At 36.6% G+C, this 144179-nt stretch overlaps 3 protein-coding genes across 4 annotated transcripts in view; 2 read left to right on the plus strand and 1 right to left on the minus strand.

Annotated features, from left to right (window-relative positions):
- Positions 1-7807: 7807 nt before the first annotated feature.
- LOC137387594 (chromodomain Y-like protein 2) lies at positions 7808-15700 on the plus strand. The gene is made up of 5 exons (XM_068074060.1): positions 7808-7835; positions 9055-9198; positions 11554-11772; positions 12149-12304; positions 14828-15700. The coding sequence occupies exons 1-5, from the start codon at positions 7815-7817 to the stop codon at positions 15122-15124; spliced, it is 837 nt and encodes a 278-aa protein (XP_067930161.1). The 5' UTR covers positions 7808-7814; the 3' UTR covers positions 15125-15700.
- A 3197-nt stretch (positions 15701-18897) lies between these two features.
- Positions 18898-114508, plus strand: LOC137388735 (zinc finger protein 271-like). Of its 2 annotated transcripts, XM_068075190.1 has the most exons (16): positions 18898-19003; positions 32639-32863; positions 41840-41956; positions 44147-44299; positions 46478-46646; positions 48771-48837; positions 56085-56247; positions 59756-59847; positions 68502-68708; positions 74598-74771; positions 75618-75738; positions 79062-79160; positions 93325-93457; positions 100314-100407; positions 110157-110336; positions 113000-114508. In XM_068075190.1, the coding sequence occupies exons 1-16, from the start codon at positions 18898-18900 to the stop codon at positions 113693-113695; spliced, it is 2796 nt and encodes a 931-aa protein (XP_067931291.1). In that variant the 3' UTR covers positions 113696-114508. The 2 variants fall into 2 exon arrangements, with proteins under 2 accessions (XP_067931291.1, XP_067931292.1); XM_068075191.1 differs by lacking the exon at positions 18898-19003 and having other exon boundaries at positions 32728-32863; positions 46514-46646.
- Positions 114509-132257: 17749 nt separating this feature from the next.
- The window catches only part of LOC137388489 (thyrotropin-releasing hormone receptor-like), an 18112-nt gene continuing 6190 nt past the window's right edge, over positions 132258-144179 (minus strand). Inside the window, exons 2-3 of the mRNA XM_068074974.1 lie at positions 138776-138948; positions 132258-132432 (exon numbers count right to left, since the gene is read on the minus strand). Coding sequence (XP_067931075.1) covers positions 132258-132432; positions 138776-138948 — 348 coding nt within the window. The remainder of the gene's footprint in view (positions 132433-138775; positions 138949-144179) is intronic.

Here is a 144179-nt window from a genome sequence, read left to right on the forward strand (position 1 = left end):
ACTGTGAGCAACGTTATGCTGCTAATGAGAAGGAAGCCCTTGCGGTGTGTTGGGCCATGAAAAAATTTTTCTAGTATGTGTTGGGCATGGAGTCGGTCACTGTGGAGACTGACCATAAGCCCGTGATCCCCTTGTTAGGAAGCATGTTTCTGGACAGGCTACCTCCAAGAATTCAAAGATTTAAACTGCGGTTGCAGAGATTTCAATAAAACATGAAGCATGTCCCAGGAAAAGGTAACATAGCTGCGGATGCCCTATCTTGTTACACGCGGGTAAAGAGGGATCCTTTGGGACAGGCAAGTGCTTCCGAAATCGATTTTTAGATTGAGATGTTTACTTTCCAGGGATTGGATGGGCGATTGGAGGCTATAAAACTAGAACAACAAAATGATGAAGTTTTGTTGAAGGTCATGAGTTTTGTCAGAGACGGGTAGCCCAGTTATCTATCCTCAAATTGTAGGATATTGTGTACATGTAGTTTTGGGTTTTTGTTTTTGTATGGGAGTTTATTCCCCTTTGCTTAAGGGAAGACAATCTGTTTTTTGTAGCGGCCATGTTTTGTTCGTAGCGGCCATGTTTTTTTTTGTTAGTTGCTCGTTGTTCCTCCATGAGACACGTTGTGTTATTATCATACTCAGAATATATTACTCTAAATAAACAAAGTTAACAGGTTATGGGCCCAGTGCTGCTGACATAAAGATGGGTGATAAGCTAGAGATTACCAAACTCACCAAAGACAACTATCCTACATGGAAATTTAAGGCTAAACACCTCTTAACTGCAAAAGGACTGTTTGGCTATGTAGATGGTTCTGAGACAGCACCTGGATCTAGTGCTTCAGCAGATGACAAGAAGCAGTATCAGAGTGGCAGAGCTAAAGCACACAGTCACATTGTGCTCTCTGTAAGTGATGAACTGTTATATCTCATAACAGAGTATGAGGATGCAAAAGACACATGGGAAAAGTTGCAATCGCACTTCGAAAGAGACAGTCTCGCAAATCGCTTGTTCCTTAAGAAGAAATATTTCAGGACAGTTATGAGTGAGAATGCGTCCATCGAGAGCCATTTAAAGGATATGAAGGAAATCACAAACAAATTAGCCGCGATAAAAGCACCAGTAAGTGAAGAGGACCAAGTTGTGACCTTATTAGGTAGCTTGCCATAGAGTTTTGACACATTAGTTACAGCGTTAGAGGCTCATGGTGATAGACTCACTCTCGAATTCGTATCGAACGCTCTTCTTAACGAGGAACAAAAGCGGTCGGAGGAACAAAGATTACCAGCAACTGCCGGCATCTCCAGCAGCACCAGTCATAATGTTAAATCTGATGCTGCTCTATCAGTTGAAGCCAAAACTGCCGATAGCTCACAAGTCAGGGGGTGCTATATCTGTAATAGCCCTAATCACTATATGAGGTTCTGTCCCCAGAACAAAAGTCGCGGCCGAGGTCGTGGTGGAAGGTACAGAGGACGTGGTGGCCACACACAACACCTAGCATCAACTGCCTCAGCAGATGATGAAATAGCCTTCTTGGTACCAGAAAGCAAATCTGCTGTCAATGATGATGCTGTACAACAGCCGTGGGTTATAGACAGTGGTGCTAGCAGTCATATGTGCCAGACTAAGGATGTATTCACAGAGTACACTACGCTCGATAATCCAGAGTATGTGACGGTCGCTGATGGTTCGAAAGTTCAGGGCATCGCCAGAGGTAGTGTAAGACTTTCTGTGCGGGTAAGTCAGACTAAGCAACGCACTGTAACTCTCAAGAATGTTTTACATGTACCTGCTCTTAATGGTAATTTACTCTCAGTCAAAGCAGCCACTCAGAATGACTATGTAGTGCAGTTTGGTCGTAATCGGTGTTGGGTCAAGAATCAGAGAAGCATGGTCATTGCTAAGGATACACTGGTAAACAAACTGTATTATCTTGATCTAGCTGATATCGATCACACTGCCAATGTAGCATCAGGTATAGATATCTGGCATAAACGGCTTGCTCATGCAGGTATCAGCACTCTAAAACGTGCTCACAACGAATCCCTCGTAGATGGCGCAGATTTATCTAGTGTAAGCTTCGATCTGTGTGGCTCATGTGTTAAGGGTAAAATAGCGAGATTGCCGTTTCAGTCTAGTGGTATCAAGTCAAAGCGAACATTAGAGTTAGTTCACACAGATGTATGCGGTGAAATGCAAACAAATTCTCTAGGTGGTAGAAAATATTTTGTCAGCTTTATTGATGATTTTTCTAGATATGCTCATGTTTACTTTCTATGTAACAAATCAGATGTGTTTAGTGCATTTCAGGATTATAAGGCTAAGGTAGAAACCCAGACCGGCAATAGGATAGCCACGTTACGTAGTGATCAAGGGGGTGAATACCTATCACACCAGTTTAGTGACTTTCTCAGAGTAAACGGTATTCAACACCAGCTGACAGCAAGATATACACCTCAGCAGAATGGGTGTGCCGAACGATATAATCGTACAGTGTGTGAGTCAGCCAGAGCAATGATTATAGAAGCTGATGTTCCTAAATCATTTTGGGCTGAAGCTATTGCTACCTCTGTATATGTGCGTAATCGTTTACCTACTGCTGCTATCCGAGATCATATCACTCCCTATGAGCGTTGGTATGGTAAGAAACCCAACATCAGTAACGCTCGTGTATTCGGTTCTCTAGCATATGCGCATATCCCCGACGAGCTGCGTCAGAAGTTAGATGTCAAAGCTGATGTTATGATGTTTGTTGGTTACAGTGAGCAGTCGAAAGCTTATAGACTGTATGATCCTGTGAGTAAGCAGGTTGTAGTACGACGTGATGTCATATGTGATGAAAGTAAGCTCGGTATCCCACAGGCCGGTAAGTCAGAACCCGATACGCTCATGTTAGACTTGTCCCCTCATGATGGAGTGAGCTTGCCTGGTGAGCTCCGACGCTCAAGTCGCGACACTAAGAGGCCAATACGGTTTGGTATCGATGAATTCTGTAATAATGCTGAGCATCATGCACCCACTGATAATGTTTTCAGTGAGCCTTCTAGTTTTGCTGATGCGATGTCATGTCCTGAGGCTAACCACTGGGTGCGGGCGGCCAACGAAGAATACAAGTCTCTCATTGATATGAATACCTGGGATCTCGTACCGTTACCACCAGGTAGACAGCCTGTTAGCTGTAAATGGGTATTCAAGCTGAAGAGTAACTCTGATGGCTCCGTAGATCGTTACAAAGCTAGGCTCGTAGCTCGTGGTTTCACACAGCAGCAGGGGGTTGATTTCGATGAGACATACGCTCCTGTTGTGCACCGAACGTCACTGCGTGCACTGCTCTCATATGGCTTCAGTCGAAACATGATAATTCACCAGATGGACGTCGTCACCGCATTTCTTAACGGTGAACTAGCAGAGCACATCTATATGACACAGCCCGAGGGTTTTGTCACTCCTGGATCTGAAAACTTGGTATGCAAGTTAAAGCGTTCTCTTTACGGATTGAAGCAATCCCCCCGCTGCTGGAATCTAGTGCTCGATCAATATCTCAAATCACTAGGGTTCTCTCAGTCGTCTGCTGATCAGTGTGTCTACATACGAAATGACGGTGGTCAACAAACATTGTTGGCTGTTTATGTAGATGACATTGTAATACTTAGTGATAGTGAAAAGTCTATGCATGACATCAAGTCATCGCTCAGTCAGAAATTCAAAATGAAAGACCTCGGTCCGATTCACTATGTATTAGGTATCAGTGTTGCAGTAAACGATGAGTCACTGAAGATGTACCAGCCTAACTACATCTATCAAACTTTGAGGAAGTACAAGATGTATGACTGCAACCCCGTACACACACCAATGACCATGGATGTGAAACTATGTACCGATGATGGCAGTCAGCCTGCGGACAAGTCTCTCTATCAGTCGCTCATTGGTAGTCTGCTCTATCTATCAACTGTCACTCGTCCTGATATCGCTTATGCAGTGAGTGTTCTCAGTAGATTTACAGTCGCGCCAACAGAAACCCACTTAACTGCCGCTAAAAGAGTGCTCCGGTACTTGAAGTTTACTCCAGAGCTCGGTATCAGCTACTCCAGGTCCGGTTCTAAACCAGTCGGCTATTCAGACTCAAGCTGGGCTGATGATGACACTCGTCATTCAACTTCAGGTGTTGTATTTATGTATGCAGGAGGACCAGTCCTATGGTTAAGTAAGCGACAAAGTGTTGTTGCTCTGTCGACCGCCGAGGCAGAGTATGTAGCAGCTTTTGACGCCACAAGAGAAGCTGCTTGGCTCCGACAACTATACTTGGATATAACAGGATGTGAGTGCACACCGCTTACGTTGTACATCGACAACACCTCTGCCATATGCATTGCAAATAACAGTGCGACTACGAAAAGAAGCAAACATATGGATGTCCGTTACCATTATGTGCGAGAAGAAGTCAACAGTCTGCATATAAAAACTGTACACTGTCCCACGGTAGAGATGATAGCGGACATACTCACCAAACCTGTCCCACGACCTCGATACGACGAACTCCGCTCGAAACTAGGTGTAGCATAGGTGCCGGTTTGGGAAATGCTAGATTAGGATTTAGTGTTTGTGTGTGATGTTTTTACACTTTTTGGTTTTTGGTTTGTCTATTTCTTTTATAAAGAAAAAAAAAACAAAGAACCCTGCAACTAAGGGGGTGTGTAGGATATTGTGTACATGTAGTTTTGGGTTTTTGTTTTTGTATGGGAGTTTATTCCCCTTTGCTTAAGGGAAGACAATCTGTTTTTTGTAGCGGCCATGTTTTGTTCGTAGCGGCCATGTTTTTTTTTGTTAGTTGCTCGTTGTTCCTCCATGAGACACGTTGTGTTATTATCATACTCAGAATATATTACTCTAAATAAACAAAGTTAACACAAATGACACGCTGATGAGGCCTTATTTTGAGGAGGGGTTTGCTTGCTGTGAATAAAGGCTTCCTGACCTTGGGGACGCGTTTAGTTACACCCTTTAGTCAAAGAGACCAGGTTCTTAGAGACATTTATAGCGGACACCTAGGCATCAATAAGTGTATTGCCAAGGCACAGAGATCTGTCTGGCGGGCATCTATGACTAAAGTTGTAGAGGATATGGTTCGTCCATGCAGAACCTGTAATGTGGAATTGCGGAAACCAGTCGAGCCGCTTAGGCCGACAGCGACACCCGAGAGACCATGGCAGATGTTAGGGTCAGACCTGTTTCATTTCAGAGGCCAGAGTTATTTACTAGTCATAGACTACTATTCACGTTACCCTGAGATAGCATTGCTTGGACAAGATTCTTCTTCTGCTAACGTTATCAACCACTTAAAGAGTATATTCTCACGACACGGAATCCCTGATTGTGTGATTTCCGACAATGGGCCGCAGCACGCGTGTGCACAATTTACAGAGTTTGCTCAGTCTTATTGATTCTCACATGTTACTAGCAGTCCCCGCTATCCGAGGGGTAATGGCGCTGCCAAGACAGCAGTACAGACTATTAAGAACTTGTTGAGGAAGGAATCGGATCCATATTTAGCATTGCTTGCCTATCATACCTCTCCCTTGGAAGGTGGCTATTCGCCAGCCCAATTGCTGATGGGCTGCAATTTGCGCTCACCTCTGCTGAGTCATCCTAATACTCTTGCTCCCTGCCTTCCTGATCATGAGACTTTTCGTCTGAGGAATGGTAACTACAAAGAGCGGATGAAGAGCAACCATGACAGTTCATATGCCAAGAATCTTCGTCCCTTACTGAAGGGGGAGCATGTTAGAATCAGAGACAGTGGAGATGAAGGGGTTGTAATAAATGGATCTGAGGACACAACGAGAACTTGCACTATAGCGAAAGAGGATAGCTGAGTAGTACGCCGCAACCGATCAGCAGTCATACCTATACCCAGTTACCAACCTTTGGTCTATGAAGACATCCCTAGCGAGGATAGGTTAGTGGGAATGACGCTGAGGAAAACCACAAAGAGCGGCCGAGAAATCCGACCCACAAAGAGATTTGATGACTTTGTTTGCTAGTCAGAGATAATCTCCTCATTGTATATAGATATATAATCAACCTTAGGACAATCATCACAGTACTCACCTTACAACTTACTCGAATCGAAATACTCGGGTATATTATCTCAATATATATTATACTCAGTTACAGGGTGCTGTTTTGGCTCAAGGGGAGATGTTGTATATACATGTATATATATATATATATATATATATATATATATATATATATATATATATATATATATATATATATATATATATATAAGTCACATATAAGTTATATATATATATATATATATATATATATATATAACTTATATGTGACGCTTGGCATATATATATATATATATATATATATATATATATATGCCAAGCGTCACATATAAGTTACTTAGCTACCATGTCCGTTTCCTGGGATTCTCGAGGGCTAGGAGAAATCGTAGGAGACTTCCGTTCCAAATGAAAGAATTGTTAAAACATGTAAATACAATAAGCTCGGCTATAATTGCTTTAATCGATCGTTGGGCTGGCCAGCCACGACAAGCCGTCTTAGTTAGGACGACATCACATCTTGAGCTTCACTATGATTTAATCCAGGTAAACAACTGAGTGTGCGTATACGATATTTACCTAAGAACATTTTTCTTATTAATTTCTCACATAACATTACAAGCACATTGCAATAACAGAGAGAATGCAGACAGACCAGTTACCATTATGTCAAATTAAAAAATATTTTTTCTAAAGCAAATATAACCACGGGCGGTTTCAACGTAATACATAAGACCACGCAACACAGACTCAGTCGAACATTTTTTTAGTTAGTTGAAATCTAGGTAGCTAGCAGGTTTTGCGCATTATCGCTTGCAGTCCAGAACTTCGTCAGTGGGCGGGACTATAATGACAAAACAAAGCGCCAGACCGTTTAGTTTCACAGAGTCCCGCAGACCAACAGAGGCGTATATGGGAGCTCGGTTCCAAACAAAAAGGCCACGCCTACTATTTTATGTACCAGTAAGTTATAATGGAGAGGCCGCAACATTAACCAGCAAAAACTACTACCATTGTCAGTCACTTCAAAATTGATTAGTGTATTATACACTGTTTGAAAGTAAACCAAATTCTCTACAAAAAGCTATTATGTAAAAACTTTTTTGTAAAAAACACAAGGTAAGTGCAAAAAGGAGAGGCCCGCGAGAGGTATTGAGAGCGAGGAATGACCATAGAGTTATCTTTCAATAAATATAATTCTATGGGTATGACTATTCCATTAGAGATCAGTATGTCGATAGGGTTTGTTTGAAAACATTCTTATTTGTTTCCGGTTTTGGTCGCGAGACTTGGTAGAGCTACACGACTCTGAAAGTACAGAGCTGTATAGCTTCAGAGTCCCGCGACTGTTAAAGGGAGCTTCCATCAATCGCAGATGACTGCAGAAACGTCCTTGTACATTTAATATGATGAAAAAATGCCTGGCTTTCATTGCAGAACATAAAACTATACTTTTATATCTATTTAGCCATAATATTCAACTGTAGCCCAATCAGGTCGAATTATCCGACATAATGACATAAATTTAAAAATTGGTAAATTTATGTTTCGAGCTTATTTTCAGTTATTTCTGAATAATAACCCCTGTAACAATATGTGTACATACTTAATAAAAGTCAATAGGGATCGAATTGATTTGTTGGGCGTACGCAACCAGGAAAAAGACTAAGGCTATTGCAGCGGTTTTTTATTTGCAACAGCGAGGGGGATTAGTTGCCTTTGAATATTCTTAAAAAAATGGCGGGCAAGCTTTATGAGGTTTGTTTGTGAATATTATTTATTGAGGTTTTCATGAGAAAATAGTGTTCTGTTGACCTCATAGTTAAAAATTAAAGCTAATATAATGTGGTATAATATGATAATTGAGAATAATGGCTACAATAATATGATTTCTATAAGATGGTAATAAGGTCGTTGATTGAGCTGAGTATATATATATATATATATATATATATATATATATATATATATATATATATATATATATATATATATATATATATATATATATATATATATATATATATATATGCAAGCTGAGCTGATTGAGTATTTAGATTCCAAGTTAGTAATTAGTATAGTAATTTTTTAAGTTTTTTATGTCAGTTATGGTTGTAAAGTGACAACCGATGGTTTTTAATAATTTTAATTCAATGTTGTTAGTATACCCGTGTTAGTAAATAGAATATAGAATGGTCAGTAGTCACAGTATGGCCAGTTAATCAGTATCAAATGACAGCTCATTCACAGGGTTTAATATCTCTTAGGTTGGTATATCATTTATTTTAAAACGTATTGTCTCCACTGTTCTTTCTTCACCCACAACATACGTAACATGTTTTTGAGGTTGGTTCAAAAGGGTAATCTGCAACAAGTTATTAGTGCATCAAAATTACGTTGTTTGTTATTACAATAGCTACAGTGTATTATTATATATCTATACAATTTAATGTTTTTTGCTGACGAATTTAAAATATTGTTTCGTTTAGCCCTTGACAAATGGATTTGTGAAGGTTTTGCTCGTTATTTGTTTTATTTGACTGTCAGAACTAATGCTACTTCAATTGCATACATGTATAATCATGTAAATACGATAATTGCCTAAAGATCCAGTCCTCTCAGTAGCCGCACTTCGATGGCTTTGTAATTCACTATTCAATAAACATAACAAATGAAATTTTACAAGCCTAAGTATGTTAATCAGCTTTTCTAGATAACGTAATGCCGAGCCATTAGTCGTATGACAAGGTGATCGACCCTCATGCGCTATATGTTCAACAAAGGAACGATTAACTTGTTTGGCATTCTCCCCATTACACTTGCTTAACATAGCCATATGATCAATTGATGCCGACCTCTGCTTCAATATATTCCTAGTTTATAGTATCTCAGAACGCTCTCCGGCACTTGATTGAGAGAAACAAACTACTGTAATCCTGCTAATCTGTCAGAAAGCTTTCTGATCTTTGGCTATTAGGTTGAAACCTTGTTGAAACAACGGAAAAAAGGCGGAAAAACAGAATATTTGGTCAAATGGAAAGGATATGGCGAAGAGGATCAATCTTGGGAACCAGAAGAGAACCTGGAAAATTGCCAGAGGGAAATAGATGTGTTCACAAAAGTATGTTTAGAAAATCCAACTTTTAGTTTTTCTCAGAGGTTGTTCTATTATGCAGAACTAATGCTCTATCTTTAGATCGAACTGAACAAAATTGTAATACGAGCAGTTTTTAGATGTATTAAAGGCCATTAGGCTATACATTTATTTGGCTTTTAGCGACTATTTAATTGCTGCAATTCAATCCTAAGTCTCGTCCTGCTGTTGCACTATTCATTATTCATACAGAGTTGGCCTTGTTTTATGGTGCATTGTTTTATTTTTTATTGTTTTATTACTTGGAATTTACTTTAGAATTACTTGAGCTATCTGTCAAACTTCAATTTAGCTGCATCCCCACACAGATAAAAATCTATCGAATCTTTTTTAATTTGAGTTCAGGTCATTTTTAGATTATGTTTCTGTTTTAAAATCAAGCGAAGATATTAACGTAAAAAGGGTGTTGTAGCCAACAAGATATGAACAGGAAATAGTAGGATGTGACCTTGTGTATTGACTAAATTACTGTTCAATGGTAATACATAGGCTTAGCTATGTTATTGAAAATCGTAGAACTTCCATTGATTTATGATGAATTTATGTAATATTATGCAGTGATCTTAATTATGTGTGATATATCTATGATAATAATATATATTTGATTACACAATGGTATTAATTATCAGTGATTTTTCACTTATCGTGGTTATCGGTGGCCGACGTCCTCCGCGATAATTGAAAATCTTTGAAATAGAAATAATTTAACTTTCTAAAGTATATGAGCCAGATTTTAAAGTATATACAGTGAAACTCGGATAACTCAAACTTCAAGGGACCGAGCAAAAGTGTTTGAATTATCAAAGCGCTCAAGTTATCAGAGCACTGTCACAAGTCCATGTATTTACTTATTTATCAGTAGATACATGTACATATACAATCTATAATATAAGTCAAAAGCACAAATGGCTTGTTTCAAATTAAATGCTAATGTAAAGTTTAAAACGTTTTTATCAAAAAGTATGAAGATTTTTCTATCACTTGAGATTGGTTCGTTGTTTGAGGTGATGTTATTGCCAGGACGTTTTTTAGATTGACATTGGCAAAACTTGATCGTTGTTAAAATGCTCAAAAGAAAAGACATCAGTACATATACAAACTATAATATAAAGCAAAAGCACAAATGGCTTGTTTCAAATTAAATGCTTCTAATGTAAAGTTTAAAATGTTTTTATCAAAAAGTATAGAGATTTTTCTATCACTTGAGATTGGTTCGTTGTTTGAGGTGATGTTATTGCCAGGACGTTTTTTAGATTGACATTGGCAAAACTTGATCGTTGTTGATATGCTCAAAAGAAAAGACATCTTTTTTCTTTTGAGCGTTTTACCCATGATCAATTTTGCCGATTTTTCTTGAAGTTTATGCAAAGATTACCTCACTTTACCTCGCTTCCGAAGGGCGATCACTACGTGGATGTTTGGTATAAATCAAATTTCACCAAACCTTTAGAAAAGTCGTTGACAAAAATATTTTGCCGATGGTGTTAATAACGACGCTTATGAATTACGAAAAGTTGAGGTTTACCTCTATGGCTTGGAATAAAGTGATTTTCTAAAGCGATAGCAACCGTTTCGGTAGCCGTTGGGCAGAAAACAGTTCGAATTAACAGTGTTGAGTTCGAGTTATATAGAGCCATTTATCATTGCGTGGGAACGGACCAAGCAAATCCATTCGAGTTAACCATGTGTTCGCTATATCCGAGGACGAGTTATCCATGTTTCACTGTATATGAGCCAACAATTTTAACGCCAGAACACTTTTTAAACTGCTCTGTAAATATATTGTATTTATTTCCTATGTTATAAGTTAGTAAATTGAAGTTATCTTGATTGACTTTTTATATTTCAACTTCAGTATTTTAAGCCAGAGAATGCACTTACGTAGCATTGGTGCTGTTCTGGCTCCATCTGGTCTGAATATTCGTGCTTGTGATTGTTTGGGTTCATCGGGAGAGAGAAGTCATATAGTTGTAATTTATGAGATTTTTGTTTGTGATACATGTGGGTATTAAATTCTTTTCATGTATTTTCAACTAATTTGTTTCAGATTTTTCAACTAACTTTTTAACCACAAAGTACTAAAACTGCAAAAGTAGGCAGGGGTTAGTGTACGTAGTAAAAGGTTTGACATGGAGGGCTCACACAGCTTTCAACTTCAAACAACAGTTTCTCTCAAGACTTGTGTCGTTGTTTGCTCTGCGTAACATGTAAACTAGCAGGCGTTGGTATAAACCTCCTTGTTCGTGTATTATATCTTAGTAGTAAGTTTTTTCTACTAAATGTCAAGAAGACTAGTAATGCTAGCTTATATTCCATTCCTAGAAACTCAAAGTCCTAAGAACTCCTCCAAGATCTCGATCGAGAACCCGAGCTGTGAGCAAGTCTCCGTCTCGCCAGCTAAAGGGGTCTCCTACAAGACCTACATCTCGTTCTAAATCTCCTGGCAGAAAGACAACATCTCCTAAAGCCTCGCCTCAGAAACGGTCGACGAGTCCTAGGAAAAGCAGGTCGAGATCACGAAGCCGAAGTACTGTTGTCACGGTAGTGTATGCTTTTAAAAAGCCTGTTCTTTAACAATTGTTAGAAGTTGTCTGTAAGATGTTTAAGAGAGAAGGCCGACTGCGTTTATAATTAGATACGCCGTAATCTGTTGTTTTTTTTTGTTAGTTTGTCATCAGGTCTCATTTGGTACTCTCATAATTGTTGATTTCGTGTCTACATGCATGTCCTAATTTTTAGCAGTTTTCAACTTGGTGAGTCCTAATCCCCATAGATGGAATATACTCACTCCCATTTACCGTTGATGATCCTGCATAGATTTTTTGACTTGGAAATATTTTTACCATTGTCATATTATCAGCTTGGTTGTATTGTAAAGTCAGCCATCGATTACGCATAGCCTGCCTATTCATGACAGATATCTAAAAGCAATGAGACGGTTGTTCCTTCCTTGCCAGACCTTCCTCCACCCAAATCAAAGACCACTAAAACTGTAAAACAAGCAAAGAGCTCCTTCGTGGCTACTCCTACGATCCCCAGTCGTGTCACCCCCTTGGATAGACCTAATTTGAGGGTAGGTGTTCATCTAGGTTGGAGTTATTCGCTTCCGTCTGTGTCCATGGTGTTATTTCCCCCTCGATTTTAAAATGTAATATATCTGTCAAATGGCTTGGAATATCATAGTCTGTTCATAAACATCATTTTCAAAGGATCTATATAAATTTGCAATGTTTTGAGTGATGGTTGTTTGTCAGCTCAATAGGTGCAGAAGTTGTCAAGCAAAATAATTTTGCATAAAAAACTCGTTCAGCTCAGATATTTTTTCCAGAAGTTGTCCTACTTTTTGTCACTAGCCTGCTTTCCAAAGACACTCTGACGAGGGCTGTCGATCGTGTGGTGCTTCTTTCCTTTTGGGAAGATCAATCACTGCCCTGTATTCAAGCAGCAAGTGTATCTTAGGCTAGGCTCTGAAGCAACAGTTCTAGCTGAAGCTTGCTCAGGGCTCATGGCCTTTGAAGGATTTTTGACAACTCTCTAGTTCTATGTTTTTCTACTTCTGTTTAACGCCGTCGCTACTAAATTAATTTATTTACTGGGATATAATTACATATTCGGTAAAACCTAATCTTTGACAAGGGTGCAAATAAATAATCATAAATTTTCAATTACACGGGCTGTAACAAATGACCAATTACACGGGCTGTAACAAATGACCAATTATACGGGCTGTAACAAATGTTTTGCTACCAAATTAATCAGCATAAAATTTTACATCGGCTAATGTCATAAATACCACTTTTTCGGCAGCGTTCGAAAATACTGTGAGAATGTCTGAGTCGAACGATTTATCAATATTATTACAACTTACGGCATTATATTTCTAATTATTTCTGATAGAAATAGAATAATTGCTCTTAGTAGCGCTATTGTTCAATAAAAATCACTCAAAATCAATAGCTCTAAAATTAGTGAAAATTTATAGCTGTATTGAGTCTGACATGACTGGTCTTTGCGAAGAAGAGATTGTTATAAAAAATAAAGCTTTTGCAAAGCAAAACTGCACTCAGGATGGGTTGTAAACATATTTTCTATTGGCTCAACGCATGCAAATAATTGTTTCTTTTTGTTTAACTACAGGTACGATAGGCTGATTAATCAACTACTCACTAATCAGAAACGATTTGTACGACGCCTGCTAAAGCCGCATCATGTGGCTCTTGGTCATGATACGCAAACGTTTTGACGAGCCGTATGGTGCGACTCGTGGTCATGAAAGAGTTGCAGTAAATAACAATATTTTAGTCAGGAGTAATTTACTCCTGGAATAATTTATCACCGTTAATTATGCGCGTAAGCAGAAGCGCAGGTTAATGAAAAATTAAAATTATTGTTGTTATAGGCTACAGATTTGACTACTTAACAAATGCTATGCTTTTCACCGTACATTATTACCATTTCACTTTCTTAAATCCTATGCTTATGTAGAATTTTCATGATGGTAGCCTGATACAGTGCACCCATGGGTTACGATGTCCCTGTTATAATATTTTTTTGTTTTACGATGTTTGTTCGTTCTAGCCATATGACTTTTTTCGCCATGCCATATCAACAAAGATTTCTCTCGAAGTTCAAATCTGGCAGTCGGTGAGCTAAATATGTCGGAATAATAATGATGCTGATATGCTATTCAACGTCCCACCCACAACGCCTGAAAGAAATGTTATGCGTGCTCTTTATCAGTTTAGCGTTATTCATTATAAGTTATAGCGAAATTGAAAACTGACAGGTTATAAAATTTTGGATGACAAAATTAAAGTTTAGTAAAATGTATAATAAAAGTTAGTTGCAAGTGTGTTTAGTTAGGTAAAGTTTAGTAAGCATATTCGCTTTACAACGCCACTATTGGAATGTATTTAAATCGTATGGCAGGAGTCCACTGTATTTAAATCGTATGGCAGGAGTCCACTGTATTTAAATCGTATGGCCGTAGTCCACCGTATTTAAATCGTATGGCGGTAGTCCACTGTATTTAACTCGTATGGCAGGAGTCCAATGTATTTAAATCGTATGGCAGGAGTCCACTGTATTTAACTTGTATGGCAGGAGTCCACTGTATTTAACTCGTATGGCAGGAGTCCACTGTATTTAACTCGGCATCAAAATTTACTAATAGTTTAATGCCTCAGAACATTCGTAACAAGTAATATTATACCATTATTACTACATTTCAAAGGTCAACTAATTGTACTACTATTAGATGTAAAACGTCTTTATTGAAGCTCTTTAAATCCACCAATAGCTGATGCAAGACACTCGACTTGAGGCAGTTATTGCTATATATTTGTCTAGTACTTCGTAGGCAACAGCAAAACTTTGTAATTGATAGTCCTTCAACATATTTTTGCATTACAATCAGATCAAAGGAGGTAAATCTATTTTGGGTTTAATGAAGATCCCATTATAAAATTTGTAATATTCTCCTGTACCCTTTAAGTGACTATTTTTGGCAAAAGTTTACATTTGTGATTGGCTTACCATGGTAGGTGTCCATCTATAAGAATCTAGTCCCTTGCCTGCATATTTAGTTTAATTGCAGGAAAGGAAGCCTGTACAGCCAATAGTTGTACCTCGTTCTCTTCAAACCTCCCCAGCTGCGCCTGCGAAGGGTTGCTTTGCAAAAATCAATTGGAAAGTTTGTCTCATCATCCTTCTTTTGCTGATGGGTGGGTTCGCTCTGGCTCAATACTACGAGTTGGTCGATTTTGGTAATACACTGGAGTTGATCAACTCATACATTTCTCAGCCAAAAGAGTCTGCCAAAGTTTCACCAACTGGGGCACCACCAGCCCCAAAACCCGCAATTAAACAGACGATAAAGCCCTCCGCTCCCTGACTTTACTACCCATAGTTGTTCTGTTTTAATGAACATGTTTATAAGTTTTGGCATTGAATCAAATTACATTGGCTTATACCAGGATTAGTTTAGGAATCCAACTTGCTTATCATTTGTGATTTTTTGTTGCATTCAAATTAAATTCAACTTGTTAGTCTACCTACCACATATTTAATTCATTTCACCTTAACTGAATCATATCTTGTAATTTAATTTGGTGTTATTTATTAGCATTTTGAAGATGAGTTATTTCCTTTTTGTTTTTACCATGATATAATTTTTGCGAGGCTTTCGCCTCGGAGCATACCAATGTTTTTGTTAACAATTATGTATAGCCCCTCTTTTGAGTTGGATATTGTATTGTACATAACTCACCGCACTTATTTTACCATTTTATCGCAGCTTTAGATAAATTTTTTTTTATCACTTGTGAAAATTTTAATCAGAACATTCGCATGAATATTGTATATGAATTGCTACTTTTGTAGTTCCTATTTTCTACGTTTGATTAATCTAAAGCGTAAATGCACTAACGTGTAGTCAATATGTCAATAAATAGTATAGGTAGCAGGTTTAGTTACTTGGGAGTTATTTTCTCGTGATTTCATTACGTTCGTGATTGGTAGCCTTTTCTGGTTGTAAACATTAGCGCGTGTGTCACCAGAGTCGCGCGTGTTCAGCAGGACATCTTTTCGGGGTTTGATCTTGTGTCTAGACTTTGCGGTCTGTTGGCCCGTTGCCCTATTATGCAAACGGCTAGCGCCATTCGTGTGAATAGGATGTGTAGTTGCTAGTAACCTATGCATCGACTAGGAGTGTGTAATCGTTACGTAATACTAATTACTGAGCCCAATCATCGCTACCGTTGAACTTCGACCTTGGACTAAAGAAATAATTTGGGGTAGCCATTTTCGACTTGCTCTGATTTAACGTTGGTGATGCGTGGATCCGCTGTTGTTATTGTTATGCAACATTATATAACGCTATGGATTATCTCGCCGGTGAGTCAATTAGTGTGTTTGTTGTACTTTTAAACTTGATGTCATCATTTACTGCACCCATTACCCAGCAAGTTGCAGAGATTGCAGTAACTTCACACAGATATTTGGCATTTCCTTTCATCAAAAAAAGTTTAACTGATATTGAAAGTTATTAGCTTTGATTGTTGACTACTGATGCGCTGATTCAGCAACTGTCACGAATAAGTTTAATTACTTTGCTCTCAGGTGAGCTTTAGACATGTTGGTGATATTGATGTCTCAAGCTTTATGACAAATTGTGAGCTATGTCAGGTTATTAAGGAAATATTCTTCTGTGTTTTTAACAAAAGTGCCTGATCTACACTACAAAGCATGAATAACTCTTACTGCTGTCAGCCATCATGGGGTGACAGGCTACCTATATGGTTGTGCTGCTATACTCACTAACATATAAGAATAGGTTCCTTGGTCTCATCTCGGCTGACTCCGTGGTTAGTTTGCTAGTAGCAGCAATCTAAAAGGCAGCAATTCTGGGTCCCAACCGTGTCATACAGTTTTCTAGTAGTTTTAAGTTAGAGTCTTTTAGCGTTAGAGATTAGTTGTACTAGGCTAACTACTGCAGTAGGGCTGCACCTCATTATAAGTTTAGGTTCTGCGTGGGTAGAATGATACACCTAGTCATTAAAGCACTCATGATTGATTGATTGATTGATTGATTCGGTCAAATAGTAGTGCCTCTCAATTCTTTATGTCATCTTTATTTTTAAAACTGTTCATAGAAAACGTCATTGAACAACGTAACACTGTGATTGTGTTCCTCCAACATCCAATGACTGAATTCATTTAATAACATTTTGCCTATCCTTCCTATACCTCGACATCTGAGGCTTTCGCCATCTCTGATCCTTTACTTAGCAAGATTTGACTCCTATGAGCATTTGGAACCATCACCAAGCTACGCTAAGGTTTTAAAGGGGTTTTTAATAGTGGTTACAGGAGATTGGACGCAAAAGAATGTGACAGCTAATCAGAGATTTCCTAGACTAACAAATAGTTAACACTGGAAAATTGCTTAAAAAGCGTTGAAGGCTTCATCGATGTATGACAGCAATTCTGAGGCAGTCTCTCATCCAGGCCTTTCAGTGCACTCCTAGTGCTTGCGCTTGTTTGATAAATTTCTGATTAGTCTCGGCAGTGAGCCCCATTTGATTACGTGCACTGCCTGCAGCCCGCGTTCTATTGACCTATCTTGATAATCGATAGGCAAGCGAGACATCAATAGGGTGCTCTCAAGCGGGGCTGTGACTTTGATAAACGGTTGCGTAAGTCAGTCTGCTTGATGCTATAAAAGATGTTGGTGATACGCCGAGCTGGCTGTAATGTGACATGTCCATCTTATTTAATGTCAACATAGCACACATAAAATTGCCATTTCCTCAAGCCTGCCAGCGAGTGATGAGTTGGCTTTAATGGCTCTCGCATTGCATTCCTAACCTATTATATAATGCTAGCTGCCCGCCTGCCCGGAGCATATCTATGTTTGCTTAGGGTTGAGTGCGCCAAGGCCCATTCGGAAACCCAATACAGCCAATCAAGCTGAGACTTGCCAAGGCGGAGAACGGACTAATGCGTTAAGAGTGTACGTTACTGCCGCTCCATAGCTATAGTTTGCTGACCCCAGGGGCTGTGAGCATAGGATGTAGAATCTGTGTTGGGAATTAATGAGGAATGATGTAATCTCCAGCGAGGCAGGGGCTAAAAAGAACATGAATCCTGCATGCCATTGTGTATAGCACACGGCTGCCCTCTTACAAAGAGCATCGCTGTTTGAAATGAATAAAAGGGTTCGACAAGACACCTTTGCCGTTAGGGCACTTTTCCAAACGCGGAATGGTCACCGTCTATTCGATCTCAATGCCAAGACATTCCAGCAACGGAAGTCTGCTGAGACGGGCTGTGTAATATACTCAATGTATAAATTATGTAATAACTGGCCATGAATGGTCTTTCTGAAAGGTGTGTAATCAATTGCGAGGGCACAAGTCTGCCTACTTTCTATTCATAATACAAAAGCCCGCCCTGTCTGGTGTAAAATAAGTAAGAAATGTTGAATCCATCTAACCTGGCCTGCCTTGATCAGCAGTGGCCTGCATGAAACGCATCCAATTTTATACTAATTTCCCTCAGGGTTAGATTATGTGATAGAAGTATGAAGAAGCTGGCAAGACAGTCGGGCACTCTGGTTATCTATTACGTGTTCATCACCCGGTGCCTGATGTAATCATCTCTCTAATTCACAATTAATTATGTTCACCGGACTATGTAAAACTGCCTGATATTTTTGGAGGAGGCAGTTTGTGGGCTCTGTTTCCTATACCCTTAATTAGTGATGTCATGGCTAGCAAATATAATTAATTATAGGCTGTGTTAGCCTTTGAGCATGCACTCAAGTAATCGATAAAGACAATTAAATGCCTCGTTCAAAATTGTATATGAAGAGATGGAATTACATAATGTTGGCTAAACTAGAAATAAAATTAATTCTTGCAAAGATGTTTAGCCAATCAAACGCGTCCAAATAAGAGCCTGGAAATCTGGGAGGAGCCTGCTAAGTATTGCTTGGCCAGTCTTGGGTAACATGGAGTTAGTCTCCAGAAGAGAGACCCTGACATCTGATGGGGCTCTATCACGCCTGATCATTTTTCTCCCAGGGCCTCGCGATATAATAGCAGAGTCTAGTGTCACTAGAAACTGGATTATTCTGGCAGTAAGGGTGGCAGCATACATGCGCCCATGCTGTGGATGCACGACAGAACTCTCACCATGGAAGGAGTCTCACAACTTTGGCAAATCAAGCTTGCTGCCTCGGAGTTGATCTCGCAGCATTCGCATTTTCCTGGTAGGTTTGAAAAGTAAAAAATTTTATTAAAACTGGGAAGTGCATTTCTGCGGCTTTGGCAAATAAATTAGTCGCTGCATACAATATGGGGTCAAGAATAAACTTCCTATTGATCTGTACTGTAAACTGAGTCGTACACAATAAATACTTAGTTAACAAATGATATGCCTGTCACGTTGGCTCCTATGGCTAACCCTTCTAGAACAATCTACCAGCACATGGGAAATGGGGTAACAGTGATCGGTCAGTAGGCAACCACAAAGGAAAAACAAAATCTAAAAAAGATCATCTTGTATTGTTGACAGAAGACTTGAATATTGTGCCAAACCCACTAAATCCATAGCCTTAGCTCCTTGCATCTATTTAACATGGGTCGCACTGGCGTGATATGAGTCTACTGTCACTAGCTATGTGATGAGTGTCTCTCCATATGCTGACCTTTTCAACAATGTTCTCGCTTCTCCCATTGTCTTAAGGCCTACCAATTTCCTCACATCACTTTGTGTCAAAGGTTGTCTAAAATAATCGCACATTTGACCTTGAGGCATCTTTCTACTTAAATATTTCCACAGAGATCGCTCTATGCTATGCGCCCCTGCGCTGTCTCTTTAATTTTAAGCGCTTTGCATTGGGCTATCTCGCTCTCCTTGTATCCTGGTTGTTAGCATTCATACAGAAATCTAAACTGACACATACAATATGTCTGTAGGTAGTTGCTGCCGCAGTAGCGGAACAAATAGCCATATCAGTTAGCCACTGGTGCCAATGAGTGTCTATTTGGCCGGTTGACAGATTTCACCCTCTTTAGTCAATGCAACGCTTTCGCTCAATGCTTCCTTACACTCAACTAATTAACACAACACGAAATGAGGGTAGCAAGCTGTACCCCCATTTCTCGTTTCTATCAGTGCTCACCCTAGTCACCTTGAGTTTTAGTTATAGGCGGTATGCATGTCATCCTGTTCCTAAATGTTGCTTGTCAAGACTGATTTGTTAGTTTATCCACCAAGTCATCAGTTCTTCGGCAAGTTGATCGTCGGGTTTTATATGGCCATCAGTTTAAACGGTTGTCATTCAAATCCTTTGTGTGTAAATAAAAGATTATCATGGCGGCACTATTGAATGCGTACAGTTCACCTGTTGAATTGAATGACTTGTATGCCATTATTGGAATTATCTTCCCATTGACCATTGTTGCTCCCTGAATGCAACTGCTTGCTTAACTTTGCTTGTGTTATGCTTATAATGAACAAAGTTTTCGCTAATGTACAGAAATTTTTGTAAGATGCAGCCGTTGTTAGAATAGAAATATCAGTTTACACTAGAAGCCTAGGTGAACTCCCTTTTTCACTTGTTAGTTACATCAAAGACTATTTGAAGACTGACCGAAAATCTGCCTATTGCCTCATGTGCGATTACATTATGCAAATAGAGAAACAATGTTTTTGTGCTTTGGGATGCTGCAGTTTTGTCGGTGTTATAAATCACATCATAGCCATTAGTATTTGGTTTTTGGTTTGATCGTGACCACAATATATCCAGCTGTACTCCTATGGAATCTTTAGCCTTCTCATAACATGTGTTGCCTTCTATTCAGTGCGTAAATAGTGCACTCATTTAGAAAAGTAGGAAACGTTGAAATCGGCAGTATTTTTATAAATGCCTATTTGAGCTTGTCATATATGTAACATTTGCCATTGTGATCATAGTTACTATCAGAAGTGCTGGCACTTTTTGCTGCTTGTATAACAGGTAATAAAAATTCTATGTTTTTGCTAGTATTAACCCTAGTCACCTCTCCTTACTCTCTATTGATATACGTTAGTATTAACCCTAGTCTCCTCTCCTTACTCTCTATTGATATACGTTAGTATTAACCCTAGTCTCCTCTCCTTACTCTCTATTGATATACGTTAGTATTAACCCTAGTCTCCTCTCCTTACTCTCTATTGATATACGTTAGTATTAACCCTAGTCTCCTCTCCTTACTCTCTATTGATATACGTTAGTATTAACCCTAGTCTCCTCTCCTTACTCTCTATTGATATACGTTAGTATTAACCCTAGTCTCCTCTCCTTACTCTCTATTGATATACGTTAGTATTAACCCTAGTCTCCTCTCCTTACTCTCTATTGATATACGTTAGTATTAACCCTAGTCTCCTCTCCTTACTCTCTATTGATATACGTTAGTATTAACACTAGTCTCCTCTCCTTACCCTCTATTGATATATATGTTTAGGGAATTGATTATGTGTGAATTAGAGTGCCCATGCAGTTGCATGCTTCAAAGATTCCCACCTTAGGTATTGTAAATTCTATAAAGGGCTCCTAAATGCTGTTCCATGCAGTTAGAAAATATCATAAATGCTCCAAATTTTTTTTAATTTGAGGTGATTTATATACCAAAGACATGTTCAGGTCAGCAGTTAAGTTATTGTTGAGGGCGTAGGGCACTAACGTTAACAGAATTGGTTAAAGGTTGACTTGCAACAAAATTTACATTACAGTTATTTGGTATCAAAGAGTTCACCATGTCTCACTCTGCTGGGTTGTAGGTTCAAAATATGTGGAAATGTAATTACAAGCTTGTGAAAGCTAAAAATTGAACAGTTAAACATAAAGGTTGGAATCCCTTATTTTGATGACTATTCACCTTGATGTGGTTATTGTTTTTACACGTGATGTTGTCACGTGAAATGAAAGGCCAATGAAAGGATCAATATAAAACGTCTCGTAACTACTAGTTCAACAAACACTTCCGGGTTCTACTGGAATGCCCTTATTGAATATAGATGCTCGCTACTTTACAGTTTCGTTTCAGGTTGGTCTAATCATCTAGTCATAATCTGATCAAGTGATCCATATTTCTCTGCCAAATGACGCGAACAATTTCTGCAGCATTTTTCGACCATCACAGGTGACCAACAAGCTTCTCATGTTTATCAAAGGATGATATGCACCCCCACGAGCTAAAAGATTAAACTGATTTTTAGGCTAGGTTTTAAGATATCGGTGCTCAAAATGACAGCATTACAATGATGATGAAATAGAGGCGCAAGGACAATAGACATGGTTTTATTGAACGGGTGAAATATATTTGTGAAAGTCTTTCGACGAATGAGGTTGCATGAAAGTGTAAACAGAAGGGCATCGTGTTCAACTTCATCACATTTGAGCCGTTTTGAGAGGGATTTCAACCTACGGCCGTTTTCGTGATGGCTGCGATTGTCTGTTGGTTTTTGAGCTCTTTTAAGAGATTGTAATCATATTTCCACATATTTTGCACCTACAACACAGCAGAGCAAAACCTGGTGAACCTTTCGATAGCAAATAACAGTAATGTAAATTTTGTTGCAAGTCAACTTTTAAGTATCACCATAGATTCAGAACAAGTAAATAGCATCATTGAGATTATGTGTATTGACTTAGTTTGATTGGTCAGTCTTTTATATTTTTAATTTTCAGCCAAAGTTATGTTTAATTAGATTCTGTTACATCACTGAATTCTAGAGCTCCATGATATGGCCATTTAATTGTTTAGCAACAATTTTGAAGGTAGTCGATTTTAAAATCGATATCGTTTAAAGAGACATCGCCAAACGCATAAATGATATAATCGTGGAATGGTGATTTATCTCACATCTTAGGATTTTCAGAATGAGCCATACTGGAACTAAACCATACGAATCGTCTAGTCTTGTAATAAGCTCATTCCACGACCTTCCACGCACACGGGCATTCGTTAAATAAATGCAACTAATCGTCACTAACGCAAAACAGTTCTAAATTAAAATATACAAATAAACATTAACAAAAATTTACAAGTTTTTTTTACACAATAAAAGTATCGCGAACCGTCTATAAATAGGAAATTCGCAATATATCGCTATTCGATATTGCTAGTTTGCAGTATCGAATAGCGATATATCGATATTAATTCAATATAAAAATCGATATTATTCAAAAGTTTTAAAAAAATAATATCCTAATAATACATAATAATATCCAATTATCTGATGATTTTTGGAAACCGCGAAGCTCTACCGAATCCAGAGGTATTGTTATAGTAGCATTTCTGTGCTAAGTCCTTAACCCTTTCACTGCCGTAGACGCATTTATGCATTCTATGGTCGAGTGCCGTAGATGCATTATTGCGACTTTTCCAGCAATTGCATAATAACTTCATTTTGTTATTCGCTGACAACACAACCCACGGTCTTTAGGACTTTCATGATATTGACAATGTTGTCCGAAGATATCTCTATAAAATTAGCCTAAAATAACGAAAAAATTTTAAACTTTAGTTTGAGCACTACTAACCTAAAACGAACAAATTTTGTGTAAGTTTTGCTAACTACTGCACAGAAAACAGGTAATTACTTATGTTGATAATGTTATAGCCAATTGAGATTTAGATTCTCATGATTATACAGATAATTGAAGTAGCAGCAGTGACTCTGATAGTGGTGAAAGTAATAGTTTTGTAAGAGTAAGAAACATTGTGGAGGATCGTCTTAGCTTCGTAGCAATCGCTTCACGTAGCTTTATCATTGCACAAAGTATAGATACATTGAATTTTTTGTATAGCAGTGTTAGTTAAAATGCTGGAAAAATAAAATATGTTACAAAAATGTTCTAGATAGAGTTTGAAATTGAAAAAATATTTTATACATATCATGAAGCAATATCAGAAATTTTCGGTAAAATGGCTGGCACTAGGCCGATAGCTAAATTTGTACATGGTTGGCAGTGAAAGGGTTAATACTTAGTCGAATGAACGATTCTCCGTACGCAGAGCTGTCAACTCTCCCGGTTTTTGCGGGACCCTCCCGGAATTGAGATTACCCTCCCGCAAAAATAAAACCTCCAAGTAAATGCCCGGATTTATGCTTTGTGCTCTATGATAAAATACCGAGCCATTTATTTATCAATCTCTATAGCATTAACGCGATGTGTGTAATCTAATGATAACGAAAGACTCGCTGTATCGCCGAAGACATTTTCTTATGGCTTCGTGCATAGAATTATCGTTCGGTATTTTTATGGCCTCTGAACTAGACACTCGAACAATTCAGAACATTCGTTTTTCGTAGGCTTACGCGCCACCTAGGTCCAAGCAAAGATTTATATCGTATGTATAGCCCTTTGGGTGGGCATTTCCTACGGTCTTGACATTTTCTTGTTTTTAACTCGCGAGATGCGATCCGCCATCCAGTCATGTACAAAAAAGTCAAGTGCGCATCAAAATTTAAACCAGAAGGGACCGAAGAATGGCCCTTCATTGCATCAAGCACTAAGGGTAGCTGGGATTTAAGTTGAGCATAATTTTAGAGCTGAAATGCAATGTTAACCTGCCTAGGTCCCCATTTAAAAACTTTTCCGCTCGGGCAAGGCTTTAGAGGCTAATTTCTCCCGCTTATGCATAGCACCAGGTTGATAGGTCTGTCCGTACGACTATCTCCTTGAAGAATGTCCTTCATAGATAAGAATTCTCAGTCACTTGTATAAATTTGCTAGTTCTGGGCATATTCCTCATGCTCCACCAACTCGCAGTCAAATTGTCGAAAGATTTTTTCTGTTTGTCCCCTTAACACATTTTTGATAAAGGTTATTATTGATCAAAACCATTTTAAATGTGAGTGGCTTGGAACCTACGCATTCCTTCTCTCCGACCTCCTGTATCTAAATCTGTGTGCAGCAGAGTCTCTCCACTCACGAGTGTCCTTTAAGGGTATTGATTAGCTGCATTGAGGGCTATTTCCTTGTATGCTGCCCGCGAATGCCCAAACCCCTTGGGCTCATACGCAGCGCTGCAGTCAAGTTACAGATCTGATAAGCAGGCCCATCCCTGAGCGTACTGTCACACGCATGACAATCTGGCGTTATTTAATGATATACGTATGTTTTCCTTTGATGATAGTCGCTCAAAGACATGCACATTTTGATCTTTTCCTCACTCACTGATGTGTATGAAGTCTTAAGAAATCATTTTTATCTTCTTCTTTCCAGTTACAGTAAAAAGAATTCTAAACCGAACGTTACAACTGCTAAAATAAAACACCATGACGCTATGCATAAAGGAAGTCACTGTACGAGTTGGAAACTTTGTAGCTTGAAAAAGACATCGGATGGCCCCAGGTTCAAACACAGATTTTCGTACCCTTGAAATCTGGATAATCACCGAGTCAATTTGTTGCTAATGTTATGGTAGCACAGTTAGTTCTGCTTTGCGTTACGGAAACTGCCACTTATTTAAATACGCACGTGGAGTGGGGTTCACTACTCAAGACATTTTATGGTGTTATGCTTCTTGTTTTATGGATACGGGAAGCAACTCCATGGCAACTCTGCTATTTTAGCTGGCGCTACAATACTGGTGACTTTTGTCTTTGACCCCTTGTGATTCTGTTCACTACACCATCCTAACTTCAATCTACTTATCAGCTATACGCATATATTGACCGAAGGTTCGCCGATGCATGCGCTATCCTTCTGTTGGTCTCCTGCATACAGCACGAATTGTAGCTACTATTTATTGTTCTTGGGATGGCTTTGGCAGACACTCTGCCCGCCAATTCTTAAATGTTTGAAAAATTGCCAATATTCATTAGAAGACAGTATAAGGCTAGGTGAACAGCTGTCGTGACAAGAAGACCCTTGCCCACAAAATCACCTTTCCAATTCGTTGTCTCTGCTGCCTCTAATGCATGATGACAAGGAGTGCATTCTTCAAGGGCTCCCTGCATGTTATCGACTTTTAATAGCTGGGAATGTCATTATAGGGCTTGCTCTGGCAGTTCTTATATGGCGGCATCGCTTAGCCCCGTCATTTATGCAGCGGATAGGCGGCCTTCCAGCTATGGCAGCCTTTATTGGCATACTGTTGTGTAATAGTTACAAGTTATACACCCTTGTGTGGGCCTTTAATTACACAGCGCTCAATACTGGCCTTGCTCTAATCACTGTCTCTAATAGCCTCCAGATAGAGGCTTCATATCACCTTGTTGAGCCTGCTTTGAGCTAACATTTTCCCTAGCACTCACCGCCACTTGTTGGCCATTGCCTGTTGGCAGGATTTTTCACATGACAACCTTCAGCAGGTTTTAAACTAACCAAAGCTGTCTTCTCGGTGTCCGTACAGTCAGGAGAAATCATTGACTTATTATTCTTTGTGTCCCTTAGAAAACATTGTGGTTTCTGCCCTTCCCTCCTGCCTTCTCGGTAACCTTGACTATTTAACATACTCTTTCTTGCGCCTTCCTCTCACGTCTGTCAAGGCCAGCATCTCGCTCGACCCCCACTGAGTTTTTTCTGGCCTTTTCAATCACTATTTTCTAGCAAATGAGCATTATGTCTCATTGTTTGCAATAGGCCTGCTGTCACATTTAGATATACTCTCTATTTCTGGTGATTGGCTGACAAATGATAGTCAATGCCCTCACGGATCATTTGTTCTTTATGTCTGATGCCTGACCCCAAGGGGCTGTGGGCTTGATCCAAGAATAAATGTCGATACAGTATTCAAGAGCAGTCGCGAGTGGTCGGTTAGACAGTGACTGCTGGTGCATATACATAATCCTAAAACTCACAAGCGATTACATCAGCCTTTACAATGAATGAGCTAGACAGTAAAACAACGTTAATTTAAATGTCAGCGGGTGAACTTATGCGAATTAGGCGAGGCAGAGAATAGGTGTGTTCACATTTCTTGTCTCCCAATCAGTTGAGGTTTTTTTTTTATAAATTAAGCTAATGTGAGAGGTTCTGTGTAGGTCTATATACTTGGGATTTTTGTTTTTATAATGAGAGATAATATCATACTCACATGTTACATAAAGATCATAATAGGCAGCGGCGTGAGGGATTTTATTTTCTCAAATTGTCGACTGCGCACACCTTCGAGCTGACTCACCTGCGATCATCACTGCTGGCTCGAAGCAGTTCTTCACACTAAACTGCCCATAGAATATTATCTCCGTTTCCTGCTGTCAATCTTTCTTATATGTTAGTGTAATATGTTTTTAAGCATTTTTGATATATTTTTGAAATATAGTTCATATAAAGGCAGATATGCTGAAGTATACAGAGATTATCAAAAGTGAATTCTAGTGACCAAAGATAAAAGTAGCTGATTACAAATTTCTAGAGTAAGCATATAAATAGCATTGAGTTTTAAGTACAGAAGATACATTCTTTAATGAGGAAATCCAGATATACATATGACAGTTCTCAATGTGCTGACAGAAGCTAGTCAGCACAGTTGCAACGCATATGTCAGCAAAAAGTCGATGCCTTGCTGGCCCCAAGTGAATAAATTTCGATGTTGCATAGAATACACGAAAAACGGAACTGATTTGCTGCTGCGTACCAGCATCAGAGGTTTTAGAAGAGTATAAAGGCTCCGCTGTTGCAGGTTTATTACACAAGGGCTGTTTAGTTAAGTAGAGCTGCCGGGCAGCGTAGGAGCTGCTGCAGCTGTATATACTCTAGGGTATAATGGCATAGGAGGTCCGTAATCATGATCAGGATATGCCATCTTGCAATCTGGCATCTTCACTCTATATTCTAAATATATTCCTGTTGGATGATGATTTTGCATAGAGCCGCTATGGGAACCAAAGAGGTGATAGCTTGTGCCAAGGAATTTACCAACTAAATTACGCTTACTCAAGTGTGATAACATTGCATTAGCGTCTATCTTATCACTCCGCTGGCCTCTGGAATTCCCTGCAGTGAGTGGATAATTCCGGGCAGCCTAGACGTTGCCAGGGTAAAAAGCAGTTGCATGAGGTATCTGAACGCTGTCATAGGAAAAATCTTTGGCAGACAGCGTTAGACTTGCCCAACCCACTAAAAGTGTTGCTAGACAGGGTGATGTAGACTCATGTGTTTGGCATGTTCTTCTCATGGCATGACATTAGAGCTAACATGTCTGTGCCTTTGTGGTCCAATGGCCTGTGGTTATTTCTCCTAGCATTGTTGTGTTTTAAAAACAAGAAGTCAACCATTGTGATGATTTTGTTTTGCCACTTGTAAAAATAAAATATGGCTATTGACTACTGGTTTGACATTTTAGCTACAATCAGAGGGTGACTTACAATCACCTTTGCATTAATATTTTTGCTACATACACATATTCGTTTTAATATATAAAATAATTTCTGCCATTCGGTGTCTGAAATCTCATGAAACATCACAGTTTTTAATAAAAGCAGTAAAGCTGAGAAAAATTAAAATAAAACTTAAAATAGCCAAACTATATTAATAAATTGAACTAAAAATACATGTAGTATATATATAAGCTTGATCAAAATATGATATATATGTCTATCACACATTACTAAAATACATGTATTGCCGAGCCTAGTTAACCTACACGGTCATTCAAATGTTTCTAAAAGCAACAATGAGACTTTTTTTACAAATTATTATTTGGATAAATAGCTTTTTAAGTTTTATTTGCATTTTTACATTTAGCCTTTTCTGAAAGCTAATTCAAAGAATTTCTTTGGTGTTATAAATCGTGAAGTATTTATTCTTGTCTCTGGGCTTGAAAGTCAATTATGCAAAAGCAATTATTCGCATAAGAATATAAAGCAATTTTAAAGCAAATTTGCTTTGAAATGCCATTTTTTCTGAAGTGTTCTTAGAGTAATTTGGCCATCTCACTGCTTCCTAAATGGTCACATTATTAGAGGGATGCTACAAAGCCACACGTAAGAAGATGAATGTGGTATACCCTACAGCTTTTTCATCTATAAAGCAGATTTTTTGATGACCTCTGGGCACTTTGGACTCTGATATAAAAGTGAATTTCTAGTAGTCAAAAGATATAGTGAAAATGGCTATTAACTTAATAAAACCATTGGTAAACAATATATTAGCCCGTAATGCTTGATAATCATGGCATACGAAGCAAATATTACATATTGACTCACTTTTTATATGGAGGTTTTGCTATAAAGCATCCTGAGAAATCCAAACAATATACTTATGTGACTGACGTTTTGACAGAACTATTATGTTTGAACACTTCAAAGTATAGCACTTCATTTTGCAGAACATGGGAACGCACAAAATTAAAAAAAATTATTCGTCAAGGATTGGTTTTTGCTAATATAAACTGTAATTCTTTAAGATTAAACTGCCATGATTTGTAACAAAAATCACGTGTCATTTTTTTGAACATTTGGCTTTAATAAAAAGTATTTGGCGTTATTTAAATCAACAATGGATCAGTATAAAACTAATAGCAAATAAGCTTTTAAATTTTATCTCAAAACAATTAAATTTTATCTCTTAAATTTCATCTCAAAACACAATCATTTACTCATAAATTGATAGCAATGAATAACATAGGCCTATCTGGTATTTAATTAGAATTAGGCATGACAGTACGTTAGAATTTGTGATATTCAACTATCTAATATACCTAATATAATGGAAGGGAATCTGACTATAATCACTTCCTCAAAGGAATAACAACTCCTACGTAACGCATTTTTGTTGTATAGAAATGCTGTGAACGCTCCTAGTTAATGCTCAAATCCTTGTGTAGTTGCTGTATGTAAAAGGCTGCTGGTTTTACTCAGCCACTAGACAAGTTTTTGTCTCCATTTTTATGAACTTTTAGGAAACATTTGGCTGTGAAATACTAATGTTATCGAGGGATAGAATGAAGGCACAATATGAAGCTTGTTTACTAACGCCTACTGACACTACCTTGGGCTTTGATGTTTCTAGTTTTATAGAGCTAATAAAGGCTTATTTTTATTTTATATTGTAGCTATTTTGCCATGATTTCTTTTATTTTCTTCTTAAAATAATTGATTATCATTTATTTAGATATAAACTAAATGTAACATTAATTTCCAAGCTAATTTTAGCATTTGTAATGCTCTACACAGAAGACGTGAAGTCTCCTTCGGCATTAACTTGGTCACTCGATATCCTTCTTGGTTTTTTAAAATCCAAAATAAAGTATCAACTATGTACAAACTCGTTTAGCCCAGCACTCATTTGTTATATTCACGATGGTGTCGTTTAATTACTAAAAAAGGCAAGGTGACAAGAATGGTATCCAACTTACAATTGCATTACAACTGGGCATCTTTAGACATCGAGTTCCCTCGACGTCTAAAGCTAAGCAGATATCATACTCCATCTTTGAGAGCATTTCAGAATATTTGTACACATAGTTATTACACCTGATGATCTCTCACCGCACACTAAACTGCCAGGGTGCTAATTCAATTAAGACTACAAAAACTAATCATTTTGTTATATTAATATTATATTATATATTATATTAGTAAAAATAATAATACTATTTTGTTAAGATAGAAAACAAACTAAAGTAAATTGACAGCCAACATATAGCAATACTTGAAGTACCAAAAGGTTCCATACATTCACATAGCTGAGTCAGTGACTGAGTCACATAAGATTTTTCCAGATTAGGGAATCAGCTAAGAATGTGGTAGCTGGCGCTGTCCCAAAAGTGCATAGCAAAACAGTAATAGTACAGGGAGGAGCATGCTTGTATTCACCATTGTAAAGTGATGCCATAGTTTATAGAGAGCATCTGTCAACCTGTGTTACAGTAGTACTGTTGTTTAGCTAACTAGCCTGTCGTCCTATATTTAAGCTATTTTTCATTTACAAATTCAGTCGTAAAGTTATTTATTCTGGGTTTCTTTTAGTTTGTCAAACCTTCTTTTGTTGGAGCAAGCATTTTCAGGAACATAATAAAACGACGCAAATGCTTATGATTAACGAAAAAGTCACCAGATATGAGTTTATTAGTTCTTGTTTTGCGAGTTTTCCCTTATCATGAGGGGTGGTTACTGTTTCTGGTTAACTAAGGGAGAAGCGGGAATTACTGTATAAGCTAAGCCGTCCAGTGAAGCTACCGCCTTCTCTAGAGTACCTGCTGTGCGACTGTCACTTCTCTAGAGTACCTGCTGTTCGACTGTCACTTCTCTAGAGTACCTGCTGTGCGACTGTCACTCAAAATGCTCATAGAAGGCCAAAGGCAAAAAAGTACAAATCTATTTAGGGAAGCCAGGCATTCAAACATAACCATGGTTGGAAGGAATAGTGCAAGCGAACTTGTTTTTGCGCTTTGATCATAATAATTAAAAACACACTGACTATTTTTTGTCCAGTCATAATTAATTTAACACGCAGTTCCCACGAATTTGTTTATCAAAAATATGCTAGGCGCACAAGTCTTAGGGTACGGAAACACGTAACGATTTTTTTCATTCATTCTGACCGAAATCACGAAATGAACGAAAAACACAGAATTATTCGCCCAAAAACTCCCAGAATTGTCTGATTTGTGCATGCACACCGAAATCGTCGACGAAATGCTTTTTATTGATTAAAAAATTATTAGCGATCACGATTCTAGCAGCTTTTGCAATTTATATAGTCTGAGGCACTTAATGCGACACACAAGAAAATAGTAACACATTTGCCATAGTAAATACGATGCAATTGACTTGATTGCACTAAAGATGGCAACCTTTTCTACAACAGAACTTTCGCTGCTAAAAAGAAATCGTTATTATTAAAAAAGAAACTGTCTGTAGCCATAGTGTCCGAACGATAAAGAATCAACAATAGCGCAATTTAAGCAGTTGCATAGCATGTACTATGTCGAGCTGCGCTGGTACTTTTATTGTGTGTCGTTATACGTGTCTTGGATTATATAAATTGTAAAAGCTGCAAGAATCGTTCTCGCTAATAATTTGTTTAGCCAATTTAAAACGTTTCGTCGACGATTCCGGTGTGCATGCACAGCTCAGACAATTCTGTGAATTTCGGCCTAATGATTCTGTGTTTTTCATTCATTTTGTGACTTCGGCAAAAATGAACAAAAAATCATTAGGCCCTACGTGTGGCCGTACCTTTAGAGGGGAGCTGAGAAGGCAGCACCCGTCGAAGTCATGCGACACCAAGAGGCTGTTTTTATGTATTAATAAACTTGTTCACATCCTCACATGCACAAGCCTGTACACCCGCACTATTCGTCGTATAAGAACATAATCATACAAGTAAATGTGTTTCGAAATCGCCAGGATAAACCAAACCGAACCTTTGTTCGTAGATTGTACTACTGCACAATCCATCCTTATGATAACGGCTATCGCATATCTTATAATACTAAGTCATTCTAAGGTGGGCCGCTTACAGGAGTGGTATTATCTCCATTTTAGCACTTCACCTAAAATTATGTGACCTTGAAGCCAATCAGATCGAGTGTAGGACTTTTGTAAGTGTTTATGCTAACTCCGTGTTTGATAGGCGTTTAGCTTTCATATTTATCGCTGTTTTCAGTTGTACTACTAAAACATAAGCTATTTGGTCAAATATTGTAATAATAGCTGCAAAAAAATTCAATAAAAAATTCATGTACTTGTTTGTTCTGAGAGATCAAACTCATTTGTCGCTTTTTACTTCCAAAAATATCCATGAACGTCCGTTTTGTTCATTCATCAATAAAATCTAGTCTTTCATTTGATTGGCCATCTGGTTTTCACCATATATTTAGCTAATTGTAAAATTGGGTGCACTGATTTTCCTTTCCTTGACCCTTGGGTTTTTAGACTATGGTCTCTATTGTAGATGAGGGAGACGCACATTTATGCGGCTTCTGTAAACAGAGCTTCAAACGCTTGGACCAATGGCTAGAACACAAGCAACTCCAATGGTGCAAGGCACCCTTCCACCTCAGCCGCAGTCTTTCCCAACAGCAGGAAATAGTAGCCCGTGCTTCCTCCTCCTCACATAACACCTCCGATCTTCATAGACCATACCGCCTTTCTTCAGACGAACCAACAGAACCACAAGGTAGGCTTGTCAGCTGCTCAAAAGGAACAGTGTTTGAAGGGTAATCGAAGAAGAACTGGCAAAAATGGTTACTCACTACTGACACCATTTTTGGAGAAGTCTGTTTCTTGTGAGTGTTTTAACTGCGATCAAGTTTTGCCGATTTTAAACGTAAAACATTCTGGCAGTCAGGTAACCTAAAACAACTAATAGAATCTCAAATGATAGAAAGATATATTTTCTAGTAAAATTTGACGATAGTGTTCCTTAACTAACAATGATTTAAAACTAAAGAGATACTAGACCTTTTTGGGAGTGACACCGATTAACAGAGCTCCTGAACATGCTCATAGGAAGAGATTTTTCTGGTATACTCCTGGAATGAGCCAGCGACGTGGCTTACTCTGGAGAGTGCCCCTTTTTTCTAGATTATTCATGCAGTACTCCGCCCATCTGACTTTCGCACAAACTGCCATATTATTCATGGGATACTACTAACAAATAAAACAATGCTCTGTGTTATGCACAACGCTTGTTTAAAATTTATTATTGGCTTGCGGCTTGTATGATTTTCAAAAGTTAGTGATGGTAGGCCTAAGTCCCCTGTGTGGTCTCGCAACAATGGTAATAGATTCACACACAGATTTAGGTGTTTAGCTCAAAGGCTATTTACTACTAGCGATGGTATTATGCTTGTTACCATATTCATAAATAAAACAACAGGTAACAATAAGTATTAGTGCCTTCCATTGCAAATTTCGTTGTGATGACCGATAAAAATAGTAACAATTTTTCGAAATTTATTTCAACTAATACCTTGATTGGTTATTGTAAAACCAATCAACTTAATGAAAAAAATAGTAGCTTTGATTATATTAATACACATAAAATACTCTGAGATTTGTCGTTGCTAAAATATTGTCATATTACCCTTTTTCGAAGATTGTATTCAAAATCTTTTACGTTGTGAGGTAAGGCGCTTGTTTTATAGTGCATAGAAGATGGTTACCATATCTCTGCATGTATTAGAACTTTGCGAAATTAGTAAAATTCGTGGTTTTGTATGAGACATTTGGTATTGAATCACAAAACTGTTATATTTTCACTTCTAGTACTTCATGGGGCTGTTATTTGTATGGACCTTTTCTAAGCCAATGTCCATAACAATATTTGACAGGCTAAAGCTGTACACCTTGGAAAATCTACAAAATATATAGATCTAATATATAGTTTATATAATATAATTTATATAGATATAAATATATAGTCCCGATATAGTTTTAAATATTGATCTTGCTAAGTAAATGCTATTATTGCTTGTTGAAAGACACTGGCTCTGAAATAGTACTTCCAATCGTAGCCAAATATAATTATCAGGGATTTCAGGTAAAGCACTTTTATGGTTGATGAAACTGAAATATTAAAAAGGAAAAAGCATGCAATTCCAGAATTATGCAATCCTACCTTGACATATGTGTGACATGGTCATTAGATTTTACTTCAAAGCTCGTCAACACACGGAATGAAACGTTGCGAAGCCGATAGAAAATCGCAACTTGTAGAGGTGCTAGGAATGGACTGACGAAAACATCAATTTTGAGTTTTATTGAGACTGATATTCTATAAGATTGACTTTATTTCACTCTTGAACAATGGTTAGAAGATTCCTGCTCTGATTATAATAAAATGAGCTCTTTGTAATTTCATTCAGAGGCCAAAATCTTTTGTTTAAAAATGTGTAGCAAAATTATTAACTTTAAAAGTGGATGCGCTATTTATGCATCATAAAAGTGCTAGTTCACTTCTGAAAATTGATATAAAACTGATATATTGTATCCGTTTATATCAAGTTTTGTATCAAAATATGTATCAGTACATATATATATATATATATATATATATATATATATATATATATCAATGATATATATCAATGATATATAATAATAGATACAGCTATTATTCAGCTTGGAAGGATTATCCTAAGAATATTTTTATTACCCTTGGAACTTTTTCCGTGATAGCCACTGCTCGCTAAGTTCATAAGCCTTCTACACTGACGGGTAAGACAAATATATGTATATTTGATTCGTTGAAATGAGTGGTCATCATTGGACAGATTATATTTGTCATTGTACCTCCTACATGGAATCAGCTTCATTTGAGATTTGTTTAAGAGGACTCACAGGTTCTTAGTTAATAAAAGGTGACTTTTGAATCAATGTTCAATTATCAGAAGTGATGAAGTTCAGTGTGGATGTCAAAGCCTCTTAATTTTGTTTTAATTTAATATAATTTTAATTTTGTGTTACAGTAACAGTGGTTATAAATGTGCCAACTTTCACACATTCACATAATTCTGCACATGCAGTTAATAAGATGACTATAATATTGGCCAATAGGGGGCCAGAATCTATGACATTCAGCTTATCAGATGCTTTAACACACTGACCTAATTAGCCATCTTTCAAAACCAACAAATAATTGCGTCAATGAGAGAACAAAAATTGCTTTGTGACAGAAAAAGTGTACAGACGGATGGACGATGACCAATAATTGTGGATAAGAGGAGAGTTGCTATAATCCACAGTTACTTACAAACTTATCAGATCTCCTTTTGGTTTTACCAAAAGAAGATCTTTTAAACACATATAAGGCTGAATCTAAGACTTTTTTGCTCAAAGTCATGTCGACTTAAGGGTTTTTGTTATCTGTAATATGCTATAATTTTCATCTGTTATGTTTTTTCCTTGACTCACTAAATCTCTGGAATCTGCTTACTTAAGCAGGTCGTTTACACCAGAGATGATAATTTCTGAGAACAAGGATGCCAACAGGAAATGGGTCTGGAATTGTTTGCAAAGTTTTATAGAAAAAATTGTAGTTTTTATCCTTCTAAAAATGCGAAGCTAATCCAGTTCTTGCTCCCTAAACGACCTGTTTTCAGTAAAAAGTGTGACACCCTGATCGCATGCGATAATCAACTTTGACAACTTGATCCTTTGAGGCTGAGTACAGAGAACCTCAAACCATTACCACGGCTGGACAAGTGGGTGTCCTTCAGTGTCCAACGGAATGAGACGACTCCATCGATAGCATAATTTATTACACTCACAATTGAAGTTGGTCACAATGAGCCAAAACATGCAACAGTATTTTTAAGTGTGAAATTATTATTCTACGTGATGAGAGCTATTTTTTAAGTTATTTGGTCAAATTCGTGGTTTTGGTGACCAGTAACTGCACTCTGTGATTGATCGGTAGGGAGGGAATGAAGGCTGAGTTCTGTCATCTATTTGATTATTTATCTCAGAGCTATGTTGGTCGGAAAATCACAAATGCAAAACTGGCTAAATCATCCTGACTATTTTATCATGGTTAGTGCATCAGAATCAGTTTGAGTCATGACCCTTTCTTTCTCGTAAGGTCATCGCTTTAGTTCTGGAAGAGCTGACTTTCACAGATTGATAGCTATGAGTTAAGGAAACTCTTAGATTTCAGTTAATTAAAAGGTTAAACACGTTTGGAAAGAGGACACATTTCGGTCTCAAAACTGGTTGTGAAAATAAAATTGAGCTATTATATATTTTACTAAACTGAAATAACATAAAGTTATCATATATGTTACTAAACTGAAATAACATAGAGCTATCATATACGTTACTAAACTGAAATAACATAGAGCTATCATATACGTTACTAAACTGAAATAACATAGAGCTATCATATATGTTACTAAACTGAAATAACATAAAGTTATCATTTATGTTACTGAACTGGAATAGCATAGAGCTATCATATACGTTACTAAACGGAAATAACATAGAGCTATCATATATGTTACTTAACTGAAATAACATAGAGCTATCATATATGCTACTAAACTGAAATAACATAAAGTTATCATATATGTTACTAAACTGGAATAACATAGAGCTATCATATATGTTTCTAAACTGGAATAACATAGAGCTATCATATACGTTACTAAACTGAAATAACATAGAGTTATCATAGTTGCTATAGTTGATAGCGGCTATTGCATTCAAGTTGCCGAGTTACACGCCTCTATTCTTTCGGTCTTTTGCAACTATAGACATTATAATCGAACTTTCACTTGATCTGAGCGTTATAACTGCAATCAAGTTTTGTCAATTTTAACCTTGAAACATCCTGGCAGTCAGATCACCTCGAACATCAAAAACAATCGCAAATGTTTGAAAAACACTGACACTTTCTGATGAAATCTGCTAAAATGTTGTGTAAGTTGTTCTTTAATTACGATGTGAGTGAGTACTCGATAGTAAATGAATAAGTTTTGGTTTTATAACGTATGATAAGGTCACTTGTGACAACCATCAGCAAGTAAGGTCGCTTGTGACAACCACCAGCTAGTAAGGTCGCTTGTGACAACCACCAGCGAGTAAGGTCGCTTGTGACAACCACCAGCGAGTAAGGTCGCTTGTGACAACCACCAGCGGAGTAAGGTCGCTTGTGACAACCACCAGCGAGTAAGGTCGCTTGTGACAACCACCAGCGAGTGAGGTCGCTTGTGACAACCACCAGCGAGTAAGGTCGCTTGTGACAACCACCAGCGAGTAAGGTCGCTTGTGACAACCACCAGCAAGTAGTCAAACTTTGCTGCGTTTAAATCATCTGTAGCCATTAGTGTATCAGGACAGCTTTTGTTTTGGAGTTCATTTTTCAATTAATTTCTGCTAGCGATCAAGGATTAGACATCAGACTAGTACGCTTCTACGCTGTACATTTGGCGCCACACCAACTACTGCATCCTTGGCCGAGCGGCAAATTAAGGAAGTTTGAGGAGAAATGAGTATCTAATATATTTTTAGCAAAGAAGTTTAGGACATATAGCTACTGCGATTGTAAAGTTTAGGTCATATAGCTACTGCGATTGTAAAGTTTAGGTCATATAGCTACTGCGATTGTAAAGTTTAGGTCATATAGCTACTGCGATTGTAAAGTTTAGGTCATATAGCTACTGCGATTGTAAAGTTTAGGTCATATAGCTACTGCGATTGTAAAGTTTAGGTCATATAGCAACTGCGATTGTAAAGTTTAGGTCATATAGCTACTGCGATTGTAAAGTTTAGGTCATATAGCAACTGCGATTGTAAAGTTTAGGTCATATAGCTACTGCGATTGTAATGTTTAGGTCATATAGCTACTGCGATTGTAAAGTTTAGGTCATGTAGCTACTGCGATTGTAATGTTTAGGTCATATACATAGCTACTGCGATTGTAAAGTTAGGTCATATACATAGCTACTGCGATTGTAAAGTTAGGTCATATAGCTACTGCGATTGTAATGTTTAGGTCATATAGCTACTGCGATTGTAAAGTTTAGGTCATATAGCTACTGTGATTGTAAAGTTTAGGTCATATACATGTAGCTACTGCGATTGTAAAGTTTAGGTCATATAGCTACTGTGATTGTAAAGTTTAGGTCATATACATGTAGCTACTGCGATTGTAAAGTTTAGGTCATATAGCTACTGTGATTGTAAAGTTTAGGTCATATAGCTACTGCGATTGTAATGTTTAGGTCATATAGCTACTGCGATTGTAAAGTTTAGGTCATATAGCTACTGTGATTGTAAAGTTTAGGTCATATACATGTAGCTACTGCGATTGTAAAGTTTAGGTCATATAGCTACTGTGATTGTAAAGTTTAGGTCATATAGCTACTGCGATTGTAATGTTTAGGTCATATAGCTACTGCGATTGTAAAGTTTAGGTCATGTAGCTACTGCGATTGTAATGTTTAGGTCATATACATAGCTACTGCGATTGTAAAGTTAGGTCATATACATAGCTACTGCGATTGTAAAGTTAGGTCATATAGCTACTGCGATTGTAATGTTTAGGTCATATAGCTACTGCGATTGTAAAGTTTAGGTCATATAGCTACTGTGATTGTAAAGTTTAGGTCATATACATGTAGCTACTGCGATTGTAAAGTTTAGGTCATATAGCTACTGCGATTGTAAAGTTTAAGTCATATAGCTACTGCGATTGTAAAGTTTAGGTCATATAGCTACTGCGATTGTAAAGTTTAAGTCATATAGCTACTGCGATTGTAAAGTTTAGGTCAAATAGCTACTGCGATTGTAAAGTTTAGGTCATATAGCTACTGCGATTGTAAAGTTTAGGTCATATAGCAACTGCGATTGTAAAGTTTAGGTCATATAGCAACTGCAATTGTAAAGTTTAGGTCATATAGCTACTGCGATTGTAAAGTTTAAGTCATATAGCTACTGCGATTGTAAAGTTTAGGTCAAATAGCTACTGCGATTGTAAAGTTTAGGTCATGTAGCTACTGCGATTGTAAAGTTTTGGTCATATAGCTACTGCGATTGTAAAGTTTAGGTCATATAGCTACTGTGATTGTAAAGTTTAGGTCATATAGCTACTGCGATTGTAAAGTTTAAGTCATATAGCAACTGTGATTGTAATGTTTAGGTCATATAGCTACTGCGATTGTAAAGTTTAAGTCATATAGCAACTGTGATTGTAATGTTTAGGTCATATAGCTACTGCGATTGTAAAGTTTAGGTCATGTAGCTACTGCGATTGTAAAGTTTAGGTCATATAGCTACTGCGATTGTAAAGTTTAGGTCATATAGCTACTGCGATTGTAAAGTTTAGGTCATATAGCTACTGTGATTGTAAAGTTTAGGTCATATAGCTACTGCGATTGTAAAGTTTAGGTCATATAGCTACTGCGATTGTAAAGTTTTGGTCATATAGCTACTGCGATTGTAAAGTTTGGGCATTGGAAGTTGACCTGCCACAATTTGATTTTCATTGTAATAATGTAGCGGCAAGATTTTACTGTTTATTTCAGGCAATTAGGTATTTTAATCCAGATTATGAACAGAATTAGGAAGTGGTCACCAAAATGGCTGCTTTATAAAGTAAAGAGCATCGACGCAGACGTCGTATTCTTTCTCAGATGTGTTAGCCAACCGTTGGGGTCCGTACTCTGTGGTATTCCAGATATCAGCTTTCTTCAAGTTTTCAGGATCCCTTTGAACTCGCAATACCCAGTTATCACTGGATTTTAACCGTGATCAAGTTTTGATGATTTTAGTTTTCAAATATCCTGGCAGTCAGATTACCTCTAACATAAAAAATCGGAAATGATAGAAACATATCGAGACTTTCTGATAAATTGACTAAAATCTTGTCTCAGTTCATCTTTAAAGTTTTCCATATAAGATTGCTACATACGGGGCTCGAACTCATGAAATCCAGCATAAGACACTGATAGCCTACCAGTTGCGCCAATCTGACCACTATTATCATGCTTTGCAGAATAAGCTTTACTATAATAAGATTGAAGTTCCATGAAAAGTTAAAGAATTCTCATGCGAGGGAAGATTTATACGAGTAGAATGCCAGAGCTCCATGTGTTATCCACTGCTCATTTAATTTACAAAACCAGGTTACTCCAAACAATGTCAGGCTCTAGTGGCAATCCTAAAACTTTCGTTTTCCATGTATATGTGCCACAATCTATCTGATTATGAACTCAAAATTGCACCTTTGCATACAGGAAGGACAATTTCTTTCGTGAATTTTGGTCATGATAGTAGTAGCCTATAGTAACTTGTTTTGCAATAAAAGATATCACTCGCAGCGTCCGGGCCTACTGGTAGTCATATATATACATGCAATGCAATAGTATTAGTTGATGCCGCTAACCTTGGGCTAAAAACACTTGTGCTGCCGTTGCTCCTCTCATTCCCTAGATATCTCTATTCAGTCCCATTTCTCTCCTACTTATTTACTCTGCGTTTAAAATACTGTACCGCTTCATTAGCCCCTGAGGGCTTTCAATAGCTTAAGCTCTCAGCGTCCTTCCTTGGCCTCTCTCCAAATACAGCTTGTAATCAAATGTAATCATTGAGTGGCGCTAAAACATTGCTCTGCATAGTTTTACAAGCCCTGGTTTAAATGCAGATGATTACTAGCTGTACCCGCTACTAACACTTCTCTCTTTTTAACAATGCCAACAGTTGACCCGAATAGTTGCACCGCATTCTTTCAACTTGTGGAATTATGTCCATGCTATTTAGTTCCTTAATAGTCCATTCTTATACGCAAGTTAGAAGTTCAAAATATATACTTCTTTAAAAAATCCATGTAGCTAACAGCTTTAACACGGTTTCGCATGAAAATAAAAATACCGCTAAATATTATGTAATATCTATTATGTTTTATAATACATAATAGTTATTACATAATATGTAGCGTACATGTAAGTACGCTAAATGTACGCTACATGTTATCACTGATAATATGTAGCGCACATGTAAGTACGCTAAATGTACGTTACATGTTATCACTGATAATATGTAGCGTACATGTAAGTACGCTAAATGTACACTACATGTTATCACTGACAATATGTAGCGTACATTTAAGTACGCTAAATGTACGCTACATGTTATCACTGATAATATGTAGCGTACATGTAAGTACGCTAAATGTACGCTACATATTATCACTGATAATATGTAGCGTACATGTAAGTACGCTAAATGTACGCTACATATTATCACTGATAATATGTAGCGTACATGTAAGTACGCTACATGTACGCTATATGTTATCTGTTATATGTTATAAACTTATGATAAAAAACTACTTACTAATCATGTAGCGTACATGTAAGTACGCTACATGATTAGTAAGTAGTTTTTTATCATAAGTTTATGTTGAGCCTGACTCTCATACTTAAGTGTGACTGTCTATTATCACTACGGGCATTTAAATAATGTAAGGGAGACAATTTCAACTTTCATTACTCCTTCATCAGCTTATGCCCTCTAGACATTTATCCAACTTTTTGTCCCCATGTATCTAACAGTGCTTCGATAGCATGCCAAACATCTCTGTGACAACCTGTCACAGGTGATCTGTCTATTCCGAATCATTGGGCAGCTGCTCATCTTTTTATTCTCATTTTAGACATGACAGCGACGAGTGCGCGGTCGATAGAAGGTCACCCTTTGGCAAGCAACGGACCGTTCTCTATGCCAATCAAGCGTAGCCCCTACCCCATCTATAATCGAAAAAGAGACAGAGGTATTTGATACACCCATGTTTATCAGTGAATATAATGTAATATATAACAAATAATACTTTAGGTCTTAAATTGTAGGAATTCATGAAAAATAATTCTGACGTTTGAAGCTTGCTAGACTCGAGGCAGAGTAATATAATTGCCCAATGTTCAAATTATTTTATTAAATTAATTAGTCAATTAAATTCTTCATGCATTTAATCATTTATTTATAATCATTTCTTACTTTCGCAAGCAAAAGAAAATTTGCCGCCAGAATCTTGATACCCTTACTTTCCAGTTTTATGTTTGTTACGGCATCAAAATGAGTCTCTGCTGCCAGCCTTTTAGTTGTATTACCTTTCTACTTGTTATCCAACTTTTGAAAAGATTAATTTGGCTCATTTTAATGGCCTTCGACATAAAGAACACTAGTTTTAATTTTGTATTTCAAGTCATTGAAACTAACTAGCGGCATAGTTATTTAGTTACTATTATTTAGAAATATTTTTTTTGTGTTGCTATTTGAGATGTTTCACAGTTTGAAATGTAGGGCAATTGACTGAATTTGATATTAAAGTTGTGATCCAATCGAATTGAGTGCAAGTCTTTCATTTTATGGACGAACGGTTATTTCATAAGCATATAGATCTAATAGATAGTAAGATTTAATAGAGCATTTGCAGTCATCGCCATCTTTTGCATAGATGTAGCCTTAAAACAGCAATCTTACAAAAGCTGTCACTACAAAATAACGATCTTATATCCACCAACGATGTAAACTTGAACATAAACGTGCTGACATATCTACGCTTGAAATGATTTCAAACATGGTTTGACCAAGTCTCTTCTCAGCTTCGCTAACTGCCATGAGTAATTATTGCCCTTGGATCTTCCTAAGAGCAGATCAAGTATTTGATTGGTTATGACTGTTTCTACACAAGCTGTAATTGGAAGAAAATGTCAAAATGTATTCTTATTAATTACTTCCTTTAGCGATTGATACGCCGAGATAGTCGTGACTGGCAGTGCGGCCTACATGAAGACCCCTGTGCGCTATCTGTTGACTGTTACATCACGTCTCTTATTACCATTGATACATTAATAGGAACAAGACTGGCTGCAAAAAACGACATGCTGTAGAAGAGTGTTAACCTTTTAGTTTGTACATACCGTAAAACCTCCAATTGAACGCCATGGAACTTTATTTTTCCACCCTTCTATAGTGGCGGGCAAATAAAGGTGGCATTTGAATACAGGTTTTATGGTATGTTAGATCCATGGTAGCCAATACTTTGTAAGGTAGTTTGAGTCTCCAAGCTTATGATTGTAGGCGACACATTCAGTTAATTTATTAATATATTCTATAGTTTTATAAATATTTTATGATAAAAATATGTATTTTTGAGCTAAATGAACCAATAGATATAATGACATAAAAATCTTAGCATTTAGCCCTAAACTTTGGATAATTTGAGGACATCTACTAGACCTTCGGAGATAGATTTCAAGTTTTTTATATATTAACTTATTTCAACTCATATACATGTACATGACTTGAAATAATGAAATTAAATGTGTATGGTGTGATCATATCTGTACAGATTGTTATTTTCAACCATTAACAAAATGAAATGTTTAAAATTTAGCATACATAATCATTCAAAAATGTACTTTTACAGCTGTTTGGTTCACATGTTTAAAATCAGCACAAAATGTGCATAAATTTAATATATAATTTATGGCTTTTGAGTAGATTTTTTAAACTTTAGTTTTTCAACAAAGAGGTTCAGTTTATTTCTCATGCACCATGGTTGGTTTACTTGTACTATTTCCCTAAGAGAGCTCGCAGTATCATCCTGCTATAGTTTACCTTTCGATTGTTCCAGTTACTACATCGTCACTAACTTCTACATTATAAACCAACGATTTTTGAACATTTCTAGGTTAGAGCATGATAATGTTTTTTCTACAACAATAGAGTTGTCATTCAATCATCACGAGGTGATGAGGTGATTTAACTGAATAAAGAGGTCTGACCCCTATTCCTGTCCGTTGTGCGATCTTTTGTCATGTCAGTTGAAGCATAGCAATCTATTTTAGAATATGACACCTTTGTGTGCGGACTTATGTCACCGGATAAGCATTGCGTGAGATATCTTTGTCGAAATTATTGATGAAACGGTCACCTTTCATCTCTTAATCTTTTCTAGTCAGGCCTCGAAAGCAGGAGTCTCCGCAGCCGCTAGTGAAACTTGAGAAGTCGTCTCCCACAGAAAGTTTTTCAAATGAATCCTTAGTTCCCACCTCTCCCACCATTGATGAACGGGAGGGTTCGGATCCTTCCCTTCACAAACGACCTCGAGGTGAGAGACTAGGTTATTCACAGTCACTATGTTCCCATAACACGGTTAAGCCGCGAGTTTGTCATCTTCCGCCAGATGGAAACAGCGAAGATCCGCAAATAAAGAAAGTTTTGTTACTTGCAAATTTTTACCAAATGCTTTTTCATGCTTGCGAAAAATAGAAATGGCGAATGGTGCGCAAAAGAGTGCTGCGCAAGCTGATTCATTGAAACGTTTTTCACAGTTATGGCGCAGTAACTCACCATCCGCACTGCTCTGAATCCGCATAATTCTCATCATGAAAGCATGGTGAATAAAATGGAACCAAATACATTTTGGCCCTTTGAACTATTTTAAGAATGTGCCAATATCTTATCTCCGTAATTCATTCTTCGTAGGTAATTAGCAATTATGGAAATGGTCTCTGGTTATGTCTGGGAGGGTATTTCAATTATGGAATGGCCTGCCCAGGCATTGATAATAGCAGCTACATCTGATCGCGGAGAGTATTGCTTGTGAGAGTGTGTGAAATTGTATAGCCTTCAGCCTGCGGGCGTCTCCATGCGCCCCTTTTGTCTCTCAACAGCAGAGATATTGACCCTCGCTCTTCACCCTGCACTGGCTTCCTTCTTGCTTGTTGACTTTTGCAAAAAATTAACTTTAAACCGAATATTCATATTGATCATAGAATCCTGTTGCCACGCAACGGTATTGAAGTAGAATGTAGGTTTTTTACATTAGCTGTCAGGCAGATGGATTTGTTATCAAAAGTACTCGAGGGATACACATCGCATTATCCATAAATCGGGGCAAAGAGATTATATGCAGATGGAGTATTAGACATAACAAATAATATAATAATAGACGTATGCAGGACTTTCTCATCCATCGACCAGATCAAATGCTGTTCCGAGTTATTGCCATCATTTCCTGTTTCGTCCTTACTTAGTAAAAGGTGGAAGCAACAACAGGTTAACACGTGTTTCCTTCTCAAAAGTGAACACCTTTACAGTGAACACTCCGATGGTATCATTTAGTGTAGTTAAACCTGGTGCACAATCGATGTTTCCATGAAATATAAAAATAAAATGGCAAAAGCCCACAAGTAAAACGAGTTTTATTACTCGCAAATTTTGATTGAATATTTCATGTTGCGAAAAGAAAAGATGAAATCGGCATTTTTGAATGAGTGTGAGAAAATGCTGCGCAACCTATTCCATTTTAAACATTTTTACACTTCAATCATCTCCATTTCGAAAGTGTGCTGCTAAGCGAGATAGGAGTGCCCGGCTTTGATCTTTGGCATGAAATTCTTTATCTTTTTCAACAAAGAGCCAGTGTTACTCCTCAACGCGCGAATGTCTATTGAAACACTTATTGTATGGTAACTCAGTGTGTGCACAACTCCAAATCTTCAAAATGGAAGCATAGTGATTGTGTAATATGTGTGACATCTCTCTGTTGTTTTATCACAAAACCGTTGCTTGACAATACATAAAGAAACAATTAAAAAAACTGCTTGTCAGAAGTCGGAAACGGGCATGTGTAAACATACCATCTTTGTCAAGTCAGTTGAACAAGAGAATACGACGCGCTTATGCCTAAAAGCTAGGACAACTTACCGATGACCGTGCTCAAGATAGTCATATTAACTTCTCACACAAAAGTCTCGACTTATTAGACATGCATTCAACGATGATCGACGCTTCTATGTTTTATAATTATAACACTCTATGAATGATCTTTTTCATTCTAACTTTGAGAGCAGATTGTAATTTTTTTAGTCATGTTATATATACATGTATATTGTATGCGAGGCATGCATTATATTGATTACAAATTTTCAGTGGCCATCGGTAAAGCTGTGAAGTTAAGTGCTGAGAATTCCATATTCTCATAAAAAGAGTTTGATTAGAGTGACAAATTTTTGGGAAACTGGATGCATCATCAACTTCATAGAAAAAAGCTAGACACAACATTAACCAGGAGTCGCTAGTTGCTGTGTGAGATTATGACACATTTTCTCAAAGTAGCTCCTAATTTGAAACCCTCTGGAAAGTCTTATTGGATCTTTATCTGTTTTTAATTATAATTTTTGATGTTCTACCGTAACATTGTGCGCAGCAATTGAAATAAGTCCACCATATTTAATCAATTACTGGTAGAAGAATCATTTGCACCATGTTCTTGTATCACCAGGTCGGCCGAGAAAGGATTCCAATCTATCTGTTATAGTTATTCCCCCTGGTGCTGCCTCCTCGCCTACGCTGCCCCATGGTGCTGCCCTTTTCTCACCAGAGCAGTCTTCTTCAGATATCAGCCACTCACGGCGGCCCCTCGTTTTGCCCCGTGTCTACTCTTGCCCAAGGTAAGCGCAGAAGTATTGGCTGGCTTCGGGCTACCGCCTATGATGTAATAGCTACTCTTGCTATTTATGTAAAAGACCTTTTGACCAAATGCTCTTTATCGCTATGCTTCCATCCGCAGGATGAAAACGGCAAAAATTCAAGCGAGTTTTGTTAAATCACAAATTTTTATTAATTGTTTCATGCTTGCGAGTGATAAGCAAAAAAAGCCAGTCAAGCTATTCAATCTTACACATTTCCACTCTTCAATTGTTGCTATTCTGATATTGTGTTGCTGAGTCAGACAGGAGTGCGCTGCTATGACCTGTCACGCAGAATTCTATGTATTTTTTAACAAAGCCGCTTGCGTTAATCCGCAAGATGCGAATGTCTATTGAAATACTTGTCGCACCGTAACACAACGTGTGCACAACTCCATATTCGCACAATAGAAACATACTGTATGTCGGACTGATGCAGGGTGGCTGAGAAATCAGCAAACAGAATCAGTTTAGTAAAAAACAGTCTTTTTTTGCTCTGAAAAATTTATCATGTTTTTCATAAGCAGCAAGCCGAAAGTGGAAGCAATCTCAATACGAGTTTTTGCCTTGAAATAACTTCCTGTTCGTGGTTACAGTCGTGTATTTTTGTTCATCTTCAAATTCGTACTGTTCTCTTTACGAGTGTTGGAGTCATTGCAAGTAGCCCCAGCAAAATTATATTTATTGTAGTGAAATTAACCTTTAAGGAATTAGCATCAGCATTGCAGAAATATATGACTACAACTTACAACCTTAATTTACTATGCAGAGAGCTTAGCTGTTCTCGAAGTTAACTTTTTTGAATAAGCAGGTATCTTTTAGTTTACAGGAAATGAAACACACTCTTTCCGCATGATAAAGTGGTTGTGCTTGGCGGGATCTCTTTCAGAGCTAAAATTTAAATGTTGTATTTAAAAACAACTAATAAATTCATTGTAGTTATATGGCAACATGTAATAAATCTGTTGTATTGCAAAAGTTGTAAAAAGTCTTTACTAGAAATCATTCGTTCCACTGGTTGATGAGATTAGAAATATATGACTTTGTTGTCAATTACAAAATTACCGATTGCTGTTTCTATGAAAACTGGTCAACCAATCATTAGTTTGGCATAATTGGAAATGATCATATCTTTAGTACTTGCTTTAAATAAAGATTTCTAATAATTTATTGTTTTAAAAATTAGTGGCATGTACATGTGTATATTTTGGTACTCGAATTCAGTTGAGAAAGTGCATCTTGTACGAAATAGGGAACTCATTTTATAGACCCTAGGCTACAGTTTTTAACAAACATACAGCTTACAAATCACTTAAAGTCATAGAAGGCTTTCGGATTCTATATGCATACCGAAACAATTGTCGATGACACCGTTTGGATACTACTTTGTTTACAGAAATAAAAGATTAACTTCTTTACTCACCGATATTTTAATAGCCTCAAACCATGGCGACGAGTCATTGCTTGAATATTATCAGCTGACAGGAAACCTCAGATTGGTGTCGACTTATTACCAATGCTGAAGCTACTAGCGTTTTTTGCAAATACGAATGAAAAGTAATCAGACGTTTTCCTCTTGTTTCTGAATGTGTTTATATTGTCAATTTCATCATATGCAGTTTCAGTTTGCCTGCAAACGTTTGTAAACACTGCCATATATTTTACTACCACCGCGAACGATTTATTTGCTATATTATCGCTGTATATCGGCGTTGATGCCACAATACTTTGGTGATCGTCTATGATAATGATGTTCACACTATTACACACCCATCGCGTGTGCATCAGGAAATACTCTGTGGCGTAGTGTTCTCATTTCTCTTAAATTTTGTAAAACGCTGACAAACGGCGATATAGTGCGAACCAGCCTTTAACCTATGCTCGAAGGATAATGATACACAAGTTAATAGAGTTGGCATTACTATGATCACCTCCTGTACTTGACGAGGTACTCGGTGTCTCTATTGCTTAATAGGTTGTGAGCTATAATCTCTACCTGATAGGTCTGGATGATTGCTTCATCTGACATGTATTAATTACGTCTTACGTATTAATTTATGAAGGTTTTTATCGTTTTTAGGTTTCATTATTGTTTTATTGTTTTAGGTGCTCAAAGAGTTTTATCAAATTATCTCATCTACATCGGCATATGAATAAGAAGAAACCCTGTGAGGTAAGAAGAATGATTAACCTTTAAAGATGATCTTGCACAAAGTTTTAGCAAAAGATATCGATATTTTTCATCAGTTACGATTGTTATTGATTTTTGAGGTGATCGGACTGTTAGAATGATGTTTCAAGATTAAAATCGAGTGAAGTCAAACCAAATGAGGGTGTGATTATGTCGCGTTTAGTTGCAAAGAGGTAAAACGACCAACAGAATAGAGACTCGTCAAGCTGTAACTTGAATGCAATAGACAGGCAGCCGGGCGACTAGAGACATCATTTCGCATGTATTTTTTCTTCTGAACGTTTTAAGCGAGATCAAGTTTTGGCAAATTTAAGCTTGAACCATCCTGACAGTCAGATCACCTCAAACATAAAAAACAATCTCAAATGGTAGAATAATACTGATACTTTCTGATAAAATTGACAAAACTTTTGTGTAAGTTCATTTTTAACAAATACTAGTTTTTTTTAGTTGTCGCTCAATTTCTGTGTCACATTTGCTAAAATGTGACACAGAAAGGTCACTAAAAGGTCACTTAAAAAAAAGTTATTGCTAATTTTTATTTTAAACCATAACTGCCGCGTACAACTTTTATCGTATATTTTTTAGGTAAATCAGACACACTGTTTCCGATTTTGTACTCAAAATAAAAATTAATCCACTAACTTTCAAAGTTATGAAAGCTTTTTTACAGCGTTTTAATATCGGTCTCGAAAACAACACAATCGGCACAATAAGCTCCGCCCATAAATATTTGACGTAGCCTAGTTTTTTAGAAACGGAAGTTATGGATTTTTAGTCCCATTTAGAATGATAGAGACGGGTATCTCAAAACCCATTATTATCTAAATTCAGTCTGCAAAATCTTTTCAGTCTTTTATGAAGGGTAGAATACTTAATATTGCTATATATTGCTAAATATATTTAATATCTTTGTCTGACCGCACGGATAGAAAATGTAGAGGCTATTACTACTCGAGATACCGTAATACAATTGTCGGCGTAAAAAGTATTAGCCTTTACCGATTTAGCATTTGAACCTTACGGAAAACCAGAAATAGAAGTGTAACGGCACATTTGAAATTGAAATGGCACATTTAAAGGCTATAAATTAAAAAAATAGGTGATGGTAGCAAAAAATTAATTTTTAAACAATTTTATAAAATAACAAATGCAAAAGGTAATATTAATTAGTAATCAAAAGTGCGCATTTAGCACGTGCATACGGTATACGGTAAGAGCTGTAAGTGTAAGCGGTAAGTATACTGTATAGCTCAGTGGTTAAATGCGTGGTTTCAAACGTACGATTGCAATCTTTGTGAGTTCAAATCCAGCACGCAGTGAGCTTTTCATTCCATGGTTTTAATAACTATAACTGGACAGGCAGACATCTGAACAGATGATGACAAACCTCGAGATTTATATATACGTATATAGATAACAACATACAATTAGATTGTACATTACATTCTACTGGTATGTGATGGATGGATTCGGATAGACACTCTTAACTTAACTCTTTCACTACCGCATTAAATTCTGACTGAATTAATTCAAACGGATTTTTGAAAAATCTATATACCGCTATTATTTAAGCAATATCTCGAGAATCAATGCAGATATCGTTTTTCTGTAAAATGCATCTCATTCAGAACAAAATTCTCTACAAGATAAGTATAAAATCGTTTAGTGAATCCCACTGTTGCAAAATTTCGGACACTTTCTTTGGATTGAAAAAACGCAGTGAGTTTAATTATTGGCATGACGATAGCGATTTGGTTTTTCCGTTTTGAAAAATGATTGAAAATGGAAATGCTTAGCAAAAAGATTCTCAATTGGTTGCACTTGATTAGCAACAAGGTTGCTTCGTTGGAGACAAAATTTGATTAGTCTAGCTAATGTGTAGGTTTCGTGATGAAAAGAAAAGTGAAACCCTCTTGATAAGCCGATACATCGATTTATAGTCTGTACTTCTATTACCGCGAAAGTCGATACATCGGCTTACAGTAGCGTAAGAGTTAAGGTTGTGGGTTCAATCGCAGTTGGAGTTTATCTGTTTTACAAAAGTGAGAGGCCCATACTTGTAACCAGACCATGTTGTACACATAAACAGCCAGTCTGAAAGATGGTAAATGAGTGGTGACGGTGGCAAAGTCTATGTATTTTGTGAGACTCATTCTGAGACAGAGCTTTACTCTCTAGGGGTGATTTCGTTTTCCCATAGAACAATTTATAATCGTTCATCCTGCTTGCGCATGGAAGAAGGGCGGGTTTATGTCAAAGTAGAATTTTTATTGTTATAATTATCTTCTTTACTGGTAGAAAGAAACTGTGAGCGGTGCTATATTGTGGGCGGTGCTATAGTGTGGGCGGTGCTATATTGTGGGCGGTGCTATATTGTGGGCGGTGCTATATTGTGGGCGGTGCTATATTGTGGGCGGTGCTATATTGCCGCGCCAAAAAAGGCTTTGTCACAGTCACCGACACAAGATTGGTGAAATGCTGCATACTATGTTTGTACAATTTTTGACAACCCTCATTGATGGAGTACAACATTGAATTGACAAATCATATCTCGCAAAAGCAATGGAGTGACTGTCGTTTGTGTTTATGTTGATAAGCGGTTAAAGTGGAATGGGTGTCGACGTTGTATGTCATTGGCTAATAACGTGTCCCATTTTGTGTAGTCAGAGATTGAGTTGGTTTGGTTTAAAATCTTTACAAACGCGTAATTTAAATTGAAAACAGACGAGAAGCCATTCAAACTCCAACCCTCTCAGTGGAAACACAATTCTGACAACTCGTCCAGGTGTAAACGCACCGTAAGGCATACATAGTGAAAAAAGAACTATGGCAGACAGCAAGTCTTGCATGCATAGCTACTAGCTACCAGTAAAAATCGACTTGACATGAAAGGAGTCAAATAAGACTTATGGTAGCTGGTGGTAGACTTGACCAGTTTAAGACTTGCGGTTGCCAAAACTTGTCTAATTAAAAACTTGTTGACTCAACTTCAGCCATAGTTGAATGCAGAACCAGCATCTTTTTATAAATTGATTAAATTATAATTATTAATTTTTAATTTAAATAATTTAATTTTTAATATAAATTATTAATTTTTGAATTATCTCTCTGACCAATAAAAAATCTAATTGAACAGCTTAAACAGATTTCAAAAATCATGAAAACTAGGATGCGTTAAATCTGACTTGATGTCAAGTCAGCGACTTCATAGACCAAATCACCGACTTGACTATCAAGTCAACGACTTCATAGACCAAATCACCGACTTGACTATCAAGTCAACGACTCGGTAGATCAAGTCAATGATTTGATAGATCAAGTCAGTGATGTGATCTATCAAGTCAGTGACTTCGTCTATCAAGTGAGTGGTTTGATAGATCAAGCCCTAACTGCGACTGTTTTTTCTATGAAAAAACTTCAAACTTGTTACATCACCCAAACGCATAGGAATTTTGGCAATCAATGATCAATGGATACTTCCCATGCACTCAGCCTAGGTTACTTCGTCATCTGTAAGTTTCGCTGTCTCCAAGGGTGGGACTGCGGACAGGAAATCTTAAAATATTTTCTATTAGATGCTAAGAAACATCTGGTGCAGTAGCAACAATCAAGTTCTCTTTACAAACCATTGTTTCATTCGATCATTTAAGGAAGTACGCGAAGTTTCACTTTAATTCATGAGAAGTTAACATTCATCTCTAGTTCAGCTGGTGTCTGTTATTAAGTGTGCGCAGCTTTGATTGTGTACTTCCACATTTACACGGTGCTTTTTGTTATCTGTTATACTGTTAGCTTTTTGTTATCTGTTATACTGTTAGCTTTTTGTTATCTGTTATACTGTTAGCTTTTTGTTATCTGTTATACTGTTAGCTTTCAAATAAAAGTGCTTTCCTCCAACCATGGCTTCTCATTGCTATTCTGAATTAATAGCTAGAGAATTAACTCGATATTCTGTAATATGGCAGCTGAAATATTTACATGTGAAACCTTTTCTTGATGTCGGCAGCTAATGTAACTTTTGTTTCATAACCTTTAATTATTGTGGTGAAACCTTAAGTTTCATCGCCCTTAGGAAATTGTTCATTTATACTGCCACATACTTCCTGCCTATTGCTTGCCGGTTTGGACGCATTTATCGCTGGCTTACGTCGTATCGCACCCAAGTTTGTTTAATTTGCGGTTTGCCTAAGCCAAAAGTGTCTATGCATCGATTGAAAGAGACATGGTATTAATCCAATGCCAGACGTTGAAAATATTAAATATTTGAAACGTTTCTGGCAAAAGGTTTCGAGATGCTTGATGGTGACAGGGAGTGGCGCGACGTCTTCAATTTCAGATATTTTTCACCACTCAGCATAACTTCTAGTTTTAGATCCTACAGTAAGTTGCACGATACAAACACATGTCTCCTTACTTGGTTAAGTTGACCTTAAGCTATATAGTAAACTCACACGCCTTTCTGGCAGTTGCATCTTGATTGATGTGAATTCTTGAGACCCGGATCTGGTCACCAGTTGCCATTAATCTTCTGTCTCACGCACCCGACCATGAACTGATTGTGTCGTGTCACAAATGACGTCATTTATGATGCTGTCTTGCGAGAATTGGTTGTCACGGTGTGACGCCACCTTGACAGGATAGAGATTACGTTTTTTATATCGTGCATCTGGATCCTTTTTATGAATTAAAACAGGAAGAGGAATTGAAATCTTGAAATTCGATGAGAAGCTGGTGTATTGAAAGATGTTTTAGATTTTATTGAAGTATGAAAGGGCAGCAAACTTATTCAAAAATAGTTTTGTTGAAAGATTATGGACTATGAACCATTTTTTGTCTGAAGTTTTTAAATTATGCTCCTGAGCATAATTTATAAACTTAGGCAGGTAAAAATTTAAGCAGGTAAAACTTTGAGCTAATTGAAAAACGTAATGAGCAGGTTCCTGCAGGATGCCTCAATTGACGTTCTCCGTCGCAGACTGAGCTTAAAAACAGTCTGTAAGAAGCCAACCTTGTTAAACCGCGTCGCCGCAAACCGAGGGAAGGGAAAATGAATGGGGTGATTCAAAAGCTACTTAAAAACAATTTACCAGTGAAATAGCTGGACCGATTTATTTTGCACGTGGTGCAGCGACTAAACAAAGCTGGGCGTCAACTCTACATAGATTATTTAGTTATGGCAGACATTAGGAGTTTGTATCGGGTCTCCAGCTGGCCCAACCTCAATTGAGGATACTAACTTTGATATGAGGAACAGCAATTTAGACCATATGATAATGCTGTGGTGCACTTAATTTTTTCCGATTGTTTTTCTATTATGACAGATGGCCCCTTGTTATTAACGCTAGCCATGAGAGCTGTTGAAGAATTCTATATAAATTAATACATAGATATGCGCGGGGCCGACCATGGCCATCACCCTTATTTGGTAATGAGTCAACTGAGCGTAATACTAAGTTCTAATTGAAATAGAAATAGAAATGTTCCGTAATCCCTTCTCTCACGCATTCGCTAACAACTCAAGCTAGAGCAAGCGAAGTGACACCTGGACTTAAGTTTCATGAGGCTGTGTAATCAACACATGAATTGAAGGCGTGACGAAAAAAATTAAAAAAAACTATATATAGTCACAAGCTTTGAATATTTTGATCTCCATCAAAACTAATTTTGAAATTGTCTCCCTTGGCCTACAATTTCTATAATAGTATGCTCAAAAGCCCCTTACGTACTTCTATTTATATTTTGTTTCCTAAAGGATAAAATTAAAAAATATCACAGGTTGCAAGAAGCTAAAAATTAAACATTCCATTTGTTATATTCAAACAAGTTCGATTAAAATGGAATAAAGATTTAAATAGAACTAAACATTGCTGACTTTCACACGATTGTAGTATCGATATAATATTTCTCTCATTAATAGATAGTTGCAAGCAACACTTATATTCCAAAGCATTGCTTACTCTAACAAATGCTGATGCTAGCAACATACTCGTAATTATGTCTGTGGGAGATTTGTTTTCATCACAAATATTAGAACAGCTTAAACAAAGCTCTAGAAAATCCTTGATCAAAGGAAGATGAGGCAGTAATAATATGTTGCCCAATGCATAAAGCTATTTCAGTTATCTGAGGAGGTAGTCCAGCTACATAGCTATAAGAACAATGCTTTGGGTTTGTCATTGACTAATTTTGTTGCACTTGCGCTAGCCCGAAGAGCCGTAATACATTATTTCACCAGGAAATTACTACAAATATAAATATAGTTTTCTTTTCCATAATCGTTTTTGCTAAATTCCTAGACTTTACCAATGTCACAACTTTCACAATTAAAAAACCTTTTTAAAGCTGACTGCAGCCAACTCCAAATAACCCTTTCCTGTAAACACGAGTTCTTGTAATTCGTTTTAAACTCGAAAGCATATCAGCTATATCAATCACCGCACAATTGGGTCAAAACTACTAACTAGGCACTATGTAGTTATGCTGCTGTTGTACAACCTTAGCTGACGTAGTGTGTCGCGAAATGGTTAAGCCCTGTGTAGGTCTCATGGTGTAATAAATTTGCAAGTTATACATTTTTGTGTAAACATTGAAGCACACTAAAATATGTAATTCAAATTTATTTGTCACTGTATAAGTGAAAAAGCTGCTATGGATGCAACTGCGCAACAGCGTGTTCAGAAATTGTTAGTCTCCGCTTGGTTGTGATTGGTTTACTAATAATCAGCTCAACTCAAACATTTGAGTTTAGTTAATTATTTTATATTATTTTATTTTTAACTCAAACATTTGAGTTTAAAATAAAACTAAAACCAAAATATTAGACGGAAGTAGTTCCAACTAAAACTTCTATTAAAAATATAACTATTAAACCACTTATTAAAAATCTTCCAAATTTGCTGAAAGTTTTATAACAGAAAATGGTATGTAAGAAGGTCAAAAACACAGGATTTTTACCCGTTTTTTTCCGTTAGTTTTCTCTGTGTCGATGTCTCCAAAACAGGCACTCTTATTCAGCATCCGGTATGCTCCACCCTTTCAAACACGGAGGTGTTACTTCCTTATACCTTTCCATTCATAGACACCATTATAATTTAATAACAATAACATTTTATCTTCCTTTACCATTATGTTTGCAATGTGTATTCAGTTTTGTATTGTCAAAACTTGTTGTAAGTAGCAAGAACCTAAGAGTGTTGAAGAAGTGATGGGGTGACAATGTTTTGCAGGTCAAGGACAACTCTATCACAGTCAGCGATGTGAAAGAAACAGAGGATATAGCTTCAGTTCCTTCAGAAGTCACTTTTACCTGCGGCCTCTGTTCAGAGCAATACACTTGCTATGAGCAGATTATCAACCATCACTCTGAGAAACATCCAGCGTACTACCCAGGTTAGTAGCTTACAACGTCTACCTCTGATTGGTCCATCCAGCGTACTACCCAGGTTAGTAGCTTACAACGTCTACCTCTGATTGGTCCATTCAGCGTACTACCCAGGTTAGTAGCTTACAACGTCTACCTCTGATTGGTCCATTCAGAAAATACGCCTGAATTTAAAATGCTTGTTTTAATCAGACCGTTGGGGCTGCTTTTAGGGCTAAATCGTCAGTGACCTCTTTGGCTAGTAGGTTTATTACTAGCAAGGCAAGCAGGCCAGGATATTGCTGTCTGTAACTAAGCCGTTGCATAATGTTAGAGACCAAGTTAGGCACACTAAGTGAGAACTTGCCGACTTGACTTCAGTCATAGCTGAATGCAGAACTAACACATTGTTTTGTAATTCATATTTTATATTTTTAAACTTGTTGAGCGTCTTAAACAGCTTTCACAATTCATAAGAACTAGGATGCGTTAAGTTGTGATAAGGTTTCAAGTCACTGACTTGATTGATCAAGTCACTGACTTGACTGACCAAGTCACTGACTCGATGGATCAAGTCAATGACTTGCCACTGTGGGTGACAGGATATTTGATTATCAATATGAACCACTGAAGTCTATGTGACTAGCTGAAAAATTACAGTATGTATTCTAGCCTGTGAGCCATTACTTTTTAATATTCTAGCCTGTGAGCCATTAGTTTTTAAGTTTTTAGTACGGTTGTACAAGTTCTTACTAAATAATGGAGTTGTATGCTTTACTAGTACCCTGACAGCCAGTGTGCCGTAAGAGATTTTTAAGGTGTGCCAATAAAGCGCAGAGAATAATTAAATGCACAAGTATTTTTAAATCTTGGAATGAGAATAATTAGTTCAGTTGGTAGCGAGTTCAAATCTCATACGATGTAGTATTTTCTTTCAGCCTCAAACTGTGGCTTCAGATAGATAGTCATGTCTCTTATTCTAGTAAAGATTATTCTGGCTTGTGGAGTTTAATACCATATTCTCATTACAGTTAAATAAGTTAGGAAGCAATCGTTGCCTAGTGGTCTCGAGCTCCTGACCTATAAGTTGTGTGGATTGTGGTTCAGTTCCAGCCAAGGCTGCTGAAGGTGTTAGGAAGGACATTAAATCTTAAGTCTTAAATCTCTCTGCCATATTGTCCAATCAAATTATTCTGCGCATGCACCTGGATACAGAGTGAACACTGTCAAGTGCAAATAGTTGTTGATAGAGACATTTATGGTGCTTTCCTAGAATCTACGTGAAGGTTAAAAGTATTTATCTTTGACCTTGGTCTATAGTCTCAGTCTTGAGAGCTGATCTGGGCCTGGCTAACTCAATAACTGAGAGGATACACTCAGAGGAAGCTTTTCACTCCTTTCAGCTTCCTTCAGGTTTTTACTAGGGTACCCTAATTCTATGACCGACCGCATGTCACATTATTAGTAGCTTTATAATATGCTTGAACTTTACAGTGAGGATACAGGCTAAAAATTTCACTGTTGAGTCAAACATACTTTTTATGAAACTGTTCCGAGGTAACTAATTTTTTAAATGCAAATTCCGTCATTCAGGTAAAAAAGTCTAGAGTCTCGCCAGAAAAATTAGGTACTTGCAGAAATCGCTGGTTATTAACATAGAATAGCCTCATCGAATAATAATAAACTACATACAGTAGACACTCCTACAACATAAATAATTCGTTCCAAGAACATTTACGTTATAGGGATTTTACAGTATACGAACAATAAAATACATGTAGGCCTAAATTGCCTAATCCATTCCAAGATCTTTCTAAACTCATCCCTTTGGCCACACAAAAAGAAAAACTTGACTCAACTTTTTAAATTTGCTAGCTGTTTCGTAACTGTAGCATTATTAGTTCGCATCGACGCAATTTGTCTCCTTTTGTGATCAATTTCACTGGTTTTATAGACTCTGATTGCAGTAAGTTTACGGTAAGTTGATGGGGAACGCACATATTCGACATGCCAATACAACGATTTGTTCCTTTTTTTCTAGACAGCAAAGTTTATTCTGGAAATTAAAACTAATAAAAAATTATTTTGTACTTCTACTATAGAACAAAACATAAATATATGTTACTATAAAAAGAGCGGTGTCAACCTATTCGTTGTCTATCTGTATCCAAGGGTCTAGGTTAGGTAAATTTTGGCGATACTCCTAATTCGTGACATTCAGATTGGTAGCCCGTCGCTGTAACACCTGCACCAATCGATCGCCTCTAAGTATTTACCGTATTAACAATTGCGTAACAATCTTTTCTCTGTTCTGTCGCCACATCTGATGATATATCACTGCGAATTAAAATTTCATGGAAATTGTATATATAATAAATATAATGCTATATATACCTCGTTTTCTCCCAAGTGTGGCGAAATATGTTACCATTAAAATCGAATTTGAGAAGTTGCCCCTTCTGGACACTTTACGTTATGTGGAACTTTGTATGTAATTCGAAACACAAACTCTGCATATATTTTTTACATTATCTAGAATTTACGTTATAGGAGGTGTACGTTATTAGAGCGTCTACTGTACATGTGTTTATAGAACTCTGGCTTTAGTTTGATAGAGACCCAGTGCAACAGTCATTTGACTTTAAGATACCCTGCTTATATTCGCAATAAATAAATAGATAGGAAAGACGACTTCAATATTCATAGAGATCTACATGTAAATGTATGTAAGCAATGTATGTGTGCATGTGATATAAGGTAGAGTTAATACTATTGGCAGAATAATGACTGGCTTATACAACGCGTTTTTTGCGGTTTATGCGGGTTATGATTGAATGATTAAGTATAGTTTTAATCGATTGAAAGAATGACTGACCCATGGTCATAGATTGGTGTCGAAAGCTGTTAGCTGGTTGTAAGGAGGTAAAAATGATTTCCTTCCATCTACTCCCAATTAATTGCTGTTACTATGACAACGCCTCAAAGCTCATCAGAAAAGGCACCCCTGCTTTGCATCTGTTTTGTACTGCAGTGACATCAAGGGCCTTCTTCCTCCTAGCAACTGGAATTATTCCAAACGACAGCACAGGCTTTACCTCAAGTAGTCCGGAAGGAAGTTCTTGTCATACTATAATATTACGTCTGTTTCCTACCTAGCTGCCACCTTTGCCTAGCTGCCACTTTTGCCTAGCTGCCACTTTTGCCTAGCTGCCACTTTTGCCTAGCTGCCACTCTTTCCTGTTGTCTCTTGTCAAGCTGTTAATCTTGCCTAGCTGTCACTGTTACCTAGCTTTCACTCTTGCCCCACTATCACCTTTGCTTAGCTGCCACTCTTGCCCCACTATCACTCTTCCCTTGCTGTCACTCCTGCCTATCAGTCACTCTTGCCCTGCAGCCATACTTGCCGAGCTGCAATTCTCACCCAGCTGCCACTCTTGCCCAGCTGTCACTCTTGCCCAGCTGTCACTCTTGCCCTGCTGTCACTCTTGCCTAGCTGTCACTTTGGCTCAGCTGTCATTCGATGTTCTTCTGTTACAGGTTACTGTAGATTTTGCGGCAAATTTCAGGACCGTAAGAACAAGCTCCTCATCCATCTTGTTAAACACGATCATACTCAAATCGTCGATGAGGTATTTACTGTAGCTATGCAATGCTATATACATGTAGATGTCATTATACAACCCTTTATGCATATTTTAATCGAAAATAGGTACAATTTTGACACTGTTCAAATACCATTTGATAAGAATGACTCAGGATCTTCTTTTTGGCAAACACTGATAAGTGATTTTGTAACATGACCAGTTTGGGGGCCAGCCATGTTAGCAAGGGTCACGTAATACTGCTGTGAGAGAAGAAATTTAGCCTTAGAACAAGCTTACACCTTGCTCATGCCTGAGTGGGCGCACCACTAATGAGCTGCCTATATGAGGAAAGTTGTTAACTTGCTGCTTTTTCTTTCGTTTGTTAGGCTCTTTTTGGCTACCGCGTGCCATTTTCATTTATAATAATGATTTAAATACAGATTTTCCAGCTGTCGAAGAAAATTGTAAAAACTGTTGTGTTAAATTAATGCAATAGAGAAGATACATAATGTCACAGCGCTTAACAATTAAGATAAACATCCTTTCTCATTTACACGGCATTCTTAAATGTATCACTATCTCTTGACTTGCAAGATTTGCCAAATTAGTAAGATGATGAGATATCTGGTAGTTGTCGCTATAAATATATCTATGAGCCATGCTGACATAACCGCAAGGGATTAGTTTTGAAAAATTTAAAGCTTTGTAATTTTTAAAATAAATGTTAAACAGCCAAAAGAAAAGTCACCATTCTCATCCTAATGTAATACTCAGCCATCGCTACACATTTACTGATATAATACCTATTTTTATCTATTTACATACAACACGTAATTTTTTATTAGTATTAAGGTGTTATAATATACCATTGTCAGAGTTGTAATACAGTATGATAGCTTCATAGCAAATATATTATTTACGACATCATAACATGTTGTTGATAGCTTTGTAATATATCATTGTACAGCATCATATATAACTAGAAGTATTGTAATGCATCGCTGATGGCTTTGTAATATATCATTGTACAGCATCATATATAACTGGAAGTATTGTAACGCATCGCTGATGGCTTTGTAATATATCATTGTACAGCATCATATATAACTGGAAGTATTGTAACGCATCGCTGATGGCTTTGTAATATATCATTGCACATCATCATATATAACTAGAAGTATTATAACACATGGCTGATAGCTTTGTAATATATCATTGTACAGCATCATATATAACTAGAAGTATTGTAGCACATGGCTGATAGCTTTGTAATATATCATAACATGCAATTGGCTGCATTTTACTTGTGGCAGCTTAAGAAATACTTGGCTAGCATGTCTGGTTGATCTGAGGTCCCCTTTAGCTAATATATTCAAGTATATTTATTTATTATGGCAAATGGTTGAGTAGAGTGATCTTAAACCAGGCACTGAAATTAACCCATAATTTACTGAGTGGATCGCAGTAAATTGTGGCATGAAGATTGAAGCCATATCTCACTAAATTATCTCCCAGATCTCATCGTTGCCCTTAAACCAAAATCTGTAATTACGGAGAGTTTTTTTGGCAGAAATTAACATTCCTGGCTTGCTTTATTTGATGAACCACCTGCTCAGAGGATGCTCGTTTGACCCCTAGCTCTTCCCCAAACCATTTCCATCTAACTGTTGCATAATTATAGGCTACCTCTCTCTTTATACCCTTCTCGGCAATACTTGCATACTGCGGCCGCGATAAATTTTTTTGGCAGATTCCCACGCGGTAATTCGCAAAAGCTTACTGGAGATTTTGGCACTTTAACAAAATAGCTAACTCTATAACAAATAATTTAAAAAAAAACTGTTTTATTTTTTTTTTGTATTTCAATTTGGTATTTTTTGAGAATGTGTTAAACCATATATTCAGACTAATATCGTTCCAAGTATGTTACAGATCTGATGAAACAGGAAAAATATAGATCACATGTAGGGCCATTGATCAAGCTTTGAGTTATTATGTTACATATGTTATATATTCTATTCTAAAGTTGTATTTAAAGATAAGATTACACAAAATCCTAGTAGATTTTATCAGAAAAGATTGGTATTTTTCTATCATTTGGCATTGTTTTCAATGTTTGAGGTAATCTTCAAACATCTTCTGCCAGGATGTTTCAAGATTAAAATTGACAAAGCTTGATCATGATTAACACGATCAGTAAAAAAATAGGTGTGAAATGCTGTCATTAGCTGCTATCGTTGCTACAGTTGATATCAGCTATTGCATGTCTCTATTTTGTCGGTCTCTTTCTGAAGTACAACTATATCTGTTATAGTCGCACTTTCGCTCAAATCTGAGCGTTTTAACTGCCGATCAAGTTTTATCGATTTTAATCTTGAAACATCCTGGCAGTCAGATCACCTCAAACGTAAAAAACAATCACAAATGATAGAAAAATACTGATACTTTTTAATAAAATATACTAAAATTTTTTGTAAGTTCATCTTTAAAGATGCCAACTTTTAATGTATGGTAGATATTAGCTGTTTTGAATAAATGTTGTTGTTGTATAACTAGATAGCAAGAAAACTTTTATAGCTGATCACAGTACCAGCAGGCATAGTGAACACTGATATTATATTTCTCTACAACTTTCTGATTGATCTCTCACATTTTGATAAAAAAATAGAGTTGTTTCAAAGAAGTGCTAAGATGTCTTTCAACTCATGCCTCTATTAAATTTAGTTAAACTGTGCGAATCGCGTAGAACAATATTTTTTATTGAAAATATGACACATTGTGACACCTTTTAGCTAGTTGCTATTGTAATAATATAGGGTCAATATTGTTATTACTCTTTTCAGTTGTTGCAAATCATTATTCCAATTGTTAATATACATAACACGCAGCCTTTGAAAATACGAACTTTTAAAGTAAAGAACAGTGGCAAGCTTTGCCTTTTCCTTTTGGAGCTCGATTGTACATACCAGATGGATGGGGCATTCAAGACAAAATCTCTTCTCACAAGGCTCATATCATGCTCGAGAAACGTTCTGGACCAAATCTCTTGTCACATATGTAGGTCACATATGTAGGTCACATATGTAGGTCACTCTGTGGCGCTCACCAATCCTTGCTTCTTCTCGCTACAAAGAATTTTAAGAAGTGTTTTTAATGAACCTCAGGAGGTATCCTTCGATGCTGAGTACACTTGAGTCATAATTGTTAAAGTACCAACAGCATGTGACAATCACTACTCTGCCTATTCGTATCGATTTTATGCTAATAAAATGTTCTCCAACACAATTTTCATTTAAAGCTGAAACTACAAACAGCTAATAAATATTTTAACGTTTGTAAAATTAAAGAATTAATGTCACTCAGCAGTAACTTAGCCTCTGATCTGTCTTTGTACTTCTTTATCGCTAAGATCTATAGCCTATTCTATGCTGTGAAAATGTTGTCAGTAAACAATTATTTCTAAGTAACAATAAGTCAGCTTTTGATCTGAACATGTCTTTGATACACCAATATCTCAAAAATTCAGATATTTATATTTGAATGGTATTCTCTGCCTGCATGATGCGTATACATGCAAATGTTTCTTCTAAATAGTAGCAACCCTTACAAAACATTTATTCTTTACTTGAGCCTGTGTGAGCATATAGCTTTGTTTCTCACACATTGGTCGGCTTCTGAAGTTTCGATATTTCCAAGTATCATCGCCATTCACCATTAAATTTCCTTCTTTATTCCACGGAAAGTCTTACCAGATATACAGTGGTGATATAAATTTTGTGTGTAGTTGGTTAAATTATAAAGAATTAGCTTGCGTAAAAAATGATAACATAATCTTCACAACAACCCTGATTGATATATGCAATGAACTCAACGCTGGGGTAAAAGGTTTGGGTGTCCCATCAGTAGAATCCCGGTGCACACCTGGGAGAGCTGTCCACTGACATTGCAAATTTATTAACAGTTGGTGGAGTGTTGGGAGGCCCGCTGAAAATGCTTGTGGACAAATGCATCACTCTTTCACCCTATCGTACTTGTAGACTGATAGTAAATACAATATGTTAGACTAAACTAGCGACATTGCCCAGTATCTACTGTATAAGATCTACTTTCTTTAAGATATACTTTCTTTCTTTATTTACAGTATAAGATCTACTTACTTTTTGTAGATTCCTTGATATCTACAGTATCAAGGAATATTCTAGAGTATTTCACTGATACTTCACAGAACACCTGTATTAAATATAATAACACGGTGTGCTAGCGCTCTGACTCATCTTGTTTTTCATTTCTTATGCCAACACTTCACCTGTGTATTATATTCACAACTATTGTTTTTAGTCCAGCAAATTATCAAACTTTTTGTTGCATCTCCCAGAAATTGATATAAATTGATGTAAATTAATTTAGATCGACACAATTGCAAATTTGATAAACAATGATTTCAATAAAAAAGTTCTATTGACGCTAAAATGGTTTTATTATCAGAAACTTACATGCAGTTGTGCTACAGTCTCTAAATACATTACTTCAAACTGTGTAGAGGTTATAATACGAAAACTAGTTATTCTGAAAACTATACCTAATATGCTGGTGTATACATTGCTGTTTGTAGTTTTTCTACTTTTACTACATTGTATATTTTATTTAGATTTTTTTGTTTAAAAACATTCTAGAGATACGAGACTAAATTTGCATAAGCAATAATTTTTTGTCATTTTGCGTCTTTCGGCTAATCTATAACACGTTGGGATTCATTTTTGTCAAAACATATTTAAGTACTGTTTGTAAAAATAAATCACTTTGATGATAGGCCTACTAAGTTTTTCGTTTAATATAATATATTTAATATATACATGTAATTTAAGGGTAACCTTTCTTCTGACAGCTCTTTGGTTTTAGCGGTTTTTAAAGGCTCCTAGATGATTCTGATGGGCGTTACGTGTTATGGTGATTTTCTCCTATAACCTCTTAGTCTTCTCAGAAAATTGTGATTTTATCTCCAACAAATACCTCAAAATAAATTCATTTCTGTGAATTTAATTTGGATTACCACCACGCCTCTCCCGTTCATCCAGGTGTGAGTTATCGAATTAAACTATAATCTTTCCCATCTTTATTTATATATAGGAAACAAATAATTTGTCATGGGAACCTTAAGAAGGCAGTTGCACTGACTGTTTTTTAACTTAAGGAACTTGACTTGCCAAGTTTTTGATGAATTACTATATAAAAAGTAAAACCTTTAAGTTGTTGTATTAGAACTGTTTGCTGTATAAAGGTTATGTTAATAACCTGCGACTAACTTGCGATGACTTGCAAATAACTAACTTGTGAATATTTAGACTTAGAGATCTTTCCGAGTGCCTCGAAAGTAGGGCTATTGACCATCCTTTCATCTCGTCTTTCATTAGTTATCAGGTGTCAGATTTCTCACGGATGTTCGAGCTGTAAATCCTCCATATTAAAGAGTTTAATATTTACTATCCTCTTTGAGAAAGAGCATTACAACTGGCTTATTGGCCTTCCGATTCTATCAGCTCTCGCTCGCTCACAAATGTATAAGAAGTTTGATTTAGTAGTCATATTGGAGCTAATGTCTTCATCTACCTTTGTAATGTTACCCTCTCAGCACTAATTCGCTAGAATGCAAGAGTTTCTGTTTAAGGATTCAAGAATATATTAGACTTCACTTTCAAATAATTTTCCATCATACTTAATTTGAAGATTGTAAAATATTCAGAAGTTTGAAAGTTAAGGTAAAATAGCTAAAGGCAAATACAGTATAAAAAATATGTAAAAATGATAACATATGATATAAAGAGTACACCAACTATGCCTACAATTTAGCTAGTTTTGAGTCACAGTAAGTTGCATTAAGTATCTCAACCTTTACCTGGACATCTCCTTTATCGATGTTATACCTGCACGTATCTGTCTCTAAGATAAAGTGAGAATGAAAACTTTTTTATTGAATATCTCTATATTTATTTAGTTTATATGTGTCTCTTATATAATTTCTAATTTTTAAATATGGAATGTTTAAAATGAGTTAGTATATTCATATGGAAGTATTTGATGCAACACATGACAGGCAGTTTTAAAATATAAAGCAAATATCAGAAAAACCAAAATTTGCAGGCAGAGTTTTTGCTGTATATAGATTACGTAGACACTATCACAGTAGATGTGTGGTAGATCTGTTCACAATTCACTGATACATCAATTGCAAGCATCACGCAGCTAGAAAAAAACTGTCACCTATATGGTCACATGGCATTTTTTTTTCTAGTTTTTCGCATTTTTCGAATGTAGGTGTAAACTTCCAAATGCTAATAAAGTTTCATTTCTACACTAAATCTGTTTTTCCTTATGCTATGCGAACTAAAAGGCTATTCCATTGATTGTCATATACAGTAAATCGCTACATTTTGAAATTCATATTAAAACTAGCTTCACGTGTCATGATGGGCATGTGTTGGAACAAATATTCACATAAGAACTAATCGTATTTTGTTTAATTTTTTTGTACAACTCAAAAACCTTGAAATAGACATTTCAGTTAATTAAATGGAGTATTAAAACAAGGGCATTAAATAAAACTAAATAGAAACATAATTAAGAAAGTGATAATGATAAATAGAAAAAGGTGAAATAAAATAAATTATAATAAATAAAATGGTGTTATATGAGAAAAAGAACACACAATTCTTTGTATTGTGGTGTCCTATTTTTATTTACAAAATTCATCTGAACTATTTGGCTAAACCCATAGTTTTGAAATTGACTGATTAAAAGACGCTGAAGTAACCTATAGAATGTCTGCCTAGGAAATTTGAGAGATCAAATATTGCCTTTAACACTTGAGATTTATTTATAGGTTGTTGAATCAATAAAAGGTACAGAAGTAGAGCAATAAGGATATGTGTGGAAATTATATCCAACTTACATCACGCAAATCTAAATTAATTTACGTTATGTATTTTATTTATATTTACATATTTTTATTTTTCAATATCCTCATTGCTTTGAATTTGGAAATTACTCTGGGTATAAAATCAAGCATTTACTCAATTTTAAGACAGTTTTTATGTTGATGTGATCACAAGTAAAGGTTTGACTGTAGATGTTCTGTAAGCGCATAAAAACTTTTGTTCGTGAATTTTCATTCTCATCTTACTAAGAGAGGCTTCCTGTATTAGATTAATGCTGGCCAGGACTTACGCCTCTTCTCATTGTTATCCTTATTAAATTTAACTCAACCAGCTGCCAACTAGACGGCTGTCTCCCAAAAGATTCTTTCTTAAATCTAGTCTGTACAGAGTCAGCGCAATTATTTTATAAATTTTAAAATAGACTCTGGAGCTCATTTTAAATCGGTGCAACGGCTAACTTTGTTTGAAAAAATAACTGAATAATACTTTTACCACGCTTTTATTTTATGTTAAAGTTTTGTGTTTCTGTGTCAAAAATTTCGATATTGTCAATAACTTGAAAAATACCTTCAGTACTATTAAAACCACTTCTTTAGGTTTTCTTGATTTATTTCAGTGTGATGTAATCTGCTTTTCATAATTATTTTGATTTTTAGAAAAACATTTTACTGAAAATAATTATTTTGTTGTTATTTTAATACTGGGGCTAATAAGCGTTTTTAAATAATGCTGTTTGATCATTTTTTAGACATCATATTAGAAATAAAGATATTCTTACATCCCAGTTTTATGTAATTTTAGCAAAAACATTGTTTATGAAATAACTACAAAAAATGGTGTTTTTTTTACGTATTAAGGCTATTAAAGTTTTACTTTGACCTTAAAGTAAATTATTCATGAAATATTACAAATTTTGTGCTCTTTACAAGTGTTTTTGCAAAAAATATTTTTGGTTACAAATTCCTCAGTACTTTCTAAATCACGTAATTTACCATCTTTGTTGGCTCGCTGCTTTCCTGTGGTCCCAACTGCCTGCCAAGTACTTCTTAAAAAACAATATTATTTGCATATCACGCCGTTTTTTTAATTTTTTCCTACTAAAATGGTAATTTTTTTCCATCTCAAATTATTCTTAGTGCTATGGTTGTTTATGTTATCTTACCAAAGCCAATGAACTGGTTAAGTGAAGAGACTATTTTTCGCAGGTTTTGTAACATTTTAATAGGTTTACGCAGGCACCTCTAGGAATAGTATTAGAATCATAAATTAGATTATAAATTCCTGTTGCACTGCGTTACAGCTCTTTTTAGTAAAGTATTTGAGTCAAACTAGAAAATAACATTTTTAGTATTTGATTCACACCTTTAGGTGTGATGATGGTTGATCTGTTTTTCCTTCATCAACTCCAGGTGTCTTTGTTTGAGGATATAAGAATTATTTACTTTGCTGCATAATGAAATAGTGCTTTGGAGCATTTGCCACGCTGCCTACATTGAATTGGATGAGATAATCTTTAGTAGCTAGTACCTCCTACCAATATATTTCATAGACCAGTTTTAGAGTTATCTCCCATTGACACGCGACACGTGTCTCATATCAGTATTCATTCTGGTATATTATATTGGCATAGCTTATAAAGTTGATTGTTTCAGCAGTAATATTTATATCGCTCACTAGTACTTGTTCACTTTATAGTTGAGAGCTAAGACTAAGTCTAGCGAGTAATCATAAGTTAGTTTGGTATATTCCAGTGTTCTCTCTCTTCAGGTGGCTCAGGAGGTTAAGAGAATTAGACAGATAAAGATAGACAAACAGCCTCCTGCTAGCCAGCTCTCCTTGCCTACTAACAGCTCTGTGTATGGGATCAACCCCGGACCCACCCTAGTTTCTTCTCAACAGACATCTCTCGCCTCTGCTCCACTACCCGGAGCGGAGCTGACCTGTCCATGCTGTTCTGCCAAGTTTCCTGATCGGGTGGGTAGTGTTGGTGTTACAACTTTACTGACTTGGCATAGTGCAAGTATAAGGTATTAAACGATCAACAAAATAACACGAACTAATTTGAGTGCGAGTCAATTTGCTCTTACTTGTTATACTTATGCAAAACTTTTTACTGAGAAGTAAAACTGCAAATTGTTAGTAGAATTTATAAACTGCTGTCATTGAAATGAGCTGGTCACACAGCAGTCGAAGTAACTGAAGCTTGCAGTTGTGCGTCGTGGGCCAAAGCTCCTATTTGATTGGATGACATTATTAGCTGTTCCAGTAATTCGCTTTTTCTGTCCCTAATAATTGTTTTTATCACGATTCATAATGCTGTGAATGAAACCGCACAACATTCAGACAGGAAATAGTAAAACTTTATTTTTAAGATTTTAGTCTAAGCTTGTGCGCCTGCTTCTCGCACACTTCAGATAGTTTAGTTGAGACATCTACATTTCGAAAGCTCGAATCAGTTGCCTGGCGGCCACCTCTTTTATGGCTTGTGGCCAAAATGTCAATTACTTGCATTTTTAGCACACTTGTGAGAATGGTTAGGTTGTTCAAATGCTATTACTAAACACTCCTTTTTAAGTTCATTTTAACAGCATTTAACTGAAAAATGGCCAGAATTATAAATTTTAAGCTATAGTTGGCGGATTGCCTGCAGAAGATAAAAAAGCTTTAGAAGGTACAGGTGGAGTGAGATTACTTGGAGTAGTATCTGGGTAATAGAAGCTGCTTCATTTCTGTCTTTCTCATTCTCGTCAGAATTTTATAATAAATCGGTTTTTTAAGCAATTATCTCGGAGTCCTTCAAATTCCTTTTCAAACTAAAAGCTCTAAAAACCACTAGTAAAAATTTATCAGAGGATCGTCAGATGTAACATACCGTTTTTTTAAAGATTCTCAAAAAACTCTGTTTCTCGCTGATTTTTGGCTACTAAGTTTTGAAGGTTTGCGCAATACGATACACGGGAAATGTTTTGAGCTTTTTGCGGTCTTCTTAATTATAATATTTGACAAGAATGCTGCATTTGCCTTGATGTTTGCAAAAGTGTTGCAACAGTAAACCTTTGGATCAATAGCTTATACCAAAGATAATTACAGAATATGTAGTGGAGGTGATATATGGCTGGCGAGTTTAATCTGAAATGCAAGGAACTTCCAACTGACCACCTTAGACATACAATGTCCAGGAATGCCAACAGCTGCGTCGTAGCCAAGGAAACATCTGTTCAGAGATTTCGGCTCAACTGGGGTCCTTCTAGTTAATGGACTTAATTAGGCAAAAAACTTTGCCGAAAAATGCCAAAATAATTAGTTTGGATAGCCCAAGAATGAGATGGCTATTTGTGGTGGTACTAGACCAGTGCAATCATCTCCTTAGATATGTAAATTGGTGTTAGACAGTAGGTTCTGACAGTTATAAAAACCGCTATTCATCACCAAAATATGCCCTAAAACCTATTATTTTAACAAATTTTGCCGTACTCACATCACCTGATATGGATAGATCTTTATCTGTCTTTATATAGCATTACATAACATTAGATAATGAGAGCTCCTTTTTCTGCACCTGGTAGATCTCTAGTTTTGTTCGACTATTCCTGTCTTATATTCAATTTCCTCTCATAAATTTCACACAATTATTTTACGTAAATTATCACTATGAAGCAGAAAGCGGACTGGCTGTTTGAAGAACGAACCATTTTGCTACTGTCTGATATGGGAGTTCACTGAGAGGTCATGTATCCTCCTTTGGTCTTTTTTATCTAACATTTTGGTTTTTGGTAACATCAATGAAACTTGTGCTGCTGACAGTAGCTACTAAGTTTACAAAAATGATAAGAATAATCCATCGAATTGGTAATAATACAAACTGTAATAACAGTACTTTGCAATAACCTTTTAGGAAATTGGTATGCATGCACCTTAGAATTTCAGGATGCAAGGGTTCCTCAATTGCTTAATGCAAAATATGTTAGTTTTAGTGCTCTACACAGTCGTAACCATGGTAACACAGTAAGACTGCTATTTCTACATTTTAAGACATCAAAATATAATCGAAATTTTTAAATCTTCAAATTTATTTTTAATAGTTTTCCATATTTAGATGTTCCAGCTAAACAAAAATATTTAGATTTTCCATTTTTTAAATTAAAAAATTTTACCCAAATTTTCAATTCTAATTCTTCCAATGTACATGAGCAAGCCCTCGACGATCATGTCTTTTAAGAGTATTGTTGCACAATAGCACTGTGATCTTGGCTGCACATGTCTGAGTTTAGTAGTAAGGAAACCTAGATGACTTGAGACATATCCAGTTGTAGAGAGCATGTATATAGTTGGACATCATTCCTGTCACCACCAGTGGCCTTGTGTGGGATTTGAACAGCGACCTGTTGTTTGCAGGTCAGCCTGCAGGTCAGCCGTCTTAGACCACAAGGCCGTATAGGCTGTCTATGTAGGCAGTAGTAAACATCTGTAGTTGAAAGCCCTGTAAACATCTGTAGTAGAATCAGTTAAAAGGAATGCTAAGACAGACAAAGCACAGTCAAGTTCAAAATCAAATCAGAAAAAGACAAATGCTGCTTTTATAAGAATCTTCTGTCATATCTCCTTTCACAGGAGTTTTGTATCATATTTACTCTGTTAAATCCATGCCTTTTTGCTATTCAACCTATTAAAGGCTTCCTAACAAAATGTTATAAACATTTTGACAAATTTCCTTATTCAATGACACCTTACTTTATATATTGTTAGTCATTGGCCATCTTGCATTAGAAATGGGTAGGCCTGTATTTGCTGGTACAAATAGTGATAAATTAAATAACTTTTGTTTGTTGGATCTTTTCTGATAAATTTCTCTATGTCGTATGAAGCACGGTAGGCGCTCTTATAACGTAAAAAATCTGTTCCGAGAACGTTTATGTTTGAGGGATTTTACGTTAAATAAACAGTAGGATATATTTAAATATCCCCATCTGTTCCAGGATCTCAAACTCACTTCTTTGGCTCTTCAAAAATGACTTAGTTTCTTAAAATGACGGTAATGACATTAATAAATGTGATGTACGGTAGCTGTGGTATTTTTGGTTTGTATCAACAACTTTTCCTTTTTTTTATTACTGTTACTTGGTTTAGGGTCCATGACTACGGTAGTTTTACCTTAAGTTAGGGAGTGCACACCTTCAATGCTAATTTAAATCAATTTTTTCACAGCAAGGGCTATGCTGCAAAGAAGGAAGAAAAAAAATTGTATATCTGTGAAATTAAAAAGTATATAATAGATTGCTTACATGTCATTTTCTTTCAAATATGGCAAGCGAGAAAGCGGTATTATAAAGGCGAACCATGGGTCTCTCGTTATTCAAATTGAATTCGCGAACTTGCACTGACTTGACATTTTACATGGTATGGATTGTCTTACATAATAGGAAGCAAAAACTTTACATAAATTCTTTAAGTTTGGTGGACTTACGTAAATTGTGTTTTAGATTATAGGCGGGTCTACTGTACAATGTATGAGCTTGGTTAGAGTAGCGAGTGAAGTATCTGGCTGTCAAGGAGAAAAACATTCAAACGCTTGTTAAAAAAAACTACATGCGAAGAAAAAAAGTTTTTGTTGTTTTTCATCAATTTGAATGTCCCCGCTCGAAAATATTTTATCTGTTCAAGCTTGAGGATACGTGAGATACTCAGATCACTACAGTGTAATGGAGTCTCACTCTGCAGAGCTTGCGTTAGCCATAAACTGGCATGGCCATACTTGTAAAGTTCAATGATGGCGGTGCGTTCAAATCTTTCAATAGGTTAGATTTCTTAGAGATGTATGACCAAGTTTTATATGATGATTAGGTATATGCCCAGGGTTATAAGTTATATGATGATTAGGTATATGCCCAGGGTTATAAGTTATATGATGATTAGGTATATGCCCAGGGTTATAAGTTATATGATGATTAGGTATATGCCCAGGGTTATAAGTTATATGATGATTAGGTATATGCCCAGGGTTATAAGTTATATGATGATTAGGTATATGCCCAGGGTTATAAGTTATATGATGATTAGGTATATGCCCAGGGTTATAAGTTATATGATGATTAGGTATATGCCCAGGGTTATAAGTTATATGATGATTAGGTATATGCCCAGGGTTATAAGTTATATGATGATTAGGTATATGCCCAGGGTTATAAGTTATATGATGATTAGGTATATGCCCAGGGTTATAAGTTATGTGATGATTAGGTATATGCCCAGGGTTATAAGTTATGTGATGATTAGGTATATGCCCAGGGTTATAAGTTATATGATGATTAGGTATATGCCCAGGGTTATAAGTTATATGATGATTAGGTATATGCCCAGGGTTATAAGTTATGTGATGATTAGGTATATGCCCAGGGTTATAAGTTATATGATGATTAGGTATATGCCCAGGGTTATAAGTTATATGATGATTAGGTATATGCCCAGGGTTATAAGTTATATGATGATTAGGTATATGCCCAGGGTTATAAGTTATGTGATGATTAGGTATATGCCCAGGGTTATAAGTTATATGATGATTAGGTATATGCCCAGGGTTATAAGTTATGTGATGATTAGGTATATGCCCTGGGTTATAAGTTATGTGATGATTAGGTATATGCCCAGGGTTATAAGTTATATGATGATTAGGTATATGCCCAGGGTTATAAGTTATGTGAATAACCAAACTACTTTACCCAATTGTATTTATGGGAAATAAGCAATATATTAGTCTTGCCTTAGGATAACTGTCTGCTAGTTGTACTTTTCTTTTCAAAGTTCTCAGCTCTCCTCTCCTAGCTATCGCCTATCCGTTGTACCCTTAACTGGGTAGCCACAGTGACAATCCTAAATATCTGTTGTACCCTTAACTGGGTAGCCACAGTGACAATCCTAAATATCTGTTGTACCCTTAACTGGGTAGCCACAGTGACAATCCTAAATATCTGTTGTACCCTTAACTGGGTAGCCACAGTGACAATCCTAAATATCTGTTGTACCCTTAACTGGGTAGCCACAGTGACAATCCTAAATATCTGTTGTACCCTTAACTGGGTAGCCACAGTGACAATCCTAAATATCTGTTGTACCCTTAACTGGGTAGCCACAGTGTCCTATTGACCTATTAATCCTAAATTGACCTAATTTAGTAGATTTTATCAGAAAGTATCAGTATTGTTCTATTACTTTCGATTGTTTTTGATGTTTGAGGTGATCTGACTGTCAAGATGTTTTACAGTTGAAATCGACATAACTTGATCAGAACACAAGAATAGAAAACAAAACACTTACAAGAAAACTATGTGCACAATGATGTCACTAATTGCTATTGTTGCTATAGTTGATATCGGCACTTGTGGTCCGGTTGCAGCGTTATGAGTCTCTATTCTGTCAATCTCTTTGCAACTATAAACATTATAATCGCACTTTTGTTTGATCTGACCGTTTTAACTGCAATCAAATATTGTCGATTTAGTCTTAAAACATCCTGGCACTCAGATCATCTCAAACATCAAAAACAATTGCAAATGATAGAAAAATACCCAAACTTTCTGATAAAATCTACTGAAGTTTTGTGTAAGTTTATCTTTAATGAATCGCTGGCCTCCTTCATACATATCTGTGTGTATCTCAAATCCTTCATACTTATCAATGTCTATCTCAAATCCTTCATACATATCTATGTCTATCTCAAATCCTTCATACATATCCATGTCTATCTCAAATCCTTCATACATATCTATGTCTATCTCAAATCCTTCATAGGTGTATCTCAAATCCTTCATACTTATCTATGTGTATCTCAAATCTTAGCTCTGTCAAAAATGTCCTTCGTGTTTACAGGATGAGTTAGTTTGTCACTTTCAAGATTTCCATGTGGCAGTTGGTAGCCACGTATCTGAGTCAGATGTTCTGGAATCGCTGGAAGAAGACCAGAGCAGCGGACTCCGGTGCTTCATCTGTATGCTACCATCAGCTAGTCAGCAAGAGCTTGAGCAGCACCTTGACCTACATAAGGTACAAATGACCCGCCTGCCTATTCATCAGCACTTCCGAGCATGCATGTTTTTAATTTTTGTTTGAAATGGGCAGATCGATTTCCCTCTTTAGATATGCAGGGTAAATTATGCAGAGTGGAGCTTTTGTACCTGGAAGGACTGAAGTGGCCAAAGGCGGGGTGGCCATATCATTACCATCACGCACTGTCATCCTTAATTATAGATGCGTGTTTGCATAGTATGTATATCTGCTTTCTATACTTACACGAGGTGTCAACTAAAATTAGATCTGTCAAAAAGGCCTTTTTACGCAAGTACTTATGCTATTGAAAAATTCACGGCTCTGTTAAAACTTGACTCTTTTTTTTAATAAGTCTGGGAAAGCGAAAATAATTTATAATAATAACAAGTGTTACTTCAGGTGGAAAGGATTAAAAGGAAGCGGCACACCTCGGAGTTGATAAACTATTGCTATAAAAAAGGATACTGTTTGGTATTAGGTCTAAAGTTATTACTACTAAAGTGAGAAAAAAGCGAATTTTTTTGTGCAAAAAAGCATTTTTGACCATTAAATTTAACAAAGACTAGCTTGTTGAGAAGGCTTCTCCAGCTGCATGAACTACGGAAATGTAGACCCATAAAGTTGGAGAAAGGGTTTAAAAGACTTTTTCAGCTGAAAAAAAGAACTTTGGCTAGAATGTGGCCATGATGTGAGAATCACAGGCTAAATGTACATAATTCAAGGGAAATTATTGAATCCAGACTAAAAAATACTAAACAGTACGGCTCTTCCCTATCAAAAAGTCTACACGCTCAAAAGTTTTTTATAAAAAGTTATGGAGCTATTAAATCTATCTGCTGTCAGGTTTGGAGTGAGAAGGCAGAGCCCGAGATGGTGAATGGGTCTCCACACTCAGAGGGTCCAAGCAAAATGGACGAAAATAGAAATTTGACAAAGCCGATAAACAAGGACATAGCCTCAGAAGGTATGAATATACACTCTAACATCTCTAGGGTTGCGACTAGTGCCGCATTAGTTTCACACAAGAACTAGACCTTAGGCAAATGCTAGAATATGCAGGAGGTTGAAAGCGAGTAGTCAAAGACAAATCCTATTTCCTTTCTCACTTTTAACTTAGCTAATAAACAACTCCTTAGCAGGGTAATGAGTGCAAGGGACCCGGTCAGTCCTACCCTACCAGCTCCCCCAGACAGTCATGACTTTGATCAGACACGAATTAATTTATAAGTTTCCCTAGAGTACCGTCTGCTCTATAGTCTCCTCATTTTCCTGCAGTCTATAGCGACTTTTCTTGATTGCAAAAAGGTGCTTTCACGCTTACCGTTTACTGGTTAATTTTCAAGGGATCTTTGCCAATAAAAAACCAACGCTCTATTTTTAAAAATTTGGGAGATTTGAAATATACAAACCGCATTACATAAGTATTAAAGTCTGTTTATTGATTTCAGTAAAAAACAAAACTTTTTAGAAATGTCAACAAGATTTGTCACAGAGACGTTACTTGTGAAATCTTTTTAATTTCCAAATAGTCTTTTCTCATCATTTCTAAAGACTGGAGCCTAATTTAATCGATGCAATTTTATAGGCTGTTAGTATGTTGGCATTCTGTTGTGCCGTGAGAGATTAATAGGTGTAATAACAACGCACAAGTTTATAATGCGTTTGATTGGAGTAGTTGTTAGGCTGTTGGACTAGTATACTGAATGTGTTGGTTCAAATCCTATACAGTACAATCTTTTCCCAACCTGCAACTGTGTCTTCAGACAGATGGACAGACACAGCTTTTCCTATAACAAAAAATTTAGTGAAAATTTCAGAATGCGACTTTTTAACTTTTTATTACTGTTGGTTATTCTATACATTACATTCTATTGGACGATGCCAAAAGAGAACAAACTACAGGTTACAGCAGGCTAGGTGAACCTGAGACTAACAGGTTCAGTAAGTTCTTCAAAATATTTGCTCACAAAAGTTCAATTTGCCAAGTTCTTCATGTAAACCTTGAATTGACTTCTGAGAGTCAGTCATAGCCTTACTCCAACCTCCAACTGAAGCCTTGTTCTTTTACGGCTTGAGAAATATCCTGATGGCATGTGGAAGTGTCACCGCTCCCCTCCTCCTCGACTTATCGCATCATATACGCAGCGAGCGATTCGTTTAGTTGACACCCAAGCTTAGGGTCCTTTGGCCTCTCTCAGGGCCAAAAAACAAGCTGTCATGAGTCAGTAAGTTAGCTCTTGTCACATACCTAACACCCATAGACAGCTCAACCCGGATCTGGAAGAACCGTTTGATTCCTACCTATTACTGCCAAATCCCCTTGCGCAAGGCCCCTAGTTCATGTCTGCCCCCTCATAGGCCCGATGTCACACGACAAGCACTCTTTGCGGCCACACTGCTTTGAGCATAAACGTAAACAATTTATGGAGGAATTTTGAATATGTATTATGAGATCTCTAGAAGGGGTGATCTCGGTTGGGTTTGGCATTAATTGGTTACAACCCAAGACATGACTAATGGAATGTTGTGCCCTGGCTGAGTCGGATTATCAAAGGTTGATCTGTTAGGTTGATCTGTTGACAAGAAAGATTAAACCTTTTTTTATAAAGCGGCTTAATCCTTTATTGTCCATCCGCTCGTTTCGTCTTTTGATTTTTGCAGTGCATCCTAAATGTGTGTCCTAATCCTAATAAAGGTAGTTTACACTAACGATAGTGTTTTGGCTATTCCCCAATTTTAGTCACATAGATTGCAAGGTTGTTAGTATTCTGACAGCCCTCTTACAAACACTTGTCTAGCTAAGGCTTTAAAAATGTATAATCCTTACTATAATGAGACTAGCAGCCGTGTCTGCCCCGTTCTTTCATCAGAAGCCACAGGTGGATGCTCGGGGAAAAAGAATTGCATCACACGAGATTTGAACTCAGACAACCGACTAAGCAGCCGGGCACACTACCTTGTGCTCCACACAGCCTTCTTGCTGGAATTATTGTGCAAATACGTACTCCGCATGACGATCTTTTAGGACTGCTAGGGCACTACTACTTGATATACTATCAGTAAACCAACAAGATCACTAGCAACTGTTAATAGAGTGTCTGTAAGTGTCGGGAAAAACGCTTTGCGCATTGTGAAAGTAATAAGTCTTTCTTTTTAAATGAAAGTACGCATGCTCTGTACTATTTGGCTATGATATGAGATAGTGTTGTTCCAACCTTTTTTTATCATTTCAGCTGGCTCGATAGTTATCCAACTTTGTGTCACTTAAGCTAGACAATATTTCTGCTCTTTTGAAATGTAGACTTTATCAGCAAAGACACCTAAAACAACCCTTAACTTCTAATTAACACAACTTATTCTTATGATATTTAGAAAATGTTCAAATGTATAATTATAAACGAGGTACTGCTTTTCTGTAAAAATATAAGCTCAGAAGCAGCTGTTCTACAATAGGGATTCTCCTGATTTTATTAGAAATGGTACAAGAGTTTAGTTTACTGTTTTTTATTTGTGTTTTCGTAGCATAATCTCTGACTTCACTGCAAATTCATCAAACAAAACCGGAACATTTGCAGCTCATCTGTGCGAGTAGTTAGAGATGAACCAAACCCAAAATGGTTGTGTTATTGTTTTAAAATATGAGAAGATACGATTTGATCTCTAAACCTTGTGCAAAGATTTAGCTGGTGGCTAACTATAAGCTAAAATTGGATCCACTGAAAATGTTATTTTAATGTGTCGTCAACGGAGAAAGTTTGTTGAAACTCTGCCTGGCAGAGTGGAGAGTGGGAGGTATGGGTACTTTGTTAACAATAATTATTATTGTTGATAATAATTTTAGTGGTTATCAATAAAACCACCTCAAATCAAATGTTTAAATTTTACCAACTCATCAGAGAGAAAAAAAAAATTTACCATTTGCGCAGAGTTGTGTTTTTCAATTTCGTAACTCTTCAATGTCGCGCAAAGCATGTCTCTCGTACTACTACAGAAACAGTTGAGACAATTGAACGTCTAGCCTAATGCCTCATGATGTGCTGTACTCATGATGGAAACAGCTCATTTTCAGACAATTACTATTGTAGCGTTACACCACTTGAGATTGATTGCTTAGGAAACGGATATGTGGAAAGTGAATAGGCCAAGATATTGAATGGAAGTCAAACTAGGATGCTACTAAAATGAAATTTGGAAAGAAATGACAGCGCTTGGTATACAGTTACATAATACGTGAGAGAAGTACTCTGACTTTTATTACCTCTAGCTCTGGTGCCCTATCTTTTGTAGAACCTCAGTCAAACAACAACAACAACAGTGACCATGTCATGGACCTCAGTTTAAACACTAAAAAGCTTGAGCGGAGTCCATTGATCTCTGTCTCCTCTGGTATGTTTGTTAGAACTGAGTGCTACTTATAGAGTCATTGCCTTACTCACCGGTCTGTAAGGGTATTAGTAGTTGAAACCCTTGGGGCCAGTTGTATAAAGCAGATTTTTTATAACTCTCACCATCTTTTGATTGTCAGAATGACATCAACGCTGCCTTGCCTTATGTCTCAATCGATTGAGCTCATCGGGCTACAACGCAGGATATCTCATTACGAATGCTATCTTCTTCTTGTACTAGGTCTCATTCTGTGAAGCGTATTTAGTAATATGAGTTGAGTAAGCGCTTAATATACTGTAAATTCCAGCAATTAGGTCGAAAATTTGACACCAAATTTCAAGCTTAAAAATCCATCTTCGACTTATACGCTGGTCACGTTTTTCATGATATAAATTTTAGTAAACTTCAAGAAACCATCACAAATCAAAATTACATTATATGACATATAGTGACTTATTTATAAAATAGTAAAATACTAGTAATCCTACTCAACATGAGATGGATCAAACACAAAGTTCCATTCTTTACCATTAAAATTGTCATCTCTAGGATTCTCTTCTGAAATAGCAGGTTTTTCAAATTAAACGTCTTTTCGTGGCATCTTCACACAAGCCCACAATTCGGTAATCCATTTGACACAGCCACTATCGTCTGTCAATCCTTTTTCTGTACACGCATCATGATTACTGACAGAAGTCTGTCATGCAGCATGACTTTTTTGTTAAAAACATACATATTATATTATCAAAGATGGCAGTTTCGTTCTATCGGCGAGGCGGACCAATACGATGGTAAAATATTGTTTTTCGAGCCAGGTGATTTTCACTAAAACTGTCGTCTCTCGTTCTTTTATAGTTTAATTTTATCTATTTTGTATCAAATATATTTTATATTTGATATGCTGTACATTTAATATACTGCATATTCGATATACTGTGTACTTAACATACTGTATATTCACTATTTTGTATATTAAATATACTGTATAGATGATATACCGTATATTAAATATTTTGCGTATTTGGATTTTGAAACATAATTTTATCTTTTAAAATGATCGGATTTAGTTAGCTGCTTAACCATCATTATAGCTATTCCAGCTATCAACATGTACCAGCCAACCTCTAGAGAAAAACCTGAGCTAAGTTTTTTATCCCAACTATAGCTGTTAACTGTTGCCAAGTCACCCAGTTAATGAAGGTCATCACATGCTGATATTTTCCATTGGGGAAAAAAGACCGCAACCTACCGCACATGGCTTCAGTATCAAAAACAAGCATGTTTATGTTTGTTTAAATGCTTACTTATAGTTGGTTGATGATCCTAGAGCAAAGGTTTCAAAAAGCGCCAAATATTATATAACTTCTGTAATGCTAAATCTTTAGCCTTTTATTTAAAAAAAAATATGGTGTTATATAATATAGTTGTTTCATACGTATTTGGGTTAATTTCTTTTTTTGTTAAACAAAATCATGATGGAAATTTTTCATGCAAGTTAAGAATATTCATTAACAAGTCTTTAACCTGTAGAATTATTTACCACATAGTACACAGTACAGTACGCTGTATTAGTATAGTACACAGTACAGTACGCTGTATTAGTATAGTACACAGTACAGTACGCTGTATTAGTATAGTACACAGTACAGTACGCTGTATTAGTATAGTACACAGTACAGTACGCTGTATTAGTATAGTACACAGTACAGTACGCTGTATTAGTATAGTATAGTACACAGTGCAGTACGCTGTATTAGTATAGTATAGTACACAGTACAGTACGCTGTATTAGTATAGTACACAGTGCAGTACGCTGTATTAGTATAGTATAGTACACAGTACAGTACGCTGTATTAGTATAGTACACAGTGCAGTACGCTGTATTAGTATAGTATAGTACACAGTACAGTAAGCTGTGTTAGTATAGTATAGTACACAGTACAGTACGCTGTATTAGTATAGTATAGTACACAGTACAGTAAGCTGTGTTAGTATAGTATAGTACACAGTACAGTACGCTGTATTAGTATAGTATAGTACACAGTACAGTACGCTGTGTTAGTATAGTATAGTACACAGTACAGTACGCTGTATTAGTGTAGTATAGTACACAGAATAGTGCGCTGTATAGTATTCCTGTACAGCGCACTATACAGGAGATAGTGACTGCTTCAATGGCCACCTTGACAATACTTTATTTATATGAACTGGTGTATGTTTTGGTTTGCTGCAAGCAGTTAAACTGATAAGGCTGTTCAAACCCGCCTGCTAGCTCATAAGCAAAGCTAGCCAAGATTTTTTCTACCAGCACTGGTTTAAATCATTATTGATATGCAGTTGGACAGCTACTCGAGTGAGGCATTACATCGCCGACCAGAGCATTTATATAAAACACCTTTAATATCCTGAAATAACAACCATGGCTTTGGTCGTTTTTATGCAAAATATTATTATAAGAAATAATCAAGAATAGCTAAGAATTGAACTGATGCTGATTGCAAGTTTAACCAATGTAGACATCAAGTGTTAACTCTTACCTTGTCTCCCATTTTCCATGAGTTAATTATTCTATTTATTTAAATATAAAATCTCTTCAAATAAATTGGCCGATTCAGATGATTAAATGCGAAGGAACCCTACGTATAGTAACAGCGATTACCTAATACTTTGTAAGACAAAAGACTGATTAATAGGAGGACTTTTAGAACACAGTCTTTAGCTGACTTGTTCTTTGATAGAGTCAGCAGATGACACTCATACAACCTTCAGAGACTATGATAGCAAATGAAGTGCTTCTATGGTGCAGACAACTCCCTTTTGAGATTTTCTGGATGTTAAAACCTTCATGAACACGCTAGCCAATAGCATTGCAAATGCTGCTCTTTCAAGATAACGATAACTTCAAAACTGGGCCATAGTAGGAGATCTGGTAGAAATTGAAACTTTAAAAGGAACTAACTTGCTATGGTTTTCAAATTATTTTTGGTTTTTACCTGTTGAATTTTTACCAAATTTTTTCATTTGTTTTTACCAAATGAAGTCTTTCTTCTTTAATACCTTGATATGATTCAATTCCCTCTTTTTTGACGCATCGCGAGTTTATTTTTCTACATTGTTGCACATAGTTGTCAGAGTCACTAGCTGATCAGTCACATTCCACTCAGATGTGTACGGGATGTCAGTGTTCACATGGTTGGCAACAGATTGGTATGGAGCCAATGCTTCTATATCACAATAGAAACCAGTCGTCATTATAAAGAGTTCGTTATTAAAACTTTCGTCAAGATTAAAGGTCTCTCGCTGCCGCTGTAGAGATCTAGCTCATGTTTTCTCAAAGCTTGCATAACCACAGGCTACCTAATCTTAAAGAATTTCCTTTCCAATAGTTAGATAGTTACGACATATCTCCTTAAGGGGAATATATGCTCCTTGGCGCATGTCATGTTTGCCTTCATTTTCTTCAATCTTACCACCTACTGCCTAATCAAAAGGTTCTCGTTACATTAACCGAAACTAATTAGATTTTTTGTAAAATTGTTTTTTGCTTTTGACCAATATTAAACCATCTATTAATCAAACTTTTATGTAATGGATGTAGCCTCACTTTTTCAATACCGTAATACATTGCTTCATGGTAATACAGCAACAAATATGGCGCGGGTAAAAAAAAGGGAAAATTTGGCAAACTCGTTGGCAGAGGTTGCCCAGAGTCTCGCGTCACCAGGAGAGGCCCGTGTTTGTATTGGGAGCTATTCTTCATGTGTGGGCCAATGGTGTCGCATTCAAGGTCAACATCTAGGAGGGCCAAGCATAAATGCTGGCAGGTCACCTGTTTGGTTTGTCCGCCACTCAGATGTCAGCTATATTTTTGTAACTCATGGCAGCTTTTGCCAGGGCTCACAATGCGTATTCTGATAGCGATTGACGAATTTATCTTCTGGCTCTGTGCTGAATATAATCCTGATTCAAATAGTATTGAAATAGTGCAACAGGTGATATAAAACACGGGTCATTTCTCTACGGCTATTTAAAACTTTGGTTAACTGTAGAACGCTTTAGTACAACCACGAACCATGTTGCACGTTGTTTCAACCATAGGCAAGAACTCTAACGGCTATATGAGGCTGAAATATATTAAAAATATTATGTAAAATAGATAGCTAGTAGAATTATATGTTTTAATATTTTTAGCAATACCAAACTTGTCAAAAACTCAAGGCCAGTTCAGGCTTTGCTAACCGCTGTGTGATTTATGACTGACTCCGACGTAACTAGGGCAAAATACGGGTCTTTGCGGTCAACCCAGATGTAGTCAAAGTGGAAAATTATTTACAAGAGTTCATGCCTTATATAAGGTGCTGTTGGCTAGGCTTGTAAACAATATTATTTTAAATAAAGTAGGCTTGATTTTTAGACAGCCAATAACCATGCGAACAGGTTCATATATAGCATATAGTTCAGCCTTCAGTGCATCATCACATGCAACTCAAGTATATTTACAATCAACTCAGTTCATGAGCAACTATATGAAGTTGATTTGTTGACTTCAAGACTATAGAAATTTGTACTCAAAATATAAGAATCCTTTTGAGTGAAGACTGAGACACTGGGTTACATTTTGCATTCTGTTCCATAAAAAACAATTTTATATATTACAAAAAATTCTTTATTTACTTATATATATAAGTATATAAAGATATATTTATACATATATACTCGAAAAAATCGTTATTAATGTTTGATAACTAAGCTAGGATGAGACAGTAATGATTATATTATTTTTATTCAAATATTTGAGTACTTAATTTTGTCTGATAACGGCATAAAAGGCTGACAAATGCTCAGGAATTGGTCTTTGTATAGATTAATCAAGCATAGGTCAAGGACAAGTCTCTATTCAAGTAAGATAATGGCAGCGTGTAGGGATTACTGTTAGTTGAAATGCTAAGGGCAGTGATCATGCAGATGGGGTGTCAGTAGCAGCAATGAACGACTCAGTCTAGTGTCGTGGCTATAATGAGTCAGTCATATTATTTTTAGTGATATTATGGCTCCTTTTTGACAAAATTAAGTCAGTTGCTCATAACTGACTCACCTCCATGAGCAATACTTACACGCCCAAATTGATCTTTCAATTGTATTAATATAACTGTGCTGATCTAACTTCTGTCGGTCGTTGCTGGTATGATGTGAGATCATAGCTATAGTTTTAATGCATCGAGTCATGGTTACCCTGCAGTAGAATGCTTTACAGATGAACTTAGCTTGTTTGGATTTTTATTTTCCTGCATTTATGTCAACTTCAGTGAAAAATGTGTAGTTTATTTTCATCATTCAAAATTGTTCAAAAAAGTTTAGATATTAATTCCATTCAACTGCGGTTTATGTAGCAAAAACCCTATTAGTAAAGTAGTCTTGTTAAGCTTTCAATTTTCGAAGATACGGAGGAAAACTTTTCTAAAACTAGTTTGCCCGCCAGCAATATGCATGGCTAACACTGAAGACCTGTTAAATATATTTCATGCTTACGATATGATACCATCGCCCAGTTTTTTCATGACTTCTCCGTGATAGCACAATCTAGACTCGACCTATGCTAGCACGCTTGTCTCAAACGTCATCGCATGAGTCAAGGTCGTGACGACGACTCATTTTTCATTCAACAATTTTTAGAGTTTGTGGTAGACATATAGAAAAATTCAAATAGGTGAAATACTGGTGCTTTTATCTATATGTGAACATATTTTCTGTGTTCGGTATATTCAAAAATCTATTCAGATTAGCGCTTATAGTATAACTGAGGCGACAGAGACAGGTTTGATGCTATTTTAATGTTTGCAGCAGTTTAGTAAGGGTTTACCATGTCAAACATTCCCACCTGCCTTGTATGACAATCATTTACTAGTTTTACCATAGTGAAATGTTTAAGGACTCTAAATTTTTTAGAAAACCATTAAAAAAGTTTTCCGTGAATGATTTTGGACTCTTGATGTTGACTTTTTCTGAAAGTACAGTTGTTTGATACCTAATCACCCGCATAAGTCATCCACATCAAAGGTGCCTCTGAGTCAGACAAAGTAAACAATAAATTGCACATTACTTCATGATGTAATAGAATGACAGAGAGCAAAGGAAGTAAAGACGATCGCTGTGGAGACTGCAGCAACAAACACTCGACTATAATCTTATGTACGCAAGGCATCAAAAGTTTACAATATATAAACACGAACAAAAGCCGAAGTGACTTTCACTATACACGATATTCATAGACTTACCAGCAATATCGATGTTTACATTGTTTTTATCTAGGCGAATAATCCTGGACTGGCACAGACGAGAGTGGTTGTAGCAAAGTTATCAATACTAACATTATTTGTTGCTGTTCAATATTAAATTTATCACCTGTTATCATGAATTATTACAATTTTTTTCTATTTATGAGTGACGACTCATGCTGCCTTTGAAATATTGATGTAATTCTCTCATTAGCCTACCAATCACTGACAAAGCTTTTCCTGCGCTAGTTGCTATTAACGTCTGTGACTTAACACATTTCTTTTAATAGTAACTTTCACCACTTAAATTTTAAAGTAAAATGTAAACTGTTTAACTAGGCATGTATAGTTCTGCACTCAATAAACACTTACTGGTACATTATATACACTACATATGTTTCCACAGAAGTGTTTCCTATTTTCATAGATCTCTTAGACAACTTAATACATTTTGTTCTTACCAAACTTTCTCTTTTACAAACGTACTTATTAAATAAACACGCATTACTAAAGGCCGGTTCACACAATATCGCTGTCTGTCAGCGTTTCCCTTTCGGCGTTCATCGCTGATTATGTGAAACGTGAATTGATGGCATCGACGAAGCATAGCGGACACGTCAGGAAAGTTTGCAGCTGTCAAACTTTCCCGATATCTCGGCAAGCATCGACGAACGTCTTTCAAATGTGAACCATTTCGACGATGATAATTCCCGATCGCGGATAGAGTGATTTATTCATATTCGTTTATGGTAGTCGCTGCGGGACTAGTTTTTGATTTCAGCCCGCGAAAAGAAAGAGGTTTCTTCGCAAAAATTTAAATAAATGAAAACACTACGTCACGGAGTATTTCCTGATGCAAGCAGATAGGTTTGTGATAGTGTGAACATCGTTATCATTGACGATCACCTAAGTATTGTGGCATCAACGCCGAAATACGGCGATATAGTGTGAACCAGCCTTAAGCACCCAGTTAGTTCTGCATTTAAGCAGCATTCAGCATGAACAGCTGCTATCTGTAGTAGATAGAGTCATTCTCTTGTTTTTTCAATATTTCTAGTCAGATTTCCTTTTGCTACTCCATCGCAGAGTCTGTCAGTTTAAACACATCAGTTCTTAAAATGCAATTATAGACCAAACCCTTAAACATTTCCACTAGATCATTGGCAGCAGTAGTTTTTAAAAAAAGGCTTTTGTAAAAGTGTACTGAAACAGGAGTGCAAGCGGTGCCCAGCTTCAAGTCAAATTGTTATTGCTCTCAGTCTAATGAAAGTGGGCTATTATGATGGACTATTGCACCAAAGAGCCTCAATGTCTGCTCAAGGCTATATATATATAGGTATGTTAGACCCCTGCAGCTAATAGTACTCCTGTTGCTTTATAATCTCTGCTAAAAATGACCAGTAGAGAAATAAAACGTGATATACCGTAGGCGATGTTATGGGCCACGCGGGACTCGAGTGCCTTGCTGCTAGACGCTATGGCTATCGATCTGTGGACCTGTCTGAAATGACACTACAAGTTCAATCGCTGTCAGGCTTTTCTTGTTGAAATGGTTTTATTTTAAAGTTGACGACAGATAGAAAAATACTACATGTACTTTATTCCAAACTGAAGGTGTGGATTGGTTAAATGATAACCTAAGTTACCCTATGCCGAGATGAGAGTTGTGGTTCCTTCGGATTCCAACGCGTAAAAAAATGTGTGAAAAATGTTAAACAATTAAAGTAGAATGATATACGAGGTAAGAATTTGTTTGGTCTTACACGTGTCTATGAACTTGGAGTGATCTCAACCGACAGAATTTTGTGATTTGAATGATTTGGTTATTATTCTATAGATGGCTTGCAAGCGAATCCAGCAAAACACTTTTAGCCCCAACGGGTTCGTGTGTAATAAGGAAGCATTCGGTAATCAGTAATATGTTATCAGTAATAGGTTATCAGTAATTGATTATCAGTAATAGGTTATCAGTAATTGATTATCAGTAATAGGTTGTCAGTGATAGGTTATAAGTGATAGGTTATCAGTAATAGGTTATCAGTAATAGGTTATCAGTATTAGGTTATCAGTAATAGGTTATCAGTAATCGATTATCAGTAATAGGTTATCAGTAATAGGTTATCAGTAATAGGTTATCAGTAATAGGTTATCAGTAATAGGTTATCAGTAATAGATTATCAGTAATAGATTATCAGTATTATGTTATCAGTAATAGGTTATCAGTATTAGGTTATCAGTAATAGGTTATCAGTAATAGGTTATCAGTATTAGGTTATCAGTAATAGGTTATCAGTAATAGGTTATCAGTATTAGGTTATCAGTAATAGGTTATCAGTAATCGATTATCAGTAATAGGTTATCAGTAATAGGTTATCAGTAATAGGTTATCAGTGATAGATTATCAGTAATAGATTATCAGTCTTAGGTTATCAGTAATAGGTTATCAGTAATAGGTTATCAGTATTAGGTTATCAGTAATAGGTTATCAGTACTAGGTTATCAGTATTAGGTTATCAGTAATAGGTTATCAGTAATCGATTATCAGTAATAGGTTATCAGTAATAGGTTATCAGTAATAGGTTATCAGTAATAGGTTATCAGTAATAGGTTATCAGTAATAGGTTATCAGTAATCGATTATCAGTAATAGATTATCAGTAATAGGTTATCAGTAATAGATTATCAGTGGTGGGTTATCGTTAATTCACTCCTGGTTATACAAAAAAGTTACAAGTTGACTAAAACAACTCCTGTCAGTTTCTGGAACACTGCAAACAAAGACGCTCTTGTTCTGGAAAAGGAATAGCATGAAGCTACAGTATTCGGTAATCAGCACTAAAAGCTTTCTTTTTATTAAGAGATGACTACATAAGTTGAAGCTGGGCTGCCGTGATTATGCTGCCGGCACGTGTTTCTAAAGACGTAAACTCTAGTTCCAACATATCAGTCTTGTTCAGATCTCTTTTACATTTGGTCGCATCTCATTGACTTCTTCTGTTACCAATAAATGTGATTTGAATGTTTTGGAAAGAAAGTAGCAATACAGTGCACCTGCGGGTTACGACGTCCCCGTTGTACGGGTTTTTCACCTTTCGATGTAGAACACGATGTTTTTGTCGCTTCATTACAGAATTTTTTCCTTATACAACATCAACCAAAACGTCTGTCGAAGTTCAAATTTTTTGACGGAGTGCTGAATACATCGGAATAATGAAGATGACGATATGCTATTCACGTGTTTTGCTAAACCGCTTATTGCTAAACCGCTGATGCTCGCTCTCTTTCTCAGTTCAACATGAAGCAAAAATAAAAGGTTATTGAGCATTTTAGGATTTAATATAATATTTACTATAAACTTTAATTCATTATATGTATATAAATATATAACTACATATATATATAACTTTAATTCTGTTAGCCATGGGTCTTAAGATAGATAACAACGTGAAAGTAAGAAGTACGTAAGAATCATAACCATAATCATAAGCAGATGCTAACCACTAAATACAATAAAGTTACTGTAGGTAACTCTTATCTATTAAGGTTAACATATTATTTTGTTACTAACTGTTAATAAGTGCACTACGTATATAAAATTTTAATGTTTTGTAATCAGGGTGTGTTTGCATTGGATAATTACTATGGGTTTCTATACCCCTCTATATGACATTTTTGCCTTACCATGCCAACACTGGAACAAATTAATGTTATATGACGGGGGTCCACTGTACTATAATCTCCATTAATGTTGCATGACGGGGGTCCACTGTACTATGATCTCCATTAATGTTGCATGACGTGGGTCCACTGTACTATGATCTCCATTAATGTTGCATGACGTGGGTCCACTGTACTATGATCTCCATTGCAATACATGTAGTTGTCTTTTGTAACTGATAAAAATAGAAAAAGTGCTAGCTGGAAATACTACTAATTTCTCTGACTAATATCCCACAAGTAAATAATTTCACCTACATGTAAAGAAAACACTCTGGTGCACACGCTCATTTGTGGCTATACAGCCATAGTGCCTTTAGTCACATATTGATAAGCTAAAACATCAGTCTGCGTTGCCGCCCCTGAAATGTAAGCTATCGCTGGTTAGAACCTGTGCTACCATACTTTTAGCTATTCCTGAATCACCAGTCTATTGATACTGTTTGAATTTATTATTTCTATATATCTAAGAAGAACCAATCTTATGAGCTACCTCTAATGACATGTAGCTCAGTGCGGTTTAGTCGACACTGCAAACATCCAAAATCATATTAAGAAACACACCATAAGTTATTATTTTTTGCAAATAATGCTAAACACACTAAGCTACCAGCTTTGACATTGATAGATTAGTGTTCTTTGCATAGTCAAATAAAACATATTCGTCACAACGCCGAAAAACCAAAACAGAAATTAATGCATTAACAAAATCTTACCTCGCCGCAACAACTGTCATGATTGGCCCTGAAAATGTTCCAAACAGTAGAAACCGCAAACTTGTAAAACATAACCCGCCTTGAAAGCAAAAAAAGCAGATCTTATCCGTAATGTCGTCCGACGTTCTGGCACACGCTGAATATTAGTTATACGGTCGCTACAAGAAGACGATCGAATTCAGCATCTCATTGGCTAGCTCATTTGGATAATAGGAAATGGCTATCATTTTTTTAGTCATTGTGCGACGTTTTTGTTTTCAGTATGACACTTTGTTTATAAAACACAAATACATCAAAATATTACTTTTAGGGTATACTTATACTTATATTGAAATATTAGCATATTCTGAAACCCTTATTGCTACAAAGTGAAGAGCCCTCTCAGAGTTTTGACCATGCCACTAATTAGAGAAAAATTAGGAAATGTAGACCACTATTAAATTTTAAGCAAAATGCCTGAATGACCCATGAATGACCCATAGCTGCTTTCATCATAAACTTCAGGTACTGGTGATTGACACGTTTGGATTTGTTCTCAATTGCAACTACGCTTTATCATCGTTTTTACTTTTTTTTAACCCGGAAAATCAGGCCTCAGGGATTTCAAAAGAAAAATATGCTGTCGCTGTCAAAACTGTTTCATGACCTAAAAACAACAGCGCCTACTGCTTTTTCTTTTAAATGTGTGTAGCACTCTATTCTGGCAAATTTCAGAAAACTGTCACACCCCAAGAGTTTTATATAAGTCAAGTCTATGGTTCATTCCTTACAGACTGATGATGTGTGTTCATAGTGGTGATGTGCCTACCTATGAACACAAAATTGTTTAATAGCTAATCGGCCTAACCAAAACTTTTTGTATCCCAAATTCATAATCAATGCAATAACACCAAAAATAAGAGCTTCTTCCAATCCAATACTCTGAACTAACTCTGCTCTGACTTGAGTTGTTGAACACTCAATCAAATTTGGTTTTGATTTTCAACTCGCCCATGTTTTGTATTTTTTTAACGGAACGGTTTTAAGAGTTTTACCGTTACACTTGTATTACTAGTCACGTAACTACAATATTGCCTTCGTACATAACCGACCTTTCAACAAGTAGAAGGAAAAAATTATTTATAAAGTGGTGATTAAAAACACTTTTGTGGACTAATTTGATAAATTAAAAGCAATACAAACCAATAAATGAGGAGCAGTGTAATTCCATACATTCCAGACTGCATCATGTGCAGTTATCCTCTCTTTCAACGCTATTGCTTTTTAATAAATTGTAATTTTTTAAATATTTTTATGTTTTTCAAAGTAAACCAAATGACTTGTCACTATATTTGTGTGCCTTTACTCTGTAAAAGAGAACGTCACATCTTTGGCTTCGTTAATGTGCTGCTTATGTCTTGTCTCTCTTATACTCAGTTCTCTTGCTTTTAACTGAGAAATTGTCTGCATTTTCTTCATTGGCACTCTTTTTGTGGGCAAACCTTCATTTGCAATAGAATACATATAGATATAGATATATAGATATATATATCTATGGATATAGAATGGATATAGAATGTCGTATTTAATCCTCTCTAGAGCTATTTAACTAGGAAAAACTAATAAGCGTACATATGTATGTGTAAAGGGCTAATCTTTGAAAACGTAATATAACATACTTTACCCATTGATTTAAAAATGATTATGTTTAATGCTGGTGACGATGAGGTCACAATACATTAATTTTAGAATGGTCGTCCAATATATCAGATATATAATTCTAGACAAATCTTGTGAGTACAATGTCTAGCTTGCACAGACATGTGTACTCATTGACTCGCACTGTCTGATCTTCTTTGATCCCTTATACCGTGTGTTTTATTATGATTTATTTCATTTTTACCATCATTTTATGGAAGTATATGATTTTCTTTTATGGTTTGTTACTTAACATCTTGATAAGCTCACAAGTGTCTCTAAGAAGTCAGGAATACCTCCTTCACATAGACCTTGAACAACGATTACATTCTGGCTATTTGTTCACGACTTTTCTTTTTGTTTGACAGGTAATTTATTAAGATAAATTTCTAGAAATGATGAATATGCGGTTTTGTGTTTGTTAGCTCTACTGGTTTAGCGTGAAACTCTAGGCATCACATAAAATACTATTTACATTTGGTTTCAGAGCTTCAACACAATCTGCACCGCGTAGCGGCAATGATAAACGCATAACATAAAGTTTCTCTTTCAATATAAATGTGCAGCTAATTTTTTTAAATACAAAAATATTCAAGGCCTATCAGATCCAAGTGATATGTTGTAATCAAAACTTTTGAATCTGTATTACATGCGTTTAATGTTAATTACTGCGTACATAGTTTCTCTTTATTAAAATCAATCTAATAACAATAGACAAGCACGTTAACTTCTTTAAAGTGTTAAGATTAATCCGTTTTATTTTTGCACTTCAAGGCTACTCAACTCTGTCAAACCTAATGCTTATCCAAAACTTTCTTTTCAGCATATTCAAGTAACAGTAAGATCCAAGTTTCTCTATGAAAAATCTAATATGAAAGTGATGGTGTTAGATGCAATGTCTGAGTGGGCAGCTTATATCCATTCTTTAATAATTCAAGCAAATTGACTATATTCCACCTTAATATTCCACCTTAATATTCCACCTTAATATTTTACTTCGTGATAGAACCATTTTTATTCCGTGTGTATATTTTGACACGTTGTCTAGCCTTCCTTGAAGGTTTTTGCTTATCTCATTGTTATTGTTGTTGCTATTATTAATATTATTATTAATATTATTACTATTACTATTATTATTGATGTCATCATTATACAATATCTAGCGTTAATTTATATATTCTGGTTACAATATATTGGTATTGCATTACTGGTTAAAAATAATACAATAATAAAATTTTGAGCTGAGGATCAAGGTGTGTTTACATGAGGACATTTTATCGCAGTCGCTTCCATTCCGACAAAGTGTTTGATGCGCAATGAAAAGCTATTGTGAAAACGGCTTTGTCCCACAAGTCGGTTAGACATCTAGAACCACACACCTCCAGATAATTTTCGCGAGCTATTATTACTAATTAGTAATTACTATAATTATTACATGTACATGACATATTGTAACGGAGTAACTTTCTTTTGTGTTTAGGTAATAAGCGATCAAAATTGAATGATTATTGGTTGATGATGTATTTCATTGGCTAAAGTGTGACCCATTTTGTATAGTCCAAGTTTGATTTGGTTAGCTTTGAAGTCAAATCGTACCTAGACTAGAACACTATTCCAACTCCAACACTCTCAGTAAAAACACAACTCCAATAAATCGCCCGGGTTTAAATGCCCCTTTAGATCTTGCAAAATGGTAGAGCTACTCTAGGAATATACTTTAGCAGTTGGTTGTTGTTATCCCTGCTAGGTAGGGAGGTACAGCTGATAGTGTATGTTGCAGCGGATTCTAATGGGAGTCCAGAAGAGACCGTAGCTCTAGACTACCCTTGTTGGCTCTGTACTGACCAGCACTGTGATTTAGAGTCCTGGCGAGATCACATCTCCTCCGCCCACAAAATACATCTTGTCTTCAGGTATAGTCAGTGCCATCTATAGTTTCTTTCAGTAGGTCTCCCTACCACCCAACATGGAATTTTTTCTAGTCATTTTTTTCTCTGTAGTTTACTTTATTATATGCTGTTTTTATATTCTACTCCTTTGTAACAAGCAGTTTTTAGTAGCCAGAGAACTACTAAATGCGTATGTTCCTAAGCGGTTGAGGTTTGGGGGCTTCATATTAAACACCAATCACTAGCGCTGTCATTTGGTCTGTCTTTTTCCTACTCCTTTTGCTTGTAGCCAAATTTTTATATTTTTGTCGCCTTCTCCTACCTCCTGACGTTAAACCCGTCACCACTAGTTCATGGAAGGTTCACTAAGGAATTATGCAAGGCTGAATGAACTTGCCATAGAGTATACTCTATGGTATACTCCAACGGTTATGTTGAACCCGTCACTACTAGTCCATTATGTCGTAGTCTCATTATAAACGATGATAGAAATGGCAGCGAGGGCACTGCTAGCGCTGCTAGCGAATTTGTAACGCAACCAGCTAATTTTTGATTCAGCCCACGCTCAGCGCTAGTCCGAATTTTGAAGATAGGAGGTGGTAACACCTGGTGAAACTGCGATAGTCATTAGTTGCCTCTGAATCAAGTTCTGTTCTTAACAACATCAAAATATTTGAAATACTCTGTAAAGCCAGAGGAACACTTGGCCAGATGGGCAAATAGGCTGAAGCGACCATTTAGTGTTTTGTGAAGTAATCTGTCAAGGTTGACGTAATCGCCTGTGGTTAGAATAGGGTAGAGGAAGGTATTAGTGGTGCCTGTTTTTATTGAAAACTCAGGTACCTATTGAAGCTTTCAAACAAATATCTTACCCACTTGATCCTGGTAATTTTTTGTGTTCGGCTTATTTTTTGCTAAACGGCTCTCAAATTTTATAATTTGTCCGTAAAGTTGCTTTGATTAAAATAATGTGTACAGATAGACAGACAGATAAGGCTTAACCAGGAGACAAACTCTAATCTTCGTCTAACTTTCCTTCCTTTAAGGCGACGAATTTTAGACGAGTACTCGGTCATGTATAATTGTTGCTAGGCTGGTAGTACCTTGGGTCATGCGAGGTCCTCAGGTGTAATAAGTAAATGCACAATTATTCCAAAATGTGGCAAGGAGGTTCTTTGGTGAAGTTGGTAGTGTGTTTGGTTGCTAAGCAGAGTCTTGAAGTTCAAATTCAGTGTGAAGTGTTTTTTTCTCAACATCTCATAATGGCTTTGGATGGACATGGCTACTATTACAGTAAAGATTTACTTTTCATAGCATAAACTGCGTTATGCCCGGGCAATGGTTGGGTTCGGTCAATGATCAGACTACCTCAGCTTCTGATAATGTGAAAGTTTCAGTCAGCATAGAATACCGTAAAATTTCTATTTGGTCGTCTGGTTGCTCTTTTTTCAACCATTCTTCCATAGTGGCAGTTAAATACAGGTGGTGATGAAATAGAGGCAGCCGTTGTACTCTTCAAATAACTGTCAGAATTTAGCGAAGATAAGTTTAACCCTTTTATGGGCGAAGCAAATGTTGCCTATATTTTTTCCTTTCCATTCGGAGCGACAATAAGCCTTTTGGATGCAATAAATCTGCTAACCTAACTCCAACTTGTCATAATTCTCCAAATCAATGTGCATTGGAAAACCGAGAAATATTTCCACCAGTTGATATCTATTTCTTGCAATTAACCTGCTATGACAGTATAGCCTGTCCCTTGCTGTTCAATTTGTTTGAGCTTTTGATTTATTATTTCACACCAAATTTGAAGGCACGTTCTATTTTATAATTGTATTTAACAATGTTGCATAAAAACCTATTGTACTCGTCGATCTTTTTTCTAAAGTTTGCAGCCAAAACTGGCTTTTTATGTGCAATAGAAGATGAGTTATGAGCGCCAAATCATAGTAAGCATTGTTAAGATAACTCGTGAGGATGCTATCAAATAATATGCTACAAATCTGTAAATTTATAAGTTATATATAATAATAATCTATCTACTGCTACAAATATATCTTCAAGAACGAGTGACATAAAAAACAAAAATTATATTACATGCAAAAACAAAAAGTAACATTTTTGAAATAAAAATATTTGCATCGGCCAGTTGCGTCCTGATTGTTGCTTTCGATGGAACGAACATCTCTTGGTTGTTCATTACCTTCCAAAATGTCTTCTGACCTCAACTCTTTTTCTGCATTGCCAAACTAATCAACATAAGCATCTAAACAATTTTTTTAGCAGAGCAAAACTTTTATGCATTGCATTTCGCACAAATAATGTTCAACTTTTAGCCGCATGCGCAGTAAGCACAACTTTTAGCCTACAGCTAGTCATTCATATACCATCGTAAATGTAAACCGTTTTCCACATACGTCAAAGTATCAACACCCCGTTTAACTTGGAACTCCTATTAGTTTCAAGTTTTCAACTCTTCTACTATAATAATAGTGGCAGTCAAATAAACTTCAGTTTTAAAATATGTCCGTGTGAATTCAGTGTCACACTGCTGGTTTACGGCTTTTAAGCTATGTATATAACTTATATAACTTTTATAGTTTATAGCTATTAAAAAAGGTTTCATACAGAATGGGAAAAAATGAAAATGTTACTTTGCTGCCCTTTTCAATCTGCTACCCAGTGGCGAGTACATCTAGCCGCTATAGCTTTGAACCTGTTTGCCAGAGATGGTGTAGAGACCAAAATCAAAACAGATATCTCTTGTTGAGGATATTATAGGGCCATTTTTTAAAGTTTTGACCTGAGACTAGGCGTCATTTGGTTCTTCAAGGCGTTTTTCCATCAAGCTTTGCGACACCTGACCTGGTTTATGAAACCCAAAGTATAATAGAGTTGATAAGTTTAAAATAGGTTTAAAACCCAAAGATAATAGAATTTTATAATAATGAAATAATAAAGAGTTTTTATTTTACACAGCTGCTTGTAATTAGCAATTAGAGGTCAAAAAGTCAAACTGAAAATGTAGATTAAAACTGAAAATGTAGATTGATTTGTAGAAAGTGAGATTTGGGGCTTTACTTTGATATTTTAGATTTAATTAAAAAAGTTGTGGCAAGTGTTGATAAAAGTATCATTAAATGTTATATTATAATATATTATTTTATATTGTATTATATCGTTATAATGTTATATATTCTTTAAAATTATTGGACAGCTGTATATATAGACCATAAAATGAGGTCTTCTTCACAACTCTATCTGTCGGCTTTACGTAAACGCTGACCATCACAGCAGATATGAAATCAATCCCTTCTCAACACTATAAATTCATCAACGTAATTTAACCTTATTATATGCATAGTTGTTACGTGAATACAACTCGTTATTTAGATATTAATGTTATTCCAAGCTATTTAGCAAGCAAAAAACAACATTTTTGTGAATCAGTCGATTTGTCAGGTACCGCGTGATACCAGCTCTTATTCTACGCTAACTCTATAGGGATGACTGACAAGAACTGCTGATATCGCTCTTTCTTTACCTTGGCATAGCCTTCCTGGTAAACACTTTTATTGTTATGTTTGTTGGGATAAAGGTACACAATTTATGGGTTATCAACCTCACTACGACCTTGTATTGTTGTCTTAGCTGGTCGATGTCCTTGTGGCTGACTGTTCACTCCCTGGCAGCTAGTGCTGTCTTAAGATATTGTTAACCAGGTTTGTTGGCTTGCCATTTCTATAGAAATCTTTTTATCCAGATGTTTCTGCACTACTGAAGCGTTTTCCTATATATGCTGTGTTTAGGTTCGTTGTCTCAAATGGTTCCCTCACGATTTGAACAAGTGATGCTAAAACTGCCAACTATGGCTGGTAATCTAATATAGCTGGTAATCTATAATAATCTATAGCTGGTAATCTGGTGGTTTGCGATCAATTTTTCATGGCAAAGGAACATTCACAAAATGTTTTTTATTGCAAATTATCTTCAGATAACTATCTCCTTATAAGAAAAAAATATGCTAATGACCTGTAAAATAAGTGCGGCAGCCCCTCACGTATCATGAGAAGTCGGCAGCACAAGTATTGTGACAATTCTTGCTAAAAATTATTAATATTTCGTAAATGTCAGCCAAAGGAAGTTCATATACTGATCTCTTCAGCTCTTTCCCACTGTATATGATCTCTCTAGTGTCTACATTTCTTGTCAAGGATGGTTTTATTTCAAAATCAATACCTAGCATTTTGAAGGTGTGGAGATTTTGCTACTGTAACGAACTAACTTTTACTGCTGTAGTTTAGAGTTGAATGAACTTGGCTAGAAAATGCATCTGCCCATCCTCGAAATTTATTGATCGTTGCTTGGCAAACTTGACCTTGCCTTGACCCTAGCAAACTAGCATGACAAAGTAGCTATAAAAACTTTTATGCGACGCACATTCGCTGAAGGCTAGAATTAACAGTCCGCTAAGGGGATGGCTCCCCCCCCCCCGCTTGTTATTTATCACTGATTATTGAGAGACCCAAGAGCATTCGCAGTATCATTAGGCAGAAATAAAGAGTTCAGCTGTAAGCCAATCCCTGAACAGCAAAAAAAATTTACTACACTTTTTAGGGGTGTGTTAAGGCTAGCCATACGATTCCTATTCAGCCTATGAATATTATTTGTTTAGTTTGTTTAGTATATTATTATATTTAGCATATTATTAGATTAAAAAAAATTATGAATCTTGATTCGTAATGCAGTCTGTATTATTACCGCTTGCGGTTGAGAACTTTGGGAGATCAGCCAGCTTGGCATGATGAGCAAGGAGTTGTGTGCTCTTAGGAGTCTGTACCTTCTCTCCCTATCCATTCGTTTATGACAAGCAGCTTTCTAGTCTATATACATGCCTGTGAGCTGCTGCCATGTGGGAACTAGTGCGTTGCACAAAAAGCAATTATTTAGTTGTTAAAACTTATTTTCACCATGGCTTGGGTGGATCGACCTGACTGTTACACAGTTTTCTATGCAACCACTAAATTTGCATGCTATTTAACAGATGAGTGCTCTTCACATTGGGTACTATGGGTATTACGGAACAATCAAGACAGACGACTTAAACCAGGAATGCTTTTGATGCAAAACACAAAATATATTCACTATGTGTATACATAAAACATCTACTGCTGTTTTCGTTGCCCATTCTTGTTCTTTGATCCTAATTAAAATGAAATTTGTGACCAAAGGGCCGTTAGTTTGATGAAACATTAAAAATGTTTAAAAAGAAACAACAACAACTCCCTGCAGTTAGAGAATCTCAATGAATCATCAAATGACACTTATCAGCAGGTGTGAAAACTATCAGCAGGTGTGAATATTATCTACCCAAATCTTGTTTGAATGCTCTGAAATATCTAGTACAAATGTAATGTGAATAGCTCTGCTTTTGCACTGTCAAGGCCTGGAGAACTGTTTAGCCAATTTTGTCGGCGTTTTAACCTTTTCGTTTTAACCTTATCGCAATTGCCAGTTAGTTTGTCTGTTGCACTGAGAAAAGTCTGTATAAATTGTTCAATATTAGTTTTTGCTGTCTCGTAAATTGTAGCAAATTAAATAAACAATCAATTAGCTGGCACATGTCAGCATAAAAAATAAAATTGTGAATCATGTATATGCAAGATTAAATGGCAAAATATTTGTTTACGATGATCAGAAAGACCCGTGTCCGAAGATCATCTCGACAAGTGAGTTGTGATAGTATTTATTTGGTCATCATCTACAATACAATCTGTCATCACAAGGTCACTACAAGGTCAACATGACTAGAAATCACTGTCTCACTTAGTCTCACAATAAATACATTGTAAGTAGGCCAAAAGTGTGCATACCATATAGATATGTAATACGATATACAGAAAGAGGTGTAATAATACAATTTCAGTTCGACGAAAAAGCTCAATAATAAAACGGCATAATACATTATAAAATGCTCTCCTATTAGTGTCAATATGGTGTAATGTGTAAGAATTTGTACACATAGAGATAGCTCAAAAACTGTCAGCAATACAGCAAATTTCTAGGACCTGGGCCATTCTTTTTCAACATTTCTATTTGAGTCTTTTATGCATATTCGGATGAAGTTTTGTGAGTTTGAAGGTCTGATGAGTGGTTAAAATAGAGTTGTTCTCACTCCATTAATAGAGTTGTCTGCACTCCATTAATAGAGTTGTCTGCACTCCATTAATAGAGTTAGTCTGCAAGCCACACGCGTTTAACTGTGATTCTAGAACCCTGTTTGGTTGATTAATCGTTTTATTATCACGTATCTTTTCTATAAGCCTGTTCAAATATCAAAGTGCTCAAATAATGTAACATTTTTGGTTTGAAAAGCCTTAAAAAATTATTTTTAAATATATTGTTTTCTAATAAAAGTTTGATGTTTATAAAGATTGTTATTTGATTTTGATAAGCTCCAACTTTGTATTTGCTTTGAAGCAAGGTGCTAGGGTAGAGTAAATGCGAGTATCAGTATCAGCCTTGCAATGAATACTTTATAAAGTCTGCTAGAGGATGTCAAGCACCTGTCATCCATTGTCTTTTACATTTATCAATCAGTTTTCATTATTATGTTTTTAATATAAATTCTATAAACTTGGTAGTACCTTTCTTGTCTTATTATATTTTTAAAATAATTTTATTTCCAATACAGTTATATTTTTTGAAGTGACTAGGTTTTTATCATAAACTTAACTTTTTTTCTCACTTTTTAGTTGTAGTTTTTAGTAGTGCGTTTTCAGAACCAATCATAGTAAGCTACAGGCATAAGTTTTTAATAATTTAACTATTACGGATGAGTTCCACATTTTTCATTGGTGACTTTTGCTGCTCACTGTAGGTGTGTACTCGAAGAATGCCGGGCGGAGTTTCCCTCCTCAGCTGAGCTTCTAGAACACTCTTCTCAACACTCCCAAAAGTCTTTCATATGTCGAGTAAGTCAAGTCTCATCTACTTTACCTGGTAGTTAGTTTCACCCAACATTCCCCTTTCGAGTAGTTAGTTGGTTTAACTTGGGAAAGTACTCGGTGTGTTTCTTCTGGAACTTTCTAAATTTTGTCATCGTTGCCATCGCAGTAGTCAAAACACTAATATTGTTTTAGTTCTGCGTGAGCTGCTATTTTGCCGTTCGTAGTCAAAGTGCATAGGCCATAAATTGTTTTGTTTGTTCATTGGACTCCGCTAGCTACGGACGAGTATAACTGGAGTGGCTCAGAACCTGGTCACTTGACGGGGGAATTTTCTGTTTTTGTCACATGTCTTGCACATGCCCAGTTGCGTTTAATCATGTATCATGATTAATATTAGACACTGGCTACAATGCTATATTCTACCACAGCAATATTGCAATAACCCACTGCTAATAGTAATAACCCAATACTGTTAAAAATATAAGATAAGATATTTGTTAGATATAACATATTTGCATAAGATTATTGTACACAGAGAGGTATTTGGAAAATGTATAGAAAAATAGAAAAATGTATAAACAAATATAAATCTCAAAAAAATTGGTAAGATTTGGCATGAGATATTAAATATTAGACAAAAACTGAAAATTCTCCGTCACATGACCAGGTTCTGAGCTACTCCAGTTATACTCGTCAGCTAGCTACTGGTTGGCATAAGCTGACACCTAAACAAACGACAGTAATCATTTTGTAGCGTGTTACTTTATCAGTTGCTCTAATCCATTTTCAAAAAAAAAACTTCAGCAATATGATTTAATTGACTTTAGTTTGAGTTGCTCTTCTCAAGGTTTGAGGTCAATTGAGACGCATCTATGTGTGGCTTATTTGAATCTGTTGGAACTTAGTGCCTGTCTATTCTAGTTACAATAGCAGGTTGTAGGTGCAGTCAGCAGTATCTGTGGTGATAACCTAACACAGTCAACCCTAGACAAACAAGGTCAATTTGTCCGGAAACTGCCGTATGTTGCAGAATAATATTTAATTTTAGCAAATTCAATTAGCCAATTTTATATTTAATTCATTCCACAACCAAAAACCTACAGAGATATATTTTCACTTTAAACAAACACATAGTATATTATAAATTAGAATCTATTTTAATAAATTCTATTGTATATAGTGCACGTGTGTGTGGCTGTGTATCTGTGTGTCTATGTGTCCGTGTGTCTGTGTTGGCCTGGGTAAATGCTTTGCGCTTCCACATTTTTGGCCGATCTCATTCAAACTTCAGACACATACGAAAAAAATTCAAGACTACGTCTGTTTCTTGAGAACACACCTCTTAAACCCTCCCTGCTGGCTCTCTGACTAAAAATTAAAGAAATCCAGGGCATTGCCAGGATTACTTCTAGTTAGTAATAAAATAACATGTTTCAAATTTGCTTTGAGTATGGAAACATTTATTAGCTTAAATTTTACATGTTGAATAGTCAAATGCGAAGGTATTCATAAGTCATAGTTTAATCGTACTCATAAAACTGAAGATAAGGCCCTTGTCAAAAGCATTTAATCCTCCTGACCACATCTGCAAACCTTTAAATTTGAGAAGTTAACTCCACTTGTTACCTATAGCTACTAATGTACATTTGTCTGCCAAATGCCAAGCTTAACAATATGATATACTTAGTCAGCAAAACAGATTGTTAAAGCCTGTGGTCCTACATTTACTAAGGCTCAAATATATTTGTATATGGAAATACTCTATAACATCAAACGTGTTCACTTTGTTTTTACAAACGTGACTGGTTTGAAAAGTGATGCGGCAACCCTGCACAGCTATGCTATATAGCTATTTTTAAATTTATTTTTGGTAATTTTTTGGAGACATGCCGAGTTGGTTAATGAGGGAGTTTGGTTAACCGATATTGAGTGCTCGAAAAAAATTTAAGCATTTGATTGGGAGATACAAAGATTTAGTAACGAGTAAAATAGATTAAAATATCAAAATAGCCCAAATTTAGCCTAGTATAAATTAGCTAAAATACATCTTACGCAGGTGTCCTTGTTTTGCATACTTAGTTCTTACAAAACCATTTTTAGAATCAACGGCTGGTGAAATAGAATTACCAATTAAAATCTGTTCTGAAGTTCCATGTACGCGAGGGTTCTGAGGCTAGAATGTACCACCAAATCCAAATTAAAAGGCTTTGAAGGTCATTTTACCAAAATGGCTGCTCTTGTAAAATCGGCTATGGCTCTCGCAGACCGCAATAGTAGCCCTGGAGTTTAGCTTCATGCAACTTTGCAGTAGCGTGCTTTGGCTTCGGGGCTAATATTCCCTCTGTATGTATAAGAATTTCCTGCAGGAACCAACCGAGGCAAAGCGTGGTTACAGACGACATTCTTCATTCCTTCATACCATCTATTAACTAACCATATACTTTGATGTATTCTCATGTGACATAAGATCACACATCGGTGGTATTCTCATGGTCAGCTTAGTAGCTTTGCCCTACTGTTGTATAACCAGAGACTAGGCTGGTGATAGCTACCTGCATGTCCCTAACAGTCCTATGAGTGAAAATAGCCAACTCATTTGCTTCTTCACTATTTGCATGGTTTTTTTGCCGAACCAAATAAAATTATATGTTGTTTGATGACATTCTTTTGTGAAGATAGTTTCTTCAAATTTAGCACATTTTTCAATATGTTGGGCAAAGCATAAAAAATAATTAACTATTGTTGTGTGGGGCTGCAAAAACATTACAAACAGCAGGTTGTATTTTGGGACTATTTTTGATGTTGATTCAACATGTAGATATTTGCATGGACTCCTACACAGAAGTGAAACCTTGCCACACAATATCTATTGTGAGTTCAACAGAATTGTAAATTTAGCTGAGGTCTGTCGTCATAGTAAATGGCAAGTTCATCAACAGCTTACATCCAGGCTTTTCAAATTAGCGTAGCGGTATTCAGTGTGTGTGGGCAGGCATTGGATGCTATGAATCCTTCAATTTAAGTAGCAGTGCTTATATGCTTTTGATATATTTGGATACCCGCCCTTTCCTAGATTTTATAATTAATTTCCTATATTTTAAATGAAAAATCTTATTGTAATTAAAGCGAGAGTGGTGAGAATGTTACTGTTCCTCTAGCCTGTCTTGACAAACTGTGGTTTTTGCGAAGTTGTTCCCCCGTCGAGCGGGCGAGCAACACAACAGCTTGTCACAAGACGTACTGCACATGATGCATCAGCTGCACTAAAAGGGAGTTGTTCTCTTCCGTTTATGGGGCTTGGCTGCGATGTTATGTCGGTCGCTCCATCAGCAATCATAACAGATTTCGTGCAAAAATTTATGTAAAAAAAAAGGTTACAACGTTTAACCAAATACCAGTCTCTGTTGTAAACGTTAGTAGAATTTAAGAATAAAATAAATTGAAAATAAAATCCATAAGAACAAATAAAACTGGCTGATACAAAAAGAGAAATAAAACTGACTAAGCGCACAAATAACGACATGTTTAGTCGCTGTTGTTGCCTAAGTTCTCCAAGTTCTACTAAAGTTTACCGCAGAGACTGGTCGCTAGTTAAACGTTGTAATCTTATTTTTTCTACATAAATTTTTACGCGAAATTCGTTAAGATTACCCATGGAGCGACCGACATAACATCGCAACCAAACCGCATAGACGGACGTGAACAACTCCCTATAAGTGCAGTTGATGCATCAGGTGCAGTACGTCTTGTGACAAGCTGTTGTGTTGCTCGCCCGCTTGAAGGTGGATTAACTCCGCAAAAACAACAGTTTGTCAAGACAGGTTACTGTTCCTCTCACTTGCTGACAGCAGAAGCAAGATTATTGTAGTCAGTCTATCATGGTGGCTATTAACTGGCAATTACTAACTGGCAATTACTAACTGGCAATTACTAAGTTTCCATGCAACGATAGTGTAGCTACAGCTGGGAGTGCCACTGCCGAAGTTCTATGCTGGGCTTGCAAGCGGTGGTTGTGTCATGCCTCATGTCAAGGTTGTATCTTTAAGAGGTCAAGGAAGAAACCGTGGATTATCAGATTAAAAAACTGCTACTACGTACAGCGTTATTTGTGATGCGCACGCACAAGTGCGATGCCATTGGTCGCTAAAGCAGTTTCTATGACACAAAGATGGCGCCTAGCCTAGCTGTTTTGCTTCCAAACAGCGCCGCTGTGCCACGACAGAATGAGAACGATGTGGCTGTATCCACTATGGCATTGCAGTGCCATATGGAGGTGTGTTGCTGCGGTATCGTTGGATGAAAATTTAGTATATACTATGACTGCCCATATGTAGGGTCGAGTGCCTCACCTGATATTACTTTACAACACAATCAGATTCTCACTATCATACGGGGTTGTAAGGTCTATTTACCACCTCCCTCTAGTGGTATAAGTGGTATAATCATTGCTGGAACTCAGGGCACCGGAGAAACTTGTCACGTGCACAGGCGCTGGGATTTCAGATGTTACTTCCATGCATTCTACCTTGAGCATAAAGGAAGCGGTCGAGCAAAGCCAATACAAATAATGAAATCAACAAAAACGGTTTATTCTCTGTCGAATACAATGTGTAGTCAGCCTTAGGAGGTCTGGCTCCATTTATGCTGAAGGAGAGGATGTGCTAAGAGGAGTGGTGAGCTCACAGGCTACGGCTCATGAGAGGTGCGCATGGGATAGTTTTCTGTTCTTTCCCCACCCACATAGTGTGTCCAAGGTGCCAAATTCCATTATAGAATTTTCCTTGACAACCCCTCCCCCTTACTGTTACGGAGAGAATGCAAAAAGTAGAAAGCGAAAAAGAAGTCATATATAGCAGCCATACATGACATCTTAGATACCTCTGCTTGGGCTCTAATACATGAAAAATAGGCGAAGAGAACGGGAAGACAACTCACGAAATCAAACTAGTCACTAAGAAGTACCCAAAATTGTCTCAGCATCTTGCCGAGTGTCCAAAAGATTCTATACTTAAAGTACTGGCCACTCGACAAATCCGCTGAAGCTTCTGAAATTGGAATTTTCGACTGTGAGATAAAAATCGATAAAAGAGTCGAAATGTAAACATTTACTATTAATCAGCTTGAATCCTACTCAATTCAGTTCGGCATGACTCAACTGATACTCATAGTGTATTGATCAGTTTAGTATAGGGGAAAACTGCATTCGCTCTTTCATAGTGTATTGACTCATGATTCAGCATGGAATCGACTGACTATGGGACAGAAAAGAGCTGGAATGGTGTTTATTTTCCGAGTTCTGTTCAGACCTTGCAAATTTTAGTTGCTTCAGTTGAAATATTTTCCTTTTTATACTTCAGTTGTATTATCCTTAAATCTCAAAGCTTGGAGATTGAGCTATTTTTATAAACATGAGATGATTCCAATATGTGAAAAAATTCCTGAAAATGTGTAAAATGGTTTTGCTTCTAAGCAAGAGTGGTTGAACATCTGGCGGTAAGATGAGTTGTTAAGCTCCAAATACTAGATCTACTTCGAGAGCTTCCCTGCAAGTAGATTAGACATGGTAGTCGAGCAGATGTATTTGACTATTAAATTGCATTATGGTCCAACTGGTAAAGCCTGGCAAGGCTTTCGGGATAATTTGTCAATTTACATTAAACATTGCAAAAAATATATTGATGCTGAAATCTGTAAATATCTTTTGTGAAACTTTTTTGCCCATTTTTTAAATTCCAAAAAGGAAATTTTGATAAATAAAAAATTGTCATATTTCCTTAGCTTGTAAAAATAGCTATATATTGCCTAAAATCCGTAACCGATTCCGGGCTGTCGGTAACCTTTCATTGCGCATTTGCAGAAAATAAATCATTGCCAAAATTGAAGCAAAAAATTATCGTGTTATCATAAAAAGGTGCCAGCTAGACTCACTTTTTAACATGAACAGACAGGTGCTTTGAAACTGTTAGATGTGTTTTGGTTGTGCTTAGGATCCTGGCTAAAGTAGAGTAGCCAGGATCACTGCTCTCAGTACTAAAAAGATATTAAGAATAAACAGCTAAACGCCTAACGCATAAACACCTAACGCTTAATGACGGTTTCAGAGCTTCAAGCCCAGTATGCATCCAACTAAAACCAACAAACAGTGGCAAAGCAATGCTTAAAAGGAAACTGCCCTGGGCATGTAGAGAGTTGAAGTGCTTGAGCTCACATTTAAAGTGCAAGTTTTCTGGTGAAATGACATTAATTTGGCACTTGAAAGTTCTGGAATTACTGTCATTGTTTCCCACGCATCCATGCGTGTCTTTAGCTTTGCATTTCATAACCTAAATGTTTGGCCTTCTCTTTTGGAAAATTATAGATCCTATTGGAAAACCGCTGTTTCCGATTGATTGAGTATCCGGTTTGACTCGCTGATTTTGTGTGCTGTCATTGTTACGTAGATACTACGTGTTGTGTTGACAATGATTATAAACTAATGCACCTTCCCTGCAACCAACCAGGGACTCCGAAGTTAAGGGTTGTGGGAATGAAAGAAAGTGGGAATGATGAGTGAAGAAGCAACAACATTTATTATTCTATCTCTCTAACAAAATTAAAAGTATACTACACCGCAACTATAGCTTAACTATAGCTAACGAGCCCTATGGTCAGGACTCAGGAGTATATACATTCATGGATACTGGAAAGGTTTAGTTGGATGGTAGAATTGGATATAGTAGGACATGTAGTACCGTTTAGTAGTAGTTGGATATACTATTAGACGGTACTACATGTAGATGGATGGAACTTCAGTGCAAACACGCAAACAACATCAGTTTGGGTTTTTATGTTTTCAGCAAGCCGACTAAATTTTATTGTAACAGGAAACGGCAGTTTTCCAATAGGATCTATAATTTTCCTTCTCTTTTTTGCTGTACCAAAGAATGGATATTTTATATTAAAATATAATAGAAAGTTTTTGCATTTTAAGTAGTGATATCTCAAGTGAAAGACCTCAAACAAAACTCGTAGATATCTCCCTCTCTTTCACTCCTTTTCATTGCAGTTTAATTTAGAAATTGTCGCTAGCCGGGGTCAGCTCATAGGCTCGGTGCTACCATCGCCACAAGAAAAAGTAAAAAATTTTTTAGGCTGTCGGCTCTTTAACTGCACAGGGACGTTCAGGTCACTATTCAAATTAAGAAGGCAGTTTTGTCAAAACTTGCACGCTGTTTTCTGTTTGCAATTTTTGGATGGAAACACAGGTCATGAGAAAAGCTGGTGAAAATAACACCACTATCTTACTGCTGTAAAAGATAAGCTAAAACATACAGACACTCAAAACTCTCAGCAAGATCAACTTTGGTCATTCATATGAATTGCTTAAATATTAAGAATTGCTTTTTAATGCCTGCCTCAGCCAAAGATCTCGCAACAGCCGCCTAATCCCAAAAGTTCTATTTAATAGGAATATTTTTTAAAAATTAACACTCACTAAATTGCAAACGGATTTCTCTCTTGCTCTCTTCTCTCTTATAGTAATTCATGGAATAGCTTTTTGGGTGAGAGAAACGAGAAGTTAACAGTAAGAAGAGAATAATACGACGAGAGAAGTTAACAGTAAGAAGAGAATAATACGACGAGAGAAGTTAACAGTTGCCAAATTTTATTGTTCTCACACTGACTTGTAAGAGGAGTAGAAATTATTCACCATTTTACAATTTTAAATATTTCTAGATAAATAGTTGCATACCAATGTTGCTTTCACAAGTGAAATGACTCATTCATAGGATGTAAAACAACAACTCAACTTGCGAAAAAGGAGACAACTCCCAGTTTGTGAGATAGGTTTAGCAGCTGATATCCAAGGCAATTGAGACGGGACTTGAAATAGGAAAATTTTGTGACTAGTCGAGTATAGGTCATAGTCTTTAATGCATTCTATTAACCTACTACAGAATTGGTCTCGCTGACGATCTCTCACCATACGCAACTCGATAAAATACATAATATTTTAATAATAATAATAATATATACATACATAATATTAGGTTTTTGATCTGCTCCTAAAGGGCTGATTAAAATATACAATTGGCTTTGGATTCTTTTCATGTTGTGATAAGCGATGGGTTACTCGTGTGGAGTTATCTACCCAATCAGGCATCTCTCTTGATAGTAGGAACGCAGAGTGAGTTTTTGCCATTACTGGGGTACACGAGATTGTGCGATAATCAAGTTGGTAGTTCTCACTAACAATAGATAGCCACACGTTTCTTAGTGCACCATCGAAAGCCATATCTCTTCTCTTGCTCTCTCTCTCTCTCCTTTATCTCGAGATCTTGATAAATAGCTTAGGTATGTTTGATAATCTAATACTCTTGATATAAAAACATGGCTGGTTGATAACTGAAAATGGTTTCATAGTATTCATGTCATTGTTCCTCCTCTTACTCATAGAGCAACTACTATTCTGGTCATATTTGATTAATAGTGGCATCGAGAGGATAACTCCAAGTTCATGGATACATGTACAACTAAACAACTGTTTGTTGCCTGTCTCAATACAATAATATATATTTTTAGACATTTTATGATGAGTTCCTCTGAGTGCACCTATATCGTGTATAAACTGTACTGCAAAGAGCTTGACAATAAGATTTTAATGCCCAATTTTTTACCGCTTTTGGCAGCATGTAGTGACAAAAAAGCAGCAAAAATTTAAGAATTATATACTTTGCTATAATATCAGAGGCTGTTTGATAACAGCAACCTTTAAATATAGTGACACGCTGTCTCCTTGAGACAATAAATAACCATTGCAGAGCTTTCACTAACAGAGGGGACTCAGTTTTGATTTTAACTAATAAGAACAGCCCTGCTTGACTTTATTTCCTTTCTGACCTACGAGAACTTGATGACACCTTTCAGGTTAAGTTCAAGAGTTCAATCTGTTTTTTCTAGTTAGTAATTGTCAGTTAGTAGCTGCCAAGTTGCGGCTTACCAGTTCAACAACAATGACTGTGATAGTATTATATTTTGACCCATCTTGGTTACGTAAATGGCAGTCTACAAGCGTGAGGGCATTTTATTACTGCATATTATTATTTATTGCTGACTAGCAGTAAGCTTAGCATTGCTTGTGTTTTCCTCTATTTTCAATCACAATGCCCCTAGATGGGTGTTTAAGAAGGTTGTTTTCAGGCACCAGATAAAATTATGAAGCCAATTATTTTTGGCGACCCGGTGGAAGGCACAGGGTATAAGTTTGTAAAGTTTGGTCAAAATTTACTAAACAATCTGGAAGCGCAGACAGTTTACGCAGACAAACAGAAACGCAATGATTAAGTGGAACTTATAAATGTAGGTTTGATCGTGCGATTGTACAAGCCAGGGCTAGATTAATGGTGAAAAGAATCAACCTTCATACAGTGTTGAATAGACTGCATTTGTTTGTATGCAGAAGATTGAGAGAACATACAATTCTGGTAGCCCAGGAGTCACTGGTGTGCCCATACAATTTGTTATGCTATGAACAGCCATTTATTACTATTTTCCACTTGCTAACTGTAGTCTTGATTTACCAATTGCTCCTTGCTAGTTGTAAGTTACAAATCTTTGTAAATCAACTGCAATTGTTTAAAGTGTCATTCAATCAAATATTAGTGCAACTGGCAACTAGTAACTAATAATCAAAGATTTAGTGCAACTAGCAACTATCAAGTCTATCTTGTGCTAGTACATTACTTGGTCAGCAGATGTTACATACATTTCACATTTTCTGTGTCTATTTGTAGGGATGCAATGATCACGTGGCGAGTAGATCCCTTCTCATCGCACACAGTGAGTCTCATAGTCACCCCCGTAGCCTGCCCTCCATGTGTTCTTACTGTCAAAGCCTCATCCAAGACAACATAGAGCTACACAGGCTAGAATGCTCCCAGCAGCTAGTTGACTGCCCAGAGTGTAACGAAAAGGTCAGTCCAGAATCACCAAGCTGAGATTTTTTCTAGTTTAGCTTTTTCATAGATTTAAACGCCCTATTTATTTACCATGTTTGTTACTCACTAACAAACTATCAGACATCTTGTTTTCTGTCCATTCATATAACGGCCATGTACCCCATTTTTGCAATTTTGAACGTTTTCGCTACTCTTGGCAAAGATGCCAAACTCTCTCGGTTTAATGTACGAGCTCACCTTCTGTCTCGCGTCCCTTAATGACAGTAATGGGCTACTAGCTAAGGACTGGGCACCCTAATCGAGATGAGCTATCACCATTGTTACATGAAGCACCTAGAAGCAACTTTCTTGACGAGCCACTGAGCATGAAATATGAAAAAGCATTTTTAGAATATTTTTGGTACAGCCAATCATAGCTCATCAGGGCTAACACACATAAGTGGCATGCCTCTTACTTGTAGTGTTATAAACTGGTTTTATTAATGCCTCAATACCACTTTATGTTTGCAATATTGATTGAAAACAAGCTTTTCACTTGCCAAAAGATATATATATGACAATTCATCCGCAAAATTTAAATCCATAGTTTAACATATCAAAAAGAGGACAACTCCCAATTTGGTAAGAATAGCAGTAGCTACGATTTTGTAATGGGCTTATGCTATAAAAAAATATCAAATTTCATCGTTTAGGCATTTCACTAAAGCACTAAAATTTTAGGATTGTGCTAATCCATGTAAGATTTCTGTTATTTGTCACCAGTTTACAGTTGTGTTAGTTGGTTTATTCTCATTCCTTGTAACGACCGACCCTGTAATGACTTGGTAACGACCTTGTAATCAAGTTATAGCATCTAGCCTAATTATATACAGTGGTCTCCTCCTCCCCTGCAATAAGACATTAACTCGTTTGGGTATTGGCATCGTAAGACGAAAATGTGGCATAGAGGGGCATATAAACCCATAGTAATTATCTAATGCAAACACCCCATGATAAAAATCGCTTTGGTGAAAATCAAAAATCAAAATCAAAATTGCTTACAAGATAGTATGTATATTAACCTTAGTAACTATAGTTAACTTATAGTTAACCTTGTAACTCTAGCTGCGTTGCCATGGTACTCATTTTCTTACTTCCTTTGTGTCGTTATCAATCTCAGGACCCAAGGCTAATGAATTAAAGTTATATATGTAGTTATATAGTTATATACATATAATAGATTAAAGTTTATAGTAAATATTGTATTAAATGCTAAAATGTGCAATACATTTTTTCTTTTGCTTAATTTTCACTAATTGTTATTTCACTCATGCACTATCAAGGATTTACGAAACACCAACAACGCTGAGCTGTGTGAGAGAGAGCGAGCATCGTTCGTATCTTTCAGGTGTTGTGGGAGGGATTTCGGCGAATAGCGTATCGAAATCTTCTTGATTCCAACGTATTCAGTATACTAGTCGTCAAATTTCAATTTCGAGAAACATTTCTGTTGATGTCATATGGCGAAACAATTCCGTAATGATCGGATGAAAAAACAGTTTGTTTGACATCATCAGGCGAAGAAATAGTACAACAGCGACGTTGTAACTCGGGTGCATTGAATTTTAATTTATAAGCTGGTTGACTAGAAGTTTCCGCTACTTCAATGCTGCTGGGGGTATTAAGTAATCTGAGTAATCGGATGCTGTGAACATTTGTTTATAAAATCGATTACCTGAGTTTTGTCACTCGAGCGTTTCTCAAGCAAGTCGCCTTCATGTTCAACTATGTTCGACACATCGAGCGTGGCTCCTTCCATGTTTGAAAAGAAGTGTGGTGCCATTTTGTGTATAAGGCAGTTTTGGCGACCGCACCATGTCGTTATTGTTCATCATCACGATCAGCAAACAGAATTGCTGGCAGCTGAAATTAGTGGTAACGGTATCGAGACCATGCTTTTACCATAAAACATTGACCAATACTTCTCGGCATTCAAAAATGAGAATACCTTTGTGTCATTCACACAAATCTCTGGTTCCTTTTCATTATTAGTTGCTGGGTCAACACTTCAAGCTGCCATAGACCCGGTCAGACTTAGCAAAATAAGTGATTGTTAGTACAAGTTTGTATGACTGAAATAATCGTACTGTTTTGTCGGTAAAAAGAGATTGTGTTAGCTTCTTGTGTCGGCTCAACAAATTTCTATTGGTTTGCTGTCCTCCCTAGCTTAAGGTCCCTAGCTAGGGAGGAGTCTAATAACTCTCCTCCCTAGCTAGGGTCTAATAACTCTCCTCCCTAGCTAGGTCTAATGACTCTCCTCCCTAGGGTCTAATAACTCTCCTCCCTAGCTAGGTCTAATAACTCTCCTCCCTAGCTAGGTCTAATAACTCTCCTCCCTAGCTAGGTCTAATAACTCTCCTCCCTAGCTAGGTCTAATGACTCTAATCATTCTTGGCCATGGCAGCATAAACGTCAGCTGTCAGGGGTGAAGTTTTGCATGCACATGATGCATACCTGGCCGCTCCTTCCCTGTTTAACTTGAGTGCAGGCCAGCATTGTCTACAGACGCAGACTGGCATGCACTCTCTCAAGGTTTACACTTCCTGTTTGTTTAGGTACGAGCATAGCTTGACCCTTGCAAGGTCATACATAGTTGTGCCGGTGTCTAAAGCTATTTCTACCGAGTCTTTTCTTTGTAGGTGAAAAGACTGGCTTTGATGAAGCATATGATCACACACTCGAGTAAAAATGGCACGACCTATAGGTGTGAACACTGTGAGAGTTCATTTCCCTTGCGTGACAGACTCACACAGCACATAAAGAATGTACATGGACCCCGCAAATTCGTATGTACAGACTGTGGAGCCGCCTTCAAACGAAATGACAAGCTACAGCGTCACTGCCAGAGTCGGCACAGTGATCTGAAACCTTATCTGTGTCCCATTGTCAGCTGCGGTCGAGCGTTCAAGCGCATTGATGGTCTACGAGCTCATGTGAAGAGCTCGCATGTGACTGAAGCTCTTGCACACCAAGCCAATCAGCACTACGGCTGTACCGTCTGCGGCAAACTTGTTTCAGGACAGGAAAAGCTAGTCGATCACCTAATGTCACACGTCAAGGCCTCTCCGCCATCTGTAATGTCTTCTTCCATGAGTGGAGAGCTGTTCGGTTCTGGAGAAGCTGTAGGTGAAAGTAAAGGAGTTGTCCCACCAGTAGTGCCACAGTTCGAGTGTCCTCACTGCAGCTTCAAGGTTCCAAATGAGACACTGTTTTATGCTCATTTAGTACAACATAGTCAGATGGCTTTTCGGTCTCCAGCCATGCCCTTTACTCCTGCCAGCTTCTTCTTTCCTCTTTCGCAAAACACTCTCGCACCTAGTGCTGACCCTGAATGAGCTGATGCCTCAATCAATAACCTTGTCAACTCACATAACAAAGTTCAGCACCAATTGCTAATGGACAAGTTTGGCTAGCTAATCATCAATTTTGTAGCCCGATAATAACTCACTCGCAACAGCAATTAAATCTCCTTAAAAGGAGTTCTGCTTTGCCATGTTCCATGTCAAGTAAGGAGTTGTCTTTCCTACAGATGCAGGGAGACTCCTTTAAAATGTTCTATTAGAAGATTTACCAATGGTTAGAGAAATTTAGAATTATATTTATTTTTGTATTTGTTTATCTTATGTTATATGCATACGCTGCGTCTGTACATTAGATCAGGTGGGGATAATCTCTATGTGTACAATCACTCGGTAGGGAGTACATATAAATGCATGCTAATATAGATTACTAGAAAAAGTATATGAAACATAGCCATCTGATTGGCTTACTTATGTCTTTCCTGTACATATGTTTATGTCTATCAACTATTCCTCAGAAAATGCCATTATTTAGTTATTTTTTATTATTTTTGAAGTTAGCATGTCGCTAGAGATACGAATTGTATTTACAATGTCCTTAGTCGTTGTACAGATGAGAGACCGTTTGTTATAGTGTAGGAAGAGATGAGATTGTAGTCTGTCAGTCTGAATCTCATAAGACTTAATGTTTGCTGCTGAAAGAAATCCGTTAATTCGGTGCGCATGTTGTGACAGCATGCATAACAGTTGATGGTATTTTCTTTGTAACCAGGTTCAGCGATGGTATAGCGTTCTTTATTTTTTTAATTTGTTATTTAATGTGCTAGCCCGGTTCCTATCATCTAATAAAGCTGCATATTTTTTAAATAACTTTCGTTATTTTATTCGTATTGAAAAAATAAGTTATCAAGCCATGGTTAGATAACTAGGTTTTTTACTTTGATTTGTACAAGCACTTGTCAATGGCTGACACACCGAATAGCGGTTTGGTCTTTAGAATGGATAGTTATTTGAAACTTTACCAAACCTTTGCTAATCTTAGCCTTTGCTCCATTAGTTATTATTTGCATGTCGGATTCCTGCTGACCCGCAGCCCACCACAAGTCTCTCTTACGCCCACAAGTGTATTTTTTGCAAAAAAATTGTTTATAGTGACAGCACCGCAAATAACGTAAACACAAAAAGCTTAAATATTTCAAGCTTGTGAGTAGAACTAGGAGAATATAACTTCCCAAACAGCGAACAGTTTTACAGTGAATTATGCCCTATCAGTTTTAAGAATATCGACCAATTATTTTGAATTTCTAGCAAATGTTTACTAGAATGGCTGACAGCAACAACCATGTCATGTATGTTGGTTTTGGACTTGACACAATTTTCAAGATGTTGCTCTAACTCAGGACAATATTGGTGTGAGAGAGTTGAATCATAAGCATTGATGAGATGCAAAAAGCTGATTAAATAACTAGCACCAGTAGAAGCTGATGTTGCTGTACGTCTGCTCTGTAAGTAACCTCTTCTCCCAGAATCTATCGTAACATCTATGATCTTCTAATGTAAATCATACATGTTTTAACAAGATTCTTGGTAACGTAAGTATGCTCATGTGTAACGTAAAATAGCTTTGGCTGCAAATTCAACAGAATTTGCGAGGTAGTAAAAGAAAAGAACGGAATCATATGTTGGTAACCGATGGCAACCGAAGCATTGCTTTCGACATCAGAAGTTTCAGTTAGGCAAAGTGATTAAGGTAATGTAAGTGCAAATAGGGAAAATTAGTGAAATGACTTTCTGACAAAATTAAATCAAAAACTAAATTTTAATTGGGACAAAATTGTATTCAGTAATTGAGTAGTTTAATGCAGCTAAAAAATAAAATATCTCACGCAAAAGTTGATAAATGTGAATTTTAACTTTCAATAAATGAAAAGCTCTAGCCTATGCATCACAATACACAGACATCACTGTTGACCAGAAGGGAATGACAACTCATCTGAAACTCATGCTAAGAAGCAGCTGAGACAACCGGAGAGCAAAAGTGGCAACAAACAATTATGATCATACTTGATTTGTTGCAACTAAATCTTGCACTTGATCGGTCAATCTAAAGTTGGCGAGAATGATAATTTTTAGACAGTTCATTCAAATGTGATATAGAAAGCATTAAATGCATAACAATGAAGAAAGATAGCTGGAATCATGTTCATTTTCTAAGTTCAGTTCTGGCCCAAGTGACCATTCTTTACAAAGTTTAGTTCTTTTGCAGAGATATGAACACTTTCAAAGTTTTAATATTATTATTAAGTATTATTATTATTTTCCTTTTTTGGGTTAAACGATGAAATTGGAAGATGCCACAGAATTTATTTTATCGTTAAGACCTTTCATGTGCCACTGGTCCTGTTCATGAGGTCTTGACTGTGGTCGCAATTCTGAAAATCCACATGCAACAATTGAGTCGACTATCACATCACTGACCTTACCACAGCGACAAAACTGATTTTGTTATTAAAATGTTACGTTTTAAAATAGTTACATATGGAAAAGGGAACTTTATTAGAATTAGTTTGAATTCATCATAAATACTAGCTGTGTTTGAGCTATCTTTTGTTACCATGACGTTATGGTGTATGTGATACATTACTGAAGGTGTGAGTAGCTTGTTTGTTTTGCCCCTTATAAATTAGACGGACCAAGAGTTCAGTCATACAATACATACTAACTAACTACGTACTAACTACGTACTAACTACGTACTAACTACATACTAACTGCATACTAGCTACATATATACTAACTACATACTAACCACGTACTAACTACATACTAACTATGTACTACTACATATATACTAATTACATATATACTAACTACATACTAACTACGTACTAACTACATACTAACATAGTAAACTTCTCATATTCATAATCTGTGACTTGTAACAAACATAACGGTTGGTGTTAGAAGTAGAGTAGCGTTATTGGCAATATGGAACATAAGCTCACAAGAATAATTGCTACTATGCAGGAGCACCAAGGAATATAAATCAAACTATTTACCTCTATTATTGGACAGCTATCTAAAACATGAAGCATTTCATTAACTGCAGCAGTTTCAGTGAATGTACCAAGTTTTATGGATATGATAAATAAAAGCTGGATGCAATACCATCAAATATGTAAACAACATTTTGCTGTATATCAGGTACCAAATAAGCCTTTTTTGATCTGATCTTCACTTGGTTTCACCATCCAATGCTGACGAAAGCAAATCAGACGCCTTGTAAGAAACAAAATAAAACAATATGGGATTTTAATAGTATTTAAAATGAAATTATTATGATATAAGGATGTTCTAGATGGATAACGAGTAAGAATTTGTCTAAGCCTGTAAGCAACTTTTGCACATTGGCTGTTTTAGTCACTAGCAAAGAAATTAAGTGTTTTTGATATTAAATTTTCCTATAGTTATCAAGTCATTCAAATGCTTCTAATTTGTATAAAAGTGACTAAGTGCAAAATGAATAGAGACCTAATATTCTGAGAGTGAGTGGAACAATCTGGAATAATATGCATTAGAATAAAAGTGACTTAAATATATGTTTTACATTGTCTAATAAAAAGTAAACTTGAAACTCTAATTTAGGGTAAAAACCTGCTGAATACACTACAGGTTTAAACTTGCTGAATACACTACAGGTTTAAACTTGCTGAATACACTACAGGTTTAAACTTGCTGAATACACTACAGGTTTAAACTTGCTGAATACACTACAGGTTTAAACTTGCTGAATACACTACAGGTTTAAACCTGCTAAATACACTACAGGTTTAAACCTGCTGAACACACTACAGCTTTAAACCTGCTGAATAAACTACAGGTTTAAACCTGCTGAATACACTACAGGTTTAAACCTGCTGAACACACTACAGGTTTAAAAGATAATGTAGAATTAAGTGTGTACAGATGAGTTGAAGCAAATAAATACATATATTCTACAGAATAATTTGGCACAAATCCAAGCATGAAATACCATTAAATTTGGGAAAGGTTATCTCCACTTAGAGGAGATAACGTCAAAATAAAAGTTCTTATTTATGTAGCAGTCCGAACAGAGATATAAAGATATAATGACACATAAATACCATGAATAGTATTTGAAAATCTCTCTGGATTATGATAGATTTGATCTGTACTAGATAATAATGATAATAAGGATAATAATTTGATATTTACAAGATGTTGAAAGTATTTAGTAAAATATGAAATGATTTTTATCATTTATTTTTTTTAATTCTTGTTCTTTTTTCCAAGCTTGTACCTCACATACCTCTTTAGTGCTGTGAAAGACATGTCTTTTTGGAACCTGAAACAGCTCCTATGGGATACCTGACTAATAGGATTTTTGGTGAAATGGTGGAATCAGCCATTAATTTATTCTACGGAGAATTGAAATTGTTAAAAGCTTGCTAAATAGAAATTCATGATAACTCAGGTTACAGCAACCAAATTTCAAAGTCTTGTAAAATGCATTATCGAGGAACTCTAAAGCTACCCAACAAGACCTTTGAGAGTTGATTTTGATTTAACCACATATGCAGATCAGCCATATTTTTTTCTAAAATAATTTCATTGGTTGATCATAATCAAAGCATAATTGCCTGAGTGATTTTTTTTGAAATCTCTGGTAAATTTGAACCACAGAGCCTGATGCTTGCCTAGAGCATAATAACAATTGTCATGTTGACATCTTTGAATGCTACACCACCAGTGGTAACATAGACTATTGGAGTTTTATGAAATACCGTAGAAACGTCTCCTCTTTTTTATGACTGGGTACATTTTACTATTTTCTTGCTGCTTTGTTTCGTTCTACAAATAGTATAGATTTAAACATGATCTAATATTACATCATGGTTTATCAACCAGTTTATCAACATCGGCATAGTTTATCTTGTCATTGTTCAAGCCAGCATTTATTATAGTTTAAAGGAATACCAGTGATATATAATTGATTTTGACTACTTTTAACAGACCTGACGAGGGTTTACGCTATTTATTTTTATTATATTTAATGAGAATTTTCGTTCTTCAACATTACCATATAAATAATTTCAACAGTCGTCAAGTTTTCTACAAGCCGTTTGAAGCTTGTGCTGTTATTGTGTAGACATTCAATAATCAGATATAACTCCAGATGTAATGAAACTGAGCCATCTGAAATATAACATTGTTGACAAAACTCAACTAATCAAAGTTAGCCTCTCATGTAAATGCTTGTTAGAATAGAAAGAAGACAATTCCATTGCTCTATCTGTTGTTTCAGATATCTACATGTATATACCTATAGCTACAACATTCTAACGACAAACATAAAACACATCTTTCACAAAAATGCTAACTGCAAGCGGTATTAAGATGTTCAGCGTACAAGCTACGTGTACATCTACAATCACTTTATCATCCACAAGGACATCTCACGATAAATAGTGAAATTGCAATTCTTGGAAAAATTTGAGGTTTTTTATACCTAACACATTGCTGTAACACTAATCTTTCAACAAACATAAATAAGAGCTCATTGACAAATGTTTGTAAAGTTAATGATGACTTGTAAATACAAAACTCAACACATGAAATGAAGTATAATATAAACCAATCCTTGCAAACTTGCCATGAAGTATAAGACAGCTTCATTCTACTTTACGCAAGAGGTCTCGGTGATTGAAATGAGCTAACGATCGAATAAATGTAAATGTAGTAAATGTTAAGGTAAATGTTGTATTGAATTACACTACAAGACATCTATGGACGAACAGGCCCAAGTAAAACACTATTAATGTCAGTTCAAATCCAATCAACACAACTCTTTGTATAGAGTGAGGTCATAGCACGATGTCACAGTGCGATGTCATAGTGTGATGTCATAGCGCAATGTCATAGTGCAATGTCATAGCACGATGTCATAGCGCAATGTCATGGCGCTATGACATAGCGCGATGTCGCAGCGCGATGTCATAGCGCGATGTCATAGCACGAAGTCATAGCGTGATGTCATAGCGCAATGTCATAGTGCGATGTCATAGCACGAAGTCATAGCGCGATGTCATGGCGCTATGACATAGCGCGATGTCGCAGCGCGATGTGATAGCCCGATGTCATATCTGAACAATATATGAACATATCTCATATGATGTACAATGTATGTGTATGATGTAGGTGTATTATAACTTCTGACACCCACTGTATGTATATATTCTTTGCACAAAAAAGTTATTTTTGTTTAACAAATAACAACAGTTACTATTCTAACTTTCAAACTTCATATTATAAAAAAGTGTTTTGTGCAGTTTAAATAAATTAATAAAAAAACAATTGTAGATGTTTTTAAACCTTGGCAAACTACTGTAATTTTCAAACTTTATATATATATAATAGATGCATATCTGTAAAACTGTTTAAATGTAAATGTGAAATAATTAGCATGTAATGGCTAAATTAAGTGTGTTTTGCTACGATTGCTATAAAATATGATTTGGTAATTATACAATTAATACAAACTGAGAAAACAAAATAAAAATAGTGAGTATGTTGAAGTAATAATAACAATGATTGCATAGGAATGTGTGTATAAAATGGTTACTGTTCCAGCAGAAACCACCTATCAAACCTTTGAGCACCATGATACTGGTCCTCCTCGATACTGGTACCTTTCGATACTGGTACAAATGTGATAATGAGATATCAAACTGTCTTTGTCTGGTACTCTGTCTAACCGAACAGAGATAGAATGTAGAGGCTATTCCTGCTCGAGATAATACAACTGTCCGCGAGAGAAGTATTAGCCTTTACTGATTTAGCAATTGAACCTTACGAAAAACTGGAAATAGAAGTGTAATGACACATTTGATATTGAAATGGCACATTTAAAACATAAAAATTAAATAACTGTAATAGTAGCAAAAAATTAGTTTTTAAACAATTTCAAAAAATAACAAATGCAAAAGGTAATATTAATTAATAATCAAAAGTGCACATTTGGCGTGCACTTTTACCCCGTATGAGTGTGCATAGGGTATATTCGATATGATATTTGTAACAGAATACTAAGGACTGCATAGCTCAGTGTTTAAATGCGTAGTTTGTAACTTATGGTTGGGATTTCCATGAGTTCAACTCTTGCATGCAGCGAGTTTTTCATTCTAAACTTTCAAAAACTATAACTGGACAAGCAAACCTCCGAACATATGATGACACACTTTGAAATATATATAAATGCATATATAAATTATTTATATCTATCCACAGCCTATAATTACAATAGGCTGTGTTTGTTTCCATATTCAGTATGCATGTATGTGTTAGGATGTGTTAAGTATGTGTTATATACATATAAATTATAGAACTATAGCCTATAATTTATATGTAAATAAATTATGCATATATATAAATAAATATAAATTATATGCATATATATAAATTATAGGCCCATAGAGACAGGTAAACTATAGGCTATTATAGGCCTATAATTTATATGTATATAACACATACTGTATATGGAAAAAAACACTGCCTATTGTAATTATAGGCCTACAAATACAATAGGCTATGCATACATTTATATGTATACACATATCACCCACATACCCACAAGTTACAATGACAATACAATTTTTTTACTAAACACAACATCATTGACATATGCAGCAAAAGGAATGACACTTCAAATTTAAAAATAATACAGAAGCAAGTCTTTATTGTAAAACTTGTGAGTAATTAACACTTTTGTTTACCTTTTGCTCTATAAATAAACAAGGTTGCAAAAGTCTTTGCTTATAGGACAGACAGTAGAAAAGTCTGCTTTCTTTCCTTGAGAGTCACTTTTATTAATTTATTATAATTTCTATAACCTTATTGGCTTCGTGCACTGCTCGTAAATAAAGTTCATATTTTTACTTTAAGTTTACGTTCATAAACTTAACGTAAAGAAATAAGTTTTTTAGTTTCGTTGCTAAAAAATCAGGGAAATCTAAGTTGATGCCAGCTGACCTCAGTGGTTGATCCTGTACTTTGTCGATAGTAATAGCAAAGCAAACCTTGACTGGAAACTGAAATCGTTTGACATGATAAGACAACACAGTAGGGATGAATAGTCCCAGTAAACAAACACAGACTTACCTTCAAAGTTCATTTTCAAATATTCAAGAGTTTAAAAGGAATTCAAAAGATTTTTTAAGACTTCAACAATGGGTGGTATGAAAATTTTGTGATTTAATCGAGATTCCATTTTCAAAAATTTTAATCACTAAAAAATTTCTAAAACTTTTATTGAAAAGTAGAAAGACAGACAGACAAAGAGACAGAAAGACAGACAGACAGACAGGAAGACAATCAAAGAGACAGAGATAAAAACAGACAAAGTGAAGACAGAAAGACAGCTGACATTAGGCGATATATGTTGTTTTATGGGTGCTAATAAGCTACCACTCTCCATGACATTGCGTGGAGAGCAGTTCGTTAAGTAGTTAGCTCTTATTAGTCAGCTTACCATTAGTCAGGTACTCAAATTATCCATTGGCAATGTGCCAGGCCAAATAAAAAGTGGCAAGCAACTCCATTACCTTTCATTATTTAAAAGCATATTATTTTTTCATTTTTTAATACCTGTACAATGCTGGCTATTCCGCTAGTATATATATATATATATATATATATATATATATATATATATATATATATAAAAAAAAAAAAAAAAAATTATATATATATATATATATATATATATATATATATATATATATATATATATATATATATATATATATATATATATATATATATATATATATATATATATATATATATATAGATGCAAATTGATCATAAGAAACTATGTTATCAATAATCTCAAAATGTAAGCCCTATTAAGAGTACACCCCCTACATTATGCAATAGGTTGGAGTATGATAACCTGAAGGACATATGAATGTGCTTGCATCCGCCCATTTATATCAGTGCAAGTCCACCTGCACTGAACTGTTGATAAGAAGTCACTCCTACTATAGAAAGCTTCTCTTAAGTGTTTATAGCTCAGTTACGCCGTTTGTTCTGACTAATTCAAAGCTTTCAAATCAATATCTTCTTAAACATTGGGTCAAAAGGTCAAGAGCTTTTTTGGATCATAGTAAGTATTGACTTTATATGCTCAATCTGCTTCATAGAGGGTAAAGCTTTTCTAGCAATCATACTGGTGGGTTAAATAAACACCCAGCTCTGAACATATTGGGAAGAGTTTACGCTAAGGATTGTGAAAGCGACATTGTAATCTGAAATATTTGGCTTCAAAATTATAAACCGGGCAAAGGTTATACCGACTGCACGGGATATAACTTGGAATCTATCTATATTGTGGTGGGTTGATCCCTTCCAGTAAAAATAATGTTACTTGCTAAGTTTTCCTTCACGGTTGTTACAAGGCTTGCCTGTCCTGGCCTGTGTGTGCTGAAAATCTTTTTTGTTATGTTCTTGGAGTAAATCGAACATCTGTTTTGTGACATGATAGGTATTCACTAGAGGGTCGGTCCATATGAAAAAAAAGTTAGTATAGCCTTACACTTTAGTTCATGATGCAGTTTTCTTTAAGACCCCATGCTATTGTGATTTTTCTCATGATTGCAAAACTGCATTTCTGAGATTTGAAAAACAGTAAAACATGGCCATACATTATTTCAAGAAAAAATCTGGCTACTACATACCAACCCAGAGCACTGTATAATAATATACTAATAATACACACTTATAATATGAATAGCTCCATATTATTTATGCAACTCACAGAAACGTTTTTGTACTACGTGAGATTTTTATAATTAGTGACCTGATCAGTGATCTGTGATTTGCCTGCCTGGAGTTTATTATTTACTGTTCCGTATAAAATCTTTATTAGCTAATACAAATTAGTACATTATAAGTTGCTATATATCTTTTTATACATAGTATTTGTTCACTTTATAAATATATTATTTCATTTATTTGTTTTATTATCGCTGGAAACACTATTTTTGTGAAAAATAGAAAACAAATTCCGTAAATATACCATGATGTTATATATTATAACATAAGATAGTACATAGTATAACATAAAATTTAGACAGCACTTAGCTGTTTGTCAAAGACTACAAACTTGCTTTAAGCATATATAAACCTGCTCTCATTAGGTGATCACTTCATATATCTGGAATTCAATCGGTAGCCATATTTAATTCCATCTTTTTAAAATTATTACTTGATGAGAGCAAATCTATGTATATATCATATATGTTTTTTATATATTTTATATAGATTATAATATATATATATATTTTCATATATATTTGCATATATTTAATATGTATGTATTATATAATATTTATATATAACCTTTTTTTGAGACAAATCTCAATTGATAAGAATGTTTTATAGATGTCTGAAAATAGGATACATTAAAAAGGGAAGAATACAAAAACTATTAACATTAAAATAACTTTGAAGTATGGAAGAAGGTTGACTGTTCTTTAAAACAGGGCATGGCATAAAACATCGCATTTATTTACTTGAGAAAGCATATATAGTTACTGTTAGTATGAGAATGCATTGAAAAAGGCATTACTTACACTGTATATCTCAAATTGTGCTATAAAAAGTAAGCAATGCCTTTTTCAATGCATTTTTATACTAACAGTAACTAAACACGCCTTTTCAAGTAAATAAATGACATGTTTATCTCACAAGTACTCTGCTACTTTTGGATGTTACGCAAATATCCGAGCCTTTCCTGTGATTTTCCAGTAATACAAAAACTGGCTTTAATAGAAAGCCAGTTATTATGGTAGCAAGACTCGCTATAGGGCAGTAAATTATTGTGAAAGGGGAAACATCAGTAAGGCGAGCAGAAATTATGAACCAAGCTATTGAGTTGCCTATCTCTTCTACTGATAGGAAGCCCTCAGCTTGTGGTAGTCTAGGCAGACAGAGACCATCGTGCAACAGCAGAGGCTACTGCGCGGTTATTGATTTGCACACAGGTGTTGGCAGCAGAGACTGTCGAGAGGTTGGTTGTAGCTATTGTGCCACATGCATGCAATTCCGTTGTGAAGGCTGGTGGCAAAGACAAGGTTGGTGTGCCATCTATATAGCTTGGTGCTGCATAATAACCTTTAGTTGTATTGCTCACAGCCGCATAAACCAGCAAATCAAGCAGAGGGGCACTAAGTCTAGTTACTTTAAATGGCAGCCATTGTGTTTACAAATCTAGTTATATACATACACTAGCTGTGCTTTCTGGCATTGCCTGAGTATTAAAAATCAACTTATAAACAATGAGAAGCAATGAGAGTTGCCTGCCACTTGCTATTACCCTGGCACAATACCAATGGAACATTTGAGTAAGTTCACTAATGAAAGCTATTCCTCTCTGAGATGTTACACAATCACCCTGCGTAGTACGCAGAGCCGTTGGGTATTTATTACCATATAGCGGCATGTATTGGCTAGCTAAAATAACAACTTCTGTGGCCTAATTGGTATGGTGTTGGACTGGTAAACGGGAGGGTCTGAGATCAAATCTCCTTTGGTATAGACTTTTATTTAAATATTCTAATAATAGCTACTGCGGGACATAGGAATATAGGAACACACACAAGCTTTGAGAAATATATATAGATATACAGTCACGCCAAATTTTCCTATATCTGAAATTTGAGCAAGAAATCTATATACAAAGTGTTTTTTAATCTGCCTTATAACTTTACCATTCTATAAATAGTGTAAAAACAAAAAATGCTTGCAAAAGTTAAAATATGACATAAAAACAGTAAAAGAGGTGAATTAAGTTGACTTAAACTACATTAAGAGTTGGAGATTTAGTCTCCATCTACGTTGGAGATGTTATTCAGCACTTTTTTGCCTCTACACATTGCTGACCCTTGTGTTGACCCCTACACGTATGTTGACTTGTATCTTTGGTAGCCATAGACAACCTCTTTTGACTGATTACTGCTTTGTAAACTTAGTATTATATTATATCGTTATAGTTGTTATAACGCTATATAGTTGTTCTACTGCTCTATCACATTATTTAAACCATTTTTTCGTTGCCTCTGAGCTCAGGAAAGAACTAAACAAGTTGGTCCAGTTATGTGTAACAGATGCTCGTGTTTGATTGAACAATACGTTAAAAGTTGCATTAATTATTTTATTTTTTACAAATGGTTATTTCAATGGTGATTTATAACAAATAGAATTGAGTAAATCTCAGACAGAGAAAAGGTGGGACAATTGATTTTTTGCGAAGTTCTGATCCTGTGTGGACATTCGGCAAACGTTGGTTGCACAGGGTGAGATATTTCTACTTAAGAAACTTCAGTCCTATTGCTGTGTGACCTTGGACTATAAAAGCTTCAAAGCACAGGTGTCCTTTAGTGGGATATTGCCGAAGCCGAGTCGTAGTCTACACACACAAAAAAACAAAGGTCCACGTAGTTAGGAGCAAAAACAAAAGTATCCACCCAAATATCTCACCAACCCGATGAGCAGCACACACAAAAACTAAACCAATCGACAGAGCCACCCATCATGTCAAAATATTCCAAGTTTCAAGTCATGTCTTGCACAACTCACCTTATGATTTCTCAAAACTTGTCCCAAAGTCCCAATTAATTTGAGACTGTCTGATTGCTGTTTTAAAAATGGTCGCCGCTAGCCTACCCTAACGTCCTGATCCAACATCTCAGTAACTATCGGGGCATTGCTGAGGGCTCCGGAACTTTTTGATTCCTTCTTTTAGCAATGCCCCGATAGTTACTGAAATGTTGAATCAGGACGGTAGGCTAGGCTAGCGGCGACCATTTCTAAAACAGCAATCAGACAGTCTCAAATTAATAGGGACTTTGGGACAAGTTTTGAGAAACCATAAGATGAGTTTTGCAAGACATGACTTGAAACTTGGAATATTTTGACATGATGGGTGGCTCTGTCGATTGGTTTAGTTTTTGTGTGTGCTGCTAATTAATTGGATTGGTGAGATATTTGGGTGGATACTTTTGTTTTTGCTCATAACTACATGGACCTTTGTTGTTTTTGTGTGTGTAGACTATGGCCCAGCCTCGGTTTCGGCAATATCCCGCTAAAAGACACCTGTGCTTCAAAGGCTCATTAAAAAGCAAAGAGTAACAAATAGAACCCATTCATATAGTTTTGACAAACCAGTATCAACTTTTGATAGCAATCAAACACAATTGTAGAAGATTTAAAAACTATGCTCTGCTCATGGCAGGTTGTATATCACGAAAAACAGTTTTCATATTCAATGAAGTAAGCGTTGTAGTCATTTTCTAGATCGCAAATAGTAGTGGGAGTGAAGCATGCTTTGGCATCTAGCCAACTATTCCAACAACCATATCTATGGATGTGAACTTTGACTGTCTAGCAAGTTGTAAACATTAGAGCATAGTAAACACAATACTTATGGGATAAGCTGAGGATGTACTTCAAGTGTTTTCCAATCCTCTAAATGGAATAGGAAGGGCCTACTCTATAAGCATATTGCTGAGCTTGGGGTTATCCTCTCCATGCTGCTTTCAGTGATATGTAACCGACATGGCAATTACTCTATGGATGGCCCTTGATCGAATCGAATAAAAATTTTTAGCCGACAGCTTGTTTATAGTGTACATTTCAACTACTAAACATTACAGTGTTTGTAAAGATCTCTGAATAGGGCTTTTATCCACTGTCGATGAACCTTCATCACGAGCAGACGTGCACGCAGTGCGTGTGCATGTACACCTTGTACACAAACACTATCCACTGTGTACAGTGTACTGTACTGTGTACTGTACACACTGCGCGTGCAAGCACTGTCCTGGCTTATACAACGCATGAATGCAGTGCGTGTGCATGACATGCACACAGCGCTTAAAAAAGTAGGATTTATTACAATAGATTCATTAGTCTGAAAGTTGCTAATGTAAATTGTTTTTAGACACTTTATGAACGCTAAAAACAATACAAGCCCAGCAATTTTTTTGCATTAATTCCATAAGTATATGACTTTCTGTTCTGCATTGTTTCTGTTATTAATTGTTTCTGTTCTGTCATTGCATTCTTATAATTTTGATTAGTGTCATTGTTTTAACAAATCCTGAACATAATACAAGTCCTTATGCCTACAACAGCTTCTCAGATATGACATAATACAAGCCCTTATGCCTACAACAGCTTCTCAGATATGACATAATACAAGCCCTTATGCCTACAACAGCTTCTCAGATATGACATAATACAAGCCCTTATGCCTACAACAGCTTCTCAGATATGATATAATACAAGCCCTTATGCCTACAACAGCTTCTCAGATATGACATAATACAAGCCCTTATGCCTACAACAGCTTCTCAGATATGACATAATACAAGCCCTTATGCCTACAACAGCTTCTCAGATATGACATAATACAAGCCCTTATGCCTACAACAGCTTCTCAGATATGACATAATACAAGCCCTTATGCCTACAACAGCTTCTCAGATATGACATAATACAAGCCCTTATGCCTACAACAGCTTCTCAGATATGACATAATACAAGCCCTTATGCCTACAACAGCTTCTCAGATATGACATAATACAAGCCCTTATGCCTACAACAGCTTCTCAGATATGACATAATACAAGCCCTTATGCCTACAACAGCTTCTCAGATATGACATAATACAAGCCCTTATGCCTACAACAGCTTCTCAGATATGACATAATACAAGCCCTTATGCCTACAACAGCTTCTCAGATATGATGTGCTGCTGCAAGCGCCTATCAAGCCCTTATGCCTACAACAGCTTCTCAGATATGATGTGCTGCTGCAAGCGCCTATCAAGCCCTTATGCCTACAACAGCTTCTCAGATATGATGTGCTGCTGCAAGCGCCTATCAAGCCCTTATGCCTACAACAGCTTCTCAGATATGATGTGCTGCTGCAAGCGCCTATCAATTCAATGCTGAATCAGTCAGAACTTTCAAGCCATAAATATTTTAACTAATTTAAACTGATTTAAAGCTACTAAGATTTTTGTTATAATGTATTTTAAGTGATGTTTAACAACAACACTCAACTTTTGTCCTTATTTTGTTAAAACTTTTTACTATTACTATCATATGAAATAGTTACAAACAATCCCTAGAGTCTCTTGCTGCAGCATTATCTTGCTAGTTCTATTCTATCCCATCATCATCTCTTCAACTGGACCTGAAAATACCTAGGAAAACCCTAAAAAAGCCCTAAAAAGCCCTAGAAAAGCTCTAAAAAAGCCCTAGAAAAGCAGAAACTGTTGTGTCTAGTTATTGTTGAAATTGCACCAAATTTAAAACATTTCATTAAAATTAATTTGTATACTTATGCAGTTTTAATGTAATTGCATAACTTCGTTACATATGAAGTTATATTTAAGGAGTTGGCTCTTCTTGACTAATAGAAAGACAACTACCACAAAAAGAAAACTGTCCCAATGACAGGCCTCCTGGTACAACTTTACGGCCAGGATAATGAAGAGATAACAACTCTACATCAGAACTACACCCTCACTATTGTTGGATCTTTGGGTATATTGTATGTTGAAACGTGCTTCTCCCTTCTAAACACATTCCTCTATCTGCTTGATCCGTCTTTTCCATAACTACAATAATCTCTGACCTATTAATTTTAACAGAAATTTATGAAATAGCATTATGAGTTTGCATTTATAAAAAATATCTTGATCAAAGTTTTCTTTGTAACCAAAAGTGTATGCAATGACTTGAAATATTTATTTCATTTAGAACAGTTACATACAAAAATAATATTATAATATAGTTTTATGTTTTTTATAGCTAAATTAGATGGAGCCTTTGCTAAATGATATACCAATTGTGTTGTTTTTCTTATTTACATGTATGCTTTATCAACTGGCAATAAGCAATTAGCAATGCCAAACTGCAACTGTTTATTTGTTAAGTAGACTCCAATATTTAATTGTACTGAGAAAATATATGCTCTGATGAGCTGAAATATTTACAATGGACAGTTACGCATGTATATACCAAACATCTTATTGATATTCTCAAAGACTGTAGCATATTGAAATTGATAGTTTTAGCCGTCTTTCTACATGAAGGCAGTATTACATCATGACTCAGTATATGCAGCAAAGTTTCACTAAAAGTTATTCAATTCGCTACTTGCTAGTTACCACTTATCACCTGCTTGTTATCACTTGCCACTTATCACCTGCCACCCGCCAGCTGCCATTTGCATATGCAAGAACTTCTACAAACTTCATGGCAAACTAATTTGGCATGAAGCCAAATGCGATAATCACAACTGATGGTTTACACTGATGGTCTATATTACATCAAAAAATTAAATACTCTAATGATTAAGTTTCATCCCTAAAATTATTGAATTCTTTTATGTAAAAGCTCATTATGTTGTCGCTATTCGTGGCTGCTACGAGACTGAGTGAACTTCATCAACAATCAAACATGATTAGTAATGAAGGCCTTGTCTTGCGTCACTATTGATACAACACTTGACTGATTTTCTACTTTCTCTGTCTTCATGTACCGGTTGGAGCTGTGCTTGAAGGCCAAGTGAATTAATAATATAAATACCATGGTGAACAAGATTTTAGCAACAAACTCAACTTTCCTATTTTTAAAGTAAGGCCTTGGCCTTGCACTGTCATTAAATTACAACAGTAGTCAAAAGCCTTGGCTCAATCCATTAGCACCAACAAGCTCAGATTTGTACTCATTCATACTTTCTATTCTCAATCGTGTACATATACTTGGGAAGAGAGGACACATCTGCCCGCTGCCTCCTACGCACACATAATATACAATTAAAGCCTTTTTAGTTCATCAGCAACTTAGAAAACTTTGAACATTCAAAGCACAGAACATGATAACGAGGTATCGTTCTACTTGCATCACCGTTTCTGTATTGGCAAAACTATTTCTGTACCTATGTCATTAGATCTCTATGCCCAACACTATTTCTGCATCTGTACAACAGTTAATAAAGTACAGCACAGTTTGAACACAAGCCCCCTAAAGAATCTTACGAGGGATATGTTTAAAGTATGCACTAAGATTTCAGAAATATTTGCCTAACCACTGTTTTTAGAAAATAGAAATATTTCTTCCTTTAACACAACAACGACCAATAAGAAATAATAATTCGTAAAGTGAACATACTCACACGTGTTTTGAGATGTGACGTTGTAAAACTAACATGAATGTTAAATACGCATACTGAATGCTACAATAAGTTAAACAGATCTTATCACTTTTCATTATCATCTAATTTTCATAACGTAATTTCGTTTACTATTGTTTTCATTGTTATCAACATAAACTAATACAATGTGAAATGATTGTAACTAACTTTAAAGCGCATCTGTCCGATGCCAGCAAGTAGTCAAAATTGTACACTATTTTCAGCTCAGGCAGAGATTTGAAAACTTTAGTAGCATAATGCTCAATGAGTTGAACTAGTTATATGAGAACACAAGGTTGTTTATATGAGGTAAAGAGTGAAACCTTTCTTAGTGAGGTAAATTCTACTACTAAAGGAACTAATCTATAGTCAGAGGGTGTAATCAGGTACTATTAGTACCAATCTATAGTCAGAGGGTGTAATCAGATACTATTAGTACTAATCTATAGTCAGAGGGTGTAATCAGGTACTATTAGTACTAATCTATAGTCAGAGGGTGTAATCAGGTACTATTAGTACTAATCTATAGTCAGAGTGTGTAATCAGGTACTATTAGTACTAATCTATAGTCAGAGGGTGTAATCAGGTACTATTAGTACTAATCTATAGTCAGAGGGTGTAATCAGGTACTATTAGTACCAATCTATAGTCAGAGGGTGTAATCAGGTACTATTAGTACCAATCTATAGTCAGAGGGTGTAATCAGGTACTATTAGTACTAATCTATAGTCAGAGGGTGTTATCAGGTACTTGAAAATGATTAATGATTAAAAGATGTATTCTACGGTTAAAAAGCGTAATCTGTGATAAGAAAGTGTAATGTGTGATTAGAAAGTATAATCTGCAATAAGAAAGTGTTATCTACTATAAGAAAGTGTAATCTGTGGTAAGAAGGTGTAACCTCTGATTGAAAAGTTTAATCTGAGTTAGTCTATGAGGTGCTACCAGTACCAAAGTTACCATGGATCTGATAGCAGATTAAGTTTATGTAAGATTACAAGGTATTACTCTCACCTGTCTCTTCAACCAGTGTGAGTAGTTCTTTTTATGCCCAGTTGCTTCATATTTATCATTAACCCAGTCAGAGAACACAAGATTTTATTTCATAAGTTCAACGGCAACAAAAACAAAATGCGATTACATTACTTTATCTGTCTTTTGAGACAAATAATAGAGAAGGTCTTAACATGTTGACAACGATGAAAAGACAGCCTCAAAAATCAACAAACACCGTACAACTATCTTTAGACATAAAAAATAACTAGCATAAGAACAAGTAAAGAAGAAAGACTGGCACAGGAAAGACCAAGTGCTCACAGCGATACAGGAGGAGTACAGCTGTCACTCAGCAGGTCAGTAGCTGCTGACTTGTATTCAGATTTGCTATTATTAGCCCGAGTGCTATTTTTTGACTTGCGCTTTTTTGAGACGAGTTTCCCTATCCAGGTGTGACATATGAAAGCCTTGCGGAACTTTTTGCTCACAACACTACAAGTGGTAAAGGTAGTATTAGTATCAGCAGTAGTAATAGTCGTAATAACAATAGTAGTCATAGTAGTAGTAGCAGCAGTAGTAGTAACAGTAATATTAAGAATCATTGGTCATAGCGCTAGTCGTAGCAGTAGTCATAGCAGTAGTATTAGTAGTAGTAGCAGTAGCAGCAATAGTAGTAGCAATAATAGCTACAATAGTAGCAGTAGTAACAATAGCAGCACTAGTAGCAGTAGTATTAGTTGTAGTATTAGTAGTAGCTGTTAAGGATTTAGACAGGCTCTGCCAGACCGAGGCCAGAGAAGACTAGACCAGCCCTCAATTTGGCTGGAAGTATGGCCAGCCAGCCACTGGCCTGTCGAGACAATTGGGCTGGCCACAAAGCTAGCAGATGAGAGACCGACCTATTGCCAAGCTGGCAACTAAATGAACCAATCTGCTAGCCGCCTTTAATGGACCAGACAGCACTAAAGAGATTGATCTGCCACCGAGACAGCCTTTCCATAAAAAAGGCAGATAAAGCTGAAACAGCACTGTCTGTGGCATGAGTATTTGCCCACTTACTTCAGTTTGATTGGGCACTCTGAGAGAGGTGCAACACTACTAGCCTTAGTGCATAGCTCATCACTTTTGTGATTTGAGCACTTTTGTGTCAGCACAGCAACTAACAACCCGACACGGGTCTTCTTCCATAGCCACCTGTAACTACAATGATGCCTCGGAAAAGCTGTAGGCCTGATGCCTGGGCTCTAGCCCAGTTGAAAAAGTGCAGCCAGAACCTAGATGAGCTACATCAGACAGCTCTGCCAAAAGTATAATCCGGCAGACTCAGAAGTGTCTGGGCTAGCTACCATCACCCCCGCAGCGAGAGTGGTGCGAAGCTGATTTGTGCGAAGGCTTTAAACCGACCCCTTTCAATGAGTCTACATTCTTCTAGGGAAGCTAGAGGAGCTGTTCGTTCCGTTTCTGATTGACACTCGCTGCACCACAAACTTGGGGAGCATGCAAGTGTTTAATAAATTTGCTCGGGCACGAGAGACCTCAAGAAAAATGACAGCCATGTTCTTATGGCTGATGGGACGCAAGTGCCATTCTATGGAGTCGTATGGTTGCCAATACGACTCTGAGATGTAACAACCGAGAAGGTCTTACAAATCAAACAAGAATGCCAGTTTGAGAATGCCATTCTTTGTGGCTCACCAGTGTGGTATAGTTTTAGCAGCTTACGGGTTCCATCAAAAAGCTTAATTGGGTACAGCGGGTTAACTAGCTGGTGTGATTCGGTGGTGCCAGCCCAGACTGAGATGGCCATTCCATGTCAAAGGTTGCAGCTGCAGGGCATTCTAGTCACACCAGGACACTACTATCAGTACATCTTGAGCTTCACTACCATGACATGGCCCTTGTACAGGGTGACAGAAAAGGGAGAGAAGTGGATATGGAGAAATAAGGAGCAGGCTGCCTTTGAGGCTTTGAAGGAACGCATCTCCTTTGCATCCGTCTTTGGATACTCGGTTCGAGTCAGCCGTATATCATAGATATGGATGTGAGCAGATGTGGGGCAGGGGCAGTACTGTCATAGGTCCAGGATGGGGCAGAAAGGGTGATTGTCTATTTAGGCAAGACCCTAAATTTTGCTGATAGGAACGACTGCGACACACGAAAGGAGCTGCTGGTTGTAGTCAAGGCCATGAAGTGCTTCCGACTGTATCTACAGTGTATATAGCAGACAGTTTTTACTTCTTACTCTGCTGTTTGTGTAAAAAAAGGAGCCGCTCAACCAGGTGGCAAAATAGTTGGAGATCCTGGCAAAGTTCCAATATACGTTGAAACATTTGACTGGGTTGCGCCATAGAAATGCTGATGGTCTGATCTGGTAGACATGTGAAAACTGTTGGCAATGTGAGCTAATTGAGCTAAGGGATGGCCAACCTACCTACAAGGAACTCACCATGAAAAATCAGCCTTTCTCACACAGACTTGAAAGAAACTTGACAGCAGTATTAAGAGTCAACAAGAAAATGGGCAAGATAGTTGATTGTATGGGTCAGCCCACTACCTTCAAGGTAGTAGCAAAAGAGGAGAAAAAAGGAGGAGTTAACCGAGGGCTGGCTGAGGTCACCTTGGCACTTTATGACACAGCTCAAGTGAAGATTTGAGATGACATTGGCAAGGAGTTGGCACATTTGCAATACACTTACTGAGGGCCTATTGTCACCATGTGCCGAGCAATCTTACATGAAAAAGAGCTGACCAGGGAGAAACTGGTGCTAGGAGATCAGGAGCTCTGGCAATTGCACAAAAACCTGCCATTTCGCTGAGTAAGGCCAAACAGAGTGCTGGAAACTCGGACATTACCTCCCGACCAGTCCAGATGGTGTACATTCTCTATGCCAGCTGTCAAAGAAACCATCATGTGGCAATTGCATGTTTTAGCCCACTCTGGAATGGGCAGGTTGACTTGTCGCTTTCACTTGTCATAGTACTAGTAAGGACAAACAGCGCCCGTAAAGAGACTGGTCAAGAGTTGCAAGATGTGCAAAGCCGCAAAACACGGTAGGACAAAAACACTTAGAAACAAACAGACGCTGTATACTGGACACCCTTGGCAGAAAGTAGCAGTAGACTTGGTGGAGCTACTGCCAGTGACACCAAAGAGTGGCAAGTAGATAATAGTATTAATTGACCGCTTCACCTAATGACGGGATGCTTTGGTTTGCCCGGAAGCCATGGCACCAGTGGTAACTAAGCGCATTGAATGAAAGAGTCTTCTGTTACGTGGGTTTGCCAAAACAGAATCACACGGAACAAAGGACGCGGTTCGAGAGTCAACTAACGGCTGAGCTGTGTCAACTCTGATATGTGAAAACCTCATACAGCACCCCATACTACCCTCAAGCCAATGGAGCAAGAGAGCACAATTATCGGTAACTGGGTGGCTCACTCAGAGCGCCGCTATCAAACAGAGGCCAAGAAGCAAGAGATATGCTGATCTCCCAGCTGATGATAGCATTCCAGTACACCAAATTTAGCCATAGGGAGGACAGCACACATGCTAATGTTTGAGCAAAAGCTGCACCTGCTAAACTAACTGAAGTATCATCCTGCACCCACAGAGTCTCAGCCAACACATGAGTATGTGATAGAGCTACTCAAAAGTATAAAGGAGCTACACACCACCCTCTGTCAGTCATAGATGAAAAATAGACGGGAGGATTGAGTAGAGCTACCCCTCTATGCCCATGGGAACTACCTCTAGATAGTAAACAAGCGGAAAAAGAGTGGGGATAATCCCAGCTTACTAGCCAGAAATGTGGGGCCACGCTAGGTCATAAAGTTGTGGCCCCATACACATATCTGGTAGAGTGACAGAGAAAATACTCTACTCAAAAGAAAGGCTGGTTGAAGGCTTACTATGCTTGCCCTGAAAAGTTGGAATGAGTCAGGGCCAGGATGAAGGGACCAGGACAGACAAGAAAAAACCAGAACTCTGGCCAGAAAAATGCTGGGGTTGCCCACTTCAAAACCAAATGCTCTGAAACCATGAGAGCTGGAACACAGCACAGAAGCTTTTCAAAATGAGCTCAAAAAATAAACACAAATGAAAAGAATCTCTGCATTATGAAACAGCCAGCCCAGTCCCAGTAGTCACTTGGCACAGTCCTCGTCTGACTCAAACCAAACAAAAAGCTGAGTTGGTTCGGTGAGTGGGCGCATTTTAATATAACGCCAGCCAATCCCATACGATTTTGGCGGAGTAACACAAAAACAAAACAAAACTGCTAAGCTCTAAAGTCAAGGCCCATGCACAATACTGCTCAAATAGATGATTAGCTGTGCGATTGACCACGACGATGGGCTGCTATGGTGTCATTTTGCGATGAGTGGCCAATGTAAAGGCCATGCACACTATCACTCAAATCAGCGTTTAGCTGTGCGATGAACTGAAACAATTAGCTGTTTTTACATCATCACCAACGCTAAGGTGTACACACTATGAGCGATTAGCTGTTGAACCAACAACAAATTAGAAATTATGAAATTGCATAGGTGATATCGCCGTCCTTTTGTTATCTTTTAATGATCTTCTTATGCAATTATTCACGATCATAGTTCTTGGCCATGCTTGCGAATATGAATTGACACAAATCTTCACAACTGTTGAAATTGGATCCGATGCAATCAACAAACCGCCAATCAAGAGGCTAATAGTTGCGATCATTGAGGCCAAAGTTCAACATGTTGAAAGTCCATTGCATTGTCGCTAGCAACTATTACGTTGGCTGCTCATCACAGAATGATGCCATAGCAGCCCATCATTGCGATCACTCGCACAGCTAATCGTCGATTTGAGCAATAGTGTGAGTGAGCCTGTAGCTGTAGAACAGCCATTTCTTCTCTGAAGTGCTAACGAGTTATTTCACCATCAAGCCTTTCTTGATACTATTTTATCGAGCTAATTACAGGCTTTTTACCCTGTCACAAATAAATAGAGGTAAGGGCCGACTACCCCTACTGTTGCTCGTACTGCACCAATTCACCCGTACTGCAGCTCACAAGTGTGCCTGAGTCACTGATTAAGGAGGCAGTTGCTAAGGCAAAGAGGTACATCTCACAGAAAACCTGGGACCAAACAAAGGTTACCCTGAAGGATAAGCCAGACACTTGTAACCTCTGTGGCTTTGTCACAAGGGTCCGTAAAAGTCCGCAGCATGCCCTACAGCATTTTGCCATTTCTGTGCACCCTGTAGATAAAAGAAAATGTCGCGAGATTATATCATGTGGCATTCCGGGGTTGTCGAGTGGCACCCAAGAATGCTCAGTGCGAGGACGTGGTCCACCCCATTGACAGAGCAGAGTGGCTACTATTCCTGAAGGCCTGAGGATAGTTCTTTATGAAGCTGTGTAGTGTCTCCCTGACTACGGCTTGCCAAATCCGTCAAAGTCAGTCAGTGAGGCCAGTTAGAAAGGACATGCACGAACCTCAAAAAAAGGAAAAAACCAGCTGACACAGCGAGCAGCCAGGAGCTGACCTGGCTCCCAAGGAACACTTTATCTTCAGCTCGACAGCCCACAGATGAGCAAGCTACCGCTGAACCAGCTGCCTCGGTCAGCCTACCACCAACATTGAGTCCTTCCCAGGACCATGTCATCTAGATCTTGGGGTGCTGGCCAACCAGCCAGCTGTTGCATGACCAGCAAGAAAGGGCCCAGCAGTTATTGGAGGATGGAAGGCAGTGAAGTGACCAATAGAGACCGCCGGGATAGCCACTAAGCCGGCAAATGCGCAACTTACCTGTTGCTGAACTGGCAACTAAATGGGCCAACCTGCTACCGAGTGGGCACTGAATGAACCGACGTGCCAACGAGCCGGCCTTTCCGAAAAAGAGGTGAAGCCAGCTAGTGAAAGCGATATATGAGAAGCCCAGCAAGCAGAGGTTGACGGAGCATAAAAAAGCCTCATTACATGCAGTAACTTGTTGCATGCACGGTGACCATATTTATTTAAACATTTGTGCAAATACAAGTATAAATATTGCTTTCTATACTCCAAGTGGTTTGGTTCTTTGTAAAACAGAAAAGGGTCGCATTAGATCCTTTACAGTAGTAATAGAAGTATTTGTAATAGTAATAATAGTAATAGGTATAGTAGTTATGGTATTAGTTGAAGCAGTCGTAGTAATATTAGTAGTAGTAGCGGTAGTAACAGCAACAATAGTAGTAAAAGTAGTATCAGTAATATTATTATTTATTATTATTATTATTAGTAGTAGTAGTTGTAGCATTGGTAGTAGGGACAGTAGTAGTTGTAGTGAGAGTAGCAGTAGTATTAGCTGAAAAAGCAGTAAGATCAATAGTGACACTAGTACCAGTAGTAACGGTAATGATAGTAATAGTGGTGGTGGTGCTATTAATAGCAGTAGCAACAGAAGAAGCACTCAAACCATAGTCCTATTCTACTAATCTCATAAGGATTCTTACAGTAATATAAAGAATATCGAATCACATGACATGGAGGAATATTATTGATTCTTTTAGATATGAACCTTGCTTGCATTATAAAATGACGTCATTAGAAATGGTTTAACTTTCAACTAGAAATAATGTTCATACATTTGCGATGTTAGACTATACAAATATTATAGGGACATTGCTACAAAAATGTAGAATGGCAATTTTCTGCTCTAATCAGTCAGGATATTAAAGAAGTAACTCAAAATATACAAAGGTACTTTCCATTGAAAAAGTAACCAAACTTCTTCATAGGCCTAGAATAGTGCATGCTTCAGCTGATTCTATCATTGCTTGCTAGGTTTTTACTAGATTATATGGCACGAACCTATAAAGAATTGGGTTCATGGCACTGTTAATAAAGATCATGCTGCGTGAAGTCAGGGTGAACCATTTATTTTGGAATGGAGTTTGTGCCAAAGTGTTGTAGACCATGCAGGCTCTGTAGGGCAGCCAGAGGATGGCAAATAAGCTAGCCACTAGTATTAGCATCTTGACGACCTGCATACAGACAAATCTTCTGATTATGAGCTAAAAAATTTGAAGACCCTAAAGTTTAGTGTACAACATAACGTTTCTTTACACTTTCAAACGATTTAAAAAATAATTAGTCTGAAATTTTTGTGAAAACCGAAAAAAATCTGACAGCCATTTTTAAGGACTTCGTTAAACTGAATAAAACAATCAGTTTAACGAGTCAAGTGTACTAAGGTTAATAGTCGTGTTCTCTATTCCTAAGATAGCTGGCAACATTACTTTTGTATTTTCAAACTTTTATGTTCAGAGTTTTTCAATGTATTTTCGTATGATATGTGTAGACTCACGTTTAAAACCTGGAGTTATCTTCTTAACAATGTTATTAATGAATGACTTTCCAAGTTTAGCAGAAACTTTTAATACAGTGCAGGTGGTTGATTATTAGAGTTTCACACAATAAATATTGATGAGTACCTGCACACACCTTTTCCAAAAGTAACTTAAAAATGCACACCCAGACCTATTAATAGGTCTGCCATGTCCCAACAATCATCGACAAAAACTGACTCAAGTTTACTACATCGACATCAATTGAAACTTATTTAATACCCGATATCAAAGCTAAATGACAGTTTGAGTGGTGCTAAAAAGCTTACCAACTAAATAAACTAGTATTAGATACAGATTATCAGTGTTTGCTGATGTTTTCTGAACATGATAACAAAGAAGATACAGGATAGTGACTGTATGCAGTAGTCAGGCAAGGGAATGTACTAAGGTCATTCCCTGAGTACTGTATACACTCAGTCAAGTGAGTGTATACAGTACTCAGTCAAGTGAGTGTATGCAGTACTCAGTCAAGTGAGTGTATGCAGTACTCAGTAAAGTGAGTGTATGCAGTACTCAGTCAAGTGACTGTATGCAGTAGTCAGGCAAGTGAATGTACTAGTACTCAGTCAAGTGAGTGTATGCAGTAACTCAGTCAAGTGAATGAACTAGTACTCAGTCAAGTGAGTGTATGCAGTACTCAGTAAAGTGAGTGTATGCATTACTCAGTCAAGTGAGTGTATGCATTACTCAGTCAAGTGAGTGTATGCAGTACTCAGTCAAGTGAGTGTATGCAGTACTCAGTCAAGTGAGTGTATGCAGTACTCAGATAGGTACCAAGCCACTTCAACATATAATCTCTATATTTATGCCTCCATGAAAAAAAATTATTTTAATAATAACTATTTCTCTGGTTTGCATTGGTCAGCTTGTGTTTTTACAAAATTCAAGAAGCAAAATTGTGCACCTTGCTGCGCTTACAGTAGTTTAAAAGTTAGCTTTTTGATGACCATCAATTTTTATAATGTTTTACACGCTTATGAATTTTGAAAACTGGAATTGTCTGTAATACTAGAAAATATATATTTGATGTGTACTGTCTGTGACGATAAAAGTCACGAGAGTATCACCTTGTGGCAGCACTGAATTATAAGTCGGATATCAGTTTTTCTTGATTCAATTTCAAGTATTACAAACTCTGATTAAAGTTGGCTATAACAAATATTTCAGAGTGAAACATTCCTTTGAATTCAACCACTTACGAAATATCATATTTAAAAGGATTTTATGGTTTTTTATTTGAAGTTTTTCAGTCTTTGAAAATATGAACTCGCGTTGTGTCAGCTTGTATAACTTAACTATTTTGCTTTACAGTTTAAGTCAATATGTGATTGCACTTGAAACTACTCCCAGCCCTGACCAAAGCAACTAATCAATATGTAATTGCACTTGAAGCTCCTCCCAGCCCTGACCAGAACAACCAATCAATATGTGATTGCACTTGAAGCTCCTCCCAGCCCTGACCAGAACAACCAATCATTTCCCATGTTTGTTCAGATATACTATTAGAAATCTATGAAGCTAACATAGTGCAGAAACCTACAAATCCTACAGCCTCGGGCAGGTGCCTGGATTTGTTTTGCGTTGAAAAAATAATTCTAAAGCTAACGCCAAGCAAAGAGATCGGGACGTATTTTTAAATAATGGTACATGTCTTATTACAAAAACGTATATTTGAGACTTACAGAAAATTCTTAAATCATTGCAAAATGCAATGATGAGCTTTGAAGTTGCATTGGCTAAACAACACATCCAGCTCTCCATCCAAAACTGGGCAGCTTAAACTAAAGATTTCCCAATACTGATATCTGTATCAGTATTGGTATTAATACAGAGCTAAGGTCCAGTCATACCTCAACATACAGAGCTAAGGTCCAGTCATACCTCAACATACAGAGCTAAGGTCCAGTCATACCTCAACATACAGAGCTAAGGTCCAGTCATACCTCAACATACAGAGCTAAGGTCCAGTCATACCTCAACATACAGAGCTAAGGTCCAGTCATACCTCAACATACAGAGCTAAGGTCCAGTCATACCTCAACATACAGAGCTAAGGTCCAGTCATACCTCAACATACAGAGCTAAGGTCCAGTCATACCTCAACATACAGAGCTAAGGTCCAGTCATACCTCAACATACAGAGCTAAGGTCCAGTCATACCTCAACATACAAAGTTTAGGTCCAATCATACCTCAACATACAAGTGCTTCAAAGTATGAGAAAATCGAGATACATGAAAAATTGTGGGCGAGTTTTTGCCTTGAGATACGACAAACCTTTGAAAGTTGAGATATGAGCCATTCTGAAAAGCAACTAATTGGGCAAGTATGCGTGGGGCCGTTTTTCAAAAACATCATCGCTTGGTCTTTTTTGTCGAATCAGTTTGAAAAAGTTTTCAAAAGGTCGGCTAAAAGTTATAGTGAAAGTTAGGTAAAAAAGCACCAAGCTAAAACAGATAATAAGAAATCAAGACAAAAAAATAAAGTCAAGAGTTTAATTTAACGCTTTATTCTTTTAAAACTTAAAGTTAAGTTTTAAAAGATTAAAACTTAGTTGTAAGTGTGTGTTTAATAAGCTAAAATCAGTTAACTAAATTCAAAGTTTATGTTATGTTACTTATTGTCATAAAGTATATTGTACCAAACACGATGCTGTCAAGTCTCTCTCACACCGTTGTTAGCCACTACGTCTGTGTCAAAGGTAGGAACTCCACACAGTACTGTACTGTCACATAGTAATGTCACATTTGTCTGCAGACCATAACCACTGAATAGGTATTTGTTTCTTTGTTAGCGTAGGAACTGAATTAAAACTAATAAAATGTGTGTTTACGTCATAATATCCTGTTTTCAGGTGGTTTCTTGTAGCATGAGAATAGATTAATGTGTAGATATTTAGTTATTTTATATTGGAAATATTGCATTGAGATATGAGAAAACTGATAAAAGCGCTCAGTTCTGGAACAGATTAAGCTCGTATATTGTGGTTGTATATAGATTACCTTCAGTTTTCAAACGTATATCTGAAATGTCAAAATAATTTCTGAAAGTTTATGTATTCATCCAGGTAACAGCAATTCAACACACCGCATTAACAAATAAAATGAACAACAAATATTTATCAGAAATATATAGTGAGTGAATTTTGAAACTGGCAAACTACTTTGGTTCTATCTCAACAACATGGCTAATAACTTTATAAAAAACTTTTTTGTTCTGTTTAAAAGATAAGTAACGTGTGCTAGAAGTCTTATTCGCTAGGATGAAACATCTGCCAAGAGATATTAAGTGTTCCACAAACAGAACCTAGTAGTAGAGGCGTCTGGTCTACCCACAACAGGTTTACACGAGGCTAAAAGATACATAAAGCTATTTTCGTATAATTGGCCAATGGCCTGGAGCAACCAGCACCCAATTAGGAATAGTGGTGCTACTTGAAGCTCCGGATTGATTGTTAAGAAGGCATTTAAATACAGCAATTTACACATGTGACTGCGACATATTGTAAAGGGCGTATCTCCTACGAGTTAATATTTGGGTAGCGCAACACCTACTCACATTTGCAAGTTTAGAGCTGTCCAACAATGCCAGTTAAGCATTTAATTAGAAATAACTACCCTGGCGTGCTAATACACTATGAGAGATGATAAGGTGTGCTGGCAAAGTTCAGGGAATAAATACACTATCTGCACAGTTATTTTGAAATCCCAGAGAGAGGTCAATTGGTGCAGGTGTTGTCGAGTTGGTTTACCAAGCTGGATATCGTGTGTATCGCGTGGATCGTCTGTCGGTGTATCGCGTGTATTATATGTCGGTGTATCGCGTGTATCGTATGTTGGTGTATCGCGTGTATCGTATGTCGAGGTATCGTATGTCGGTGTATCGCGTGGATCGTCTGTCGGTGTATCGCGTGTATTATATGTCGGTGTATCGCGTGTATCGTATGCCGGTGTATCGCGTGTATCGTATGTCGAGGTATCGTATGTCGGTGTATCGCATGTATCGTATGTCGGTGTATCGCGTGTATCGTATGTCGGTGTATCGCGCGTATCGTATGTCGGTGTATTGTATGTCGGTGTATCGCGTGTATCGCATGTCGGTGTATCGCGTGTATCGTATGTCGGTGTATCGTATGTTGGTGTATCGCATGTCGGTGTATCGCGTGTATCGTATGTCGTTGTATCGCGTGTATCGTATGTCGGTGTATTGTATGTCGGTGTATCGCGTGTATCGCATGTCGGTGTATCGCGTGTATCGTATGTCGGTGTATCGTATGTTGGTGTATCGCATGTCAGTGTATCGCGTGTATCATATGTCGGTGTTTCATATGTCGTTGTATCGCGTGGATCGTATGTCGGTGTATTGTATGTCGGTGTATCGCGTGTATCGCATGTCGGTGTATCGCGTGTATTGTATGTCGGTGTATTGTATGTTGGTGTATCGCATGTATCGCATGTCGGTGTATCGCGTGTATCATATGTCGGTGTATCATATGTCGGTGTATCGCGTGTATCGTATGTCGGTGTATTGTATGTCGGTGTATCGCGTGTATCGCATGTCGGTGTATCGCGTGTATTGTATGTCGGTGTATTGTATGTCGGTGTATCGCGTGTATCGCATGTCGGTGTATCGCGTGTATCGTATGTCGGTGTATCGTATGTTGGTGTATCGCATGTATCGTATGTCAGTGTATCGCGTGTATCATATGTCGGTGTTTCATATGTCGTTGTATCGCGTGTGTTGTATGTCGGTGCTTATAGCAATATTTTACTCCAACCCATGATTGTGGCTCTGGACAGACAAACATCACCCTTTTATTACAAAGATTGCTGCATCTGAGAAAACATCTGAGACCTTCTGTGTTTA

This window comes from Watersipora subatra, chromosome 2 (assembly GCF_963576615.1).
Source record: "Watersipora subatra chromosome 2, tzWatSuba1.1, whole genome shotgun sequence".
Lineage (NCBI taxonomy): Eukaryota > Metazoa > Bryozoa > Gymnolaemata > Cheilostomatida > Watersiporidae > Watersipora > Watersipora subatra.

Coding starts and splice junctions, on each gene's coding strand:
- LOC137387594 (XM_068074060.1), top strand. CDS start 7,815: ATGGCGGGCAAGCTTTATGAG. Junction 7,836..9,054: donor TGGCGGGCAAGCTTTATGAG/GTTTGTTTGTGA, acceptor TTTGGCTATTAG/GTTGAAACCTTGTTGAAACA. Junction 12,305..14,827: donor TGGATAGACCTAATTTGAGG/GTAGGTGTTCAT, acceptor GTTTAATTGCAG/GAAAGGAAGCCTGTACAGCC.
- LOC137388735 (XM_068075190.1), top strand. CDS start 18,898: ATGCTGTGGATGCACGACAGAACTCTCACCATGGAAGGAGTCTCACAA. Junction 74,772..75,617: donor AGCACCTTGACCTACATAAG/GTACAAATGACC, acceptor ATCTGCTGTCAG/GTTTGGAGTGAGAAGGCAGA. Junction 93,458..100,313: donor AAAATACATCTTGTCTTCAG/GTATAGTCAGTG, acceptor TGCTCACTGTAG/GTGTGTACTCGAAGAATGCC.